This window comes from Dromiciops gliroides, chromosome 3 (genome assembly GCF_019393635.1).
Source record: "Dromiciops gliroides isolate mDroGli1 chromosome 3, mDroGli1.pri, whole genome shotgun sequence".
NCBI lineage: Eukaryota > Metazoa > Chordata > Mammalia > Microbiotheria > Microbiotheriidae > Dromiciops > Dromiciops gliroides.
In genome coordinates, this window is record NC_057863.1 from 661,192,587 (window position 1) to 661,325,422 (window position 132,836).

Genomic DNA, 132,836 nt, shown 5'->3' on the forward strand with positions numbered 1-132,836 from the left:
AGGATATGAGTCATTCCCCCAATTGATAAAGTGTCAAAGGATATGAACAGGCAGCTTTCAGAAGAAAATAATCAAAACTACCTACAGTGAGATGATTAAAAATATGAGAGACAGAGTTTCTGGGTAATTTAATCATTTTATTAATAGACCAGCAGGTTATTAATAAAAGGATGGTGTTTGGCTGTCTCTCTCAAACCAAAGACCCCCTAATGGTGGTGGGGTCAAAATCATATGCCGTTTAATGAGGAGTTGTTCCCGAGGAATGCCTAATCACCTCTGATTGACCAACTTAATTTGGAGATAGGCTATATTAAAAGGAAGAGCTAATGCCAGACTCCCAACCTTGGGCTAACCAAAGAATGCATATCCATTTTCAAAAGATAAGCCAAGTAGCCCCTCATCTGAGGAGAGTTCTTCCTATCTAAATAAAGGTCTATCTCCTAAACAGGACACAAGGGAATCTTCATCCCAAACCAAAATTTTAAGGCCCTAACAAGAATTTACAAGGGTTGATTTTATCAAGATTCCTAGGGGTTTGTAGCCCTGAGCAGGGCCAAAGAGAATTGACTTTATTTTATGAAGAAGGGCTAGGGGCAGCTGGTGGTGCAGTGGATAGAGCACCAGCCCTGGAGTCAGGAGGACCTGAGTTCAAATCTGACCTCAGACACTTAACACTTACTAGCTGTGTGACCCTGGGCAAGTCGCTTAACCCCAATTGCCTCACTAAAAAAAAAAGAAGGGCTTTGGAACAGGGGAAGTCAGGATCGAATCTCCAAGATATTGGTTACAAATTTAATAATTTCTCACAATAACTGAACCTTTAAGATATTGGTTACAAAAAAAATCATTTCTCACTATAGCCATATGGAAAAAAAATTTCTCTAAATCACTATTGATTAGAGAAAGGCAAATTAAAACACCTCTGTGGCACCATCTCAGATCTGTCAGAAATGACAAATGCTGGAGGGAATGAGGGGAAAATAAGTACACTAGTGAAATGTTGGGGAGTGGTGAACTGGTCCAATAATTCTGGAGAATAATTTGGAACTATGCCAAAGAGTTATAAAATCGTGCATACACTTTGACCCAGGTCTGTATCCCAAAGAGATCAAAGAAAAAAGAAAAAGACCTACATGTACAAAAATGGTTATAGCAGCTTTTTTGTTGAAGCAAAGAATTGAAAGCCAAGGGGATGACCATTAATTGAGAAATGACTGAACAAATTGTGGTAAGGTTGGTTGTTGTTCTTCATGTTTGAAGAAGACCAAAATAATATCACTATGTTGGGGACAGGGTACAATGTGTCTGAGGGACACACTGAAGGACTTATGATGAAAAATGTTCTTCACCTTTGAGGGTGGCTAATGGCTGGACACAAACAGTCCATATGAACATTTGGAATCAAACTGTCTCTAAATTGGTGCATCTCACATTTCTTTTGAGCTACTGCAATTCTGCTTTGCTTATAGAGCACAGTGCCTTCTTTGATGTGGGCATGCCATGCTGGGCAGTTCTGTGCCAGTGTCTCCCCTGTCTCACAGTTGATACCAAAGTTCTCCGGAGAGACCTTGAGAGTGTCCTTGTATTGCTTCTTCTGATCTTTGTATGAGCACTTGCCTTATGTGAGTTATCCATAAAAAATAGTCTTTTTTAGGCAAACGTCTGTTTGGCATTCGACACAATGTGGCCAGCTCATCTGACTTGCACTTTCTGCAATAGAGTTTGAATGCTTGGCAGTTCAGCTCAAGAAAGTATAGTTCCAAGGTAAGTGAACTTATCCACAGCATTCAAAATTTCTCCATTTTCTGTAACTGATGGTTCTATGTAGAAATGGTACAATGCTGGCTGTAGAGAACTCCGGTTTTCTTGGTGTTAAATATCAAGCCAAAATTACCACAAGCAGCAGAGAATTGATTGATACTCTGTTACATCTCAACCTCAGAGGCTGCATTGAGTGCAAGATCATCTGTCTACAAAAAAAAGTCATGAATCAACTTTCCACTTTAGTCTTGGCTTGAAGCTTTTTTAAGTTAAATAATTCACCATCAGTGTAGTGATGTCATGTTTGTCCTCATTGAAGGCATCTGGGGGCAGCTAGGTGGCGCAGTGGATAGAGCACCAGCCCTGGATTCAGGAGGACCTGAGTTCAAATCTGGCCTCAGACACTTGACATTTACTAGCTGTGTGACCCTGGGCAAGTCACTTAACCCCCATTGCCCTGGGGGGAAAAAAAGGATCTGAGGCTGTATTTGAACTCAGGTACTCCTGACTCATTGAAGGCATCTGACCACAATACTGAAAATGTGATGCTAAAAAGCATGACAGCAAGTGCACAGGTTTTGCTCCATTGGTGACTGGTTCATTATCCAGAACCTGGGTAAGCCTGCTGTCATGAAATTGACATACAATAATGAGGAACTTCTCTGCACATTCAAATTTTGCTGTGATTTTCCACACACCCTCGTGACTGATAGTATTGAAGGTCATGGTCAGACTGACAAATGTGTACAGACCTCTGTCCTGCTGCTGCCATTTCTCCTGGAGTTGTCAGGCAGCACATACTATTCCTCAGCCCTTTCTGAAGCCACACTGGCTCTCAGGTAGAGATAGCATCTTCCAGGTGGCATTCAGGGCATCATAAAAGCACTTTGGATTGTTACTACTAGCATAAAACTGAATTTCATCTGCCTTCTTCCTGAGCCAAGAATCGTGCACCTCTCTAAACTTTACTTTTTATGGGGGTAAATACTGCCTTCTTAGAGATGGAGAAGCTATCTTGCTAGTAAAGCCTGTGTAGTTCTTGTTTTTTATTTAGCAGCTTCTGCATTTCCCTATCATTTTCATCAAACCAGTCTTGATGTTTGTGAGTGTTCTGACCCAGATGAGCAAATGCAGTGCTGTACACCAGATCTCTGAAAGCCACCCATTCCTTTTCTGATCCACCTTTGCCAATCATTTGTTGGCTCAACTTTCCCTCCAAGTTAGCACCAAACTATTCCTGCACAGAGAAGTGCTCTGATCTGTTGACATTAAGTCTTCTGGTAGTCCTCTTGCCTTGGAGGCACCACTTTTATTAAATGTGAATATTTAGTTTAGAGAGGATAAGTCTGTGAACGGTCCAGCACGCTGCACCACATATTGCCTTCATCACTCTCACATCCTGTCTGTCTCTTCTTACAATGACATAGTCTATTAAATGCCAATTTTTGCTGTGAGGGTGCATGCATCCTCAGGGTTTTATTGCAATAAGGTGGACAGAGAGCATTGATGATGAGGAGGTCATGAGATGGATAGGTCTTTAGTAGTAAGTGACCATTTCTGTTTCTGACTCCATTCCTCCCAAGGATTCTCTGTCATGTCTGATAGTCTGTGCCTGTTCTGGTATTAAAGTCAGCTAGAATTATAAGCTTGTTCTCACATTGATGATGAGGGCCTCCAGGTCTTCCTAAAGTTTTTCTTTGACCTCAGGGTTTGTCATGGTGAGAGCATAGGCACTGATGATGATGGCATGCCATTCTTCTTCAAGGGGCAATCACATTGTCACCAGTCTGTCATTCACTCCTTTTGGGAGGCAGATTATCTTGTTCACTAGATTAGTTTTGATTGAGAAACCTACACCAGCTTCATGATGCCCCTCTTCACTGTGGTCACTCCAGAAAAACGTATCCATCCCTGACTTTGCTAAGCTGTCTTTCACATGCCAGCCTTGTTTCACTCAGTGCTGCTATTTGCATGTAACACCTGCTGAGTTCTCTTACAACATCTTTCAAGTCTACTAGATTTTGTGCTGTCTCTAAGTGTGTACACATTCCATGTACCTATGGTGAGAGGAATCATCTGCAAAAGTTTTTGAAAATTTTTTTGTTTTGAATGGGGTGGGATCTCTGTCTGCCTCAGTAAACAGACCAGGGTTGGGTAAGCAGACAATTTTTAGGGTACCTTTTCTAGCCCTTTCCTCATACCAGCAGGTGAGCAATGCGGTCTTTAAAAGGCTTCTTAGATATTTAGGGGGCTGCCAAATCCCACTGGTGCTTCCAGTGAGAAGACCACCCTATGACCTGGGCTGCCTGTGTGCTGGGTTGTAAGTATACCTCCCAGCGTATTCACACCTGCTGCTTTATCGTTTGCCTGTTGCCATAGGATTTTGATGTAGATAAAAATGGTCAAGTGGTGTGGTTGATGTCTTTTGACTCACACATGGATTGGATTTAAGTGAGGCAGAGTTGTGAGAAGTCATCAGTGTCGGGGCAGCTAGATGGTGCAGTGGATGGAGCACCGGCCCTGGAGTCAGGAGGACCTGAGTTCAAATCCGGCCTCAGACACTTAACACTTACTAGCTGTGTGACCCTGGGCAAGTCACTTAACCCCAATTGCCTCACTAAAAAAAAAAAAAAAAGAAAGAAAGACAAGAGAAGTCATCAGTGTCACTCTTTTGCCAGAGTCATCTAAGGTCCAGTGAGAAGACAAAGGTTAAGATGACTGATGATGGTTTGGAATGCAGTGCATGTCCTTGGTGTCTTCCACATCTAACCAGGCTCTAAGTGCTCCCCTGTGTCCACTCCAGCCATCACCTTCATGGCTGTTGGAACAAATTCTTATCATCCACCTTTTGCACTGAGGGAAGTCTTCACATGTTTGGGGTAGACACCTTCCTAACTCACCAACAGTTTTGAGACCCTTGCTTTAACCCTTCTGTGAAAACAGTTTCCGTACATGCTATGGCTTCTTGGAGCCATAGGTGGGAATTGGGTACATTAGGTGAACACCAAAGATGTAAAGCAGTCCTGAAAGGCCTCAGCAGCTCTCATACCAGAGGAGCTAGTCTTCCCCATGCTGTGGTATATGATTGTGATGGAATGCTGTTGTGTTATAAAAAATGATGAGCAGAATGCTTTTAGAAAAAAAAAATTGGGGAAAACTGATATGAACTGATGCAAAGTGAAGTGAGCAGAACAGGAGATCATTGTATACAGTAACAACAATATTGTATGATGATCAACTGTGGACGACTTAGCTATTCTCATCGATATAATGATTGATCCAAGACAATTCTGAAGGACTTATGATGGAAAGAGTAAGTAGAATATGAATGCAGATTGAATCACGCCTTTTTTTTTAACTTTCTTTATTTTTATTGGGTTTTTTTGTCTATTTCCTTTTGCAATATGGGTCAATAGGGATATTTCGCACATGACTGCACATGTATAATTTATATCAAACTGCTTGCCTTCTCAAGAAGGGGGGGCAGGGAAGGGAGATAAGGAGAAGATTTGGAAATAAAATTAAAAATAATAAATGTTAACAAAATTTACATGTAATTGAGAAAAATAAAATAGGGTGGAATAAAATGAAAGGCATCTATACAACTTTAAGAAAAGAAAAAAGAGACTTGCATGTTAAAGCAAAGCTATGGATCTCCACTAGTTTGGAGAATAAGGAAACTGTGTGTAGTCAGTTTGGAAATGGAGACCAATGGAATCCAAAAGGAAATGAAGACCAATGGAGACCAGAAGGAAATACAGACCAAGGTATAGGGAACTCACCAGTCAACTTAGACTGAAAAAGTAATGTGGAAAAGATAGAAGCTGAGCCATGTAACAGATAAGACCCAGAAAAAGACTAAGAGCACTTTGAGGAAATTTGGGACATTAATCACCATTAAAAAACAAATTTAAGAGGGAGTGCAGAAACCAGAAGTTCCCTTTGAGAGAGCCGTGAAATTCATTTTGAGAGAACCGATTTTTATTTTTAGTGAGGCAATTGGGGTTAAGTGACTTGCCCAGGGTCACCCAGCTAGTAAGTGTTAAGTGTCTGAGATGGGATTTGAACTCAGGTACTCCTGACTCCAGGGCTGGTGCTCTATCCACTGTGCCACCTAGCTACCCCTGAGAGAACTGATTTTTACTCTTATTCTTTTGGAGAAAACATCCTGACAAGAGACTCTAGGCACCCCGCCGAGTGAACTGAGTTTCCTTGGATTGTAGTTCCTGTGTTTTGAAGAAGGTAGCAATGGCCACCAGCAGTTGGAGGTGACTCTGATTGTGGCCTTCCTCACAATGGATACATATTCACAAATGTATTTCTACATGTATAGCTTGGCGTTAACTGTTGCTGCTAACAAGTCATCTAGCCAGTAATGTTGATGTTCCCTAAGCCTGAGATGCCAAGGTTTGCTACTGAAAAAAAAAAGAGAGAAAGTTTATGAGAAAATAGGTTTCTCCAGTTTTTCTAAGCTGGGAGCAGGGAGCAATTCTTTATTCGATCAATGAGAGAGATTTTACATTTTAGTTTGTGAGGCAATATCAGTCAGTTAACAAGCATTTATTAAATACTTACTATGTACTCCACACTGAGCTAATTACTGGAGATACAAAGAAAGGCAAAAACCAGGTGGTCCCTGGCCCCAAAGAGCTTACATTTAATGGGGGGAAACACCATGTATATAACTAGGTGCATAGAAGATATTGCTGCTGCTTGTCTTTCATTCTCAAAGAGGACCATGATGTCAGGAGGTGGTCATGACTTTCACTGTATTGGATTTAAGTGAGGGAGGGCTGTGCAAAGTCACTCTCTCGCCCAGAGCCATCTGGGTCTAGTTGGCAAGATATACGTCAGGGTGACTGGATATGGCCCCAGATGTTGTTGGGTGGTGGTGTTTTTTTAAGGCAATTGAGGTCAAGCGATTTGCCCAGGGTCACACAGCTTATTGTCTGAAGTCACATTTGCGCTAAGTTCCTCCCAATGTCAGGGCCAGTGCTCTATCCACTGCGCCACCTAGCTGCCCCACAAGATATACACTGAGTACATAAAGAAAATTTGAGAGGGAAAGGCATTAGTTGAGGGGGACCAAGAAACATTTCCTGGAGAGAGTAGGATTTCAGCTCAGGCTTGAAGGAAGCCAGGCAAACAGTGAGGGGGAGGTGTGAGGAAAGAGCATTCTAGGGTAAGGAACACCCTAGCTGCTGCAGATCCTCAGAGATGGAGTGATAGGGCCTAAGAACTGCATATAAGTAAGCCAGTGGAGTGGGATCCCAGGGAGTGACAACAGAAGGTTGGAAAGGTTGGGAGAAGCTTTAATTTAATTTTTTTTATTTTTGGAAGAAGCTTTAAATGCCAAAGGACTTAATTTTTAGTATATTTCTATCTTTCATTAAATATTTTCCAAATACATGTAATTTTTTAATTCATTTTTTAAAATTCTGAATTCCAAATTCTTTCTCTCCTTCCACCCTTTGAGAAGGCAAACAACCTGATATTGACTGTATGTGTGAAGTCATGCAAAACATTTCCATATTAGTCATGTTGCAAAAAGAAAACACACACACACACAAAAATGTTAAAAAAAAAAAACCAGAGAGAAAAAGAAAATGAAAAAAAAAAGTATGCTTTAGTCTGCATTCAGAGTTTATCAGTTCTTTCTCTAGAAGTGGATAGCCTTTTCCTTATGTGTCCTTTGGAAGAGTCTTGCATCATTATCTCAATCAGAAAAGCTAATCCTTTCACAGTTGGTCATTGTTATGATATTGCCCTTGTTACTATGCACAATGCTCTCCTGGTTCTTTGTATCAGTAGTATAAGTCTTCCCAGGTTTTTCTGAAACTATCCAGCCGGCCACTCTTTATAGCACAATAGTATTCCATTACAATCATATACCACAACTTGTTCAGTCAACCCCCAATTGATGGGCATCCCCATAATTTCCAATTCTTTGCCACCACAAAAACAGCTGCTAGAAATATTTTTGTACAAATAGGAACCATTTTCTTCTTTATCTTGAAGGTAATTAGTAGTGAAATAAATAAAAACCCCAAGAGACAGAGTTTCCGGGTTGTTAATAATCAATTTATTAATTAGACTAGCCAGCAATTAATACATTGATGGTCAGTGGTTTCTCTCAGTAACCAAAAACGTGGAGACCCTGAAATGCCTTGAATCCCTTCTGAAAGGGAACTCCCCTGACAAGTGGAAACTATCCATTGTTGGGCTGAAGGGTGGGAGTCTGGCCCGTTTGGCTCTGAGAGGTCTAGAGAAGCTTTGGTCTGGCCTGAAAATGCACAACCACACCCTAATTTATGGGATTAGCAAAAAGCAGGCCACCCACGAAGTCTTACAGACAAAATCCATTCATTAGGGATTGAAGAGTGTGGGGCAGGTCTCTAAAAATGAGACTAGGAGCACTAAAACTCTAGAGCTGAGGACAACATAAAGATAACATTTCAAAGCTTAGGACGATTAAGAGGCAGGGTTTGGGTTTTTGTTTTCCTAGTTTGACTATAATGGGATACATAGAGGAAGGAGGATCAAAGAAAGGAACTTGGCTTGGGGTGGATGAGAGAATGATAACTGACCACAGAGATGACGACTGACAACACAAGGCAGAAATGAATGCCCAGTTATTTCCTGGCTTCTGTTTTTGTTGCCAAGGAGAATGACCTTTGCATTGGAAAGGGCAGAACAAAAAATGACTGACAGAGCATTGATAGCCAAGATAATGAGTACCTACTTGGCTTTGATGAATTTGTCACCCAGCCCAGAAAAACAGCATTTTCAGATACTGAAATCATTGGCAGATGTGTTTACTGAGTCACTATCAGCAATATATGAAAGACTATGGAAAACAGGAGGGGGAGGGGACCCCAAGATCAGAAAAGGGAAGATGTCCCAATTTTTAAAAAAAAGGGGGGGAGAGAACAGAACCTGCAAACTCTAGGCCAGTGAACCTTTGAATCTTGGGAACATTCTAGACCAAAACATTAAAGGGATTGGTTGGTGAACATCTAGGAAGGGAAACCGTCATTTCAAGGAGTCAGACTGACTTTAGAAACACAGTCCATACCAGACTGATCTCATATCTTTTCTGGACAGGGTTATCAAACTAGCAGATGAGGGGAAATATATACATAAAGGGTACCTGGACATTAGCAAGGTTTCCAATTAGAGATAATATTATTCTTGTGGAGATGTTGGAGGGATATGGATCAGACAATAATGCCACGAGATAGAAGTGAGCTAGTTGGATGCATCAAAGATGTAACATTAATAGTTCAATATTACTTTGGTGAGGGGTCTACAGTGGAAGTCTCCCTGATCACCATGATCGGCTCTGGGCTGCTTAATCTTTTGGGGGTTTTAAGCTGTTTAAAAAAATACTAATAAACATTTTAATTTAAAGTTTTGAGTTTCAAATTCTATCCCTTCTTTCTTCCCTCCCCTCCCCCATTTCTGAGGCAGTAAACAATCAGATACAGGTTACACATATACAATTATGTAAAACATTTCCATGTTAGTCATTTTGTACAAGAAAACTTGAATAAAAGGGAAAAAATGAAAGAAAGTGAAAAATAGCATGCTTCAGTCTGTGCTCAATCAATATCAGTTCGGGGGCAGCTAGGTGGCACAGTGGATAAAGCATCGGCCCTGGATTCAGGAGGACCTGAGTTCAAATCCAGCCTCAGACACTTGACACTTACTAGCTGTGTGACCCTGGGCAAGTCACTTAACCTTCATTGCCCTGCAAAAAAACCCAAACAAAACAATCAATATCAGTTCTTTGTTTGAAGGTGGATAGTATACTTCATCAATTGGGATGGGATTGTCTTGGATCATTGTACTGATGAGAATAGTTAAGTCGTTCAGAGTTCTTCGTCAAACAATACTGCTGTCTCTGTGCACAATGTTTTCTTGGTTCTGCTCACTTCACTATACATCAGTTCATATAAGTCTTTTCAGGCCTTTCTGAAGTCATTCTCCTTGTCATTTCTTATAGCACAATAATATTCCATCACCATCATATACCACAGCTTGTTTAGGCATTCCCCAATTGATGGGCATTCCTTTGATTTCCAATTCTTTTTGTTTGTTTTTGTTTTGTTTTGTTTTGCGGGACAATGGGGGTTAAGTGACTTGCCCAGGGTCACACAGCTAGTTAAGTGTCAAGTGTCTGAGGCCGGATTTGAACTCAGGTACTCCTGAATCCAGGGCCAGTGCTTTATCCACTGTGCTATCTAGCCGCCCCCTGATTTCCAATTCTTAGCCACCACAAAAGGAGCTGCTAGAAATATTTTTGTACAAACAGGTCTTTTTCTCTTTTGGGGGATGTCTTTGGGACATAAACCTAGCAGTGATATTGCTGGATCAAAGGGTATGCCCAGTTCTATAATCCTTTGGGCATAATTCCAAATTGCTCTCCAGAATGCCTGGATCTTTTCACAACTCCACCAACTGTCAGCATTCCAGTTTTCCCATATCCCCTCCAGTTATATTTGCCACTCTGATAGGTGTGAAGTGATACCTCAGAGTTGTTTTAATTTGCATTTCTCTGATCAATAGTGATTTAGAGCATTTTTCCATATCACTATAGATAGCTTCGATTTGTCTGAAAACTACTTGTTCATATCCTTTGACCATGTATCAATTAGGGAATGACTTGTATTTTTATAAATTTGACTCATTTCTGTACATATTTGAGAAACGAGGCCTTATTTCAAAAATTCTTTCCCAGTTTTCTGCTTTCCTTAAAATCTTGGTTACAGTCGTTTTATTTGTGCAAAAGCTTTTTAATTGTATAGAATTAAAACTCTATCTTTTACATTTTGTATTGTTCTCTCTATCTTCTTTGGTCCTAAATTCTTCCTCTGTCCTTAAAGTTTTGTTTTGTGTGCTTTTTTTTTTTTAATGAAAGGCTTGGCTAAAAGTAAAAATGGCCATCTCCTCAAATCTGAAAATAACAGAAAGGAGAGGGATAAGCTAACAGACTGGATGATTGTCAGCATCCAGAAAGATCTCGATAGCATTGGGCCAAGTCTAATTGATGTAGGAGGCAAAAAGGGGTTAATAGAAAAACCTAAGATCCAAGCTCTAATTCAGATATTAGCTCCAAACGGGAGTTAGACCCCAGTTAATGGATAACTTACAAGTTAGGATGCTAGGTTCTCTTACTCACAGAAATCAGTGCCCATAATGGAACAGAGGGAGCTAGGCCGTGAAGGCCTAAGACTATAACAATAAAGAAATTGACAGAAATTTAGACTAGAAATAAATAAAAAATGAAGATATTTTGAAACTAGCCATGGGAATCAGAGACATGCGCAGAAAAGGCAAAATTTGTCCCCAGATTCACCTTATGACGTGTAAACCCCCAAAACACACCTCCACTGAAAAAAGGTACCCTCCTAGGGGGTTGACTTAGGACCCCAGGAACAACTCCAAATTAGGATAAGCCCTCCTCTGTACCTCCCAAAGGTGGAGATTATTATAATGAGACTGATAATCAATTTATCCATACTATAAATATGACTGTCTTTCCTTTCCTTATTTGAGAGTTACTTTTCCACTATTCTGGTTCTCTCCCTGTGGTCACTCACATTATTGCAATTAAATTTGGTAAACTGAGTCACTGAGTCTTGTCATTCTTTTGGGATGACTCACAATCAATTTGACCCTAATTCCATCCTGCTTTTTGGTTGTCCCCTGCTCCTGGTGCCCAGAGGGCAATCCCCGCCCCTCTGCAGGCACAATTGGAATCCTTTCCTCCAGCTGGTTCTCTCTCATCTTCAGCTGTCTCCTTCTCTTACTACCCCAAAATATACCCATGTCTCCTGGTTCTCAAAACCCCCTCTTCCCCACCCCCATTAGGTTATTAGCTACTTGAAGATGATAAGCACTTGGCCCACCGGAGGGGTTTTTGAGGACTGAAGATAAGAGAATGACCGAGGGGGCAATGGGCTGGAGAAGATGCAAAGCAAGAAAGCTGGAGGCCTTTCAGAGGGCATCAGGATGTGGACAGCCTAGGAGGCTCATCTGATGCCCCAGCGAGGACTCCAGAGTGACCTCTGAGTATCTGGAGAGCCCTTGGGGGAAGGACGGATCAGCCTCGCTTTGAGCCATTCCAGAGGGCAGGATCAGAAGTAAATGGGGGTGGGACAGCTAGGTGTTGCAGTGGATAAAGCACCGGCCCTGGATTCAGAAGGACCAGAGTTCAAATTCGACCTCAGACACTTGACACTTTTAGCTGCGTGACCCAGGGCAAGTCACTTAACCCTCATTGCCCCGCCAAAAACAACAAACAAATAAACAAAAAAACCCAAAGAAGTAAATGGGGGAGAGGGTAGGAGTGGGGTGGGGGAGGGGAGGGGTTGGGCAGAATTGAAAAAAGTCAGATTTCTGTTTGATGTCTCTTCGTCACTAGTTCCCAAGCACAGCGAGCTGCTTGGGGTGGGGAGGAGGCTGTGAGGAGGACAGAGTGCCTCTTGTCAGGAACGAAGGGGCTGGCTGGACGGTCGCTAGGGTCCTCTTGCTCCTCCATACGGTGCGACTTCCCAGGGGCTCCCTTTTCCCAACCTCAGCGTTCGTGCCCGTGAAATGGCATCAACAGAAGAGCCAGGGGAGACTAGCGCTCTAGAAGGGACCCTTCTGCGCGTGGTGGGATCCCATTGGCCGGGCTGCCGCCGGCAGAGCCAATCAGGGTACGCTACGGGCTCCCAGGACCGCCGGGAGTCAAAGGGCCACATTCCCTCGCGGGGCACAAAGACGGTTGGTGGGACAGTGCAGGTGCGGGGCTACCTGGTGAGGGTAGAGCTGCCAAGGGGCGGGACTATCAGTTGGGGCAGAGCTGCCAGGCGAGGGAGGGCGGGGCTGCCAGGGAACGGGCTGCCCAGTAGGGGCGGGGCTATCAGTTGGGGCAGAGTTGCCAGGCGAGGGAGGGCGGGCCTATCGATTGGGGCGGGGCTGCCAGGGGAAACGGGCTACCCAGTAGGGGCGGGGCTGCCAGTCGTGGGAGAGACTATCGATTGAGGCGGGGCTGCCCAGTAGGGGCGGAGCTGCCAGTCGTGGGAGAGAATATCGATTGAGGCGGGCCATCGATTGGGGCGGGGCTATCAGTTGGGGCGGAGCTGCCTCTCTCCGGCCTCTTCCTTAGGCCCCAGCCCCCAGCTAAGGACCAAGATAATGGACAGGCCATCAACCCCGCCCTTCGATCCCCGCTTTCCCAACCAGAACCAGACTCGCAACTGTTATCAGAACTTCCTGGGTTAGTGGGGGACAGTGAGGGGCGGAGGCAGAGGGCTGCCGAGTTCACCCCAGAGCCGGGTGGGGGTGGGGGAGGGAAGTGCCGGGCTGCCCCCCCCCACAGGGGTGAGCTGCAGGGGAGTGCCGGCTTGACCTCCCGGCCCCTCCTCGCAGACTTTCACCGCTGCACCAAGAACATGAAGAGGAGGGGGAAGGACGCGTCCCCCTGCGACTATTACCGCAAGGTCTATCACTCCCTGTGCCCTCTTAGCTGGGTGAGCAGGGGGGAGAGCAGGAGGGGGGCACGTGGGGGCTGGGATGGGGGGTCCGGCTCTGGATGGCTGCCTCCCTCCCCGCAGGTGCAGCGTTGGAACGAGCAGATCCAGGAGGGGACCTTCCCTGGCAAGATCTGAAGGAGCCTCTCCCTGCTCTGGCTCTGGCGGCCATCCCCCCCCCCCCCAATAAATGGACGTTTACAACCACAGGGAGCAAGCTGTTCTTTTCCAGCCTGGACAGGGGAGAAGACAAAGGGCAGCCTCCCCTGAGACCCCAGGAGAGCAGCGACAGGCAGGAGCAGGGAGGTCAGACCACTTCTCACCCCTGGCAGGGGAGAGGTCATTAGGGTCACACCTCCCCCGCTCCCACCCTCAGAGGGAAGGCTAGAACCCACCTCCCCAAGCCTGGAGAGCTGTGTGTCCCCTCCTGGCCCTAGAAGGGCCTTCCTTGTGTCAGTTCAATGGGGAAGTGAGAAGAGAAAGCCTAGTACCCCCCAAGCCCCTTGTCCTCATCCCCCCAAAAAATCCTCAGACACAACAGACTTAACAACAAGGACTTTTATAAAAAAAAAAAAAAGGAAAGTTGCAAACTGCCCGTCACCCAGTGTCTCCAATCGCTGGGGTGGGGGTGGTGAGGCCAAGGGCCCCAGGCTGTGCTGGCCCCCCTTGCCCTCACTCCCCAGGAGGCACCAGAACTATATAGCACCATGAGAAAGATGAGGTGGGGTGGCCTCCCTGAGAGCCAGAGGGGGACGTATGTGGAAGGAGGAAAAGACAGTGCCATCTGCAGAAGACCCCTTCCCCCCTCCATGCCCCCCCTTTCTTTATGGCTTTCCTCCCTGGAGAAGGGGGGGGGCGGTGTGCCACTGAGGTGGGAGGTAAAGTCAAGAAGCATCCTGAGGCTGGGGGGAGGGGATCCTTGCCTGGCCCTCCCTGCTGGGTTTGGGAGTGGGGGCGCCCCCACATTTCCTAGGCTCTAGCTTCCTGCCACTGAGGCAGACAGCTCCCTTCTGCCCCCTGCCCCATGGCTGGGGCTGCTAGGGTCAGGGGATTGACCCCCTTGCTAAGGTTATCCCTGCTGGGTCAAAAGGGTGGGCCCTGGCCATCTGCACCCTTCCCTCCCCCACCTCAGGGCTTCCAGGGCTGGTCCTGGGGCCTGCTGAGGTCAAGGAGAGGTGGCCCCCAGAAAGCCAGGCCCTTGACCCTGGGGAAAGGGCCTTCTTGCTAGGGTTAATCCTGTTCAATTGAAGGAGTTGGCTCCTTGTGAAAGGTATGGGGGGCGGGGGATCCAATACAGGGTCTGAGGGGCCATTCCTGGCCAGGGAGAGGCAGCACCTTGAAATCTCCCGCCCCAATTCCCTGGGACCCCAGGCAGCTGCTCACGGCCTCGAGGAACTGGCCAGGAGAGAAAGGAAAAGGAACCCTGGAAGTCTAGCCCCCTGCCAAGGGTCCCTCACCCTCCGGCCTGAGGGAGAGATAGAGGGTCTGGCTCCGGGCTGTCTGGGCCTAACAGAATCGCCAGGACATCGCCCCATGGGGACCCTCCAACCCAGAAGAGGAGGGGCCTGAAAAGCCAAATCCATGCCCTCTCCAGGAGTGAAGGAGGGAGAAGACCCCCTAGGGCAAAACCCGAGCCCCCCTGCCATGGAAGGCTGAGCTCTGGAGGTCAGCGGGGGGGCCCCCTGCTAGGGTGCTGCTGGAGGGGCAATGGGAAAGAAGCCCAGATGCCCACAACTCCTGCCTCCCAAGGACTTGAGCCCGCTGGAGGCGGAGGGATGGGGCGGCAGAGACGCCCCTAACTAGCCCTCAGTGCCCCCCATTGATATCTAGGGCAATAGAGCCATGGCTGACGACAAGGCGCAGACGCTTAGGTGGAGAGAAGGGGCCAAAGGCCAGGGTCCGCTTGGGAGGCTCGAGGCCTGCAGGTCTGAGGCTGGCAGGGGCAGCAGGGACTGGGGTAGCACCACTCAGGTCCACCCGAACCACACAGGGCAACCCGTATCGCCGGGCCCAGTGCCAGTCTTGCAGGGGGGCAGGCCGAGCTGGGGCTGAGGCTGGGGCCAGGGCTGGGCTCAGGGCCACGGTGACCTCCCCGTGAAGGCGGCATTGTGGACCACAGCCCCCCCACTGGTGCAGGGAGACACGTGGGACCCTCGGGTGTGGGACCGGTCGGGACGACCGACGGCGGGAGGGACGGCGGCGACGTCGGCGGCGGCGGGGAGGATGGGACCGTGGCAGCCACTGCACCCACAAGGCAGAGGGGTCCAAATGGGTCCCAAAGGGCTGCAGGCGCAGGGGCTGGCAGAGTGCTGTTGGAAGGAAACACAGATGGCTGGTGGCAGGGAGGGGACCAAAGGGCCCAGGAGGGCAGGGAGGGCCAGCCCGCCCAAAGAAGGAGGGGAGAGGAGGGGAGAGTGGTGGGGGACCCGAGGTGGGGACCAGAGATGTTCAGGGCTAGCTGGGGGCAGGGAGGATGGGGGTGGAGACTCACCGCACAGGAGGTCCAGGCGGTGCAAGGTGTGCAGGTGAGAGCAGCGCTGTGCCCCCAGGGGTCCCTGGCCCTGCCGAGCCCCTCGGGCCTCCCAGTAGCGCTGCAGCCGTCTCTCAGTCTCACGAAGGTCATACTTCTCACAAGTCCTGGGAGTGGCAGTGGCTGCGTCCCGAGGCCGCAGGCGAAAGGCGCCTTCTCCCTTCCTGAGGGTGAGGGCAGGATGCTGAATGGGGGGGGCCTGGACAGGAGGGGGCCTGAGGCTCAAGGTGACAAGGCCTTTCCCCTCCCCCCAGGAGGGGCCCCGGAGGCTCACCTCTCACATGTACAGCACTCACACAGCTCGTTGCGCTCGCCGAAGAAGCCGTCCCCGTAGAAGCAGGTCACCTCATCCCCAGGCTCAATGTCCCGAAGCACCTTCACGCAGGCTGCGTTCCCGTCTGCGGGCACAAACTGGGGGCCCCTCCTCCTCAGCTCTCACCCCCTGGGGAGCACCCCAGGCAGGGGGGTGGAGGGGACAGATCCAGAGGCGGCCCTCCCGGGTGGCCGAGGCCTCATTCTCAGTTCTCCTGCCCTGACCCCAGCTAGGCCTCAGTCCTTCTGGTTCAGAAGCTGCACAATCGGGAGATCCGTCCTGCTCCCTGGGGAGGTGAGAGCCATGAACCACCCCTCTCATGCCCCCCAAATCTCTCCTCCAGCCTACCTTGCAATTGGGTCTGCAGTCTGGGCCAGTCAGGAAAAAAGGAAAAGAAAAAATAGGCAAGTGAGGCTCTGCCCGGCTTCCCCGACGTCGCTCTCCTGATTGTGGCGCCCATGTCCCCGGCCCAGTCCCCATACACACATCCTTGTCTGCAGGCCCCACTGTCCATCCTCACCATGGTTGATGAAGGCCGCAGGGCCCAGCCACAGCTGGGCACTCCGTTTCCGGGTGGAATACATGATGCTGAAGTCATTCTCTCCTGCCCGCAGCAAGCCCTCGTCGGCCTCCCGGAGCTCCGCGACGCATCCCACCAGCAGTTCCAGCTTCTCGTTCTTCTTCCTGGGCCCAGGGCACGGCAGCCTTGAGCTCCTCCGTCTCAGGGGCCGGGGACAGGTGTGTCCCCCCCCAGACCCAGCCGGCCTGCCCCTCACCCCTCCTTACCAGGAGCGAGTGGACACCACCTTGGCCCCGTTGGTCTCCAGCGAGTATCGGGTGCAGGGGAGGATGGCAAACCCACTTTCAGGCAAGAAGGCTCGAAGGTATCTGTAGATCTGAGGATGGGGAGGGAGGGAGGGAGGGGGCCGTCAGAACGCACCGGAAAATCCCTAGGTGGGGGATTGTGGACACAGATGAGTCCTTGGGCCGGAGCTGCCGGGAGGGCCCAACCCACGCTTTACTAAAGGAGACCCACACTTCTCCGAGGGGCGCCTTCCCACCACGCCACGCTTCTCTGGGGAGCTGGGGAGGGGCTGCCCCTCACATGGGTCTTGAGGGCAGCCTCCTGCTGCGGGCCACGGCTCTGGAAGTAGTGGGCCATCCAGCCACCCAGGGTCAGGGCTCGGTAGGCTGCTTCCAAGTCCCGCTGTTTCCGGAAGGCTTCGAGCGCTGAGCGCAGGTGGTGCTGCCGACGCAGAGGAGGCACTGGGCTGTGAGGCACAGGAGGTAAAGCAATCTCAGAGGGCACGAGGCACGGACAGGCCCCCGACGAGGCTCTGAGGCGGCCCGAGCCTCCCATCTATCTCTCTGGGGAGGATGGAGGCCCTGAGCTCGGCGACACCCGGGGCCAAGCATTTTCACCCCACAGAGCCGCTGGGGCGTCAGCTCCCAGAGGGGAGGCCACGGCTTTCGCTTGGTCTGGGGCACACGCTGTGATCAGTAATAACAGCAGCTGGCATTACCAGGGTGCCCTGGGTTAGCAGAGTGCTTCTACACAAGCTGTCTGTGGCTTCTCATCCTCACAACCGCCTCGGGAAGTTACCCCCACTTTACACAGGAGGAAACTGAGGCTGAGAGTGGCTCAGAAGCGTCTTGGGCAGAATTTTAACTCGGGCCTTCCTGGGGACACACGCTCTCCGCACCTGTACAATGGTGCACCTGGCTCTAGGATCAGACGCCATCCCGTCAGTACAGTGCCCGGGGAGATGGCCCAGGCCCAGGCCCAAGGGCAGGGGCCCCAGCACCCCACTTCTGCCCCCCAGTGGTACCCCCACTCCCAGCCTGCCCCCTCACCTGACGTTCATTTTGTGCGTCCGGAAGCCCAGGTAGGGGTCCAGGACCAGGCTGGTGGCCAGGTCATCGTTCTCGCACAGCTCCCTGGCTGTCACCCGCTCCGGACCCATGGTGCAGCCTGGACCATGCTGCTCGCCAGCCCTGGGGGAGGACAGAGCCACGCCCGGGAGGGAGCTCAGGCAGGGGGCGGCCAGGGGGCCCCTCCCCGCAGAGGAGCCAGGCACCTGCTCCCCCCCCTCGGAGGGGGCGGGGCTTCGGAGAGGACAAAGGGGAAGGGGGGAGAGGGGGAAGGGGGAGTGCAGGGGGAAGAGGGTCTAAGCTCATTAGCGGAGACCCCCAAAGGGCAGCGACCCCAGCAGGGACAGAGACCCCTCCCCCAAGGGCAGAGACCCCACGAGCAGAGACACCCCCCCCAGGGGCAGAGACCCCTCCCCCAAGGGCAGAGACCCCACGAGCAGAGACACCCCCCCCAGGGGCAGAGACCCCTCCCCCAGGGGCAGAGACCCCACGAGGGGCAGAGACCCCACGAGGGGCAGAGACCCCACGAGGGGCAGAGACCCGCCACCAGGGAGAGATGAGGAGCAGGAATGCTGGGAAGGGCAGAGAGAGGCCAGGGCTGGGGAGGGAGACCCCCCAATCTGGGGATGAAGGAAGGGACCGGGCGGACGGGAACAAAGCCGAGGTCTCAGGGCCAGCAGGAGGCCGGGAAGGGGATGGGCCCGGGGCCCCCAGAACTCCGGCCCGGCCCGGGGAGCACAGAACACACGTGTGCGCGTGTGCGCGTGTGCGCGTGTGCGCGTGTGCGCGTGTGCGCGTCTGTACACGCGGGCCACAGAACCCTGAGGAGGGGGTACAGAATGGGGCTGGGGGGAGACAGAGCGCGGGGGGGGGGGTTAGAATACGGGAGGGGCACAGAACACGGGCGGGGGGGTGCACAGAGAACGTGGGCGGGGGGGGGGCGCAGACCACGGGGGTAGGGAGACAACGCGGGCGGGCGGGGGCTCTCGAACGGGGTGGGGGGATGGGGGAGGGGCCCCAGCCGACTAGGGAACGAGGGTCGGAGGTCAGGCCCCGCCCTCCCCGGTCTCTCACCTCCCCCTCCCCCTCCTCCTCTTCCGGCTCCCGCCGCCGCCGCCGCCGCCGCCGCCGCCGCCTCCAGCTCCTGCTCCCGCCGCCCCGGCCCCGCGACTCCCGCCCCGGCCCGCCCCGCGCCGGCCCTCTCCACCCTGCCTGGCCGCCGCAGCGCCGCCTCCCATTGGTCCGTGTGGCTGTCACTCTACCGTCACCATGGTGTCTGTGCGCCGCCGTCATGCGTCCGCCCTCCGACTCCCTCAACGGCCGCCCACGTTGCCAGGGAGACTAGGCCCCACCTCCCGGGCCCGGATGCTTCCATTGGCCGAAATTCCCTGTGCTTCCCCTCTGTGCTGTGGCGGCCCGAGGGTTGGGAGGCGGGTACTTCTAGCCTCACAAGCGATTGGCTCTCTGCTAAATAACCTTCATACTATTGGTCTCTATCCCTGTCCGTCGGCGCATCCCTCGGGATACCAGAGGGTTTGGGTGAGAGAAGGTGGAACCTCCCGGGCCTCAGAGTCCCAAAGCGATTGGCTTGCCAATGAACGTAGCCTCGTGCCATTGGTCCACGAACCCTGTCCTTCAGCTCCAGGGAGAATAGAGAGCGTTGGGGATTGGGAGCCGGAGCGCCCATTCCCCAAACCACTTGCGTCTCCCCATTGGACGTCGGTATCTGTCATTCACGTCCAACCTGAGGGACTCTCGGGAATGGGAGACCGGCGCTCCCGGGGCTCTGGGCGGTGCATTCCACCATTGGCCAGTGCGGCCGCCCGTCTGCGCTTCCCAGCCCTCCAAAGTGCGCGCGCAGCTCCCCCTCGCCAACCCCCTCCCGAGGCTTGAGGATTTCCATGGCAACCACCACTTTATGGGTAGCCGCCCCTAGCTCCTGGAGTGGGACCAGCAGGAGGTAACCCTTCCCTCGCCTCCGATACTGGGGCCTCAGGCACCGAGGGCTCCGGATGACCCCAACCAGACTGACCACTGAGGGCTCTGAGTGAGAGCCAAGCGAAGCTGACCTCCTTGGAGTCCACGGGGATCACACGGAGCCACTGGGGGATTGGAGGGCGGTCACAGCAAAGCTGGCCGTGAGGGCCTCAGGATGCTCGCAGTGGGTTTGGCCGCGGTCAGAGGCAGCTCCGGGACCGAGAACTTGTGGAGAAGCAGATGAGTGGCCATCGAAGGCCCGGGATTCGTAGCAGAATCGCCGGCAAGGATACGACTGTGAGGCTGGCCAGTACCAGCCATCGCTTTCTCAGCACACCCACCACAACAAAGCTTCTTAAACTGGGGGATCTCGACCCCCATCTGACCTCTCGTAACCCAATGTGGGGTCGTGAAAAGTCTGGCAACAGTGAAAAGTCATGCATACCTATTATATATACCCATATGCCCGGGAAAAATTCCTCAGGCGAAAAGGGATCTCAGGTGGGAAAAGTACTAGAATATGCTGACGAGGGATCATCATCTAGCCAAGGCTTAAGAGACTTCCAGGGAGGGAGAAATGGACAACATCTCAATGCATCCTGTTCCACTTCTAGAGAGCTCATCTGTAGAGAGTTTTTGTGATCTCAAGCCTCAACTGTTCTCTCTGCTTGTTCCATCCATTTGTTCCACGTTCTGACCGCTGAGCCCAAATATCCCTTTCCCACGTGGCAGCCTTTGAAGAGAGCTGCTTCTCTTCTTCAGCCTAAACATCTCTCATTCCTCCAACTTGTATTCCTATAGCATGGATTCAAGGGTTACTAAAAACCAGTCTAGACATTGAGAACTCCACCAGTAACCACCATGAGACTGGCACTTGTGATCTGGAGGGTGCTCACAGCAGAACCGAGCCAAAATGTGAGGGGGACGGTTTCCATGATACCAGAAAGAACAGGAAACATTGGAACTAAAGAGAGAGAGCCAGAAATGAGCCTGGGGATAAATGAGGTCCTGGGAATGTTGGGAAACTAGTGAACCAAAAATAGAGAAAAGGTGGAAGAAATTGAGAAGGGGGCAGCTAGGTGGTACAGTGGATAAAGCACCAGCCCTGGATTCAGGAGGACCTGAGTTCAAATGTGACCTCAGACCCTTGACAGTAGCTGTGTGACCCTGGGCAAGTCACTTAACCCTCATTGCCCTGCAAAAACAAGCAAAAAACAAACAAAGGGGGCAGCTAGGTGGCACAGTGGATAAAGTACCGGTCTTGAATTCAGAAGCTCCTGAGTTCAAATCCAGCCTCAGACACTTGACATTTACTAGCTATGTGACCCTAGGCAAGTCACTTAACCCCCATTGCCTCAACCAAAAAAATAAAAGAAATTGAGAACAAAGAGGAGGAAAGGAAGGGGTCAGTTGCTAAGGTCATGAGGGAGAGGTCTTCTGAAAAGCCTTGATGACTTGTGGCTGATAATGACAGGGCCAGCTGTTAAGCACTAAAGGTTTGGTGAACACCAAGAAGATGGTTGTTAAGGAGGGCTGCTTTCTTAGGGTGGGACCTGGAGGAGGGAGCCGGAGAAGAACCTGGGGTTTTCAGATTGATATTGGGGGGCAGCTAGATGGTGCAGTGAATAGAGCACCGGCCCTGGAGTCAGGAGGACCTGAGTTCAAATCCAGCCTCAGACACTTAACACTTACTAGCTATGTGACCCTATGCAAGTCACTTAACCTCAATTGCCTCATCAAAAAAAAAACCAACAAAAAACAAATTGATATTGGGCCCCATCTCAGCTAGAACATTCCATCATACCGGGTCTTACAGAGATCATCCCATGCAGCTCTGACAAAGGTTTGGTAAGGATGTGTGATTGTGGGGGTCCTGCAGTGACAGCAGTTATCCTTGCTCTTTGAGACAAAGTTGAGAAACTGAGATTCTCAGGGGATGAGATGAATGAGTTGGAAGGCCCAAGGAAGTCTGGGGGAGCTGGGCCTAAGAACTAGAGGGAGGTCCAATCTCCCTCTCTGTGGAAGTTCTAAAGCATTGACTTACGGACTTTTGTAATGGGGGAAAAGAGATGGGGAATAAAACTTGGGTCCTACTGGAGCCGGGTGAGTGAGGGTGAGACTGGACACAGACACATTCATTCATTCATTCAGCAACTCATTGTGTGGTTTAGCAAGAGGGAAGCAGGGCAGGGAGAAGAACCAACTGGGCCTCAGGGCTCTCTCAGACAACAATAGCAGGGCTAAGCATTCAGTCCCTATTAACCTAGCATCTACAGTGGTTGACCCCTGAACAGCATACTAAAGGCAATAGAAGACTATGCACGATGCCTTCAGGTGCCAGGCAAGGAGGGCAATAGGACAGATCTTCCCAAATTTCCTTCCTTCCTCTCCCTTCCCTTCTGTACTTTGTCTCCCTTTCTTCCTCCCATCCTTCCTTCTTCATTTACCTCCCTTCCCTCTTCCTCCCTGTGTTGCTCTCCCTTCTCCTTCCTTTTTTCCTCCCTTCCTCCTTCCTTCCTTCCACATCATTAAACACTAAGTAGTCAGAGCTGAGTGAAAGACAAGGTTAAATAGGCATTCTCTTGTTAAAAAAAAGGGGGACCGCTAGGTGGAGCAGTGGATAGAGCACCGGCCCTGGAGTCAGGAGGACCTGAGTTCAAATCCAGCCTCAGATACTTAACACTTACTAGCTGTGTGACCCTGGGCAAGTCACTTAACCCCAATTGCCTCGCCAAAAAAAAGAAAGAAAGGAGGCTGGAAATCCTGTCCCTAAGGTACCTGGCCAGCTCTATGAAAGGATTACTAAGCACATAAGGTATTCTATTGAGAGAAGAATCTTAAAGTGAAGAGGTGTGTGAGACTCTGGAAGACTCTTTGGGAGAGGAGTCTATTTGAGTGGAGTCTTGATGGACTGGGACAGGTGGAGTTGGGGGTTGGGAGAAGAGCCTTCCAGGCTGGGAAATGTTGGGACAAAGTGTTCCACTTCTCCCCATCACTCCCCACTTTTGTGTCTCCCTCCATCACGTCTTTTACTCTGTCTCTATCTCATTCTCCATAACAGCCCCCAAATCGTTTCCACCTTGCTCCTGGATGGGTGCTGCTGGATTTCCCATTAACCCCCACACACATTCAGCTTTAAGGTCAGTGTTTGTATCTGTGTCTCTCTGACCTCTCCCGTCTCTGGTTCTACTATATATTTATGTCTATAATCCCTCCTGTCTTCATGTTTCTGTCCTTTAAGATCCGCTTCTTTCTTTCCTTTAAGATCCACTTCTCTATGTCATCAATTGAAGAAACACAATAAAAAACCCATCCTTTCTATTAAAATTGAAAATATTAAGAACTAATATTTCTCAGCCTAAAAACTTTATAGACTTTTCCCTCTAGGAAAATCAGGTTGACAGGTATTTCTTAAACTCCTGCTATGTGCCAGACATTTTCCTAAGTGCTAAGGATGTAAAGAAAGTCAGAAACAGACCCTGTCCTCAAGGAGTTCACATTCTGAATACAAACAAGATATATACCAGGCAAAGTGGAGATAATCACAGAGGGAAGGCGCTAAGAGTCAGGAGAAATGAGAAGGCCTTCTTACAAAAGGTGGGATTCTAGTTGGGACTTGAAAGAAGACAGGGAAGCCAAGAGGCAGACATCAGAAGGGAGAGCATTTTTGGCATGGGGGCAGCCAGTGAAAATACATGGAGTCTGATTTTTTTTTTTATAGCATTTTCTTTATCTATTTTTGTGGGGCAATGAGGGTTAAGTGACTTGCCCAGGGTCACACAGCTAGTAAGTGTTAAATGTCTGAGGCCAGATTTGAACTCAGGTCCTCCTGACTCCAGGGCCAGTGCTCTATCCACTGCGCCATCTAGCTGCCCCCTGGAGTCTGTTTTTTAATGGGGTTGTGGAAGGGCCTATTTGTACAAAAATATTTGTAGCAGCTCTTACTGTGGTGGCTAAGAATTGGAAATTGAGGGGATGCCCATCAATCACGGAATGGCTGAACAAGCTGTGTATGTGAATGCTATAAGAAATGACAAAAATAAACAAGCATCTAGGTGGCGCAGTGGATAAAGCACTGACCCTGGATTCAGGAGGACCTGAGTTCAAATCCAACCTCAGACAGAACACTAGCTGTGTGACCCTGGGCAAGTCACTTAACCCTCATTGCCATGCCCCCCCCCTCAAAAAAGAAAGAAAAATGAATGAATGAATGAAAAAAATAAATATACAAATAAAGGGATGGATGAATGAATAAATAAAAGAAATGACAAGCAAGATGACTTCAGACAAACCTGGAAAGACTTACATGAACTAATGCAAAGTGAAATGAGAAGAACCAGGAGAATGTTCTGCACAGTAACAGCAACATTGTATGATGAATGGTGATTAACTTAGCTATTTTCAGCAATGCAACAATCCAAGACAATCCCAAAGGACTCATGATGAAACATGCTATCCGCCTCCGGTAAAAGAACTGATAGATGAAACAACCTATTTTTCTTTCTTCCTTTCTTCTTTCTTTCTTCATGTTTTGTACAAAATGGCTAATGAGGGAGGGATACAATTTGGAACTCAAAACTTTTTTTTTTTAATGTTTTAAAAACTATTTTAACATGTTATTGGGGGGGGAATAAAATGTATATTTTTTAAAAATGCATGGAGGGGCAGCTAGGTGGTGCAGTGGATAGAGCACCGGCCCTGGATTCAGGAGGACCTGAGTTCAAATTCAGCCTCAGACACTTGACACTTACTAGCTGTGTGACCCTGGGCAAGTCACTTAACCCTCATTGCCCTGCCCCCAAAAATAAATGAATAAAATGCATGGAATCTGGATTGAGAGCAGATGAGATCACCAAGAGAAATTGTATGGTGGAGAATAAAAGAGTGTCCAGGATATAAGGGACAAGAATATGGATTATAAATTCCTTAAGGGCAGGAAATGGATTGGCTTTTTTGTTATGCCTCCTGCTTAGCACAATGTCTGGCACATTGTAAACACTTAGTAATATGATCATTGGTTGCTTTTTCCATTAGATTGTAAGCTCCTTGAGGGCAGGAACTGTCTTTTGCCTCTTTTTGTATCCCCAGCATTTAGCACAGTGCCTGGCATACAGAAAGCCCTTGATATTTATTGAGTATACTGTGCTATAAGAAATGATGGGGGCAGATAGGTGGCACAGTGGTTAAAGCGCTGGCCCTGGAGTCAGGAGTACCTGACTTCAAATCCAGCCTCAGACACTTAACACTTACTAGCTGTGTGACCCTGGGCAAGTCACTTGACCCCAATTGCCTCACAAAAAAGAAAAAGAAATGATGAAGGGGGAAGCTAGGTGTCACAGTAGATAAAGCATTGGCCCGGGATTCAGGAGGACCTGAGTTCAAATCTAACCTCAGACACTTGGCGCTTACTAGCTGTGTGACCCTGGGCAAGTCACTTAACCCTTATTGCCCCACCAAAAAAAAAAGACAATATATAAGAAATGATGAACAGACTCTGGAAAAACCTGGAAAGGAACTGATACAAAGTAAAGTGAGCAGAACCAGGAGAACATTGTATACAGTAACAGCAACATTGTACAATGATGAAGTGTGAATGAATTAGCTATTCTCAGTAGTATAGTGATCTAAGACAATTCCTGAAGCACTTATGATGAAACATGCTTTCCACCTCCAGAGAACTGACGTGGTCTAGCATACTATTTTTCACTTTATTTTTTATCATGGTTCCCCCCCTCCCTTGGGTCTGTGTCTTCTTTCACCACAAGACTAATATGGTAATATGTTTTACATGATTAAACATGTATAACCTATATCAAATTGCTTACTGTCTCAGAGAGGGAGAAGGGGAGGAAGGGAGAAAATTTGGAACTCAAAAATTTGTTTAAATGAATGTTAAAAATTGTCTTTATATGTAAATGGGGGAAAATAAAATATTATTACAGATTTATCAAGTAGAAGAAAAAATGTTAGTACCAATAGTGTACCTTGTATTCAGGGCCAGTTCTGCCAGAAACAGTTTATTTTATCATTAATCTATATGCCAGTCATATCTTGCTTGGCAAGAGAGAGTTGTCCAGACTGAGTGTCTCTCATGCTGTCTGCCATGACCTTCTACTCCCAGATATGTCAGGGTAACTATGTCAGAATCTTGAATGTGAGGGTAAACAATTCTCTTTTCAATAATTCTCGAGAACCCAGCAGCGATGTGACAAAGGCTCTTTTATTTCCTTCTTGTGAGAAGGAGGCACCCTAGTGTGCAGCTAGTGGGTGCAAAGAAAGGGGGCTCACAGGCCCTGTTTTAAACCCTAGCCCTTAACTCGAATGGACCCTCCCCTTTTTCATCATTGGTCTGATTATTCAAGGGTTACAATCTATGTGCCAAAACTAGCTAATCAGAAGGCAGTATTCCCATCCCTAATTAGTTCTTCCTTATATAGATACAACTCTGGAGAGGACCTTATTGAGACCAGGGCTCCTTAGCTAGAGGGGGAGGAGGGGATCTGAGACCTTTGTTCTAAAAACAGGTCAGGAGGAGTATGATTGACTGTTATATCCTCATTGAGAAGAGACAACTACCCATTTTGGGGCTCTTCCCAGAGATCTATAGGAGTCAGAAGGGCCTCTTTCTATTGCAGAGGGCACTTCCCTGGAGGAATCTGAGGGCCAAAGTCTCTCAGGGTGGGAAAGGCAGAATTAGAAGTCTTGTTAGCACCCTCAATCCTTAAAAGGCCTGCACTTTTGTTCCTATTCCACTACAGATTTTCCTCTCTCCTCCTTCCTTCCATCTTCTGGGGCTCCCTCCTGCTGACCCAGCCTCCCTGGCTACCCTTCCCAGCATGGGCTTCTCTTCTCTCCTCCCTACACCCCACCCCCCAGCCTTGTCAGGGTTATCCTTGTGTCCAGAGCAGATTGGCAAGTCCACTGGTCTTGTCTCTGTCTCCGTTCTCCTGGCTCTGTCTGCAGCCTCTGATTATTTATTCTCCTCTGGCCTCTGCTCTTTCTCCCCATCCTTTGCTGGCTCTTCATCTAGGTTATGTCCACCCTCTCTGGGCACCTTGCAGGTCTCTGGCCCCAGCTGTCTTCAGGTGTCACCTTTTACCAGAGGCCTTCTTCTTTCCTGGTCCTTTATTCTAAAGGTTTCCCTCCCAGATCATGTCCATATTATCCCTTCTTTATCTTGTCCTTATGTGGTTGTTTGCCTGTTATCTCTTCCATTAGCTTGAGAATTCCTTGGGAGGGGGAAGTGGGGAAAGGCAGGATGGGGGGCGGGGCTGCCTTTCTTTGTAGCTATCCTCAGCACTTAACAAAGTGCCCAGCACACAGTAGGTGCTTAGATAATTGTTGATTTGATTTGACATTTAATCTAATGGGGGAAACAATGTGCAGATAAATGGGCATATATACAGGAGACATATAGAGGAGATACAAGGTAATCTTAGAAGGAATGGGCCTTAGAAGCCACTGGGGCCACAGGGGAGGCCTCCTGCAGAAAAAAAAGTCATCTGATTCAGGATGTGTGTGTGTGTGTGTGTGTGTGTGTGTGTACCTGTGAGTATGCATGCAAGTATCTTCATGTCTCCCTCCCTGTCTGACCAGGCCTGGTCCTGTGTCCCTATAGAGTCTCCTTCCCACCTACTTGCCAGAAGCCCCGCCTCCTACACCTTCAGCTCAGCCCTGTATCTGTTTCCCTTCCCATCTGTCTCCTTTCTCGGGCCTGGGTCTTTGGCTTCATGCCTCCAGCTCAGCTTCCCCACCAGCCCAGAGGCCTCTTTCCTGACAGACTGCCCGATAGCTGCCCCTTACGCTCGGCGGGACCCAAGTGAGTCGTCCTTGCGGCTCTCAAGGGCAGAGCGCTCCCGGGTCTGGTACCTGCGACTTATGTGGACGCAGATCCAGGCTCACAGATCTCGAGTTAGCAGAGATCTCAGAAAACATCTGGTCTACCCCCCTCATGTTACAGTCGAGGGGACTGAGGCCCAGGGAGGTAGAGGGACTTGCCTGAGGCTAAACAGTAAGTACAGCAGCAGGCCTGACCCCAGGGCCCTCCCTCCCAGGGAGGGATTCTGGTCTGAAGGCAAAGCCTGCCCCCGCCCTGACTGTCCACATCCCAGGACCAGCCCCCGGCAAACTCCTAGGAGTCCAGGGGGAAACTGAGGCTCCACGGCCTCAGGGGCAGGAGGTGGCCTAGAGCTGGGTGCTGAGTCCCTGTCCTGGCTCAGAATCCAGCCTGAGGTGGCTCCCTTAGCATGGTCCCTGCTCCCACCCCTTTTCTATCCTTCACTTCTGTATCCCTGTGCGCAGGCATGTCCCCAAACTTCTCTCACCCATTGCTCATGACCCCCACTCTCTGTTCCCATTCAGCTCTTTCCCTCGGCTAACCTGCTGCTCCTTTGCCCTCATTCCCCGTGGCCCCTCCCTCTGTATCCCTCCCCTTCCCTCTCTGCATCACTGTCTAGAACCACCTCTCCATCCCTCCCGTCTCCTCTCCCCTTCCCTCCCTTTCCTTTGTCCCTGTCTCCATCCCTCTCTGCCTCCCGGTCCTGAACCCGCTTTGTGTCTCTCCTCCCCCAGCCCTCGCAGCATGGAGCAGGAGAAGATGCTTCGGCACTCAGAGCTTTGCTTGGGCCATCTGTAAAATGAGAGTCCCCACTCCCCAAGGTGGTTGTGAAGTTTCAGAAAAGTGAGTTTCCCTATCTTCTGCTCAGTCTTTGCCTCTCCGGTCCCCCTGTGCGTCCCACCAGGAGACTGAACCTTGGGATAGGCTGAGGAAGGTGGAGAAATCTGGCGCCTTCTTTAAGTAGGCCTTGGGGCTGGATTGAGAAAGTTCGGCTGGGGGGTGGGGGGAGGGAGTTGTTGAGAAAGGAGGAAGTCTCTTCACCAGATGGGAAGAGTTCCGATGGATTTGTCTGCCCCAAGGTCCCTCTTCCCAACCACACCCCGAGAGGGGAACTCCAGCTGGGGGAGGGAGAAAAGGAGGAGGGAGGGTCAGAGAGCACTGATTGTCCAGCCCAGTGCTCTCCTCTGGCCAGAGCCTGGGAGTCACCTCCAGGAAGAGGAGGTGAGCTGGAGGGCCCCGGGGGAGGCTTGGGGAATGGGGTCTTGGCATCCTTTCCTCAGGGTTGGCAGCTGGTAGGTTGATGTGGAGCTTTGAAGGGCTCTAAGGTACCCCTGAGGCCAGATGCCTGCGCCCCTAAAAGACACCAAACCTTAGACTGCGAGGGCTTCCGAGGCAACCTGCTACGACTCAGGAGTGCCTTCCAAGGGGTCCTCTGCCTTTGCTCGAAGCCCCCCAGCCCCCACTTCTGGAGGGGAATCACCCACTGCACATTACGAGGGCTTTAACTGGTTAAGGAGGTTTTCCTTTGAGCATGCCTTGAGTCCCCTGATTTCAAGATCTGGGGTGTCGGGACCCCATGGTCCTGTGGAAAAGGGGGAGGCCCTAGGAGGAGAGCCAGGCCTGCCGCCCAACTCTGTGTGGCCTTGAGCAAAGCCCTTCCTGTTCTGGTCACATTTTCCTTTTGCAGAAAGGGAAAGTGTGGAGTTAGCTGATGTGCCAGCGTTTGCCCGCTCGGACTTCAATGGCCACAGATTTGGGCCCCAAGAGAGGCCAGGGAAGCTGCAGGCTCTTCGCCTGCGAAGCCCAAGGCCCTGGGGTTTCTCTACCCTCCTGAATGTATTCCTGGACTTTGCTCCCCTCTTCCCTGGCCCCACCCAATCCCACCCCAGTTGTCCCAACCTTACTGGGAGGCCCTTGGATCTCCACACTTAGACACCGGAAGAGAGTGAAGAGACAGGGTTAGGTCCCCTGGTTGATGGGGCCCAAAGATCTGGAGAGAGAGAAAGGCTGAGTGGGTAGAGACTGTGGTGATGGGGCCGTGGGGAGGGGAGGCCTGAGGGGGCGTGACTCTGGCTTCTGAAATGGGGGGGGAGGGGCCTGAAGGGGGATAAGGAGGCCCTAGCAGTGTTAGTCTGCCCCCGGCTGGCCTGGCTGCCCGGCTGCCTGTGTCTCTGGGGAGAACCTGCCCTAGGGTCTCTTTTCTTTGTGTGGAGCAGCCTCCACACAGCTGGGGATCACATCTGGGCTAGGGCTGAGCAGGACCCCTCTCCACCCATTTCTCCTCCCTCTCCTTCCTGCCCCTCCCCTCCAGGGGAGCCAGGCCCGCCCTCCGTCCGTCCCTCCCTCTCCCCAATCCCCCGCACCTGGGCTGCCCGGACTGTTTCTGGGCAGGTACTCTGCCCATGGTCACCCCCGATCAGCACCTCTGTCCTTCCTCACAGGCACCCCGCCCCCCGGTGATGTGGGGTTACCTGGCACTGCTCCCAATCTGCCTGTCGGTGTGGGCTATGGTGGGGGTCTGGACAATGTGAGTCACTGGGAGGGGATGGCTGGGTCCTAGGGGAGGAGGGAGACACTGGACCCCCAGAGCCTTGAGCCTCTGAATGGATAGAACCTTAAACCCTAGGTCCCTGAGTGGGGCTGGGGCCTGAGCTCCCCACTGGCTGGAGATCCTGGGAATCAGGCATGGATGGGGGCAAGGCAGGAATTCCCGGGTGGGGGAGGGCTGGCCCCAGGACTAGGCCCTCCTCTCTCCCCACTCCAGCTTTGCTTTGGCCGTGTCTAACAAGTCTGTGAATCTCACTGATGGCTTTCCTTACATCAGGTATGGGGGAGCAGGAGAATGAGTCTGCTGGGGCGGGGGGGAGGGCTGTCAGTGGAGGACAGCATTCTGACCCCTCTTCTTTCTTTCCCCATCTCTAGTCTCTGTGGGTCTTTCCCTCCTCAGAGCTGTATATTCAGTCAGCTTTTGAATGTTGGGGCCGCCATGGGTGAGTAGCCCATTCTGCCTTGCCCCCAGCTCCTCCCCTCCCCCACGGGGAGTGAAGGACTTCGTCAGGGTTTGGGGGGGCCAGTCCCTGCCCCCTCAGTGATCCGGAGATCCTAGCTCCTCACTGTATCCCCTCTGGGGTGCACAGGGTCTTGTGTTCCCAAGGCCCTGGGCCTCTGGACCCACACACTCCCCTTCTTCCTCCCCCCCAAAGTGGCCTGTATCTGCATCCTCCGATACCTCCAGCTCCAGGAATGGGGGGTCCCTAAGGGTCCCAATCAGCTGTGTATGGGGATGGGGCTCCTCTGTGCCTTGGGGGCCTCCATCGTGGGCAACTTCCAGGTGAGACCCCACAGCTAGGGACCCTAGGCCGCGTATTCCAACGGTCCCTGGGGCTGACAAACTTCTGGGATGGGGTCCTGGGGTCTTAGGGCCAATGTCCCTCAGTACAGGTCAGGAGTCAGGGTCCCAAGGGGGCTGCTGGGGAGGGAGGGGCTCCTTTCTGAGGGGGAGGGAAGTTGAAAGCAACTCGCAGGTCCCTTTCACCAGAAGGTTTAAGTGAGGTTCAGAGGAAAGGCCCTGCACAACGAGGGGGTGTCTGAAGACCTCGAGGTCCCTGGCACCCAGTCACTGAGCCTTTGTCCCCCTCTATCAAGCTGGACAAGAAGGATCCTCGTGATGATGAGTCCAACGCTCTCATTTTCCAGAGGACATTGAGACCCAGCCCAGGACTGACCCTTGGACAGGAGAGTCAATTCCTTAGGCACTGGTTGGGTGTGGGGGTTTTTTTAGTTCATCGGTAGTGGCGTCCTGGGCACAGCCTTTATTATTAAGCTCTGAATACCCTGCGGGAGCCCAGTTTTACTGGCCACTATGGGCACATGTTTGTCCTCATAAATATTCACACATTTCTCCCCTCCCCCTGCCCCTTTTCTAGTTATAAGGTGTTTGTGGGTTGTTGTTTTTTTAAATTTAACTCTCCAGTTTAGCTTTTGAATTTAGCTTTCACATTGGACTACAGCGCATAACATAATTCCAAGTCCCCACAGTGGCCCATTGGCCACTGAGCTCCTCGTTGGCAAGTGGCATCCCAATCAGTGGGTGTCCTACGCGGGGAGCACTGCACAGAAGTAGCAAACCTTCCAATCATGGAAGGGCAGAGGTCTCTGAGCCTGGGCCATCTGCTCCCACCCCACTCTTTGTCCAAGAGGCCCAGAAAGGACAAGGCGGGAGTTCCTGGGTCACTCTACTAGGAAGGACCAGGGTCAAGATTCCAACCCAAGGCTGATTCCGAGTTGTCTCCTTACTGCGCCTCAGCCAAGGCCTCCTTCTGCCTCCCCCAACCCTGACCCCGAGCCCGGGCCTCTGGGTGCCAGCTCTGTTCCCTCTTCTCCTCAGCAAACAAATGAGCTCCCCACACATCTGTTTGGGTCCTTCCTGGCCTTTGTGGTGGGCATAGCTTACTTCTGGACCCAGGTGGTCCTGCTGCGCCAGGCCAAGCCTCAGACCCAGCCCGGGGCCCCCTGGATCGAGTCCCTGCGCCTGCTGCTCTGCGGCATCTGCACCGTCCTCATGGTGACCAGTATCCTGAGCGTGAAGGCGGGCCTTGGAGGGGGAGGTGGGGAAGGGGGATGCCGGAAGCCGGGGAGGGGGGACGCCAGAAGCCAGCCCCTGGCAGCCTCAGCTGAGGCTCTGGGGCCCACTGTTGTTGGGAGTTCATGGCTGGGGGGCCCCGAAGTGGTCACTGACCGAGAGGGAAGGTTCCCTTCACTGTCCCCGGTACCTTCTGGAACAGGGCCCACCTGAGCTCCCAGCAGGGGAGGGTGGAGAGGTGGGATTTCATTGAGTAGGAAGGCTTCCCAGACCCCTTCCTTGTAGAGAGGTAGAACAGGGCCAGGCCTAGGCCAGAGCTTCCAGAATGGGAGCCGTGTCCCCACTTGGGGGCTCTCCCTTTCTCAGCATCCCCCATGAGTCTGGGGGTGGGGCGGCCGGGCAGTGGGGGGGCCTGGGGAGGCCGCACCCTCTGCCTGTGATCCTTGACCACAGCCCCCAGTGGTGGCTCTGCACCTGTGGCCCATGCGCTCAGCAGCAGCCGTGTGCGAGTGGGCCGTGGCCATGCTCCTATTCCTTCTCTTCGGCCTCCTGGCTGTGGACTTTTCCGGCCTCAGTGGCTGCGTCATAAGCCTGCAGAGCAGGCCTGCCTCCTGCCCCGCCAGTGCTGCCAACCTGTCGTCTTTCTAGTTCTCCTCGACAGCGGCTCCTCTCTGAGGCCTCCTCATTTCCCATCCTAGGGGGCTGTGGATGGGAGCCTGACTCCAGCTCCCCCTTTGACTCCAACCCTGCCCTGGCTGGGTCACTGACCTCTGACCCAAGCCTGGGTCAGAGGCCACCCGGGCTCTCTGTCCTCTCCTGGGGCAGGGCCTGTAACCTCTGACCTTGGCCACAGCTGGAGGGAGCTATGCGTGGTCTGACCTGGCCTAGTTATGAGGGACCTGTTCTGCCCCTCGACCCCCTCCCAAACTCTCTCTGGCTCCCACGGCTCAGGGAAGGGAGGAGTGTTGGTGTGGATATCAGGAGCCCCTAGGGGAAGGGGCCCTGCCATCCTCAGGAACCTTTCCCGTTATTGGCGCTCCAGGCCCCGGGAGGCAACAGTGGTTGGAGTGTGAGGAAGATGGAGAGAGACAGGAGACAGAAGGCGCGAAAATTGAACTTTTCATTTCGCGAGAGCAAATCCGTACAGAGCGCAGGGGGGAGACAGAGGAGGAGAGACAAGGAGAGAGGGGGGCTGGGGAAACAGGGACGAGGGCCCCCCAGCCCCCGCCCCATTGGCTAATCCACCCACATCCCCTCCCCTCCCCCTCCCCATAGATAAATAAATAAATTAATCATAAATAAAATAGAAATGGCTCCCCACCCCCCCACCCCCGCCCAGCCCAGTCCCCCTTCCCTTCGAGGGTCACTGAACCCCTGGGCCCCCACCCCATGCCCTGGCCGTATTTACAGCTTCACAGTTGTGGGGGTTGATGGGGAGGTGGGGAGGATGGGTGGGGTCTGTGGCCAGAGTGACCCCCGAGGGGGAAGGAATGGGAGCTGGGAACCAGGATGTAGGAGGAAAAGGGGGATGGAGATCAGGGCTGGGGACTCCCACTGGCCGCCAGCAGCTTCCTGTCCTTGGGGGGCGGCCCACGCCGAGGGGAGCCACCCAGTTCAGGGGGTTCAGACCGGCCTGGTGGGGGCTGCAGCCCTCGGGGAGGGGTGCTGGCAGGGGACCGTGGCTGGGCCCCATTCTTCTCATCTGCCGTCACATTGATGGAGAGAGAGAAGACTGTGAGGTGGCCCCCCCAGCAGAAAGGAGACCCCCCCAGGACACTTGCTTCAAAGCCCCACCCTGCAGGGGATGGGGGACCCGATGGGCCACTTGCTGGGACAGCAGGCCACATTACCCCTTGGAGTCCTGCTCCTGGTGGACCCAGGGAGCTAAGGAGGCTGACCTAGTCTGTAAGCTCCCTGAGGGCAGGGATGGCTCTGCTGCTTCTTTGTGCCAGGGGAAGTGTGGAGGCTTAATAAACTTTGATCACATGGGTGCTGCTCCCCACAGCGAGGCCTCCCCCGCATCCTTGGAGTCTGGCTCCTCAGCAGGGTTGGTAAGACTGGGCCTGGCTGAGGGGGCTGCCCCCCCCCAGAATATTTGTTGCTAAGGTGCTGTCATTGCATAGCAACAGTGGGGGGGGGGGGGCTAGTGTCTTAGCCACTTAGGATTATGGTTGCTAAGGTCTTTTGTTGCCTAGTAACAGTTTCTAGGGAGTTCTGGTCCTCCCCAGAGGTGCTGCCCTGGTAAAACCTTGGTTGTTAAGACTGCTCAGCAAGTCTCTAAGGACATCAGGTAGGACCTTTGTTGCTAAGGAGATGCTATTGCCTAGCAACTGTCTCTAGGGAGACTTCCCTAGGACCCTAGGCTCTTTGAAGCCTGGCCCCTTGGAGGCAACAGGCCCTACTATGTGTGGGAAGGTAGACTACCCCGCCTGCTCCGGCTCTCCCACATCCCAGGCCTTGGGGGCCAGGTGGTGGGAAAGGGTGGGCTCTGGTGGGGTCTGCCCTTTGGAGTCAGGCTGCCTACTGGGCCCGGAACACGGCGGGGGGCACTGGCCCCCTTCCTCTGCCCTGCCTCATACAGTGAGGCTGCCCAGGCCTGGTGACCCCCCCAACACCCAGGGCCAAGCCCTGCTGGCCAAAGCTGTGCTCCCACCACATCCCCCCCACATTCCTCCGGGGCCTCAGCCTGGGGCACCCTTTACTTCAGCCTCCTCACCTGCCAGTGCTTGCACCGATGGCTGGTCGTGGGTGCTGAGGAGCTGGGCCTGGATCGTTTCCACCACACGTTTGAACCGACGACTGGGACCTATGTGGGGGGGGGGGGGAGGAAGGGCAGAGCCCGTGAGGATGAGCTGGCCAGTTACATAAAGCCAGCCGTGGCCTCCTCCCACAAGGCTGCCTAGGTCAGGAACTTTTCCCCCACCCTCAGGGCCCACAAGGCCCCATATGCCCCCAAGGTACCCACCGGCAATGAGTGTAAAGGTGACTGAGTAGACCCCGCTGCCGTCCCGCTCCCGCCGCCTGGGAGGTGGCTCAGGGCCCTCGGACGAGCTGATGTCAACCTGGAAGCGGACAGGTTTCTGGAAGACGGAGGGGCCCCCGCTGGTCTTATATTCGGCCCGGAAGCTGGTCTGGGACAGCACGCTGTGGCTCAGGCTGGGGATCTGGATTGGGACCGAGGGAGGGGGGAAGCATTTATCGAGTGCCCTCCACTGGGGAGCATGAACCTAGGGCCCACCTGGCTTGGTCCGGCCCAGTCCTCTCTGCTGAATGTTATGTGGCGACTGCTGAGGTCAGCGACACACTAGAGGTTGGGGTGCTCACCACCCTTGGGGCCCCAGGTACCCTGGCATCTGCTGCAATGACTCAGGGCTTCGCCGTGGCCTTGCGGGCCCCCACTCCCTACATTCCTCTCACCCTCCACAGCTCTGTGGTCACTTCCAGCCCTGCAAACCACAGCCCTTCCAAGGCAAAATGTAGCCATTGGGTTGGCTGATGAGCCCAGAACATTTTGGGACCCTGGAATCTGGGCCCACAGCCTCTCCCCCCCAAGAGACCGGGGCCCCTGGGTCAGCCGGGAATTATAGTGAAAAGGTGACCCCAGGGGTCAAGGAGGCCAGCTCTCTGTGGCCCCAACCCATAATTTCCAGCCGTCCCCAGGACAACTGAGTGGCCTTGTCCCTGGGAAAGCCTCTGTGAGCACCTCATTGTTCAGTCATGTCTGACTCTTTGTGACCCCATTTTGGGAAGGACTGTTTGGCCATTTCTTTCTCCAGCTCATTTTACAGATGAGGAAACTGAGGGAAACAGGGTTAGGTGACTTGTGCAATTAGGGAGTGTCTTAGGCCTAATTTGAACTCAGGCCCACAGTCTGACTCCAGGATGGACACTGCACTATGGCGCCACCTAGTGACCCCAAAAGGCCTTATAATCCAGCTATCTTCTACTCCACAGTGCTCCCCCATTCCCTCCTCCCACAATTGGTTTGTTGTTTTTTTTTAAGAAGTAGAGTAATTTGGGGCAGCTAGGTGGCATGGTGGATAGAGCACCGGCCCTGAAGTCAGGAGGACCCGAGTTCAAATCCGACCTCAGACACTTAACACTTACTAGCTGTGTGACCCTGGGCAAGTCACTTAACCCCAATTGCCTCACCAAAAAAAAAAAAAAAGAAGTAGAGTAATTTCTGATTTAAAACCTAAAACTTCCATCAGGCTATAGGGCAGACACTCAGATAGTGGCCCCAGGGCAGGACAGAAGTTGTAGTTCCCACTGCCAACTCCCCGTCCCCCCCCTCCCCCAGCCAGGAGTATGGGATGAGGAAGATTTCCTAGGGGTTAAGGGGTCTCCCCCTGACAAATCTTAGGTGTGTGGGAGGTGGTGAAGAAGCTCTGAACCCAACTGATGATCCTCGGGCATGTTGGGGGGAGAAGGGCCCTCAGATTTCTTCCAGTCTAACTGGGCCATCTCCTTCTGTTGGAGTCATCTCTGACACATCATCTCACTTCACTTTCCTCAGTTTCCTCACCTGTAAAATGGGGCGGTTGGTCTAGCTGGCCTGCATGGCAGCTTCCAGCCCTCAAACTCTGAGCCAGGGGTTGCATACCTCCCACCACAGTGAGACAGACAGCTGGAAAGAGGCCCAAGGGATAGAGAAGCGGACCCCCACCCGTGCCTGTGGCCACGCACCGACAAGAAGGCATGGACTATGTCAGCCTTGATGCTGCTCAGGGCCTTGTTCTTCAGCACCAGGAAGATCTGCTCATCCTTGTCCAGGGAAATGAAGTTCCCAAACCAGGAGCGCTTTGCCAGCCTGCAGTGGGGGGTGGGGGTGGGGGAGAAGGCTTAGGGATTTTTAGCGCAGCCAGCCCATTCCACAGATGGGGAAAACTGAGGCCCGGAGAGGAGCAGGGTCCCGACTAAGGCCACCTAGCAAACAGGAACTGCCAGGTCTTCATTTGGCGAGAGGAAAAGCGGGATCCAGGGAGGGCCAGGAGTTATAGGTTCCTGGGCTTTAAAGAGCAAGGAGCCCAACCCCCTCACTGTAGAGGGGAGTGTGGAGTCAGGCATTCTGGGATTGAACCTGCCATCTCTGACTGATGAGGAGATTAAGCAATCACTGGCTTGGCATCTAGGCCGGAGGGGAGAAGCCTGAGCTCATCCGACAGGGTCAGAGCCAGAAAGAACTTCAGAGATTACCGAATCCATCCCTCTCATTGACAGAGGGGAAACTGAGGCCCGGAGGTAGGAGGAGCCTTGCTCCGAGTCACCCAGCAATCTTAGGGTCCTGCAGACCCCCGCCAAGGGGGAAGTGGCTCTTGAAAGGTCTCAGGCCTGAATGTGACTATCCCACCTCCCCTCATCAGGACATGACTCACTCTGGAGATGACTCTGGTGTCAAGCTGGACATCTCTTCTGCTGTGGGGACTAGAGAGAGAGGAAGAGGAGAGAGGGAGGGAGGAGGGAGGGAGAAAGAGACAGACAGAGGAGGAGGAGAGGGAGGGAGGGGGGAGGGAGAGAGGGAGAGAGAAAGACAGAGAGAAGAGGGAGAGACAGAGAGACAGGAGGGGGAGGAAAGAGACAGAGAGAAGGAGGAGGGAGGGAGAGGGGGAGACAGAGGCAAAGAGGCAGAGACAGAGAGAGGAGGGGGAGGAGACACACACACACAGACAGAGGAGGAAGAGGGAGGAGACGGAGACGGGGAGGTACAGTAGCTCAGTCCAGGGGCCCTGTGCCCTAGGGACCATGGCCTCCCAGCTCCCAGGTAGAGACCCCTACCCCCACCCCTGGGGCCCAAGCTACATACCCTGCATCTTGCGCCGGTGGAATCGAGGGGAGCCAAGGAAACTGTTACGGATGGAGTTGAGGCGACTTCTCCAAGCAGCACCCCCCACACCCCCACCAGCCCCAGGGCTAGGAGGTGGCGTGGCACCTGGTGTGCCAGTGGGACTGGCCCGTGGGGAGCAGGGCGGGGGTGTTGCAGCCCCCGGAGATGTGCGGGGAGATCCAGGCAGGGGTGTGGAGCGAGCACTGGGAGGTGGCGGCTGCTCCCCCGCACCTCCTCCCCGGGGACCCCGAGATGGCAGCGTCTGAGTCTTGGGTGTTGGCGATGGGCAGCTTCCTGCCCGGGCCTCCTCCCCAGGACTGGCCCCAGGCTCTGGAGAGAAGGAGAACACTGGGCTCTGCCGGGAAGGGAGTGAGAAGGTTGGGTAGAGGCAGGCATTCACTAAACACTTAGTACACACTTATTCTGGGGCAGGGACTGGTCTGAGCGCTGGGGCCCTAAGCACTAGGATGCCCGTCCCAAGGATTCTGGGACTTGTAGTATCATGGCCACACCTTGGGGGGGGGGCTGAAAAACACCTCCCTCCCCGCCTTACTCCCATGTGGGACCCAGATCCCACGAGGCCATGGGGTACCAGCCCAGGGAAAACAAGAAGGGCCCTGTCCAGAGTGACCCATGCCAGCCCCAGCGAGGGGTCTCCCGGCCTCACCCTGGGGCTGCTCAGTGGGCTGGAGGAGAGTCCAGTGGAGGCACCGCTGACACTTCGGGATCTGTATTTCAGGGAAGAACGGGGAGAGAGCAGGAGCAAGGGGGTCAGGGAAGGGAACTGGGGAAGGGTGCTTAGAGAGCGAGGGTGATGAGACAGCATCCACGCCAGTCTTCCCCCTCCTAGCCCAGACTGGCCGAAGGGAGAAGAGGCGCAAAGGCAAAGCTGTGGGGATGGGTGGGGGCAGGGGTGGGGGTGTGCCCCACCTCTGGCTGTGCTGGGCCATCTCCAGGGCTCTCCGGGTAGGCACAGGGGAGCCTCCGCCCCCACTGCCCGCATCAGTGATGCTGAGGACCTCCATGGACTTGCGCTCAGGTCTCCGCTTCCCATGACGGCTCAGCATAGGGGAGTCCACTCGTTTCCTGGGAGGGTCTGCAGAGGAAGCAGCAAGAGCAGGCTAGCTCCTGATGGGCTCTTGGTTCTTCTCACCTCCTGGGGGTGCTTGGAGATATGACTGGGCCTATCCCACTGAAGATCAGGGAAACTGAGACCCGCTTTGTGCCCTCACCAACATCATTCCTCGGGGGCAGGTCTTCATCCTCACAACTCGGGTATCTCTCTTTGCGGTCCAAAAGCAGGTAGTAGATCATCTTTTCCTGGTTCTCCCTGAGGCCAAGGACAGGCAGAGAACAGGGCTTATAGCCAGGGGAAGCTGGCCTTCCTCCCCCTTGCACCATCCCTTGGCAGGCCTTCAGGGCTTCCTCCTGGCCTTGGTATGGCTTGTTGTCTTACAGTCTCTGCTCTTCAGTCCTTTATCTTGACACTATCTCAGTGCCTGACTCACCATCCTTCCTGTCTCCCCTGCTTATGCCCCCTCCAGCCCTCTGTCTTTTTCAGTCTCCCTTATCTCAAACTGTAGCTCAGTCTCTGGCTCTGCTCTCTGCTGCCCCCTCCTGGCCCTGCTCTTGGGCTCCGACTCTGCTCTTTGATGTCCCTCCTGTCCCTGGCTCTAGGGCTCTGACTGCTCTCTGCTACATCTCCTGGTCCTACTTTGGCCTTTGATCTCTGGTCTCTGGCTCTGCTCTCTGCTGCCCCCTCCTGGCCCTGCTCTTGGGCTCCGACTCTGCCCTTTGATGTCCCTCCTGTCCCTGGCTCTAGGGCTCTGACTGCTCTCTGCTACCTCTCCTGGTCCTACTCTGGCCTTTGGTCTCTGGGCTCTGACTCTGCTCTCTGCTGCCCCCTCCTGGCCCTACTCTGGCCTTTGGTCTCTGGGCTCTGACTCTGCTCTCTGCTGCCTCCTCCTGGCCCTACTCTGGCCTTTGATCTCTGGTCTCTGACTCTGCTCTCTGCTACCTCTCCAGGTCCTACTCTGGCCTTTGGTCTCTGGGCTCGGACTCTGCTCTCTGCTGCCCCCTCCAGCCCTTGCATGAGTCTGCAGGCAACATCAATCCTCTCGCCTCTCCTATGGGGGGCCCCTGGGAGCTCACGCCTCTCGGCCTGCCCTTTGTCTCCCCCATGTGGCAGGGGCTGAGAGCTTCAGGCAGCCGCAATTCCAGCCTAGCCTCCCCTTTTCCCTCCTTCCCCCCATGCTCAGAGGAGGGGGGTGGGGGCTCACTCCTCGCTGCGCAGCTCCCGGTGTAGCCGTTCCAGGTCCCGAAAGCAGCCCAGGGATGCCATGCTCTCCAGAACATCGGGGTCCAGCTCCCCGCCCGACGGCAGGCTCCGCATGGCCACTCGACGTCCGGGGGCCGGTTCTAGTCTGGGCTCAGGCTCCGGCTTCCCTCCCCTGCACGGTGGGTTGGGTGGGGGTTCAGGAGTCTTCCCCCTGCAGCTCTCCCCTTCCTCCAGCCCCGCCCCCACTTGCCCCTGCCCCTATTCTCCTCCTCCTCCATCCCCCCGCCCCATACTCACAGGTACCAGGGATGTTTCTGAATCTGCTCCAGCTGCAGAGGGAAAGGATATGAGAGGGAGCTGACGGGTGGGTCTCCTCCCCGTTAATGAGCTCCCCCCTACACTACCAGTGAATACCCGTGGTCATCCCTTAGTATTCATCTCTTGCTCTCGTCCAGCCTCCTGGTCTACCCGTCCTGGTCTGTCATCGCCCCCTGGCGGAGCCTTCAGTTGGCTGAGCTCAGGCTGGGCAGAGCCCCGTCCCGCCCCTACCCGGGTGGGCGCCCTCTCGTGGCCGAGGGGAGCACTGCTGTTCCAAGGAAGGTGTTGGCAGCCCCATCTCACTCACGCTGAGTCTCTTTTCGGGCTCCACCTCGATCATGCCCCTCAGCAGGCTCTGACAGTCTGGGGGGATGAAGTGGGGCATGTGGAACACACCCCTTTTCACCTTCTCCAGCAGTTGCCTCAGGTTGTCATCGTCGAAGGGCAGCGCCCCCTGGAGGAAAGCAGAGTCACTGAAGGGGAGGTCCTAACCCTAACCCTCCCTCCCTCAAGCCTGGACTGCAGGAAGGGTCAGCTTATTGCAGGAATGGTTTTGGTGGCCACCAGGTCCAGGGCTCTCATTTTACAACTGAGCCTCTGAGAAGGGAAGTGGGGTTGGGGGTAGGGGTCTGGGGGGGGGACCTGAGGCCCAGAGCAAGGTAATGAGCTGCTCCAATCAGAGCTAGTAATCACTGGGTACGGCCATGGAGTCAGCCACGGAGCTGGGCCCAGAGATGGCCAAATCAACTCTACTTGAGGAAATTGACAGAAGGATTTCTCCTGGGCAGCCATCTCTTGTCCCCCTCCTGGGTGGCTTCAGCTAGTGTCCCTGTGCAGAGGATTCCCACACCTCTATGTCCAGGCCTAGTCACTCTCCTGAGCTCCAGCCCCAGCTGGCCACCATCCTGCTGGGCATGTCCACTTGGATGTTTCATGGGCACCTCAACCTCAACATACCCAGAATGGAACACCTTAACATCTGCCTTAAACTCACCCCCTTCGACTTCCCTATTTCACTTGAGGGTACCACCAGCCTCCCAGTCAGCCAGCTTCCCATCCTAGGAGTCTTTATTCCTTCTCATCTTCTACATTCTATCTAATGCCAAGTCTTGGCCATTTTCTTTCTCCATCTGCCTCCTCTTCATGCATGCAGCCCTGATTGTCTTGCCCCTGAACTACTGCAAGTCTTGTAATTGGCCTCCCTGCCTCCTGGGCCTCTCCTTCCAATCTAGCCACCAAGCAGCTGCCAAAAGAATCTCCTGGAAACCCACAGCTGACCATTTCATTCCCCTGATTCAAATCATCAATTACCCCTTATTGTCCTGAGATAACTTTCAAACTCCTCATCCCAATATTCAAGGCCCTCGATCGCCTATCCCCAAATTACATTTGGAGCCTTCTTTCACACTATCACGTCCATGCATTCTATGTCCCAGCCAAAAAAGGACTAATTTAGTCCTTAATCTGACATGCCATCTCCTGCCTCCAAGTATTTGAACAAAGCAACCCCATGCCAGAAACACACCCTGTCTTCATCTCCACCTTTAGAAACTTTCTCTTGCCTGCACCTAGGTTTCAGCTCTACCTCTGCCATTTACAGCCTAGGTAACCTGGGGCAAGTCACTTCACTTCTAGAGGCCCCAGTTTCTTCGTCCATAAAATAGGGGTGGGGTTGGACTTCACTGCCTCTAAAGGTCCTTCCAACCTCAAATCTATGCTCCCAGGATCTTTGAGGCATTTTCTATGATCTTTTAAGTTTTTCCTAAGCTGCTACAGAGTCCTTGAAGTCTTACCATTTATCCCCATTCAGTAGTGTTCACTTCCCCTCAATTAGCTGCTAACTACATATCTGCTGCTAGTTGATTCCTGCTCCACCTCCATTCAATCCATCATCCACTTATTAAGCAGTTACTGTGGGCAACCCATTATAGTAGGTACTAGGGACATACAGATAAAAATGAAAGGGTCCTTACCCACACAGAGCTTACGCTCTCTACTAGGAAATTATGTTTATATATTTCATATTTATAAATTACATATGCATACAGACCCACATGTGTGCACATAGACGCACATATCCTCCTAACAGAGGTCCTTGGGGGCCAGGACTCTCTAATTTGTGTCTCCTATTCTCAAGTCCTAGAAGAGTAGCAAGTGCTTAGTAAGATTTTGCTGAATCGAGATCCAGCAATGGAAAGGGACTCGACCAAGGTTACGTGGTCGAAGCGTGACCATCAGACTTTAGAATTTAGAGGTGGAAGAGGTAGACTTTGGACATCACCTAGACCAGTCTTAATAATAAAAACTAGCATCGATATAGTATTTCAAGGTTTGCAAAGTGCTTCACAGAAATTATCTCATTTGAAGCTCACAATAGCCCTGGGTGGTAAGTACTATTATTATCCCAATTTGACAGATGAGGGAACTGAGGCAGGTGATGGTTAAGTGACTTGCCCACGTTTACACAGCTGTCTGAGGCAGGATTTGAACATAGGTCTTCGAGGTGGCTAGGTGGCGCAGTGGATAAAGCACCGGCCCTGGATTCAGGAGGACCTGAGTTCAAGTCCAGCCTCAGACACTTACTAGCTGTGTGACCCTGGGCAAGTCACTTAACTCCCATTGCCCTGCCCCCCCCCAAAAAAAATGAACATAGGTGTTTCTGAATCCAGGTACAGTGCTCTCTCTACTATGCCACATGGCTGCCTTTTTTGTGCCAGGGACATAACAGGATATTTGTAAAATGCTTAGCAGGCCACTGGCACCTAGTGAAGATCTAATAAATACTTGTTCTCAATATGGTAATGTTGTACACAATTGTACATATATGACCCATATCTGATTGCTTGCTGCCCCAGAGAGGGGAAAGGGAGGGAAGGAAGGAAGGATACAAGTTGGAACCCAAAACTATAAATAAAAATGTTTATTGGGACGGCTAGGTGGCACAGTGGGTAAAGCACTGGCCCTGTATTCAGGAGTACCTGAGTTCAAATCTGACCTCAGACACTTGATACTTACTAGCTGTGTGACCCTGGGCACTTAACCCCCATTGCCCCACAAAAAAAAAAAAAGTGCTTATTACATTAAAAAAAGATAAAGGCCCAAAACGTTCAACCCCTCAAAATAAATATTTGTTCTCTTCCTCCCTTCCCTTGGCAATTTGGTGAAGCCTGTGGCCCCTGTCTCAGAATAATGTTTTTGTACAGATAAAATAAACTGTATACAGGATCCCAACTGTGATCCTGACATACAGTTATCAAAAAATATATTTTACAAAATGAGTTTCTGGACTTACAGATAACTATCCACAGACCATTTGAAGAGGAGGAGGCAGGCCCTGAGTAGGGCAGGACTTTTCCAAGGCCCCACATAAAAGCAGAACTTGGATTCTAATCCAGGCCCTGACCTCTCTCTCCCTGCTCTGACTCCCCCCTCCCCTCCTTTTCTCAGGCAGTCCTTACCACCAGAAGTGCGAAGAGGATAACGCCACAGCTCCACATGTCAGCCCGTCGCCCATCATACTTCTCCCCCTGGGAAAGAGAGAGGGGTTTCCCTCATTCCTGAGCCTCTCTCACTCCTCCCTCCCTGGATGCCCAGTTCTTCCCAAACGCTTACCTTGATCACTTCTGGGCATGCGTAATGGGGAGACCTGAGGGGGAGAGAGCATGAGGCTCTCACCAGCCCTAGGCCTCCCCTTCCTCCCACCCTTGGGACCGAGGCAGGATGCCCCCTGGCGCACACTCACCCACAGCTCGTCTCCAAGAGGCTGTCTCCCACCTGCAGGGAAGCCATGCCAAAGTCTGCGATCCTGATGTTGTTCTCTTCATCCAGAAGCAGGTTCTCCGGCTTCAGGTCCCTGTGGCTGAGGCCAAGGAGGGGGGCTGTGAGGCCTTCACTCCTGGGTAGAGTCCCCCCCCCCGCCAGCTCCTCGGGGACCTAGCCCCTCTCTACTCCCTCGGGGGCAAAGACATCTGGATCCCCCCCCTCACCAGATGGAGTAGCTGTGGCAGAAGTCCAGGGCAGACACTATTTGGCGGAAAAACTTCCGGGCCTCTTTGGGGGTGAGGCGCCCCTTCTTCACCAGATAGTCAAAGAGCTCACCCCCTGACACGTGTTCCAGAACCAAGTACCTGGGAGGACAGGGGGAAGGAGGGATGCAAGAAGGGAGGGAGGGAGGAAGGAGAGGAGGGAGAAAGGGGGGAGGGGGGAGGGGTGCTACCACTGTTAGTGTGAAGGGGAGCACAGGATGTCGTTCTCACTTCCTGGGTTCTCCTCCTCGTTCCTCATCTCCCTTCTCCCCTGAAAACTATGTATTTCCTAGCTTCTGAGGCACAAAGGTTCCAATCCCTTCAGCCCCTGGGCATGCATACAGTTGTTCTGCTCCCCCATCAGCCCTTTTGCGATAAAGATTCTAATTCTTAAGGGCTCTGGGGTACGAAGGTTCTAAATCCCATTAGCCCACAGAACATAAACATTCCAATTCCTGTCAATCTTTGGAGCATATATGTCTAATCTCTCATAAGGTTCTATTTCTCTTTAGCCTCTGGTGGGGTGGAACCCTGGCACCCGTAGTCCCTGGATCAACTGTACTCTCTCTGTCTACATCACTGTTCACTCCTCAGGGCAAGCAATAGAAGAGGGGTGTGTGTGCACACGTGTGTGTGCATGTGTGTGTGTGTGCGTGTGTGTCTTTGTGTGTGTTGAGGGGAAGGGTAAGACCTGGATTGAGAATTCTAATTCCCATGCTCCTCTGGGGCCATGGCTGCCTAGTAGCCTACAGAACCCACCCTGGGGTTTCTGGAAGTGGAGACATCTGGCTCCGGGAGAAGCTAAGCTGGAGGACAACCTTTAGGCAAGACTGTTTCCCTTTCTGGACCTCAGTTTCCTCGGCTGTAAAAGGGCAAAGAGGAGGGGACTCCGCCATCTCCAAGGAGCATCCCATGATTCTGTGCTTCAACCTGGGGGTCGGTTTCCCCTCCCCCTGTTGTCCTTCTGCTCCCTGGGTCACCCTCAGAGCCCAGGACAAAGGCCCATTCTCTGGGGCCTCCTCCCGAGACGGAAAGGGGGTGTAGGCCTTCGGGGCTCAGTCCCAGCCTCTGTGGGCCCCGTCCTGGCCTTCACCTGGACTTGGGCATCCAGGAGTGGCCTCTGGGCTCTGTTTGGGAAGGTGGAAGCGTCCCATTGACTGGGCTGTGAAATGGGAAGGCTCTGCTAGGCCCCCGTGCACTGTCAGCTGCTAGATGGCACAGGGGCAGGGGCCAGGAGGGGAGAGGAGGGGAGGGGAGGGGCAGGGGCCGTCTATAAATACCTACAAATATTTCTTGTTCTCGTAGACATCGTGAAGTTTGAGGACGTGAGGATGCTCGATGAGCTTGAGGATGGCAATCTCCCGTTCTACCTTTGGGGGGCACAGGTGGGGTGTGGAGGTCACCCCAGGCTCCCCAGCCCCAGAGCTCCCCCCACCCCCACCCCTGGCCCCCTCACCTTCATCAGCACCGATTCGGACAGTTTCTCCCGGTTCACAATCTTGATGGCCACTTTCTGGCCAGTGATGCAATGGACGCCCAGTTTGACCAGGCCTGCGGGGAGGGGGGACAAGAGGAGGAGACTGAGCCACCTGAGCCTTCTCGGCCTGGCCAGGTCCTGCCCCTCCCTCCTCCCCTTCCCCAACCCATCTCTCTCTTGACCCAAAAGGCATCTCAGAGGCCACCTAGACCAACTCACACCTCCAGTGGGTCCCCTCTCGTTGGCTAACCTCGATGAACTTTATGTTGTATTCTTTGTACAAGGGATGGCTCCATATGGAGGTGAAAGGAAGAGAATGTTGGGGAATGAAGATGATGAAGAAACAAAGTATAACAATGATTTCTTTTCCCCAAATCCCTGAGAAGTGGCTGAAGACTTCCAAGAGAGGGAGGTCAAGGACCACACAGTCTCCCAAGGCATCCCACTCCATTTTGGAACAGCCAAATTGTCATATCGATCATCGTCACCATCATAGGGTTCATTTCTTAAAGCTGGATGGCTTTAAGTTTTACATACAAATATTGTCTCTTTTGATCCTCACCACAAACCTGGGAGGTAAGTGCTCTTATTATCCCCTTTATACTGTTGGGGAAACTGAGGCAGACAGCGTTTAAACGATTTGTCCAAGGCCACACAAGTAGTAAATATCTGAGTCTGGATTTGAACTCAGGGCTTCATGACTCACAGAGGCTCGATGCTCTATGCACTGTGGCGCCACCAGCAGCCGAAAGACTCAATTTCCTTCCGTGCCTAACTTCCCTCTGGTTATTCTAGTTGAGGCTGAGCAGAGCAGGGTAATTCCTCCAAGCCCAGTGCCTGACACATAGTAAGTAAGTGCTTAAGAAATGTTTCTGGCTGGCCTGCCTCCTTCAGAAGCTTGAAGATTCCTAGTGGTGCTCACTGTCTCTTCTGGCCCTGAATGTAGGTGTCTATGAGCTGCCCAGACCAATGGAAGGCTTCCCTCTTATCTTCTCGGGTTATCCCATAGATTTCAGGCACTTCACCATGCTGGTTGCCCTCCTCCAGATGCCCTCCAGGTAATCTCTGTCCTTCCTAAAATGTGGCTCCCAGAAGGGAACACGATGCTGGAGGTGTGGCCTGTCTAAGGGGGGGGTACAGAGGGCCCAGCACTCCCCCATTCTGGGCTCTCTGCCTCTTTTCTTTCAACTCAAGGTTGTGCTGTCCCCTTTGACCCATCTCATCTGGGGGATGAGGCATCCATGGCAGGGGGTCCTCCTACCCCCAAAACACACAAACTCGAGCACACATGTAAAGCTAACCAATGATCAGGGATATCACGGAGGGAGCCTTTGGAAAGTACAAGTCAGAAGGCTCATCTGAGACTCTGTGACCCCTCTCTCCCTGACCCACAGCATCACCGACTCTGAGGGCTGAAGGGAATCTCCAAGTGTCCCAGGCCAACCCATTCTGGAGCCACCCTGACAGCTGTCTTGTCCCTGCCTCCTTTGCTCTTATCCTGACTCTTTCTCTAGCCTGTCTCTCCTTGATGCACCAATGACCTGCTGTCTCTAACCAGATCCATCTGTCCTTTAGCATATCTCTACCAGACCCATGTCTCTCTAACTCCTTTTCTTTCAAAACCACCTCATCCCTGCCTCCCTCCTGTCAGCCATCTCTGCACTAACCCTTAGCCCTCCTGACTAATTTCTTCCCTCAGCCAGCTGTGGCCTGATGGACTCTACCCTGTCCTGACACTCCCCTGGCCCGCTCTCCTCTGCCCTCATCTGTCTCTTTACTGCCCCAGTCCTCCCTGCCTGCCCCTCTGTCTCCCTGCCCCAGCCCTCCCTGCCCCTCTGTCTCCCTGACCCAGCCCTCCCTCCCTGCTCCTCTGTCTCCCTGACCCATCTCTCCCTGCCCCAGCCCTCCCTGCCCCTCTGTCTCCCTGAGCCATCTCTCCCTGTCTCTAAACCCTAAACCTCTCAGATTTTCTGTGTCTCTGCCCCATCCCTCTGAAGACTCTGTGTGATGGAAGCTCGCCCCTTCCCCAGACCAATCAATCCCCTGATCCCTCATCTTTTCCTCCAACCTCAGGCCCTTAGGTCAGAGCAGGTGCAGAAATGAGCCGCATGTATGGGGGGAGGGGCTCTGGTGGCAGGAGCCCAGGCCAGGGGCCAGAGCAGAAGTGAGAGGTGAGGAAATCGGCAGCCATGGGGAGGGGGAAAGGGCACACAGATGGTCCTGGGCCAGGAGTTCAGCTTCGAAAATTCGCCCACCTCCAAGTTGGACCATACGGAGGGTAGGCAGCGGAGAGTTGGCAGCAGCCGCCTCCCTCTCGGGCAGGGCAGTCTGTGCCCCAGCCCTGCGGCACTGACCTTCCGGGAGACTGAGCGTTTGGTACCCAAGTCCCCACCCAGCCTGGGGATGCAGCCAGCCCCTGCCCCGCCCTGGGCCCTGGGTACCTAGCTTGTGATCCCCAGCACTGCAGCCCCTGCTCCTCCGGAGACCTTCGGCTTGGGCCGTCAGCACCCCACCCCTGTCCACCCCCAAGGGAGCCCAGCATCTGACCCGCTCACCTGTCTGTCCCTTGCCCAGCGTCTTCTCGAGCCGGTAGGGCCCCACATACTGGGCGTGCTGCGGGGGGTGAGGGTGCGGTAGGTGGTAGGCTGGTCCCCCGCCTCCGCCGGTCTCCTTGGGCCCCGACATCCCTGCAGCGGCCTTGGTCCCGGCCCCCCGCCCGCCGCCGCCTCCCCCTCGGGACCGGCCTGACGCCCCGTCCCTGTCCCTGCGGCGGGGGCCGGTGGCGGCGGCGGGCGGGGCCCCCCGACCCCCCGCCTGCGCCCCGGGGCTCCCCAGGGGGCCGGGCCCGCGGAGCCGGGGGAGGGGGGGCTGTCCCGGGGGGATCAGGCCCCAGGAGGGGCCATGGGGCCCCCCCCCTCCCCAGCCCGTCCCCGCCCGCCCCCCCCCTTGGGCCTCCCCCGCCTGGGGGGGTCTGAGGTGCCGGGCGGCTGATGCTGCAGGCGACGGCCCCCCCCCTCCCCCCCCTGCGCCCTCTCTCCTCCTCCTCCTCCTCCTCCTCCTCCTCCTCCTCCTCCTCTCCGCCTCCCCCCGCCACCACCGCGTCCTTTCTCTCTCGCCCGCTGACATCACCATCCGGGGACTCCCGGGCCCTTCCCCAAAGTTAACCCTTTCGAGAGGGGGGGCGGGGGATGGGGGAACCGAGGGAGACCACCTTGGAGTCAGAGATTGGCAGAAGGATGGAGGGGAGAGAGGTGGAGAGAGACAGGGATAAAGACTGGAGGAAGGATGGATGAAAAGAGACAGAAAAGGATAGAGAAGAGAGTGGTACAGTGAAAAGAATGTAGAGATGGAGATTGGAAGCATAGAGGGATGGACAGAGAAAAAGAAATATGGATAGAGAGATGCAGGGGAGGAAGGGAGAGGAAGAGATGGAGATAGGAATAGATGAAGGGAGAGGGTAATGGAGAGAGGAATGGAGTGGGATGGAGATGGGGATTAAAGAGACAGGGACTGAGAAAGGCAGGCAAGGAGAGATGAAAGAGAAGGTTGGAAACAGGCAGAGAGAGAAGTATGTAAAGATGGAGACAGGCAAAAAAGAGCTACAAAGTGAGAGATGGAGAGGTAGCAGGATGAAGAAAAATGGGGGAAGAGAGGGATGGAGAGACACAGAAATGGGGGTGGAAAGATGAAGACAGTAATGGAGAGAAAAAGATGAAGAGAGATGCAGAAAGGGGCCAAAAGAAGCAATGCGATGAGCGTCAGAAGTTGGAGAGGCAGAGATCAGAGAAACTCAGGGTTAGAAGGCACCTCAAAAGGCATCTGGTCCAATTGATACCTAAATAAAAATCCCCACTTACAACATATCCAGAAAATGGGCATCCAGCCCACCCTTGTTTAAAGAACCTACCATCTCCCCAGGTGAGCCATTCCACTTTGGGACAGTTCTCATTGCTGGAGAGCTTTTCCTCATGCCCTCCCCCTAATGCCCACCCCACCCCCAATCTACTTCCCTGTAACTGCCACCCATACCTCCAAGTCTATTCCCCCCTCCACATGTCATTTCTTCTAGAACATAGCTATCATGTCTCCACAAGCCTTCTCTTCTCCAGGCTAAACATGGAAGACAAACACAGAGACATATAAAAAGACAGGCAGAGGGTTGGAGAGAGTCAGAGAGAGAAAGAGAGACATGGGGATTCAAAGGCTCCGGAGGGATGAAGACGGATATGGAGAAAGGGATGGAGAGATACTGAGAGAAATAGACAAAGGAACAGAGCAATAGAAAGGTGGAGATAAAGGGCAATGGGAACACACACACAGAGAAATAGAGATGGGGGAATGGAGAGAGAAAGTGAACGTCAGAGACAGAATTAAAGAGAAAAGATGCAGAGATAAAGAAAGTCCAGACATGAAATGAGATGGAGACACAGAGAAACAGAGAGGTCAAGTGAGACATAACAAGAAATGGAGAGATTATAAGACAGAGAAGTGTTTGAGAAGATGGGGTGGCAGTCCAAGGTGTGGGTGTGGAGAGATGAAGGAAGGGAGAGAGATTGAGAAGTATATAGAAAGGGGGCAGCTAGGTGGCACAGTAGATAAAGCACCAGCACTGGATTCAGGAGTTCAAAGCCGGCCTCAGACACTTGACACATACTAGCTGTGTGACCCTGGGCAAGTCACTTAACCCTCATTGCCCCGCCAAAAAAATAAAAAAGAGAGAAGCATATAAAGCCAGAGAGCTGGAGAGACCAGAAAGAGGACTAGAGACAGAGAGAAAGATGGGAACAGGGAGAGCCAGAGGGAAGGGGACAAGAAATAAGGGGTACAGGGCAGAAGAAGAGATTGAGGGAAGGGGGGACAGTAACAGAGGGAGAGAAGGCAATAGTGACAGTGAGGAAGGAGGAGGGATGGGGACAGAGTGTCTGCTGATCTTCCCAATAACCTTGAATTTTCATTAACATTTCTCTCTCCTTCATCTTCTACGTGCAGTTCTTTGCCAACGCCTATTGTTTCAATTTCCAAGATGCATCTTGTGTCCCTTGCTGTTCACTCCCACAGCCCTTCCTTAAGTTCAGGCCCTCATCTTCTCCTGAATACACTATTGTAGTAGCCTCCTAAGTGGACTCCTTGCCTCCAGTGTGCCAATCACTCCTCCACAGTGATTCCGAGCTCATCTTCCTCTGTGTGCCTTTGGTCAAGTCAATCCTCCAGTCAAAGACGTCCTATTGGTCCCCATCACTTGAAAAGTAACGTGTGAAAGGCTGGGATTACCGTGACCTCGAAGGCCCTTCTGATGTTATCTCACACTGCTTTTCTTCAGACATGCTGTGTTCTAGTCACACTCTCATCCACTGTCCTTGCTTTGCCTTTTCTTTTGCTGTTCCCCAGCCCTCCGATGGACTTGGCTTACCCATCTCTGTCTGCTGAAATCCCTTTATTCCTTAAAGGTTGAGCACAATCAATCAATAGACATTTCTTAAGTGCTTACCACGGACCGGGCACTGGGGTAAGAGACACAAAATGGAAACACCCTGCCCCCGTGGACCACGGGGTGCGGGAAAACAACTGGGGTTTTCCTGGGCAGGAAAATATCAAAAGCACCAATATGTAAATAGCTATTTATGCCAAATAAATCCAAAGTAATTGGAGGGTGAGATTAGGAAAGGCTACATGTAGGGGGCAACCTCAGGAAAGCCTGGGACATCTGGGAGATGTTGGTAAGGAGAGAGAACCTTCCAGACATGAGTCACCGCACGACGGAAAGTGAGGGCTGTCTGGGGTGCTCGGGGAGGGCTCACACCTGCACGGGAGGGCTGCTCATCCGCTTTTGGGTTCTACCGCTCAGCCAACTCTCATCTCCAAGAAGCTGGAGCATGGGCAGCAACCACATTCTGGGGAACCCGCCTGTTTGAGGGTAACCAACAGGCCTCAAGCCCACCCGTCAGTGAGTTAGTGGGGCATCTACCTGCCTGGGAAGACTCCCCGGGGGGTGGGGATGAGAATGGTTTGTTCCAATGGCCATGAAGGAGCCTAAGGCAGGCTCTGGGGGTGCTCAGAGGTTGGTCAGTCTTAGAAGACGCCAAGGTCATGCACTGCATCCTGGGCCATCACCAGCCAGCCTGACTTTTGTCTTGCTACCAGACTTTCATAACCCTGGGAGAGAGTGAGGCTGACTTTGCACAACTCTGCCTCACTTCCATCCAATTCACGTACCGGTCAAGACTTTACCCTGTGTTGTCATTGGTCCTTTTCAAGAAAGAACAGCAGAGCAGCTAGGTGGCACAGTGGATAGAGCACCGGCCCTGGATTCAGGAGGACCTGAATTCAAATCTGGCCTCAGACACTTGACACATACTAGATGTGTGACCTTGGGCAAGTCACTTAACCCCAATTGCCTCACCAAAAAGAAAGAAAGAAAGAAAGAACAACAGTGGGGGCAGCTAGGTGGTGCAGTGGATAAAGCACCAGCCCTGTATTCAGAAGGACCTGAGTTCAAATCTGGCCTCAGACACTTGACACTTACTAGCTGTGTGACCCTGAGCAAGTCACTTAACCCTCATTGCCCCACCAAAAAGAAAGAAGGAAGGAAGAAAGAAAGAAAGAAAGAAAGAAAGAAAGAAAGAAAGAAAGAAAGAAAGAAAGAAAGAAAGAACAGCAGTGTGTACAAAGGTTTAGAGATGGGAGCTGAAATGTTTTGTTTAGAGAAAGACAAATAGGTCAGTGCATGGAGGAGAGCAATGGAAACTAGGCTGAAAAGGTGAGTTAAGAACAAACTAGAAACAGCTTGAAATGTCCAACAGAAGAGTCTGTGTTTTACCCTTCTTACATTTCTGAGCAGGGGAACGATTGACTGGGACCTTTGCCTTTGGGAAAGGCCTTCTCCTGGAAGAATGCCTCAGCCCCCACCCCCAGCCTCCACCCAGCTGAAAGCGCCCAGTATTTCCTCAGCAATCTCTCAGAGCCCACCCTATGCTGGAGCTCAGGTATTCCCTCTGTACCACATCCCTGGGCCCTTAGCTTCCCCAGTAATAAGTGACATTGATAGAGTGCTTGAAGGGCTGGAAAGCAATTTACAAATGTATAAGGGGTGGGCACCACATCAAAACACCAATTAATCAATTAACAAGAGGCTATATTGCCTGGCATCTTTATCAGGTAGGAGCAGCTGGGGGGTACAGCGGATAAAATTCCTGGACCCAAGTCAGGAAGACTCCTCTTTTTGTGTTCAAATCTGGTCTCAGACACTTACTAGTGACCCAGGACAAATCACTTAGCCCTGTTTGCCTCAGTTTCCTCATCTGTAAAATGAGCTGGGGGACAGCTAGGTGGCATAGTGGATAAAACACCAGCCCTGGATTCAGGAGGATCTGAGTTCAAATCTGGCCTCAGATACTTGACACTTACTACCTGTGTGACCCTGGGCAAGTCACTTAACCTTCATTGCCCTGCCAAAAAAAAAAAAGAGCTGAAGAAGGAATTGGCAAACCACTCTAGTATCCTGACCAAGAAAACCCCAAATGGCATCACAAAGAGTCAGAAATGACTGAAAAACTACACAATCATTATTAGATTGAAATACACGCCCCCAAGAGGAATTTTACATGGTCTCTACAAAGGGAGAAAAAAACTTGCATCCATCCATCCAAGTAAGTTTTACCCCATCTGCCACGTGGGCTCTCTAAGCTTGAGCTGATTTTTCCCCTGGACTCTGCATGAATTTGGGGAAGAGAGTGCCCCCGATTTTAGTGGGCAATGCTTTGTGCCGACTATTCCTATTCTAGGAATTTCTCTGGGTCTCGATCTCAGTGTCTCTCTGTTTCCAGAATTCGGTCTCTGTACTCTTCCTCAGGCTTTTCGTCTCTTAGTGGTCTCATGACTTAGTTCCTTTCTCTGGCTCTCTCTCCCTTGCTGAGGGACAGTTTGAGCCTGCCCAGGTTCCTGCCCCTTGGCCCAGGCCCTGAGCTGTGTGGACTTTCTCTCTAATGTAAGCCTTCCTAGAAGGTGAGGGCAGGAGGCCTTGTGTGTAGGGGGCCGGGGACGGGGTGAGTGCCACTCATTGCTGGGAAGGCTCAGCCTACGCAGACTAAAGGAGCAGGCCCCAGGATGCCCATGCCCTGGGACCCCACCTCTTCTCTGGCCACTCCCACTCCAACCTCTGTATACCTCACCCTGAGTGGGCCCCCTTCTCATGGCCTCTTATGCCTACCAGTAGTGGTGGCCTCAGGCAGGTGCAGGCATGGGAAAGGAGGAGACAGACAGACAGACAGATCCCATGGTGGGGCTGGCCTGGCTTCTGTATATTAGTCTCTGTGCTCATCCAGGATCACACTTCCAAGAATGGAGTCCTCGATCCCTCCTAAGGTAGGTTTTGGGGTTTTTTTTGATGAGGCAATTGGTGTTAAGTGACTTGCCCAGGGTCACACAACTAGTAAGTATTAAGTGTCTGAAGCTGGATTTGAACTCAGGTCCTCCTGAATCCAGGGCTGGTGCTCTATCCACTGAGCCACCTAGTTGCCCCCTCCTAAGGTAGTTTATTCCACTGTATGTGTTATACGATCATGTCAGACACTCTGTCTACTGTTCCACCTATCTGCCCATACGTATACACATCTATTATGCATGCATATACATGTATCTACATATACATATAAGCAACATGTATGTATGTATACAGACATAGACATGTATTATATACATATGGATACACTTAATGGAATTAGTGCTTCTTTTTGTTTTTTGTTTTTTTGTGGTGCAATGAGGGTTAAGTGACTTGCCCAGGGTCACACAGCTAGTAAGAGTCAAGTGTCTGAGGTCAGATTTGAACTCAGGTCCTCCTGAATCCAGGGCTGGTGCATTATCCACTGTGCCACCTAGCTGCCCCTGGAATTAGTGCTTCTACAATGGTGATTCATCTCTGGGGGAGCTATGGACACTTGCGATATTCTGACAGAGCAAAACCCAACTGAAGGATAGTGGGAAGTCTCTGAGATCTCTCCACAAGGGTCTACAAGGTTGGGATTTCCTGGTTCACTCTTCCTTTGCCCTGGAGCAGGATTTTCTGTCATTCATTCAGAACTTGGATAGCAAAGAGCTTTTGCAACTGGTCTGTGGTTCTCTGACCCTGTGCAGAGGACACTGAGAAGCAGACTCCTGAGTGAGAGACAGGCAGTGACGAGGGCAGGATAAGACTTGGAGCGTAGGCTGATAGGCAGTGTTGGTAGCCATGTCTCCAACTTCTCTCTACCTGAGGAGACCAAGACTAGAGGCAGGAGAGCAATCAGTGCCAAGATTGTTGTTCATCCTTCATTTGTATTTTTATTTTTTTATGTGGGGCAATGAGGGTTAAGGGCCTTGACCAGGGTCACATAGCTAGTAAGTGTCAAGTTTTTTTTGGTGAGGCAATTGGTGTTAAGTGACTTGCCCAGGGTCACACAACTAGTAAGTATTAAGTGTCTGAGGCCGGATTTGAACTCAGGTCCTCCTGAATCCAGGGCTGGTGCTTTATCCACTGCGCCACCTAGATGCCCCCTCATCCTTCTTTTTTTTTTGTTGTGGGGCAATGGGGGTTAAGTGACTTGCCCAGGGTCACACAGCTAGTAAGTGTCAAGTGTCTGAGGCCGGATTTGAACTCGGGTCCTTCTGAATACAGGGCTGGTGCTTTATCCACTGCGCCACCTAGCCGCCCTCATCCTTCATTTTTGAAAAGGACCAATGGCCACAGGTGGTCTCAAGTCATGCATGAATTGGACTTCAGTAAGGCAAAGTTGCACAAAGTCTTTACTCTCACTCTCTTCCTGAGTCCTTAAAGTCTGGTGGCATCACAAAAGTCAGGACGACCGACAATGGATGCCCTTGACATCCTCAAAGCGCTCCACAGTGCCTACTTCAGTCGCCTTCATGCACCTGTTCCATCAGGGAAAGCCTCGGCACACTTGTGGTAGATATCCCTCGAACTCGCTGACAGGTTGGAGATTTATTGGCTACACACAACTTGGCTTAGCCTGTCTGCTGAGACAGTTTACACAGGTGTGGCTGCTATACACGCTGTAGCTTCTTGCTCCTGGTGCTGCCAAAGCAGCCAGGCTAGGAGCAAAAGTGGGCAGGAGAATGAGGAGAGACCCTGAGGGCTGGAGGCTGAAGGCTGCCATAGAGCCCAGTGAAGTGAGGAGCCAGCAGTGGGGCCACACAGGTCTTCCCCCACGGATTCTCTGTGTCTGTTCACTGTAGATGAACACAAACACAAACACAAGCATATCTGCCTCTTATTTTCTCTTCACCATCTGCTGGTGATGATGCCTCCAGGCCTTTCCCTAAATGCCCTGACCTCCCCAAAGGTAAGTGGAAGGAGTTTGGGAAGGACAGAGGCAGAGGCCTATTTATGGGGTGAGCGCAACAATTTTTCTTTTGTTTTTTTTCTCAATGTGGCTACCATAGATTGATTGCTTATGTCTAGTGACTGAAAAAGATAGTTTGATAAACAGAGGGGAAATTCTAAATGCAGGATGGGGACAGGGCTATAGAGTTCTAATTTTTAATAATCTGAGCAATATTTCATTTCCTCCCCAGCTCCTTAAGCCAAATTCAGGACCCAGCCAGAATGAGTTTTATGTTGTTTTTTGTTTGTTTGTTTGTTTTGCAGGACAATGAAAGTTAAGTGACTTGCCCAGGGTCACACAGCTAGTAAATGTCAAGTGTCTAAGGACAGATATGAGCTCAGGTCCTCCTGAATCCAGGGCCGGTGCTTTATCCACTGCATCACCTAGCTGCCCCAAGAGTGAGTTTTATCTTGCTCTAAGCACAGCAACATGGTAGAGTTAGGAGGCTTTCTCATAGTAACAAGCCAATCACTAACAAAACCACTTAACTGGTGACTTGAATATAGTGCATGGCAGACAACTCAGATAATATACTCCCTCCCTGGCTGGATACTTAATATAATGATACACTGCCTTCCTATGGGCTTTAGGAACAAACTACAAGTAAATCGAGACACTTTTCATTACTGTAGTGCCCCAAATGATCATATAGGCTACCTACCAAGTGCATATGCAGCCCAGGGCTGTTTCTTTTTTTAACTTAGTAACCATCAAGAAACATATGCAGGAGGGGCAGCTAGGTAGCGCAGTGGATAGAGCACTGGCCCTGGAGTCAGGAGGACCTGAGTTCAAATCTGGCCTCAGACACTTAACACTTACTAGCTGTGTGACCCTGGGCAAGTCACTTACCCCCCATTGCCCCACAAACAAACAAACAAACAAACAAACAAAGAAACATATGCAAGTGCATGGAATACTGTGATTTGGTTTCCAGAGGGAAGAAATGATAATAGCTACCATTTATTAAATGCTTTAAAGTTTGCAAAGTGCTTTACATATGCTAACTCGCTTGCTACTGACCATAGCCCTGTGAGGTAGGTACAGGGTCAAGTAGCCAGGGTCTGAGGCAGGATTTAAACTATGTCTTCCTGACTCCAAGCTTTGCCCTCTATCCTGGGGCCACCTAGCTGCCCAGGAGAAGATAACCAGCCTCACCTAACTCCTTTCAGTCTGGATCCCTAAAGTTTCTAAGGACACAACAAGTACAGGGAAAATTACAGGTATTGAAAAGAAACTCCTGGGGGGCAGCTAGGTGGCGCAGTGGATAAAGCACCAGCCCTGGATTCAGGAGGGCCTGAGTTCAAATCCGGCCTCAGACACTTGACACTTACTAGCTGTGTGACCCTGGGCAAGTCACTTAACCCCCATGGCCCCACCAAGAAAAAAAAATTAGTTAGAAAAGAAACTCCTGGGGGCAGCTAGGTGGTGAAGTAGATAAAGCACCAGCCCTGGATTCAGGAGGACCTGAGTTCAAATCCGACCTGAGTTCAAATCCGACCTCAGACACTTGACACTTACTAGCTGTGTGACCCTGGGCAGGTCACTTAACCCTCATTGCCCCACCAAAAAAAAAAGAAAGAAAGAAAGAAAAAGAAAAGAAACTCCTTACCACATTGCATCCCTGTTTGGGACAGTTTTGCTCAGTATAACTCCGAGGATGGTTTTCAGGTATCCATGTGGGTAACCAAGAAATGACTGGACTTACAATTAATATAACCACACCTCAAATAATAGTTTAGGAAAAATAGGAAAAAATAATTTGGGGAAAAGAGTAGGGGGACAGAAGAAAAGATCAATTCAAGAGACTTTTAAATGCCTCAAGACTGGCTGAGGTCTGGACAAAAAGCCCTGAAGCTGTGATCTAAGGTAGATGAAATACCAGAAACTTTGAAATGCAGTGGATCCAGCAGAAGGCACCTCAGGGGTAGGCTAGCAGAGAGAGGGGGGCAGCTAGGTGGCACAGTGGATAAAACACTGGCCCCAGAGTCAAGAGGACCTGAGTAAAAATCTCACCTCAGACATTTATTCACTGTGTGACCCTGGGCAAGTCACTTAACCCCAATTGCCTTAAACATCCAGGGCCATCTCCATTCATCCTGATATATATCTTGCCACTGGACCCAGATGGTTCTGGAGAAAGAGTAAGGTTGGTGACCTTGCACAGCCCTCCCTCACTTAAATCCAATTCACTACAAGTCATGACATCACTGCCATGTCATGGTTCACTTGGAAAATGAAGAGAGAAAACAAGCAGAGAGAGCAGCTCACCCCAACTCTGCCCTCTTGCTGTTAGTCATTCCACCTTCTTGAATCTTAAGTAACTTAGTAGCTATATTTTATTTCCTTCTCTGTGTGTACGTTGTATCTGTCACTACCACCACTTCATCCCCATGAAAATGTGAATTCCACAAAGGCAGAGAATTCATATTTTGTCTCTGTACCCCCAGTGCTCCTAGTAACATGCTTGATCCGTGGGAGAAGCTTCATAATCATTTGTTGAATTTGGTACTGGCTAAGAAATAGAGTAGAGGATCGATGTAATAGGTGAGGCACAGGATACACAGTAGTAAATGACTATAGTAATCTACTGTTTGATAAACCCAAAGACTCCAGCTTCTGGGAATAGGAACTCAGCATTTGACAAAAACTGCTGGGAAAACTGGAAGATAGTATGGCAGAAATTAGGTATAGACCAACATCTTACACCTTATACAAAAATAAGATCAAAATGGGTCAAGATTTAGAAATAAAGGGTGATGCCATAGATAAATTAGGAGAGGAGGGAATAATTTACCTCTCAGATCTATGGAGAAGAAAACAATTTATGTCCAAACAAAAGACAGACAATATTATGAAATGCAAGATGGAAGACTTCGATTACATTAAATTTAAAAGGTTTTGTACCAATAGAAGCAATGCAGCCAAAATTAGAAAGGAGGCAGAAAACTGGGAAACAATTTTTACAGCCAGAATTTCTGATAAAGACTTCATTTCTAAAATATATAGGGAATTAAATCAAATTTATAAGAATGCAAGTTATTCCCCAATTGAGAAATGATCAAAGGATATGAACAGGCAGTTTTCTGAAGAAGAAATCAAAGCTATCTATTGACATGAAAAAATGCACTAAATCACTATTGATTAGAGAAAGGCAAATTAAAACAACTCTGAGGTACCACCTGACACCTGTCAGATTGGCTAATATGACAAAAAAAGGAAAATAATGAGTGTTGGAGAAGCCGTGGAAAAATTGGAACACTAATGCATTGTTGGCAGACCTATGAACTGATCCACCCATTCTGGAGAGCAATTTGGAACTATGCCCAAAGGGCGATAAAGCTGTGTGCATACCCTTTGACCCAGCAATGCCACTATTAGGTCTTTTTCCCAAAAAGATCATAAAAAGAGGAAAAGGATCCACATGTACAAAAATATTTTAGCTGCTCTTTTTGTGGTGGCAAGGAATTAGAAATTGAGGGGATGCCCATCAATTGAGGAATGGCTGAACAAGTTGTGGTATATGAATGTAATGGAATACTATTGTGCTGTAAGAAATGATGAGCAGGCAGATTTCAGAGAAACCTGGAAGGACTTACATGAACTGATGCTGAGTGAGATGAGCAGAACCAGGAGAACATTGTACACAGTACCATCAACATTAGTTGGGGTTTTCTTGGCAGAGATATTGGAGTAGTCTTGTCACTTCCTTCTCCAGCTCATTTTATAGATGAGGAAACTGAGGCAAACAGGGTGAAGTGACTTGCCCAGGGCCACCCAGCTACTCTGAGGCCAGATTTGAATTCAGGAAGATGAGTCTTCTTGACTCCAAGTCCACTGCTCTATCTATTGTGCCACCCAGCTGCCTTAAGCTAGTAGGTGGGAAAATGCTGTGGATAGTTTCCCTGTATTTTTGTGAAGCTTTTGATAACATTATCTCATGCTCTTCTTGCAGAAAAGATGGAATGACTTAGACTAGGGGATATATAATATCATTGGATTGATTCAGATAGAAAGACTCACAGGAAGGTCTCCACTGGAGGGCCTCAGGGATCTTTCCCTGGCCCTCTGTCATTGAATATTTCAGTGACTTGATAAATGCAGAGATGCCATGGTCTAGCAAGGTGAGCTAACATACTAGATGACAGAGCCAGGATCTAAAATGATTTTGGCTAGAGTACAGAACTGAATCTAATTAGTTTTTGTTTTTGTTTTTGTTTTTGTTTTAGTGAGGCAATTGGGGTTAAGTGACTTGCCCAGGGTCACACAGCTAGTAAGTGTTAAGTGTCTGAGGCCAGATTTGAACTCAGGTACTCCTGACTCCAGGGCCAGCGTTCTATCCACTGCGCCATCTAGCTGCCCCCTGAATCTAATTAGATGAAATTCAATAGGTATCTATGTAAAGTCTTATACCTGTATTTTTTTTCCTAATCTCCTTCAGAAGTACCAGATTGGTGGCAGCTAGGTGGCACAGTGGATAGCGCACTGGCCCTGGAGTCAGGAGGACCTGAGTTCAAATCCGGCCTCAGACACTTAACACTTACTAGCTGTGTGACCTTGGGCAAGTCACTTAACCCTCATTGCCTCACTTAAAAAACCAAAAAACCAAAAAACAGAAGTACCAGATTGGAGAGATATGGTTTGATACTAATTGCTCTGAAAAAGATCTGGGCATTTTAGTGGACCACAAGCTCAATTCCCTGCAGCAGTGAGGTGTCATGGGAAAAAAACAACAACAACAATGAAATACTAACTTGGGCTACAATCAGAGAGGCAAAGCTTCTAGGAATAGGGAGGCGATTATCCCACTGTCCTCTGTCTTTGGCAGACCACATCCACAGGATGGAGAACTATGTTCAGTCTGAGCACAGCAGATTAAGAAGGCCCTGAGTCCACATCTTGTGGGACTGGTAGAAAGGACTGAGCACATCTAATGCAGAGAACAGAAGGCCTTGGGAAGACATGATGGGAGGCAGCAAGTACTTGAGGGCTGTCACCTGGAGGAGGGATGAGGCTCATCCTTGGCCCCAGAAGGCAGATTTGGAGTGGATATGGGGAAGAACTTTCCAAGAACTGGAGCTGTCCAAAATTAGAATGGCCTGCCTGGAGAGGTGCAGGGGATGGGGGGGGGGAGCTTCCTCCCCTTGACTGACTTCAAACAAAGACTGAACAACCCACTTGGCGGCCGTCTTATTGCTGGGATTCCATTCCCATTTGGCTTAGACCAGATATCCACAAGAGTCTGTGAGAAATAATTCATTTGGACCCCTACTCTATTCCAATCAGGATTAATCAGTTTGATTTTTTTTTTTTGCAGGGCAATGAGGGTTAAGTGACTTGCCCAGGGTCACACAGATGCCTCAGTGGTTTTTCTTGCAGATTGGGCAATTCTAATCCCTATTAGTCTCTTCCAAGGCTCCACTTCTGTGATTCTGTGAAACTATTCACAACCACAGGAAAGAGTGCTCTAAATCACTCATAAAAGGAGAAATACAAATTCAAATCAGGATTTGCCTCATGTCCAGCAAATTGCCAAAGACGATGAAAGATGAGGAAGACCTGTGGAACAGCAGGCACACTCATACCCTGGTGGAGCTACGGATGGGTCAAATCATTCTGGAAAGAAATGTGAAAACAGGCTTTTAAAAATGGATATCCATGCCCTCTAACCCACCAAGTCCATGGCAAGGAATATACCCTAAGGGAGGCCTTGGCAGAAAAAAAGGTCCCACGGTCCCCAAAATACTCAGACCTTTTTGTGGTAGCAAAGAACTGACAAGGCAATCAATGCCCACCCAGCGGGGAGCAGCTGAACAAGCAGAGGTAGAGAAATGTAATGGGATGTGTGCCATAGAGACCAGGAAATATGATGAGGGGAGAGATATATTGGGAAATAAAAGTTATGTGAAACCACCAGCTTTCAATATTTTTTTTTGTTTTTATTTTTTTTGGTGAGGCAATGAGAGTTAAGTGACTTGCCCAGGGTCACACAGCGAGTAAGTGTCAAGTGTCTGAGGTCGGATTTGAACTCAGGTCCTCCTGACTCCAGGGCCGGTGCTCTATCCACTTTGCCACCTAGCTGTGTGACCCTGGGCAAGTCACTTAAACCCAATTGCCCTGCAAAAAAAAAGAAAAAAGAAAAAGAAAAGAAAAGGCGTGATAAAGTGTTTGAATATTTAAGTACATTAGTTTATTTTTTTATACTCCAGCTGGTCCCTGCTTTGTCCCAGGGAGCCCTGAGGGCTCTGTTGGTGGCTCAGCAGTGTCAGAGGTTGGAGGTTGGAAGCCACTTGAGGAGCATGAGCTACCACGGCCACGGGTGTCTCCCCTGAATGTTCAGTGCACATATCTCCCCTCCTAAAGTTCCTGAGGTAACTTTTAGGGGTGAGGACTCAGATCCCTTGTGCACATGGGGAGAATCTTTATTCAACTCAACTCTCGATTCAATTAAATTTTGTCCTCCCTACGTAAGAAAAGACAAAAGTTATCTCTTTCTGCAAGGAAGTTACACCATACTCAGAAAAGCAAATATATGCTGCAAATTAAATACATGTACTGAATCATTACAAGTCATAGGGGTATGGGAGAACAGACAGCTGGGGGCATTGGGAGAAGCATCTGGAAGGCAAGTGTGAATACAACTGGAGACCCCCTCTCTCCTTAAGGGGGCCGTCAACTCCTGACTCAATCACTCAGATCAGATTCAGTCCTGGGGAGGGCTGCACTCTGAGGAGAAGGAGAAGGCTCCTTTTCTCCAACTCTCTGGCTCTTCATGCTCCATCCCAGTTCCCTCGGGGAAGCCACATCAGTTTTGGCTCATGCCTAGGTCTTCCCAATAAGTGCAGCAGAAGGGCACGTCATGTACAACACAGAGCAGGTAGAGGACAGCTCTTTATTTCCTCCACACACGGGAAAGAGTTTAAGATGCAGAAGACTGATGAGCATGTGAGAGAGGAAAAGTTTCTCATGCCCCAACACTGGAAGTCCCAGAGAAAAAGTTCCAAACCAGGCTAGATTTTCAGGAGAGAAGGCATTGTTGTTTGTGCTCGGTTCTTGAAGAGGACCAATGATAACAGCAAGGTAATGTCTTGACTTGCAAGCGAATTGGATTTAATTGAGGCTGGGCTGTGCAAAGTCACCAGCCTCCCTCTCTCTTCCAGAACCATCTGGGTCCAGTGGCCAGATACAGATCAGCATGGGCCAGTTCTTCCTCCTGAGGTCTACTGAGTAGGCAACTCCTCCTGGCTCAGTGAGCTGTCCTTTCTTCCCCCCAACCTCATCCCCACCACTGATGTGGGGACAGTGGAAAAGTGGCAAATGTTCACGTCCTTTGTCAAGAGGAGCGCAGAAAAGACCAGCGCAAACGTGGCATTGGAAGGGTGCAAGCTCGAAGTCTTTTCTCCAAGTGGTGGGCTCTAGTCAGAGCTCGGGGTGTGGGGGGGCTCCCCCGACTGTAGATATTTTTTGTTGTTCCCTATTTGGTGTGTTCTTGGCAGAGATGCTTGCCATTTCCTTCTCCAGCTCATTTTACAGATGGGGAAACTGAGGCCAACAGGGTAAAGTGACTTGCCCAGGGTCACACAGCTAGTAAATGTTTGAGGTCGCATTTGAACTCGAGAAGATGAGCCTTCTGACTCTGGGCCCAGCCGCACTCCGTGCACCGTGAGGCCACCTAGCAGCCACAATTATAGCCATTAGACATAGACTTTTTTTGCTTCTAATTTAGAGTTGGCGAGTATCTGGAGGTATTCGTGTACACACGAAGCGTGGGGAGAGGGGGGGAGGGAGTAGAGTCCTAGGAGGTTTTAGACTCCCATCCTTGGAGCGCAGCTCATCTCATACCCGCCCAGGGCCAGGAACTCCCACTTTGGCTGAATTTTTAGCATTCTTAGAATTAAAGAATTCCGCGAATTATCCGGGGAGTGGCCTCCCAGGTGGTTTATCCGGGTCCCTGTCACCAACTCAAAGGCATCTAGGCCCAACGTGGCCTCCTCCTGAGCCAGCAACTTTGTCCTGGAGCACGGAGCTCCAGGAACCCGGCCACCCGCAGCCCCAGCGGATTGTCTGGGGAGCCTGCTGATTAGAGGGTCCTTTACAAGAACTACAAGTCCCAGAATGCACAGGGGCAGCGGCGCACAATCTCGGAAACTGAGAAAGGCGCGTGCGCAGTGGCCCTTAAGTCAGTTCGCATCACGGGGTGAGCATGCGTCGGAGGTACACAAGATTTCAGACCCAAGCGGGAGACAGTAACTCGCAAGTGAGCACGCGCGCTGACGCAAGGGACTGAGTGATGAAGAAACACAAGTCTCTGAAGGCGCCGCGGCGGCGGCCACTGGGAAAATGCGCGTGCGCATTGATTAGATCCGCGGCGGGGTGGAGCTTAACAATTTAGGTGGTCTGGACGCGGAAACTGGTATCACGCATGCGTACTGCAGCCCAGTGAGAGCTGCTGAGACTACCAATCCCAGAGGTCCGCGGGGCGGCCAATCAAGTTTGCGCATGCGCGGTGACGCATGAAGGAGGCAGTTTGTGTGCGCGGCCGCCGCCGATCAAGCTTGGCTGCCTCGCGCCGGGGCCTTTGGGAGGCTCTTCTCCCTCCCCGACCCTCCCGGAACTCCCATCTTCCCGACATTCCCCGCTTCAGGGTCCCCCGTTTCCCCTCCCCCCGAGGTCCCAGGTAAGAAACCAAGGAAAGGAGAAAACCGATGGTGGAGGGGGTGTTGAGGAGGGAGGAAGGGGACCTGGAAGGGCGTGGCCGATGTGACAGGAAGGGGCGGGACTAAAACAGACGTCCGCAGTCTGTTCTTAAAGGGGAGTCTCTCCCCACAAACCTTTCATTGGTCGGCAGGAAAATAATTTGCCCTCTTAAAGGCGCCTATCAGATTCTTAAAGGGGCCAGAGGGTTAAAGGTGAATAAGGGTAAGCCTGTGACCCATGGTCATATTTGTGGAAGTGGAAACTGAGGCCCAGCGAGGGGAGAAACCTCCACGAGGCTGTGTGCCGTTCTCTGCGTGCCTCAGTTTCCTCTTCTGGATAACGCTAACCCTCCAGCCCTCTTCCCATTCCCCTCGGGGGACAGCTCATCTCCCACCAGGATCCTGTGCCTGGGCACCCCCTCCCCTATGTGGCCCCACCTCCCCCAGAGGCTTTTCTGATTCTTCCCAGAAGCCATGCCCCTCCCCCATCTCCCTGGCCCGCCTTCCTCCCCTGGTATACAGTAGGCACCTAATAACTGCTTCTTGCCCGTCTGATCCGCAGGCGCCATGGTGGGCTCCCACCTGGACATGGCTCCGGCCCCGCCTGCGGAGGAGCCGGGGGAGCAGGCGGCCCCCCCTCCCGGGCCCCCCCCTGCCCCGGCCCAGTACGAGTGCGGGGAGTGCGGCAAGTCCTTCAAGTGGTCGTCCCGCCTGCTGCACCATCAGCGGACGCACACCGGGGAGCGGCCCTACAAGTGCCCGGACTGCCCCAAGGCCTTCAAGGGCTCCTCGGCCCTACTGTACCACCAGCGCGGCCACACGGGCGAGCGGCCCTACCCCTGCCCGGACTGCGGCAAGGCCTTCAAGCGCTCGTCCCTGCTGCAGATCCACCGCAGCGTGCACACGGGTCTGCGCGCCTTCACATGCGCGCAGTGCGGCCTGGCCTTCAAGTGGTCCTCGCACTACCAGTACCACCTGCGCCAGCACACGGGCGAGCGGCCCTACCCGTGCCCGGACTGCCCCAAGGCCTTCAAGAACTCGTCCAGCCTGCGGCGTCACCGCCACGTGCACACGGGCGAGCGGCCCTACCCCTGCGGGGTCTGCGGCAAGAGCTTCACCCAGAGCACCAACCTGCGGCAGCACCAGCGGGTGCACACGGGCGAGCGGCCCTTCCGCTGCCCCGCCTGCCCCAAGACCTTCACGCACTCCTCCAACCTGCTGCTCCACCAGCGGACCCACGGCCCGGCCGCGGCCGCCGCCACGCACCGCTGCGAGCCCTGTGGCAAAGTCTTTGCCTCCGATGCCTACCTCCAGCGCCACCTGCAGACCCACGCGGCCGCTGAGGCGCCCCCACCCCCTCCGCCGCCGCCTCCGCCGCCCCCCCCTGCCCCCGTGGTGCCCGAGCTCTTCCTGGCCGCCGCCGAGACCACGGTGGAGCTGGTCTACCGCTGCGGGGGCTGCGAGCTGGCCTTCGCCAGTGAGACCCTGCTCTTGGAGCACCAGCCCTGCCCGGGGCCCGGGGTGGAGGCGGCCGCCACCCAGCCCACAGCCTTCACCTGCTCGCCGTGTGGCAAAGCCTTCAAGACCGCAGCCGGCCTGTCTCGCCACCAACAGAGCCACGGGCCGGCCGGGGCGCCGGCCTACCGCTGTGGGGGCTGTGACCGGGCCTTCCCCCAGCTGGCCAGCCTCCTGGCCCACCAGCGGGCCCACGCAGAGGAGGCTGCGGCCGGGCGACCTCTGCCGCAGGCCGAAGCGGCTGAGGTCACCTGTCCCCAGGAGGCCCCGGCCCCGGGGCTGGCCCCCGCTGGCGACCGACCCTACAAGTGTGCTGAGTGCGGCAAGGCCTTCAAGGGCTCCTCTGGCCTGCGCTATCACATGCGGGACCACACTGGCGAGCGTCCCTACCCGTGCGGGGAGTGCGGCAAGGCCTTCAAGCGCTCCTCGCTGCTTGCCATCCACCAGCGCGTGCACACGGGCCTGCGGGCCTTCACCTGTGCCCAGTGTGGCCTAACGTTCAAGTGGTCCTCCCACTACCAGTACCACCTGCGCCTGCACTCTGGGGAGCGGCCCTACCCCTGCGGGGAGTGCGGCAAGGCCTTCCGCAATACCTCGTGCCTGCGGCGTCACCGGCACGTGCACACGGGGGAGCGGCCGCACTCCTGCGGCGTCTGCGGCAAGAGCTTCGCGCAGACCTCCAACCTAAGGCAGCACCAGCGGGTGCACACGGGCGAGCGGCCCTTCCGCTGCCCGCTCTGCCCCAAGACCTTCACGCACTCCTCCAACCTGCTGCTCCACCAGCGGACTCACTCGGCAGAGAGGCCCTTTGCCTGCACCATCTGCGGCCGAGGCTTTGTCATGGCCGCCTACCTCCAGCGCCACCTCCGGACCCATGCCCCGGCCCCTGCCCCCGCCGCCGCCACCCAGGACGTCCACGTTGTCCCCCACCTTCAGGCTACGCTATCGCTAGAAGCCGGGCCCAGTCCGGCCAACTCACAGACCTTCCTCCTTGTCCAGACGGCACAGGGCCTCCAACTCATCCCCAGCAGCGTCCAGCCCCCCCCACCCACACCCCCTCCTCCACCACCAGCCCCACCCAAGGTCATCCTGCTGCCGGCCTCTGGGGCTAGGTCCCGAAAGGGCCCAAAGAATGGTGGGAGGGCGGGTCAAGGGCCTGGGATGGTCTGGCTCCCAGGACCTGGGGCAGCTGGGGGGCAGGGAAGTGGGAGCAGCATTGCTGGAGGTGGGGGGCAAAGCCTCATTGTCCTACAGAGTGTGGCCAGTGGAGAGGTGGGGCCACAGGAAACAAGTGGGGTTCGGCTACAGTCTCTCCGGCCAGCACAGGAAGTGACCACTGTCCAGCTCCAGCCCCTCCAACCTGCACAGGAAGTGACCACAGTCCAATTACAGCCCCTCCAGCCCACACAGGAAGTGACCACGGTCCAATTACAGCCCCTCCAGCCTGCACAGGAAGTGGCCACGGTACAACTACAGCCTGCACAGGAAGTGACCACTGTCCAGTTGCAGCCCCTCCAGCCCACCCAGGAAGTGACCACTGTCCAACTGCAGCCCCTCCAGCCCACCCAGGAAGTGACCACTGTCCAGTTGCAGCCCCTCCAGCCCACCCAGGAAGTGACCACTGTCCAGCTCCAGCCGCTGCCCCCCACCCCAGATGTTTCCCTGCAGCTCCAGCCAGTGGCCAGCCCCGGGGGGTCCAGTGGACCAGCAGAGGCTCAAAATCTGCTGGTGGTGCAGGGTGGGGCGGGGGAGGAGCTGCTGGCCACCCCTGGGCCTGGGGGAGCTGCGGGCTCTGGGGAGGGGGGTGGGAGTGGCGGTGGTACTGTGGTTCAGGATGTGCATTTTGAGACATTACAGACAGCAGAGGGCCTGCAGAGCGTCCTGGTACTGAGTGGGGCAGATGGTGAGGAAACAAGGCTTTGTGTGCAGGGAGTGGAGACCCTCTCTCCATGCCTGGCCGAGTCCCCTGCCCCCGGCCAGCAGGGTCAGAAACTTCTCATCATCCGCAGCGCCCCAGCGGCCCCCTCGGACCTTGTAGAGAACGTGCCAGGGGCCCCCCTCCAGCTGTTGTCGCCCAGCCCAGCCCCCGTGCCCACCGGGGCTACCCCTGGGCCGGGCTCACAGGTGGTTCAGGCTGTCCCTGGGGCGGGTCCTGGGCCCGGAGGTGCCGCCCAGCCAGGTTTGCCTTCCATTCAGATAGTGCAGGCTCTGCCCGCCATACAGCTGGTACACACCTTCTGAGGGAGGCCCCAGGGGCTGGACTCACCCCAGCCTCAGGGGGACCCCCTACCAACAAAGAGGAGATCTCCTCTGCCCCCACCCCCCTTCATTGGGATTGGAACAGAAGCAGCCAGGCGGGTCCGACCAGCGTTTATTAATCAATGTCCTTTTAGAAAGAGGACCCCCCCCCCCCCGCAAAGCTCTCGTGGGGTGCTGGGTCACCCGGCCAAGCTCTTCCCTTTCGGGGCCTCTGTTTCCCATTCTGTAAAATAAAGAGCTAAATGTCTAAGCCTAAAGTGCTGTCATTATGGGGGGGGCTGGAGGGGGTCTCGGGCCAGTGCTTAGGCGACCCTGCCATTGCAGCTGGGAAACTGACCCATGAGATTTCCCTGGGGCTGACGGCGGGGGTGGATGCACGACTTGGGGCGCCCCACTCTTGAAGCCCCAGCCAATGAACGCCCTTGAGGAGTTGCCTAGCAACCCCAATCCCCGGGGTGGGAACGGATGGTGAGGATGCTTGCTCTGAGGCTCCCGAGTCTGGTGAGTGCTGCTCCCCTTTGGGGCTCGGTGCACCCCCACTCTGTCCATGAGCTTGCGCTGAGACCTTGGGCAAGTCATTTCTCGGGGTACAGAGGAGGCGTGCCTCAGTTTCCTCCTCTGTCGGATGGGGTAGGGGGGCTAGGATGAGCTAAATGGATCTCAAAGCACCACTTCAGGGTTTGGGATTATAATCGAAAGATGCTCCCCCACCCCGCAGCTTCTCCAGCTGACCCTTCCCACCCCCCCCACTCCCTCATGGGCCAGGCAGGTGCCCCCCCACGTCCAGAATGGAGTGTTCCGTCCCCAAGATGGCGAGGGCGGGGTGGGGTGTCCTGGACTGAGCGGATCCATTTTTGGGTGGAGGGGCCTGAGCCTAAATCAGGTGGGAGAGGTGGCCGCCCCCTGCAGGAGCCGGGCGGGTGCGACCATTGCTTACTGGGGTGGAGGGGAGGAGGGCGGCTGGGCCGTCCCATTGCTGGAGAGGGGGCCATGTGCTGCCTGAGGTCGCTGAGGGAGATACTATTATCTCCAAAGAGAGGGGGAGGACAGTTCAGGAAGGAACCATTATCGAATCCGCGGGGGGGGCTTTCCCTCCCGTTCTCCCGCAGGTAGACGGACCTTCAGCTCCCGGGGCCGAGGGGGTGCCCGCAGGGGTGACATGGCCCCCGACCACCTGTCCGTGAGGCAGATGCGGGAGGAGGAGAAAGCCCTCGTCGTGGAGCTGCTGAAGGTCTAAGGCGTGGGGGGAGGGGGGAGAGAAGGAAGGGGGAGGGAAAGCGCCTAGGCAGTCTCCCCCCCTCCCCCAGCCTGAGCCCCGGGTCTGCCCTAAGCCTGACAGCCCCTCTCCCTTCCATGTGCCCCCACCGGGGCCGCCCCACAACGTGATCACCAGCCCCTCCCCCCATGCAGCCCTCGATTACCACCAGCCCCAGTGTCCGCTGCAGCCCTTACCCCCAAGTGGCTAAACCAGGGCCATTCTCTCCCCCAATCCCCCAGCCTCTCTCCCACTAGGCCCCCCAATCCCTGCCTTACACTGTTACCACCCCACCCCACCCTACACACAAGCAACCCTTCCAGGGGCCCAACCAGCCCCTCACCGGCAGTGTACCCCCAGCCTCTTACACGTTGTCCCCACAGGACCATCCATTCATTCATTCATTCCTCAAGAGAGTACTAACATCCCGCGATGAGCCAGGCACTGTGCTAGGTACCAAGGGTACAGGACTAGACCCAAACTGTCCCCAACACGTCCCTGTGCCCCCACCCTGAGCTGCCTCCATTCTGTGCACAAGGGAAGGAAACCTACAAAGTAGCTAAAGAAACTACAAAGTAACATCCCTGGGAAGGGGAAAAGCCTTTTGTAGGGAAGGGGTGGTACTAGAGTTGAGTCAGGGGGAGGAGGGAGGCATCCCAGGCTGGAGGAACAGCCTAGGCAAAGGGAAGGAGGCAGGAACTGGGCCCAGTGCTTCTGGCAGCAGCAAGTTGTCCCTTTTGGCTGGAGTGCAGGAGGAGTGGTAGGTTGGTGCCACACTGTGAACGGCTGTAGATACCAAACCGAAAAGTCTAGATTTTGAGTCTACAGGGAGTGTCTGGAGACTCCTGAGTAGGGGGTGGGGAGGACTGGTCTTTATGCTTTAGGAAAACCCACATGTCAGCAGCAGAGCAGAGGACAGATTGGAGAGGGAAGGCAACTCAGTCTAAAATCCAGATCATCGGTTGGGGTGGGGGAGCAAGGAGGTTGTGCCTGGGCGAGGGGAGAGGAGAGGAGCGGCACAGTCTGAAAAGTTCCAGAATGTCCAGGGCCCTGGACCACAGCCCCCTAACTCATCCCCTCACCAGTAGGAATGCCCCAACAAGCAGCCCCCCAGCCCCTGTTTAAAGACCCCCGATGAGTGGAGCCCTTTGCCTTGGGAGGCAGCCCTGAGACCTTGGACAAGTCATTTCTCCTTGGGGAGCCTGGCAAGCATTCTGCCCTCTGGTGCTCCCTCCTCCTGCCTGTCCTCGGGCACTCTCCATTCCCCTTGAGTCTTCCCTTTTCCACACTAAATGGCTGAAGTCCTCTAGCTGTGACATGACCTGGAGGCCTTCTACCATCTTGGTTTCCTCCAGTTGGGATCTCTTCTGGTTTACTACTGTCTTCATCTACACCTGAGCAGAATACTCCAGATCAGCAGATGAGCAGAGTACACTGGGTTGTCCCCTTCTCCTTCCTGGTCCTTGGCTCTCCCCACAGAGCCCCACTAGGCTTCTATTGACTCCTTCTATTGATTTATTTTGGGCTTTTGGTTCATTATGCCCCCCGGATCATTTTCTGATAAACTGCCAACTCACCACGGCCCCTCTTATCTTTTCCTTGTCACCTCGATTATACTCAAGGCGATGATTTTACATTGATCCCTACTGAGTTTCATCTTTTTAGCTTAAGCCCGTTTTTGAGCCCATCAGAATCTTTTGGGTTGTGACCATCATCCAGAGCACCACCCAGCCCTCCCCACTTGGTGCTATCTCTGAGTTTGAGGTCATAGATGAAATAGCCTAGAGCCCTAAATAGCTCCCTGAAGCACTCCACTGGAGACTTTTCACCTTGTTTTTGTTGAACTATAAACAACTGCTGGGGGCAGCTAGGTGGAGCAGTGGATAGAGCACCAACCCTGGATTCTGGAGGACCTGAGTTCAAATCCACCTCAGACACTTGAAACTTACTAGCGGTGTGGCTCTGGGCAAGTCACTTAACCCTCCTTGCCCCACCAAAAAAAAACAAAAACAAAAACAAAAAACAACTGCTTCTTGAGTCAGATCAGCCAACCATCTCTGAAGCCATCTGACTGTAGTATCCTGTAGTCCACATCTCTCCATCTTTGCTGCAAAAACATTTTGTGTGGGCTGTTTCACCCAATGCTTCATAAGCTACATTCACAGCATTCTCTCCATCTCCCATTTTAGTAATTTTGCCCCAAAAGGAAGGGGGGGTTCATCTTTTAAAAATTTTAATAATCTTATCAATAGCCCTCTCCTCCCCCAGACTTCTTCTGTCCCACGAAGGAAGGAAGGAAGGAAGGAAGGAAGGAAGGAAGGAAGGAAGGGAAAGAAGGAAGGAAAAACTCCTTTTATCAAATAATCAGTCAAACAAAATCCATCTGCAATTGGCCATGTCTGAAAATGTCTATCACATTCACCACCTGAAAGCTGTTCCCTCTCTAGCAGAAAGTCAATCTCATGTTTCCTCACTGATTTTTCTGGAGACATTGCATTAATCAGAATTCTTAAGTTTTTCAGAGTTGATTACTTTTACAAAATTGTTGTTAGTTTAGAAATTGTTCTCCAGGTTCTCCTCACTTTGTTGAATATAAATTCATGAAAGTCTTCACAGGTTTCTCTGAAATATTCTTAGGCATTTCTGTTTGGGGTTTTTTTTTTTTCGGGGGGGGGGGTTGGTGAGGCAATTGGGGTAAAGTGACTTGGCCAGTGTCACACAGCGAGTAAGTGTCAAGTGTCTGAGGCCGGATTTGAACTCATGTACTCCTGACTCCAGGGCCAGTGCTCTATCCACTGCACCACCTAGCTGCCCCCCTTCAGGCATTTCTAATGCCACACTAATATTCCATTACATTCATGTCTCTAATTGTTCAGCCATTCCACAGTTAATGGGCATCCCTTTCATTTCCAGTCTTTACTATGACAAAAAGACAGCTACAAAATATTTGTGTACCTATGGATCCTTTTCTTCTTCTTTTGATCTCTTTGGGGTGTAGGTCCAAAGGTAGGCATGGTTTAATGACTTAGAGGGATAGATTTCAAATTGCTTTTCAAGATGGCCAGACCCATTCCAGTTCTACCAACAACACACCGAGTGCCTACAGTATTTATCATTTTCCCTTTTGGTCATTTTTGCCAATCTGATGGGTGTGAAGTGGAACATCACAGTTGTTTTCATTTGCATTTCTCTAATTAAGAGCAATTTGGGGCATTTGTGCATATGTTTGTTGATAGTTTGAATTTTTTCCTTTGAAAATGAACTCTTCAAATCCTTTGAAGGGGAAGGAAAAAGGAAGGGAATCAGCTTTTATATAGCACCTAGCACATTTCAAGAGCTATGCTAAGCACTTTACAAATATTGTTTCACTTGATCCCTTTATCTATTTTTTCTTATGCATTCGAATCCATTCCTTATGTGCTGTGGATATCAGACTATGACATGTTCTTGATGGAACTGTATGAGCTCTTTGTAATCTCCATTATCATCCTTTTTAGATAACTATCCCTTTAGGGAGCTGCTGTAGAAATGTTTTAGGAATCGAAGTCAAACCCCTGGCTTATAATTCCCAGATTCTGTTCTCTTCCTTCTTTGAAAATCATGACCAGGGGGCAGCTAGGTGGTGCAGTGGATAAAGCACTGGTCCTGGATTCAGGAGGACCTGAGTTCAAATCCAGCCTCAGACACCTGACACTTACTAGCTGTGTGACCCTGGGCAAGTCACTTAACTCTCATTGCCCCACAAAACAAAAAAAAGAAAAGAAAATCACGACCACATTTGCCCCTTCTGATTTTGCAACACTGCCCATTTCCACCAGTTTTCAGATATCACTGAGAGAGGCTTGTCCATCACAGCTTCCAGATCTCTTCAGGAATGAAAGACGAAGTTCCCCTGGACTGCGTGATCAAAAGCAACTATTTCCTTACTGATCTTGAGTCTTAACTCTGTCGGCCCTTTGTGATCTTTTGTTCCAATGAAAATTAAATATAGTTTTTATCTGCCTGTCTCCTATAAAATAATAAACAGATTGGAGAAGTCAATTTTATAATATCTCCTACAAAAATTAATAATAATAAACCGAGACATGGCTCCCACAAAACAAAACCAGATCAGAGAACATAATGTCTCCTATAGGATAACCCAGATCAGAGACAGACAGGAAAACATAATACCAATTTATTTTGTCCCAAGAAGAAAGAAACATGATCATGTGGAGACCCCCCTCCTAAGAAGGGAGCTCAGAGACTCCCTCTTTCTCAGGGTAGATAAGGTTTTTTTGTCCACTGGTTACAGCATGTTATCAGTTTCTTTCTTTTTTTTTTTTAATTCTTTTTTTTTTTCTTTTTGGTGAGGCAATTGGGTTTAAGTGACTTGCCCAAGGTCACACAGCTAGTAAGTGTTAAGTGTCTGAGGCTGGATTTGAACTCAGGTCCTCCTGACTCCAGGGCCAGTGCTTTTATCCACTGCACCACCTAGCTGGCCCTATCAGTTTTGATAGTATGATACAAATTCAATCCAGAAGCAAAAGCAGTTTAACAATTTCAGTTATAACAAGTATAGAGGAGGGGCAGCTAGGTGGCACAGTGGATAGAGCACTGGCCCTGGAGTCAGGAGTACCTGAGTTCAAATCCAGTCTCAGACACTTAATACTTACTAGCTGTGTGACCCTGGGCAAGTCACTTAACCCCAATTGCCTCACAAAAAAAAAAAAAAGAACAGAGGCAGCTCTTCTCTCTGATGTCAGCTAATAGGGTTCTCACCACCCTGAGCAAAGCACCCATTCCCATCCCTTCCCTGATCCTCCTCCCGATATAACTAAAGGAATGCTTTTTGGTATCTTTAACTCCCCCTCCCCAGCCTCAGGTCATTCTGAGCTTTACCATTTTTTTATTTAATTTTTTTTTTAATTTAAATTTTATTTTATTTTGCTTTAGCATTTTAGACACTTGCTACAGGACTTTGCTACACTCTTACAACCATTTCTGTCATCTGGTTCTCCATTTCTTCTAAGATTCTAGGTTGGGTGGTGAACTCCCTGTGCATCCATAGTTCTCAAACAAATCGAATCTGTCCTCTTCATTGGAATGTCCCATTTATGTCTTCAGAACTTCCTTCTTGAGCATCTTCCAACCCTCCTGAGCTGATTTGCCCTGGAGCATTTTACTGCATGGGCTCCTTACTAGTTTTAGTCTTTTTTTCCCTAAACCAATACCTTTATTTAAAAAATTATTTTATTTTACTTTTTTCCAATTACATGGAAAGATAGTTTTCAGCATTCATTTTTGTAAAATTTTGAGTTCCAAATTTTTCTCACTCCTTCCTTTCCCTCCCCCCTCCCAAAGCCAGCAAGAAATCTGATGTAGGTTATACATTAATCATGTTAAACATATTTCCACATTAGTCATGTTGTGAGAGAAGAATCAGAACAAAAGGAAAAAAACAAGAAAGAAGAAACAAACAAACAAGCCAACAACAACAAAAATGAAAATGGTATGCTTCAATCTACATTCAGACCCAATAGTTCTTTTTTTCTAGATGTGGAGAGCATTATCCATCATGAGTCTTTTGGCATTGTCTTGGATCATTGTATTGTTGAGAAGAGCTAAATCTATAAGTTGATAATCACACAATGTTGTTGTTACTATGTACAATGTTCTCTTGGTTCTGCTCATTTCACTCAGCATCAGTTCACGTAAGTCAGCCTGCTCATTATTTCCTATAGCACAGTAGTATCCCATTACATTCATATACCACAACTTGTTTAGCCATTCCCCAACTGATGGGCATCCTCTGAATCTCCAATTCCTTGACACTATAAAAAGAACAGCTGTAAATATTTTTGTACATGTGGGTCCTTTTCCCTTTTTTATGATCTCTGGGATATAGATCTAGTGGTATTACTGGGTCAAAGGGTATGCACAGTTTTGTAGCTTTTTGGGCATAGTACCAAATTGTTCTCCAGAATGGTTGATCAGTTCACAACTCCACTAACAATGCATTAGTGTTCCAATTTTTCTACATCATTTCCAACATTTATCATTTCCCGTTTTTTATCATATTAGCCAGTTAGATAGGTGTGAGGTAGCCCCTCAGATATTTTTGATTTGCATTTCTCTAATACATAGTAATTAAGAACATTTCTTCATCTGACTGTAGATAGTTTTAATTTCTTCACCTGAGAACTGCCTCTTCATATTCTTTGACCATTTCTCAAAGGGAGAATGACTCGTATGCTTATATATTTGATTCAGTTCTCTATATATTTGAGAAATGAGGCCTTTATCAGAAACACTGGCTGTAAAATAATGTTTCCCATCTTTCAGCTTTCCTGCTAATCTTGATTGCATTGGTTTTGTTTGTGCACACTCCTTTTAATTTAATGTAATCAAAGTGATCCATTTTGCATTTCATAACGTTCTCTATCTCATCTTTGCTCATAAATTCTTGCCCTCTTCATAGATCTGACAAGTAAATTATACCTTCCCTTTCTAATTTGCCCATGGTATCACCCTTTATGTCTAGATCATGTACCCATTTTGCCTTCACTTTAGTATCAATGTAAGATGTTGGTCTATGCACTAGCCTTCTTTTGAACCTTTTAAAATCTGCTCTCCTGAAATCTAGGCATTCATACTAGTCTATACCTGACTTTGCTGTCCTCGGTCACAGACTTTAAGACAGAATGGTTACTTTGCCTTGTGTTTTTCATCATTTCCTCCCCAGCTACTAGTTCCCCCTGTTAATAAGAATAATATTCAGATGAGAATTTTCCCCTTGCTCATTCTTCTACCTTTGAAGAGGATGAAATTATTACTAAGGCAAGTCAAGAACTTATCAGCTGATCTGCTTTTGAGAGTGGAGAGAGAGAGAGAGAAGGAGGGAGGGGGAGAGAGACACAGAAACAGAGAAAGAGAGGAAAGAGAGGGAGGAGAGAGAAAGGGAGGGGAGAGAGGGGAAGAGAGAGAGAGAAGGAGGGAAGGGGAGCGAGGAGACACAGAAACAGAAAGATAGGAGTGGGAGGGAGGACAGAGAGAGGGAGAGATGGAAGGGGAAAGAAAGAGAGGGGAGAGAGGGGAAGAGAGAGAGAAGGAGGGAGGGGGAGAGAGACAGAAACAAAGAGGAGATGGAGGGAGGAGAGAGAAAGAAAGAAAGGGAGGGAAGAGGGAAAGAAAGGGAGGGGAAAGGGGAAGAAAGGGAGGGGAGAAGGGAAGAGAGAGAGAGGAGGGAGGGGGAGGGAGATGGAGAGAGGAGAGAGAAAGAAAGGGAGGGGAGAGAGGAAAGAGACAGAGAGATCGAGATCAAACTTTAGCAAATATGTGAATCTTGGAAGTCCCCCATCACTACTATATCTTCCCTTAGTGCCTGGCTTGTGACCTGTTTCCCAAGCCATTCAACTAACTTCTGGCCAGACAGTCTGTGGTATATATGCTCCAATGACAATATCTCCTATGTTTGTCCTTCTGGTGACCTTCACCCAAACACTGTGTCATCCTTCCCTGCCACCTTCCCAGGACCACCTATATCTTTCTTAGGAAAAGAAAATGCCTAACCAAAGCTCACAGTTTCTTATCTAATTCTCTTTCTTGTTCTTCATATGTTGAAGTATTTCTATTTAGCGACCATTAAGTTTGTTTACAAGAAATTAGTGAAAATGCCCCCTTCAACATACCCTGTTTCTTTTGGAGGAGTTCCACTCACCCAGTGAGATGCCAGCCATGGCTTTCCTTCATTCCTCAGAGTCGCAGTGATAGATAGGGGACAAATGTGTTTCCTTGAGCAGTACCTCTAATGACTCTCACTTCTGTCACCCTTTTAGAGTTTGGGGTCTGAGCAATATTGGCAAAAGTAGGCAAGTTGTGGCACCTAATGGTCTCTGAGTGATGAATGAGAGTGAGGAGTCCAGGATGACACACCTAGGTTGGGAGCTGGTAGTGCCCATTTGGGAGAGGGGTAGATTTGTGGGAAAGTCGACCAGTTGGTGTGCATTTATTTATTTATTTGTTTGTTTGTTTATGGTTGGGCAATGAGGGTTAAGTGAGTTGCCCGAGGTCACAGAGCTAGTAAGTGTCAAGTGTCTGAGGTCAGATTCAAACTCAGGTTCTCCTGACTCCAGGGCTGGTGCTCTATCCACTGCGCCACCTAGCTGCCCCTGTCAGCATGCATATATTAAGCCACTATGCATTGCCAAGTACTGTGCTAGGCTCTTGGTATACAAGGAAAAAAAAAACCCATCCCCTGTGTTAAAAAAGCACACGGTCTGATGGAGGAGATGATGTGCAAAGGCGACTGGAGATAATCCCAGAGGGAAGGCACCAGTCAGGCTCCAGCTAGTATGTGAAAGAAGCCAGGAAGCAGAGAGGACGAGGAGAGAAAGAGAGAGAGCATGCTAGGCATGGGAGACAGCCAGTGAACGTGCCCAGAGTCAGGAGATAGCAGTGTACACAGCGGGGAAGTGGAGAAGCATGGACATGGTGCTGGGTTAAGCCCTGTACAAACATTACCTCACTGATCCTAGTTAGCCCCATTTTACCCAGGGTCTCCCAGATACTGTGTCTGACGCTCAGATGCTAAGTTTCTAGAAGGAAGCCTCTGAGATGTGCGAGGTCACCAGCCTCACTCTCTCCTCCAGAGCCATCTGCGTCCAGTGGCAAGATAGACATCAGGACGACCGGAGATGGTCCTGGATGTTTAAGGCAATTGGGGCGAAGTGACTCGCCCAAGGTCACACAGCTAGTAGTGTTAAGTGAGGCTGGATTTGCACTCAGGTCTTTCTGACTCCAGGCCCAGCACCTTGCTGTCTGGAAAGGTGGGGGTTGGACTTTTAAAATCGAATAGGATTTTCTGTCTGATCCTAGAGGCAATAGGGAGGCCCTGGAGTTTATTGAGCTAGAGGGGTAACCTGCGCTTCAGGAAAGTCCCTTTGGTGGCAGAAGGGAGGGTGGACTGGGGAGTCTGGGGAGAGACTGGAGCAGGTAGACCCCCCCACACCAGCTATTGCCACCATCCAGGGGTGAGGGGGGTGAGGGTGATCAGAGGAGGGGGGGCTGTTGGGGGGGAGGTTGCCGAGCCTGTGGGGGGGTCCTGGATGACACCCAGTTTTCCAGACTGAGGGCCTGAGAGGATGATACTGACCTCTACAGCAAAAGGGAAGGTAGGAGGGGAAAGGTCTGGGAGCAAAGAGAATGAGTTCTGTCTGGGGCTTGGCGAGTGAAGTCATCCGTCTGAGACTTCCTGCCGCATGAGAGCTTTGGGCTGGATAAGTAGATCCGGGAATCATGGGCATCTCCAGATGACATCACCGACTGAGGTCATAGAGCAGGGAAGATGAGTTCTGCCTTAGGCTCATCGAATTCGGTGCCCGTGGGATGTGCAGCCAGCCTCGGCCACTCAGGGCCGACCATCGGGAGAGAGATGCAGGCTGGGCTGACGTCGTGGGGTCACTGGCGCAGGCATGATCGTTGGAGCCTCGAGGAGACCTAGAGAGCTAGGGCAGAGAGAGTATAGAGGGGAGCCCTGAGGGACGTCCACCCACGGCAGGGTCTGGGGCGTGGACCGAGGGAAGACTGAGTCACCTCCCACTGGCCTGGACCCAGGCCTCTTTTCACCCAAATCTCTCCTCCTCCAGCACCTTCTCCTCAGCATTCCCGCCCTCCCCACCCCCAGTACCATAAGTCCGTTCTCCCTCAGGGCTCCTAAAACCCCTTCCCTTCCATTTCCCACCAGGCCCCTCACCCTTATCCCTTGTCTCCCTCCATCTTCCTCAGTCCCTTCTTCCCCCCTCTCAACGTCCACATTGGCCTTTCCCCCATCTTGCGGCCCCCCCACATCCTTCCCAGGATCTCCCCAGAACCTCTATCACCTCTGCTTCCCATAAGCCCTCACTGCTTCTCTTGGGATGCTCCCCATGATCTCGCCCCAAAGTCTGTCCCCCCCAACCAGGATCCCCGCCCCAGACTTCGACGCAGAGTCTCCAACAGCTCTTGGCCTCCCCTCCCCCTCACTTATTATCGTTCTTCCCTTTCCCCTGTTGCTGCTTGTCCTTCATCCTCCTGGAGGACCATGAATGACATCTGACATCGGGAGGTGATGTCATGACTTGCAGAGAAGTGGATTGAAGTGAGGGAGGGCTGTGCAAAGTCCACAGCCTCACTGTCTCCCCCAGAACCAGCTGGGTCCAGGGGCAAGATCTAGATCAGGACGAGTAGAGATGGTCTTGGGTGTTTGAGGCAAGTGGGGTTAGGTGACTTGCCCAGGGCCACACAGCTAGTGATGTTAAGGGTCTGAGGGCAGATTTGAACCCTGGTCCTCCTGACTCCAAAGCCAGTGCTCTATCCCCTGGGCCCCTTCGCTGCCCCCTTGCAAAGGCACTATCAAAGACAAAGGCCCCCCCAGAGACCCCACTGAGCTCCTCCCTCCCCCCATACCCCTCATCTTCTCCCAGCCTCCAAGATGGTCCCCGTTGTCTCAGGTTGCCTCCCCAAGCTCTCCTCGTGTTCCTGGCTCCCTTCCAGAAGTGCAGTGCCTGGCACATAGTAGGTGCTTCATTAAAGCTTGATGACAGACACATCAGCCCCCTCAGTATTCCCACCATCCCATCTGCCTCAGTGGTCCCACTGGTCCCTTCTCAAGGCTCCTTCCCCCACCCTTCTGGGTCCCCAGCAGTGTCCCCACCAGTCAGTGCCCCCCCCCTTGCGCCCCTGACTTCTGCCCTTTATCCTCAGGATGGGGTGAAGGACACAGAGAACCGCGTGGCCCTCCATGCCCTGACTCGGCCCCCCGCCCTCCTGCTCCTGGCCGCAGCCAGCAGCGGCCTCCGCTTTGTCCTGGCGTCCTTCGCCCTGGCCTTGCTTCTGCCCGTCGCCCTGGCTGTGGCCGCCCTTAAGCTGATGGTGCGGATGAGATGGGGCTCGCTGCCCACCACCTCTGGCATCGGAGGGCCCTGGGTGGCCGTGTGGGGAAGTGACGATGTGTGCGGGGTCCTGGCCCTGAGTCCGGGGGCCAGTGGAGACAGCCTGTCGGTGGCCCGCCTGGCCGTGGCCCGCTGGTACCGTCGACGTGGCGTGGGCACGAAGCTGCTGGCCTTCGCCGAGGCCCGAGCCCGGGCATGGGCCCGCCAGGCCGGGGGACCTCGAGCCAAGCTCACGGTGCCTGCCCCGGTGGGAGCCCGAGGAGCCACCGCACTGCTGGAGGGAAGAGGCTACCAGCCTGAGGGAGGCTGGGGCTGGATGGGACACACGTTTGTGAGGGAGTTCACCAAGGAGTTCTAGCACCCACCGGTCCCCTCCCCAGCTTGGCCTTGGCGCAGGGCAGTGGGTGCCAGACCCCATTCGGGACGCCTGCCTGCTGTTGGGTTTCAGCCCTGGCCCGGCCCCTCTTCCCTCTGGGTCCCCATCACCCCCTCTAGGGAATGGGGGAAAGCACACTTGCCCTGCCCCCATCTCAGGATTAAATGTGGGCGATCAGCCTTGCCCATTCTCAAACTGCTCCTTTTTTCTACCAGTGACTCAGAGGCCCCTGGGGTGTCCCTTGCCCGCTGTGGGGATCCTCATCCCTCCCCCTCGCAGAGCCTCAGGCAGTTGCCCCCCTTCCCCTGGCCACCCTTGGGTGGCTCTGCCCTCTGGCTCCTGACTGGGCAGAGGATTCTGTGCCTGCCAAGTTTTCCCAAGGTTCTCATCACCTTTCCTCAGACACCCCCATACCTGGACTCGCTGACCTCAGCTGCCCTGCAGACCCGGGATCTCCAGCCATATGCCCCCCCCAGCTGACTTTCAGCCCCATGGGAGCCCCTTGCTCAGAGCTGCCCCCAGGCTTCTTTACCAACGGCCCTCAATCATCTTCCCCTTTTCTGGGAAACCCTCCAGTGGGGCTGGACTCCCTTCTCCCCGGATGCCTGGACAACCCCCCTCTGCTTTGGGGGCCCACAGAGAGTCCTCCCCAACACACACCTTGGGGTGACCCACCCTTTGTGCCCGGGGCCCCTCCCAGGGTCGGTCTCTTCCCTCCCATTCCTCCTTTCTCCCACATCTGTCAATAAACTCTGAACCTCCCTTCTGATGCCTTTTCCAGGCACTCCCCAGCCCCCTTTCCAAGGCCTGTCTGGCCCTGGAGCTACATTACTATTGGGGGAGGCGGAGGCAGGAGGGAGGGGGGTCTGAGCTGCCTCTGGCCCTCGCTCCCCCCAGGCCCCAGGCAGACCGGGATGAGCTCAGGCTGCAGGGCCCATCCCCTGCCAACCTTGATGACTCACCCTCCCCATTAGCACATTTTTTCCGCCCCACATCTGCCTGCTGAGCTTGGGGGCCAAATGTCTGCCCCGCCCCCTGCAGCCCCCCGCTGGGCCAGGCCCTCTCCCTCCCACCCCTTTGGCTCCTGGGGCTATCTCAGGTCAGCCTGGCTTTCCCCTGCCTCCGGACAAGTGGGCAGCAGAGAGGGGCCTGCAGCTTCTGCCTTGCCACCCGCCCGCCCTCCCTCCCTCCCAGCGTCTCTTCCTCATGTCCAACAAATGACTCTTGGCTGAATGCTGAGCCTGTGGTTTGGAGTGCTATCCAGATGTCCCCCTTGCCCCCATGACAGAGGCTGGGGGGTCAGGGCAGGACAGTGAGAGACCCAGGGAAGCCGAAGATGAGGAGGGCTCAGGAGAGAGGCCCAACAGAGACAGCCATGGGAAGGGCACACACAGAGAAATAGGGGTGGGGGTGGGGAGGGGGTGCCGGAGAAGAGAGAGGCACACTGAGGCAGAGCCCCGGGACAGAGGCTGCTCCAGCCGCTCAGCCATCACCCCTCGCCCAGGTCTCCCAGCCCAGTGCCCCAAACGTCCGGGGCCAGCCTCCAGTGGCTGTTTACAGATCTGGCCCCCCCATTCCCCCACGCCTCCTCCCCAGCCCCCTCCTGGTCCCCCGCTGCCTCCTCCACTGTTTTCCTCTCTTCCTGGTGCCGGCGTGTCCCCAGCCCCCGCCCGCCTGCCCGCCCGCCCCTCCCCAGTCCAGGGAGCCGCCGGCACTTCCCCTCAGCTTTCGCCTCCTCCGCCTTCTCCTCAGCGACCTCGTCTGCTTTGCCCCCTGCCCCACCCCCAGCCCCCCCAGCCTGAGTCCTAGGGTCTCGCTCTGCAGAGATGAGGGTCCTGGCCTGCCTCCTTGGTGAGTGACCGCAGAGATCCAAAGGTCCCTGCCCCCGACTCTCGCCTCCTGCTGACCCCTGCTCCTCCTGGGCATCTGGGAGTCCTTGCTTCTCCCCTTCAGGGACCTTCACTGTGTCCTTCTGGCTACTCCCCACAGCCCTGGGCATTCCGTTTTCCTCGATTTCAGACTCAAGGACTCAGCTGCCTGCAACCTTGCACCAAGAGGTCCCCCACCCTCTCCAGGGAGCCAGGAACAGGGCTCCCCGTCCCCTCCTCCTCTGGAGCCCCGGCATCTACAGCCTCAGTGCTCATTGACCCTTACTCCCTTCCAGTGTCCAGGTCCCACCCCCTTCTGGGGTCCCAAAATCCATGCTCTCCTGGAAGCCAGGACTGGGGCTTCACTTCCTCTGGGCAGAAATCAAGGAGTAGATGCTACACCCTGGGTTCAAAGATCCAGGCGTCCCAATGTCCCCTCCCATTCAGAAACCTGGAATCCAGGCCCTCCCCCCCATGTTTTGTGAAACTGCCCTATCAAGACTCTAGTCACTCCCTGGCCTTCATGCCTGCCCCAGATCCCTCCTCTGAGCTGGTGACAGGGGCATGCACCCCGCCACCTTCACCTTATCTCCCTCACTTCTCTTCCAGCTGTTCTGATGGGCATTCAGGCTGTGGGTGAGTCTTCCTGGGCCCCCTTCTCCTCTCTCCCCTTCCCCGTCATCATGCCCTCTGCCCATCACTACCTGACTCCACCTGAGCTCTGGGCTTTAACTATAGAGCCTCCTTCCCGCCCTGGCTTCCCCATGTTACCTTGGGGACACAGGCATCCTGTGGGGGCAGCCCCGAGGGATCCATACATTAGGCTCTTCAACCTTTGTTCCTGGGAACCCAGGCATCCCCCCTCCCCAGGCACCCTCAGCACCCCCAGATCTCCGAGTCCAGCTTCCTAGCCCCACCTCAGGAACCCAGTGGGCAGTTCTCTAACCTAAACCCAAGTCTTCAGTGACTCAGCCTTTGAATTTCCCAGCCCCCCCCCCTCCCCTCAGGAACCTAGCTTTTCTCCAGGACTCAGATCTAAGCCTCAACTCTTGCCAGACATCCCGGGGGGCCTGGCATCCCAGTCCCCAGGACTCCTACTTGTCTCCTCAGCAGCCCAAGTATTTACAATCCCCTGGCCCCTCTGAAGCCCAGGACTACGCTGGGCTACATGAGGGTCCCTCCTCATTGGGCCCCCCTTGGCAGAGCGGCTGCGCCTGGCGGGGGGCCCCCATGGCTGTGCCGGGCGGCTGGAGGTGCGGCACGGGGGGCGTTGGGGAACGGTGTGTGATGACGGCTGGGACCTTCGGGATGCTGCCGTGGCCTGCAGGGAGCTGGGCTGTGGGGGAGCCCTGGCAGCCCCCGCAGGGGCTTTCTTTGGAGAGGGGATCGGCCCGGTCTGGCTGAGCGAACTGGCTTGCCGGGGATCCGAGAGCCGGCTGGGTCTCTGTCCCCACCGGGGCTGGAAGGCCCACATCTGCTCCCACGAGGAGGACGCTGGCCTCGTCTGTGTAGGTGAGAGCCCCCAGGCCCTCCCAATCCCCACCCCTCCGAGATGCAGGCATCCGACCTCCCAGCCCTACCCCACTCATGAGCTCGAGTGTGGGACCCCTAAGTGCCCACGCTCTGTGTGGATCTAACTTCCAGCCCCCTTCCCACTAAGCCCCGCTTTCCTCCAGAGCCCCAGGCCTCCAGCTCTTCCCAATCTGCCCCTTCCCTACAGGTCAGCGGGCAACCAACTCAAGGCCAGATTCAACAGAATCCCTATGGTCTGAGGCCTCCCCAACATCCCCAGGTGAGACCCCAAGATCACCCCCTCCAGAACATGCAGAGCCGAACACTTACATCTCCCCTCCCCTCCCCTCGGTAGCCCCTCCCCTAGCTGAGAACCCGACAAGCAGCCCCCAGAAGGCCCTTCGACCCCCCAAGCTGCCAAAGTCTACCCGGGCCCCTCTGCTGACTTCCAGTGACTCCCGCCAGGGTGAGTGACCACCCCTCTCCTCCCCTGTTGTCCATGCATCCCTCCAAGATAGAGCCAGCTCTCCTCACCCCCTCCACTTCTTCATTTCCAGTTTAGTCCCCCCAGTCCCCCAACCAAGACTAGACCTGGGCACTGATAGAAATGTTCATAGGGTCAGTGGGTGCACACCTTTGCTTCTCACCTCCCTTTGTTCTTGCTGCCCCTCCCCCCCTAGGGGCCCACACGTCCAAGCCCCTTGCCCCCCCCCCCGCCCCAGGGGCCCACATGTCCAAGCCCCAGCTCCCTGCTCCCCTCTAGGACCCATATGTCCATCTCTCTGGCTTCTGCCTACTGCAGAGGCCCAGATGCCCCAGGCCAGAGGCTCTGTAACCACTTTGCAGCCCTTAACTAGCTATATCCGAGACCTGTTCTTATTTCCATTGTCAGCCCCACCCCCCTCAGGGACCCAGGTATCCTAGCGGGCTCCTTGCCCCCTGCCTGTCTCAGGGGTCTGGGGATCTGTCTCCTCAATCCCTGCCGTCCTCAGGGATCAGACGTCCCCTGCAGAGTCAGGCAACGCCCCTGGGCCTTCAACACCCAGGGCTAAGGTTCCCGGGAATATGTGGGCCACCCAGATGCCAAGATGCAGGTGTCCAACCCCACACCTGCCTGCCCCTAGCCAATCTCCTCAGGGATCTGAGCCTCTGCCTCTCAAGCCCCATCCCCCAGGGCCCCAAGTCCTAAGAGGGCTTAGATGAAGGCCTGGCTCACTGGGTTCCTCCTTGGCAGAGCGGCTGCGCCTGGCAGGGGGACCCCACGGCTGTGCCGGGCGGCTGGAAGTGTGGCATGGGGGCCGCTGGGGGACAGTGTGTGACGACGGCTGGGACCTGCGGGACGCTGCCGTGGCCTGCAGGGAGTTGGGCTGTGGGGGAGCCCTGGCTGCCCCTGGAGGGGCCCGCTTTGGGGAAGGGTCAGGCCCAGTTTGGATGGATGATGTGGGCTGCGGGGGTGGGGAGCAGGCCCTCCAGGACTGTCCCCGGAGCCCCTGGGGACGAAGTAACTGTGATCACACAGAGGATGCCGGATTGGTCTGTGAAGGTGAGACATGGGGCTCCCAAATTAGCCCTCCTGGTCCAAAGGCATGTGCTTGTTCTTCAGCCCTGTCACTGCCTGGCTGCAGGGCCTCAAGCGAGGCCCCTCCCTGATCTGGGACTCAGTTTCCCCATCTGTAAAATGAACTGGCTGGACCAGATGATGTTGAGGGACTCTGTCTGTTATTGTCACTGCTACGTCTGAGCATTTTGTATTATAAAGAATAAGGTCTTTTCCAAACTCTGACAATCTAATCTCTAAGGCAAAGAGTTCATGGGTGACCCCTCCTTCTGCCGTTTCTAGAATCTCCTCTGATGAGCCTTAGAGGACCCCAGCACAGCCTCAGCCCCTCCCCTGGGTGCTGCCCACCCCTATCCTCCCTCTAATCCCACACATTGTCCTCATCCTTCCTAATGAGCAGGGACATAAGGGACAAATTGGGACACAGGCTGATGGAGATCCTCAGCTCTTGATCTACAAAGGCCCCCGTCCCTCTCCTCCATCTTCTATGCATGGTCTCTCCCCTCCCTCCATACCACCTGACTGGGATGGGCAGAGGGAGAGAAAGCAGCGAGGACCACAGAGGGACATAGAGGCAGGGCACAGAGAGGGACAAGATGGGTGGGTGGGGGCATGGAGACAAGAGGAGGTAAGCTGAGGGACCCAGAGGGGAGCAGTGCAGACTGACCCTTGCTCTTCCTTCTCCCCATATCCTAGGCCCAGCCCCCCACTTGCGCCTGGCTGGGGGTCCCAATGGCTGTGCTGGACGGTTGGAGGTGTGGCACAGGGGCCGCTGGGGGACAGTGTGTGACGACGGCTGGGACCTGCGGGACGCTGCCGTGGCCTGCAGGGAGCTGGGCTGTGGGGGAGCCCTGGCTGCCCCTGGAGGGGCCTTCTTTGGGGAGGGGGCTGGGCCCATCCTGCTGGATGACCTTCGATGCAAGGGGAATGAGACATCACTGGCGCTCTGCCCAGCCCGTCCCTGGGGCCAACACGACTGTCACCACAGAGAGGATGCAGGGGCTGTGTGTGATGGTGAGATGCCTGTCCCACCTCTGCCCTTACCACCATCTCCCAAGTCATCCGACTCACCCAGTTCTTGGGCCCTCCTGACCCCACTCCGTGGTCCCCAGCTTCCCCTCCATGTGTCCTGGGAAGGGCCCCCAGATCACAGGATCTCAGACGCCGGAGGCCCTTCGGAACACGTTGAGTCCAACTCCATCCTGAGCAGAATGCCCACCCAGACATAGCTGACAGGGGTCCTCTCGCCTGTGGTAGGAAGCTCACCACCTCCACAGACAGCACATTCGCTGCTGGACAGCTCCCAAGGCCAGATCCCTTCTGCCTTGGGAGCTTCCCCTCTGGCCCCAGACTTTATACTCAGCCCAAGGTCTAACCTACCTTACACGTGACAGCCCTTCAAATATTTGAAGTCAGTCAGAAGCAGCCTAGCTTAAGTGGCTTCTACATGCCAGGCAGTTGAGTGCTGGGCATAGAAAGACAGACAGTCCCTGCCCCAAGGAGCTCACAGTCTAAAGCGTGCCACAGCTGCAGACAAACAAATTGGAGAAGGGATAAATAAGAAACAATTACCAAGGGAAAGGCTGCTAGAATTCAGGAGGGGAAAATCCGTCCTGTAGATATTGGGATTTTAGAAGGCACTTAAAGAAAGGTGAGGAAGGCAAGAGGCAGAGATGCGGAGGGAGAGCGTTCCAGGCATGGGGGACGGCCAGACAGAATGCTGGGAGCCAAGAAAGGGAAGGTCTTGTTCGTGGGACCACCAGAAGGCTGGGGTCACTGGGGGGAAGACTGGAAGGGTGGGGAGAGAGGCTATATCATGAAGGGTTTTGAATGCCAAGGAAAGAATTTTGTCCTGGAAGCAATAGGGAGCCACTGAAGTTTATTGAGTAGGAGAGTGGCATTGTTAGGCCTGTACTTTTAGGAAGATCACCTTAGTGGCTGAATGGAAGATGGATTGGAGGGGGAAAGACTAGAGGCAGGCAGACACCCCTCCCCCCCCTTCAGGCTATTGACATAGTCCAGGAAGGAGGTGAGGAAGGCTACACCAAACAGCTCTCTGTGTCTGAAAGCTTTCAGTGTTCTTTTCCATCCATATCACACTGACTCATATAAAATTAAAATTAAATGGAGTATTATTCAGTTCCTGCTATGATGTTGCGGTCCTCTATGACCCCTAAATCTTTTCTAGATGAACAGTAGCATGGCTGTGCCTTTCCATTCTTTTACTTGTGAAACTGATCTTTTGAATCCAAGTCTAAAACTGCAATTACTCCCCTTAAATTTCGTCTTCTGCATTTTGACTCAATGTTTGAACCAGTCAGCTTGCTTCAAGACCCTGACTTTCAGGGGGGAACGGAGGGGAGAGGGAGGGAGGGAGAGAGAGAGAGAGAGAGAGAGAGAGAGAGAGAGAGAGAGAGAGAGTGCTTCTGTCTCCCAGTTTACTGTCATCTCCAAATTAGATGATATGGCATTTTAGCACTTATCCCAGTAGGTGATAAAAATATTTAACAGAATCCAGCCCAGCCCAGATCCCTGGGGCATATACTGGACACCTCCTGTCAAGCCGACACATTAAAACATTAATGGTTACTCTGAGTTTGGCCACTCAACGAGTTCCGAATTCATCTAATTGTACAACTTCATGATAAGATTGGTTTGACTTTGAAAGAGCTCTTTACTGGATACATGGAAAGTGTGAGAAAATAAAAGTGATTCAGACAGTCCAGGGTAGTGAGCCCACAAGAATAATATGAGGTATTTGCCAAAATGTTTAACCAAAGTGTAGGTAACCTCTAGTCACACTATTCTCCTGATCTACTAGTACTTAGGTGAATAAAAGAAATAGTCTCTTCTCCCACTGAGCCTTCTCTTTCTCCTCTCTCACTAACCCTTCTCTCTACCTCCTCTGCCTCATTGATCTTTCTTTCTCTTCCTACTTTTCCCCCTCATTCTCCTCCCTGCCCCAACTCTCTCCCTAGAAACCCTTCTCTTTGCCCCCAACTCTCCCCCAAGAGATCCTCTCCAAATCTCTTCCCCCTATTCACTCCACAGGCCTTGGGCATGGGGGAGTCGGGAAAGGAAAAGCCAGCTAGGCGGCTTCAGTAATGATTCTTCCTCACCGTGCCCCCTCCCCCCAATCCAGGTCTGCCTCTGGGCTTGCCTACCCCAGGCAGCAGTGATGGGGCCCCAGAGACTCAGGCCCCCACTAACGGACTGTCTCCTGCCTCTCCCACGACTGTGCGGGAACCAGGCCCTGAGGAGGGTGAGTGAATGGTCCCTCCTTGGGAGAAGCCAGTCTGGCCTCTGGGCCCCTGCTTTTCTGGTGGGGGGCAGGGTGTTATCTAGCTATTGGGTACTCCTGAGAAGTCACCAGGAGCCTGCAGACCCAGAGCCTCACTCTCAGATGAGTGTAGGAGCTGCGTCTAGGTCACACTGCCCACTGTCCAGAGGAAGAAACTAACCCAGAAAGGGGAAGGGACTTGTCCTGGGTCACACAGCAAGCGGCCCCTCATTCCACGGGAATGAAGACCCAGAAGGAGGCAGGAAAATTTCTAAGGTCTAGACGAGGAGCCTGAAGTTCAAAGAGAGGCAGTCATTAGGTCAAGGCACCTACACATCTAGTAAGTGGCCCAAGTGGAAATCAAACCCAGGCCTCGGTCTCTGAGTCCAGAGTCAATCAGGGTCGTGGGACGCCCCTCACGGGCATGCTGTATGAGTCTTGAGCCCCCACACCCCCACCCCTGCCCAGGACAGGAAAGTGAAGCCTTCCTTTAATCCAGCAAATATTGAATGAAAAGCCACAGACTCAATCATGGAGTGGGCCGCCCCTCTCTCTGGGCCTCAGTGCCCCATCTGTAAAATAAGGGGTTCAGTTTGATGATCTCAAGGGTCCCTTCCAAGTCTGGGAGGGGAATAGGTTTGGGGGGGGCTATCACCGGGCCCTGCCCGCCAGCCAGCTCATGACCTCTGCTCTCCCCATAGGGGCACCCCGCCTTCGCCTGGTATCTGGGCCAGGCCGGTGTGCTGGGCGGCTGGAGGTGTGGTACGGTGGTCGCTGGGGGACGGTGTGTGATGACGGCTGGGATGTGCGAGATGCCTTGGTGGCCTGCCGGGAGCTGGGCTGTGGCATCCCCCGGGAGCCAGGCCCCGCTGCTGGCCGCTTTGGCTGGGGGGAAGGCCCCATCTGGCTGGATGATGTGGCTTGCACTGGCACAGAGGCCCAGCTGGCCAACTGCCCTGCAGCCCCCTGGGGAAAACATAACTGTGCCCATAATGAGGATGTGGGGGTCACTTGCACAGGTGAGGTATCACCCCTGGGGCTGCCCATCCCCAGCCCTACCTGGCCTTCCTAACCATCGGTGGGGGGCGGAAGGGGAAAAGGGAGAGGTTATTCTTCTACACCCTTGGGGGCCTCCCTTACCCCAGCTCGAGGGCTTCTAGGGGGACTTCTCTGGACCAGGGGTCCTCCCTTCCTGAATCAGGGAAGGCTTCTAAGAGAGGGGGATCTGGGAGGGCTTCCTGAGTGCAGAGTCTCCCTTCTCAAGCTGACGAGGCAGACCCTTCTCCCAAAAGAGATCCTTGAGGGTGAGAGAGGCCGATGGCCCTGGAAGAACAAGCCCAAGAGGGCTCCCTGGGTGGGGGGCGGGGGTATGGATAAAGGAAGGACTGACAGAATCCAGGAGTGTAACACTGGTGCCCCACCTTCACCGTAGCCCCTCTTCTCTGTTCTCTCTCTAGGGAGTCTTGGGCCTGACTCAGCCCCAGGCCCCTTCAGCTGGAGCTGGGCCCCAGAGCCCCATGGGGATGGACAGGGCTGGCCTGTCAGGAAGTGGACTACTGAGAATCCTGGGGACAAAGCCACCCCACTGACCACTAGCAGCCCTAGAACAACGGTGGCCAAGCCACCAGGGAGAACGTCACAGAGCACCAAAAAGTGGGTTACAAAGAAACCACGTAAACCAACCACGCGACCCCCTGGACAATCAGCCACTAAAGTCCCCAGGAGGCAGGCAACCCGAGTTCCACAAGGCCAGGGCACTCCTCAAGTGACCACTCGGGCTCCCAGAGGCCAGACCTCCCAGGCCTTCCCCAAACTGACCACACAGGCTCCCCAAAGCCAGACCTCCCAGGCCTCCCCCAAACTGACCACTCAGGCTCCCCAAAGCCAGACCTCCCAGGCCTCCCCCAAACTGACCACACAGGCTCCCCAAAGCCAGACCTCCCAGGCCTCCCCCAAACTGACCACTCAGGCTCCCCAAAGCCAGACCTCCCAGGCCTCCCCCAAGCTGACCACTCGGGCTCCCAGAGGCCAGACCTCCCAGGCCTCTCCTAAACTGACCACACAAAGTCCCCAAGGTTATACCTCCCAGGTCTCCCCTAAACTGACGACACAAGCTCCCAAAAGCCAGACCTCCTGGGACTCACCACAGCTAACCACTCAGACCTCAGCGCCCAACAAGCCACTGACATCATCAGCTAGCCCCACACTGGCCACTCAGTCCTCACAGAGACAACCTTCCCAGGTCACCCCACAGCTCAGCACTCAGGTCCCTGGAGACAGGAGTCCCCCTGAAACCTCCCTAGAAGCAGACTCTTCCACACCAGGGGCTGAGAGCAGCTCAGGGGTCTTCAAGACCTTACCCACAAGCACGGCCAAAGACTGGTCCTCTGGCCAGACCTGGCCTGGCTCAGGAGAGTCAGGTAAGAGGAGAGCAAGGGGGAGGGCTGGGGAGGGAGGCCCCTGGGGGGGGGGGCAGGGCTGACCCCTGCTCCCGTGGCCACACTCAGGTCTCTTTCGGCTGCGTCTCTCGGATGGGCCCGATCGGTGTGCCGGGCGGCTGGAGGTGTGGCGTGGCGATGTCTGGGGAACAGTGTGTGATGATGGCTGGGACCCCCGAGATGCTGCTGTGGTGTGCCGGGAGCTGGGCTGTGGCGGGATCCGGCCCCGGGTGGGCAAAACCTACTACGGCTCTGGGACGGGTCCGATCTGGTTAGATGACGTGCGCTGTGTGGGCATTGAGGCCTCGCTAGGGGACTGTCCGGCCTCAGCCTGGGGGATCCACAACTGTGACCACCAGGAAGATGTGGGGCTCACCTGCACAGGTATGAGGCAGGAAACCGGGGGGTTGGGGAGAGGGAAGTGAGGCAGGACTGGAAAAGTGGGGGCCCAGGGCTCTGGGGTCCTCAGACCCCATGATCCAAGGGCACTGGAGGACCTGGGGGAACCAGGGAGTCAGGGGGAAGAGAACTAGAGTATATAGACCTGGGGATGATTGGAGGGACCAGCTGGGGACTGGGGCTTCTGAAGAACCAGGGCCCGGGGGGATGGGGAGCTGAAAGTCTCCAGAAGTCAGTCAGGGTGAGATGAAAGAAGGCTCTGGGTACCTGGCGACCACGTCCTCTGCCCTCGGGGAGCCCAGAGCCTCCGAATCTTCCTCTGTCTCTCCCCACAGGAGACATGGAGGACAACAGTGATCTCCCCTGGGCCTGGGACACTAGTTCTCGAGGGGACGTGGCTCAGGGAGGCCCCACAGCAGGCACGCTGGGACCGACAGCTGCCCCTGGCCATGACCATGCCTCTCAAACCCCCGGGGACCACGGGGATCCAGGTGAGAAGAAGGGCTGATCCCCGAGATGGAGCTGGGGAGACTGGCTGGGCCCTCTCCCAAGGACACACCGGCTTGGGTTATCCCCAGGCACACCTTCTGAACCTCTTGAACCCCACAGAGACCCTATGCTGTCTGAGCTTAGAGACACTCCACCCTCATCCCAGCTGGGGTCCTAGAGATCCTGTAAGAACAAACCAAAGTGAGCCCTCAGAGACCCCACAGTGACACACCCAGAGGGAGCCCAGGGACCCTATAATAACGTAGCCAAGGAAACCTCAGGGATACTGAGCCCAGAGTCACTTGAGGAAGCCTGGGGACTAACGTACCATGGGGAAGCCCAGAGAGCCCCACATAAGAGATGGGAGACCCATCGATAACACAGCACCCTGTCTCTTCACAGCTCCCATCCCAGCATAGCAGCTTAGGCTCTTAATAGGCTGCCTTGTGCCTTCCCTCCCCCCAGGGGACGCAGCGTCGCCCCCTACCCCGGGGCTCCCTGGGGAAAGCCCCCTCTGTCTCTCTCTAGCCCAGGAGCTCTGACTCAGCTTTCCCTCCCCTCCCCCCACCCCCAGCCCCACACTGTCCCTCCCCTCTGACAGCCTCTGCCTGTTACCTCCTCCTGCTCCATCTATGGCTATCTTCACGGCTGTTTCTCCCTCCCTCTCCCTGGTGTCTCTTTGTCTCTCTGTGTCTCTATGTCTGTGTGTCCATCCATCCCCTTCTCTCTCTCTCTCTCTCTCTCTCTCTCTCTCTCTCTCACACACACACACACACACACACACACACACACACACACCCTTCTCTCTCTCTCTCATACACACACACATACACATGTGCACACACACGCACACACCCTTCTCTCTCTCTCACACGCACACACAAACACGCACGCACACCCCCTTATCTCACTCTTCCTCTCCACCAGACTTATCCATTCTCTATCCCTTCCGTATCTCTCACTTGGTTTCTTATCTCTGTCCCTCCTGCTCTTCTCAAGCCTGGTGCCTCCATCTCAGCCCCCCAGCCTCTCTTCAGACACCTCTCCCCATATCTCTGTTACCAGCACCTCTGTCTAGTCTCCCCACCACCTCCTCTGGCCGGCTTTGGCTTCCAGAAGAGCTGATCAGGAGCCGGCTCTAGAGCCAAGCATCCCTCCTCAGCTTTCGGTGTCTGTGATGTTCCATCGTCCTTCTGTCCTATGACCACAGGACCCAGCAGCCAGAGGCAGCCGGGGGCATGGGGTGGAGATGAAATCCCCTCTTCCTGACCTCTGAGCTGCCTTTCTTCCAGTGTCTTGCTCTGTGACTGTCTCTCCTCCCTTTTTCCCTGTCTTTCTCCCAATCTCTCTCTGTGTGTCTCTTCCTTCCTCTTGCCAGCCTCTCTGCATCTTTGTCTCTGTCTCTTTCCTGGTTTTGGCTCACCAATCTCTTCCCTTATCAGCCAACAAACATCTTTAGGGACCTCCTACATGCCAGGCACTATGGTAAGTGCTGGGAATACAAAAAAGGTTAAAAAACAGTCCCTGCCTTCAAGGACCTTACAATTTACTGCGGAAGAAAACAAGCAAACACATCTATGCAAAAATGAGCTCTATACAGGACAAATGGAAATAATCAACAGGGGCAAGGCCCAGAATTAAGGGGCTGCGGGTGTAGGAGGTGGGATTTTAGTTGGGGCTTAAAGGAAGCCAGGCTGGTCAGTCGTTGCCCCAGAGGAGGGAGAGCAATCCAGGCCTGGGGTGGGAAGCCAGGTTGTATGGGCTGAAGGAGAGAGTCCCAGGAGATGAATGACCTTCTTGAGGGCTTGGCTCCCAAAGAGAGGAGAGATCTGGGACAAGAGCTGGTGGGGATGGTTGGCCCAAGGGAGGATTCTTTGGGGGTGGGGGGCCCCGGGGGTCTTTGCCAGCAGCTGGGAAGCAGCCTGTAGTGGGGAGATTGATGATAAGTGAGGCGGAATCACTGGGGGTTCCGGGTGATGGAACTGAGGACGGCTGGGGGTGGTTGGGCGCCAGGGGGCGTCCTAGGGCCTTCCCATTGCGAGGTCCCTAATGAAAGATTCAAGTCTGCCTGACGACGTATGACGTCATCCTGGCCACGCTGTCCAGTTGGCCTCCCTCAGACCCACCCTTCCCCTTTCTTCTTTCTCTCCCCAGATTTCCACCATCCGTCTTCACCCATGCAGCCTACAGTGGCCCCCAAGGAGACTCCCAACCCAGATCTCCAGCTGACCACTGAATCTAGCGCACAGTTGACCTCTGATCTCAGACTGTCTCTGACCACTGACCCCAGCCCACAGTTGACCCCTGACTCAGATAAACAACTCACTCCTGACCCCAGTCCACAGCTAACCACTGACCCTGGCCAACTACTGACCCTTGACCCCAACCTACAGCTGGTCTCTGATATCAGCCAAAAACTGACTTCCGATATTGTCCTAGAGCTGACCTCTGACCCCAGCCCACAGATGACCCCAGATTCTACACCTCAGCCGACCTCTGACTCCTCTCCAATGTCAATGGTAACCTTCAACCCTGACATACAATTCATTGCTGATCCTAGTTCACAGCTGAACCCTAACTTTACCCCAGGGCTTACATCTGACCTTACCCCTAAAGGGGAGCTGACCCCTTCCTCCACCCCACAGCCAACACCTGATGTTGCCCCACGGTTGACCTCTGATACCAACCCACAACTGACCATCCAGTCCCTCTCACAGCTGACCTCTGACCCTAGCTCACCATTAACTCTTTCCTCCACTGAACCACAATTCACTCCTGATTCTATCTTACACCTGACCTCTGACCTGTCCCTGAAGATGACTTCTGACCCCACCTCCACACCAGTGCTGACCACCCAGTCCTCTATAAATTCACAGCTGACCCCAACCTCTAGTCCTGCCCAAACTAACCCCCCGATGCCTGCCCCTTCTGCAAGCCCAGAGGCGATCACTACCTCCCAGCAAGCCAGAGTGTCCTCTGCCAGCCCAGGCACGGCCTCAGAGCACCCTGCATCCCCACAGCCCACCTCAGGGCCCCAAACTGAGGCTCCTGGCAGCTCAGGGTCCCCCTCGGACCTTGGGATGAGACCAGCTGGTCCCTCCCATGCTTCCCCAGCCCCCTCAGGGCCCACCAGAGGTCCTGGCCCTGCCCCCATCCCCAAGCCTTCTGAGGGCCCATCTGTGAGTCCTGGACCTCCCAGGACCCCAGAGTCTATCTCTAGGCAAAGGTTTATTCAAGACTCAAGCATCCCTGGAGCCCCAGAGCCCACCGTTAATCCCAATCTTGTCCCTGACCTTGGCCTAACTCCAGAGCAAGGTCCGAGCCAGCCCATCCCCAAGCATCCTCCAACAGCGGGCTCTGGGGGGGTCTGGGATGGCCCTTCGGCTCCCCTCCCATCCCCTGGTCCCGGTGACACAGAGACCGGCCAGTGTGTGGTGGCCTCTCCAGCCACCCCGGCCGTCCTTCGAGTGATGGCCTGTGAGCCTCCGGCCCTTCAGGAGCTGGTCAAAGCATTGAGGGATGTGGGCACACAGCTGCACAGCCTGACCCAGGCGGTCCAGCGGAACGGGGATGAGAGAAGGGCAGCGGACCTGGAGCTGGGGCAGCTGGCGGAGGCCATCAGGGGCCTGGGTGACCTAGGCCAGGCCCTGCGTGGGCTGGTGGGGGCCTCGAGGAGCCCCCCGGGCCCCGGGCTCCCAGAGGTGGAAGAAGAGGAGGAGGAGAGACCCAAGAGAGGTGACGTGTGAGCTCTCCTGACCCACCAAGGACAGAAGGGCCTCCTAGCCAATGAACAAGACCACCTGTCCCAGCACCTGTGTTGGTTTGATTCTGTGTGCCCAGGCTGCGCGGAGCACCTAGCAGAGAGGAAGGGGCACTCCTGAGGGACAGAGAGGGAGGGAGGAAAGGTTGTGACTGGGACTACAATGAGGGTGAAGGGAGGCGGCAACAGGGGGTGCTTAGCAGGAAAGCCCAGAATGGAGCCCCAGAGGGGCTCAGCTGGGAGGAACCAACTGGGTGGCCTCCCCCCTCCCCAGACTCCCTGCTGCACCCACACCTCATTCTGGGGGGGAGAGGCTCACAGAGCCCACTGCTGCCCCCCCCACCTGGGCTCCCTGCTGCACCCACACCTCACCCGGGGCTGGGGCGCAGAGCCTCACTGAACTCCTCTTGGAGAAGTGTTTGTTTCCTCTTGACCCTCCCAGAGGGGACAAGGGGCCCAGAAGGCTTTGGGGCCCAGGCTTCCCTCTCTACAAGATACTTGGGGCTCCTGGATCTCTAAGCCAATCTTCATGAGCCACACCTTCATTTCTTGCTGTGTGACCTTGGGCCAGTGGCTTCCCTCTCTGGGACACCACCAGCGCCCCCTTCCCCCTTTGCACAGCCTTGAGTTTCCTTCCCCCAGGCAGAGAAAGGGACAAAGCGTTCCTGGCTGCTCTGGCTGAGGCCAGGGAAGGTCAGGTCTTCTCACCACCCCTAAGCCTGGGGAGGGAAAGGCCAGGAGGGTCCAGTTACTGGGGGTGGGGAGGGGCAGCCGGACAAGGGGGGAGGGTCCGGGGGTCCTGGCGGCCTGACGGGCTTAGGCCAACTGCTTGAGAGCTCTCTGAGCACGCCGGGAATCTCAGCTTCCCTTCACCCCATAAGCCGCGCGACGTAAATAACTTCTGACCAGGCCCCTGGGAGTGGCCGTCCGGGGCGAGGTGCCCGCCCTACCAGGTCAGGGGAGGCTGGGGGGCTGGACACCTGGGTCTGAGCAGCCTCTCCCTCCCCCCCAAAACATCCCCAGGCCTGTCCTGCTCTCTGAGGAGGGGTCTCAGCCCCACTCTGAGGTCTGGGGGCCCTTCTCAAGAGGTGGGAGTCAGTATATCTCCCCCTCCCCATGATCCCCAAGGAAGAGGACCCACAGTTGGATGAACCACAGGGGAGCCCCATTGACAGAAGCAGGAGGGCAGGCCTGGGAGGCTGGGGACCCCTTCTCCCCTCCCTGGGCTGTGGGGAGGCCTCTGGGCCAAAGGACGCCCACGCCTCCCAGGGCGCCCTGCCTACTCCCTGGCCCCTGAGTGTGTGCTTAATTACCCAGTTATCCTATCCCAGCTGGCCTTTAAGCCAGAACATCTGGCCCAGGGGCCTGAAGCCAGAGGCCAGGCCAGCCTGGGTAGTGCCAGGCCCCTGCTGACACATGCTCAGGGACCCCCCCCACAAGGAGCATTCAAGGGCAGGCTTCCAAGCCCAGAGGTATCTTCCCTGCCCCCTTCTCCCCCCCACCAGCTCTATGGAGTGGCCCCCTAAGACCCAGTTTGCTCCCTGGGCCCCATTGTGAGGAGTAAGGAGTATGTGTGGGGGTTTTGGAGGGTGGGTGAAGGATCCTGACGGGCTCTGGGGCTTCAATCACTGCATCTGCTGAGCCAGCAGGAATGCTGGAGGCCCCATCAGAGCACAGAGGGGAAACTGAGGCCCAAAGCTATGGGAGTCACTCCCTCCAAGGTCACACACGGAGGCAGGGCCCAGGCCCAGCCTCCTTCCCCCACATCTGGGGCACTTTCCTAGCCAGCCACTCACAGGGACAAACCACAGATCTCTCAGCCTCTGGCTTTAGCAGCTGCTGGGCCTCTTTGACCCTGGGAGAGTTCACTCCTTTTGGTCAAACAGGGTCCAGCTCTGGGCGGTCCCTTCTAACTGGAAATCTTCTTAGGTGGCTGACCAGAAGCTCCCCATGGTCCCTGCCGGGCACCCCAGACTCTGGGGGCTCTCCCTGACTGCTCTCGGCTTGGGGACACTGCCCATCTCCTGGGATGCCAGGCAGCTCCCCCGACAATGTTGGTGGAGCTCTTAAGCACAGGGCCCTGGGGCCCTGGAAGTAAAGCTGACACTAGTCACAGGATACCCAGGCCCCAAGCTGGGCTGGTCCTTGGCAACCCTCCCACAGACCCCTGAGAGGTCCGCTCCAGGCTCCCAGGGGCAGCTGCCTCATCTCAGACTCATTATCTTGGCCTGTTAATCTCCAGCACCTGGCAGCAATTAACGCCTGTGTTAGGGCCCCGGCCCCCCCAAGTCTCTTATCCTGCTGCCCGGCACCACCCCCACTTCTTCCCTGCCTAATCGCATGGCTATTTCAGGCTCTGGTGAGAGCTGGAGGTGGCATGAAGGGCCCCCCCACCCCGCCTGCTCTGCCTGCTCACCAACTAGCCTGAGCCCCCTGGCAGAGGAGGCAGGGGGCCCGCCAGGGTCCCTGCCTCTGGACCCCGGGGTCCAGTGGGACCCGCCCTCCCAGGCTCAGAAAGCAGCCCCCTTGAGGTCAGAGATGCCAGACCCAGCTGGGCAGGAGGCCAAGCTGAGCGTCAGGGGAGGAAGAGGGAGTGTTTGTGTGTAGGGCAAGCTGGCTGCCCAGGCAGCTGGGAGGGTGCCCGGGGCCCCAGGTGGTGACAGGCTGCCCCCTGCTCCCGGGGGCCTGCTGTGTTGGCTCTCACTCACTCACTCACTCACTCACTCACTCACTCACTCACTCACTCACTCACTCACTCACTCACTCACTCACACATACACATACTCGCTCACACACATTCACATGAATGTACACAAATAGACACCCATGCTGACCCCACAGATGGGAGGGCAAAGAGAAATGTCTTCAGGCTTTATTGGAGAGAGGAGACAGGGTGAGCCTGGGGGTGGGGATAGGGAAGGCCCAGAGAGAAACAAACCCCACCCAAAGGGGAAGGTGGGAGAAAAGAGACTGAGAGGAAGAGACTTCAGGGCAGGGAGAGATGGGGAGAGACAGGGGAAACTGAGGAAGAGAGACTCAGAGTGAAGATGGGGAGACTATTTGGCTGAAGAGAAGCAGAGGGGCCCCTGGCCCTGATCACCCCTCACCCCCACCCCACCCCCACCATGCAGAGAACCATGCACTTTCTTGGGGATTCCCTCCCATTCTCTATCACTCTGCACCTTCCTCCTCCTCGTCCTCTTCCTCCTTCTCTCCCCTCCTGGCTAGCTCTGGGCTCCCAGACTTCTCCTTCCAGGGCTGGCCCAGAAAGGCCCGGACTGAGCCCACGGGGCCCCTATCCCGGGGCTGAGGGTCCAGCAGCACTCCCAGCAGCCGCTCGGCCACAGGGCTCAAACCGGCCCAGGGTGCGGGGCGGTCACAGGCCCTCCCAGAACCTCTCCAGTCCAGGAAGTCCTGGTAGAAGGGGTCCTCGCTGGGCAATGGCTGGTCCCAGGGGAAGTAGCCAGTGAGGAGACAGAAGAGGAGGACTCCCAGGGCCCAGGCGTCCAGGGAGGGCTGGATGGGCAGCCCCTCAGGCCGGCGGCTCGGGCTGCAGAGCTCCGGGGCAGTGTACGGGATGGGGGGCCCAGCCAGGCGCAGCAGGGTCCCCCGGGGTCGAGTGTGCCCGAAGTCGGTCAGCTTCACCCGCCGGCAGCCGGCCTCGAAGACCAACACGTTTTCTGGCTTCAGGTCCCTGTACACAAGGCCCTGGGAGTGGATGTGCTCCAAGGCCAAGGAGAGCTGGTCTGCACAGTGCTGGGCCGCTGCCTCAGGAAGCCCCCGCTGTGGGGAGGCCCGGGCCTCTGAGCAGAGCCCAGCAGCCCCCGGCAGCCCCGGGGGGTCTGCCCGTCTGCCCCAGGGCGCTCCATAGCAACAGGCTCCCGCCCCCTGGTGTCTCTCCCAGCTCTGAAATATGGGGATCCTGTGGCCAGGCCCTCCCCGGAACCCAAGCCTTCCCTTGGACTTCCTCTGACTGGTAGCCACCCTGATGCAGGGCAGCCCCCTGCCCCATCCTGGGCTAGCGGAGGCTCGGACCCCCCCCAAAGCAGGCAGCACTCAGCTTCCTAGACACCCCCCACCCTGCAGAAGGGCCCCAGAAGGAGGCTCTGTCCACCTCTGGACACCCCCCCCCCCCAGCTCTCTCCTCCCTAAACCCCAGCATCTCCAGCTACAGAACTACCTTGGGCCGGATGAGGGCGATGAGGTCCCCGTGGAGCGCAGGCTCCGAGAGGAAGCCGTAGCAGGCCTTGGTCTCCAGCCCAATGCCATAGGTGGCCACAATGCCAGGGTGAGAGCCCAGGGTCAGTCCCACACAGAACTCATAGAGGAATCCTTGGCGCGTCGTGGAGGCCTTGGACAGAAGCTTAAGAGCCATGGGGGTCCCTGGGAGATCCCCATGGGAGGCAAGGAGGGGAAAGGATTGGGGGTGGGCCTGAGGGAAGAGTGGGAAGACAACCCAGAACCCCCAAACATCAGAGCTGGACTGGGCCCCACTGACTCTCCAGGGACCGGAGGGTGCGGGCCAATCCTTGCTCGCCCAAGGTCAGCCCGCCAGCCAGCATCGGAGCTGGGATTCAGCTGAATACCCTCACCTTATACATGGGGAAACTGAGGCCCAGGGTAAACAAAGCACCCGCTTGCCCAAGGTTACATGCCCAGTACATGAAGCAGGGCTGGGCTGGGGTCTTGAGGCCCTGCTGCATAGCTCCTGGCCCTCACCCCTGTGGCCATCCCCTCCTGAGGCCCCACACTGGAGGGCCTGCCACATGACGTGGAGGACGAGAGACGTGGTGGGTCCCCGTGGCCCTCTCCTCTTGCCCTACGGACCCTCAGACCCGCCCCCCGGCCTTTCAAGCTACCTTTTTGTCGGTGGGTGACCAGCAGAACTCGGCCAAAGCGGCCCCGGCCCAGCTGGCGGACCTCATCATAAAGGTCCTCCACTTCGGCCTGAAGTAGCGTCTGAGAGCTCAGAGCCAGCATGTCCTCCAGGGCGCGCGCGGCCGCCTGGCCCTCACTCAGCTCCTCCAGCGTGAGATCTCCTGGGTCCCAGCCGGGCTCCCCATTCTCTTCTCCCTTCTCTCCTGTCATGGCTCTGTCTGCAAAAGCCAACCCGGACAGTTACCCTGAGATGGGTCTCAGGCCATAGGGCATGAGGGCATCAGGGGACCAGAGGGCGCCAGCAGCCAGGCTCTCTGCCCACCCTCTGGCCTAGCCTGGGACACCCTCCCTCAGCCACGAAGGAAGCGTGGCTGGCAGAGCTCACTGTCTGCTGGGGGGGGGGGGGGTTCCTGTGAGTTTTGAGAGAAGGACAGAGAGAAAACTGAAGAAAGCCGGCCCCCAGGGGCCCGGGCATAGATGGGACCCTCTTCTTTAGACCCGCCTTCTCTAGTCCTTCCCCCTCCCCCCGACAGCCTCCCGTGGAAGGAAAGCTGAACCAGGCAGGAGGAGCCAGCCCCCACTGTTTCCAAAGCAAACAGACTTGGGGGGGGATCAGACTCCTCGTTTCAGGAGAAGACAGGTGCTCCTCACCCCCAGGGGCAGGGTTAAAGAAGGCAAAGCAGGGTGGGGGTGGGGGCAGACAAGATGGAGACAGGAGTTTGGCACGGGCACCCAGGGACCCAGGAGTCCAGGCCATAGGCCGTACTCTATTAGGGTGCCTGGGGTCCGTGCTCCAGTGGGAGACCCCTCAATTCCGGCAGGGACTCAGCATCCCGGCCCCGGTCCTCCCTCCTCTGGGAGACCTGGGCTCCCGGGCAGGGGGCGACGCCAATCACACCTCAGCTCTTTGCTCTTTTAGGGACCGACACCTTTTCCCTCTGGTTCTTGTTTCTCAGGAGCCCCGGCATGCAGGCCCTGGCCCCCAGCCCTGCCCAAGGACCCAGAGATGCAGGCCCAGAACCCTCGCTCCTCTCCCGAACGCGGCTGTCCTGATCCTCAGTTCCCCTAGTCCCCTCCAGGGGCGGGCTGAGCCCCCAACTCCGACTCTCCTATCTCCTATCTCCTATCTCCTCCAGGAACCTAGGAAGGAATTTGGCCCCTCCCTCCACTGGGGCCTCTGTGTCTCTGAGTTGTCCCAGCCACCACCTCCATCCTCCATTGGGACCTCGATGCCCCCAACCCCATTGTGGACCCTGGCTTCCAAGGCCACAACCCTGGGCCCCCCAAGAACACCAGAGCTCAGACCCCTTGCCAACAACTCCATGAGTGCTCCTGGGGCCTGGACTCAGTCAGTGGCTCAGTCAGAGCTCAGGAATCTGGCCCCCAGCCCCCCAACCGCAAGCCCTCCAGAGTCTCACCTCCCCCACGGGCTCCGGGTCTCTCTCACTACCTCCTCTGGTCAGTGCCCTGGCTGATTTGGGTGGCTGCCAACCCCAAGCCGGGCCATAGGCCCAGAGACCCCGCCCCCTGCCCCCCTGCCCTGTGGGGGGCCTCAGCCACACCCCCTCACCCAGGCCCCTCCCTCTCCATCCCCCTCCCCCCCCAGGGTCAGAGCGACACCGTGTGGGCCCTTAAGTAACTGCCCGTGGGTGGGCAATGGACCAGAGGTGGTAGGCAGGGAGCCAGGTGTCCGAGCCCCCAGACCATCAGACAGAGAGCCCGGTGTCCAGCTCGCCCATTGCCCTCGGGCCCTTGGGTCTCCCGCTCTGTATGCCCCGATACTGCAGGGACACAGGTGAGCGGCCCTCCAGCCCCAATGAAGCCCCCTCCAGGCCCAGGGGTCTGGGCCCTTCCCCCTCCCCCTATCCCCCCAGTTGCTCTGGCACCTGCCTCCCTTCTTTCCTTGGTGCTCTGAGATCATGACCCACCACATCGGTCTGGAATCCAGTTGCCTCATCTCTGAGCCCGCCGCCCCCCTCGTCTGTCCCTCTCCACAATAGGATTCAGGCCCCCCCACTCTCCTCCTCCCACTTGTCTCTGGCCCATCAAAGGGGCATTGATCGGGGTGGGGGGAGGGGCAGCACAACACCATCATCTGACTGACCATGCCTGGGGCTCTGAGGGGTCAGCAACTCCTCAGAAATCAGAGGTCTGAGTGGACCCCACCACCTGGGCTCCTGAAGGGGCAGAAGTGGGGGGCTTGGGGACCTAGGTCCTCATAGGGAAAGGCTAGACAGGGCCGGCTGTGGCTGGGTCCTTGAGGGAGCAGAGGCCCGGGCAGCAGGGCTCTCAGTGGGCTGAGGGGAAGGGGGTTTTCCCAGGGAACATCTGCAAACTGACCTCATTCACTTCCAGCTGCCCTGCTGTGGAGCAGGCCCCATGGGGGGGGGGGCGGGTGGGCAAGCACAGGCTCCAAGCAGCATTTGAACCCAGGTTCACTGACTTGTCACTGCCTCCCTCCCCGGCCTCCCTCTCTCCAGGACGAGGGACACGGGCATGACACAGAATCTTTATTTGACAAATGGGGTTAACCTCCTCCACATCCCCAGGCCAGACCCTGGCCCGACAAATACAGTTTAACCTGGTGAAGCTGCAGTTCACTCGGGTCCTTCCCCTTCTTATCTGGGGCAGTCGCTTCCCCTGTGTGGGCCTGCTGTCCACTCGTACTGGGACGAGGGTTGGGGGTGCACGGGGCCTGGCCCCCCACAACGTACTCACTGGGGGAAACGGGAAGGGGAGGAGGGGCTGGGGGGGGGGCTCTGCAGGTGTCTCCAATCCCAGCAGTCCCTCCCAGGACAGGAGGGGAGCCAAGCCCCTCTTCTGCCCCATCTTGAGTGAGGCAGGGCCAAGGGACCGTGCACCTGGGTCTGGGCTTCAAGGAGGTGAGAAAGGTCACCTCTCATCCCCCCCCTCACCCCCCACACCAGCTGTCTCCTCAGTCCAGGTGGCCCCTGTCCGGGGGCGGGCGGCCTGTGAGGGGAGAACTTGGCTGTAGCCCAGACCACCTGCCTCACCACCTGGTCAGGGAGTCCCCTGGGCTGTCCCTATCGTCCTGTCCCCTGCTGAGCTCCCTCCTCTTCCTCTGAGGCCTCATCTAAGCTGGCCTCCTCGTCCCCCCCTCCCCCACTGCTTCCCTCCTCCCCCTCCTCCTCATCCTCTGCCCTGGCGCCCCCCACCAGCCAGTCCTCCCCAGCCCAGTCCAGGACAGCTGCTGGGTGGCTCCTGCTCTCTGGCTCGAGAGCCAGGAGCCCTCGCAGAAGGGTCTGCGCAGCCACAGAGAACTGGGTCCAGGGATAGGGTGGCGAAGCTGGCTGGGGACGAGCTGTCAGCCAGGCAGCAAACGTTTCGAACTCGGGGTCAGGAGCCAGGGCCACGGACCAGGGAAAGCAGGCAGTGGCGGCACAGAAGAGGAGGACTCCTAGGCCCCAGGAGTCCAGCTCGGGCCGGAGGGCCAGGGTATCAGGGGGCCGCAGGAGGCAGAGCTCGGGAGGTGCCGAGGGTAGGGGGCCCGGCGGGGCAGGGGCCGGGCAGCCCTCTGGCCGGGTCAGCCCGAAGTCCCCCAGGGCCACTCGGTGGCAGGCTCTGTCAAAGACCAGGATGTTGTCAGGCTTGACATCGGCATGGATCAGGCCCCGGGAATGCAGGAAGTCCAGGGCTTTGGCCAACTGGACCCCCACTCGCTTCAGTTGGAGCTCTGGGAGGCCCTGTGAGGGGACAGGCTGGGGCTCAGAGACCTCCCGGAGGACAGCCTCTCCCTATGCTCTGCCCTTTCTAGAACACGCAGGGGCTCCGGCCTGGCTGCTCTGGAGCACCTTGTTAGAAACCCAGTCTTCTGAGTAAACCAGTGTAGAGACCCTCCAACAGCCTGGCCCCAGGCCTTCTCCAGCGCTGTGCCCCAGCCTGCTTGTTTCTAATGGGGACCTGAATGGGGACACTAGGCCTAATCAATTCCTCCTTAAGCCAGTCTCTTCCCTCTCTCTGTCCCCCTCCCCCTAACAATAAGGTCCACAAGGCAGGACAGGGCTGAGGTTGAGGTTGGTGGCAAAGCAAGATCATAGGGCTCTGTGTTTGTAATCCAATCTCTAACCTAAACCCAGAGCAGCCCTATTCCATAGAGGATTGAGTGCAGTAAATGAAATCAGGAAGATCTGAGTTTGAATCCTGCTTCAGCCACCAATGGTGTGACCTTGAGCCTATCACTTAACCTCTGATGGGCTCAGCTCCCTTACGTGTAAACCTCAAAGGGCATGGGGAAGATCTAATGAGGTTCCCTAAACCTTCAAGTGCCCATCTACTTTAATATCCCCAACCCAATGCCCACCATCTATATCTCAGTGCTAACCCCACTCCAAGCCCATCTTCTGTGAACAGCCCAGGCCCCAGGCTAACCTGCCACCTGATGGTATTCCTAGACACTGCCCCATCCCAGGTCCAAACTTAGCCCTGCTCCCTCTCCAGCCCCAAGCCCAGCTCAATTCCCAAACTTAATCTCCAACCCAATCTTCTAAATCTGAACCCAATTCTTTGCCAGCTCCAGCCCTGTTCTCAATGGTGACCAGGCTTGTAACCCCAAGCTAGGGTCTGCTTTCATCCTCAGCCCTAACTCCAATCCCATTCCCAGTTCTTTGCTGTTATTTCATCTCAACCAGCTCTATCTCCAGCCTTCCCTGTGCCCATTCTTCTCCCAACCCCTGAACTCATCTATAAGCCCAAACTCAAAGTTTTCTGCAATCCCACCTCCACACTTGTGGCCCACCCTGAACCCCAGCTCCCTGAGCCCCCTCCTCCACCTTCTTGAAGTCTCACCCTCTCCTCTAACATTCCACTGAGGTCCCCGAAGGGTGCGTATTCCTGGGCAAAGGCATAGTGGCGGGGGCTCTGCAGTGGGGGTGCCAGGGTGCTGAGCAGGCCTGGGTGTGAGGACACACAGCGACCCACACAGAACTCCCGAAGGAAAGTGGTCCAGGATGCAGAGGCCCGTGGGAGCAGCTTCAGGGCAACAGGGGGACCTTGGGGAAAGGAAGATGACAGGAAGAGTTATTGAGGATGAAAGACCCTGGACCCAACTCTGGCAATTCCTTTCTGCCCCGTCTCACTCCAGACCCCAGCTTCCTCTTTCGGCAAAAGGGGGAGGTTGGAATTTACCCTTGCTAAGTAAGCACTTTTTTGTCCCCAGTGTTCTGAGGGTCAAGATAGCTCCCCAGGAAAAAAAATAAAGATAGCTCCCCAGGAAAAAAAAATAAAGATAGCTCCCCAGAAGGCAGACACTTGGTCTCTGTGCTGGGTACCCTAGGTCCCAATATCCCGTGTTCCCAAATCCCTGGGGAGCACCATGGGCTCCTGGGAATTGTGGTTTGGGGAGGATCCCCCACACCATGAACCTCAGCTCACCCCCTCGACGGGGCCTTGCCAGGAGGACGCGACCATAGGTGCCAGCACCCAACTCCTGGACCAGTCGGTAGCGAGACCTCAGGGTCCGAACAGGAGTCACCATACTGGCTGTAAGATCAACAAGACGCTGAAGGGCCAAGGCTGTGTCCTCCTAAGGGGAAAGGGGGGAGACAGAGATAGATGGGAGGAAGGAAGGCAGGGAAGAGAGAGAGAGAGAGAGAGAGAGAGAGAGAGAGAGAGAGAGAGAGAGAGAGAGAGAGAGAGAGACTGTCTAGTCTGCCAATGACTTGTGGGGTGACTTTGGACAGGTCACTTAAACTCTTTGTGTCTCAGTTTCCAAGTCTGTAAAACGAGGGGCAGATTGGACAATCTCTAAACTTTCTTTTTATCTTGTCGACTCCCCAGTTCTAGGCCCTGGGAGATTTTGAGCCAGAGGATCTATTGGAAGACTAAGGGGTGGAGGGTGTCTCGGAATTCCAGATTTCAGAGTGGGGAGATCAAACTCAGTTCACCTCCCTCTAAATAAGTGCCCATTCCAGAAAAGGAGTCACCCAGACTCTGCTTGAATCCTTGCAGTTAGGGGGTACTCACTACCTCCTGGGAAGCTTGCTGAAATCTGAGATGATCTAATTACTGGCAAGTTTTTTTTCTCCTATCAAGTCAGAGCCCTCTGTCGAGAGAAGAGGGATCAGAGGGTCCTATGGGGGAGACCAGGGGTCAACAATTGGGTCATTGTCATAGGGTGGGGTTGGTGACTCACGGTGAGTCATCCTGAGGGACTGGCCCACCTGTCCCTGAGCCTCGGAGAACAGGCACCGTTTCATGCTGCCCCCCCCTTGAAGCTCCATAAGGCTCTCCCCATTGGCCCCCCAAGGACAGCCTGGCCACCAAGCCCCCCACACCCGGCCCTCTGCCTCCCCTTCTCCTGGTTTTTCTGTTCCCCTTCTGTCTCTAATTTGTTCTCTGCTGCAGCGTCTCCAAACCCCTGTTTCTGTTCCTTTTTCCTCCATCTCCTCCTTTTGGTCTCCTTGTTTCTTTCAGTCTGCTGTGCTTTTTCCTGTAGATGCCTCTGTCTTTTTCTCTGAACTTCTCTACTTGTTTCCTTCTCTTTTCCATTACTATGACTTGTTCTGTCTCTACCTCCCCTTACTATGATTTGTTCTGTCTCTACCTCCCCTTCACAGCCCCACGTTGCTCACCTCCAAGTCCCCATCTTCAAGGGTCTCTTGCTCCCCATTCTCCATCTCAGAGTCGCCTTGTGTGCTGTCCCTTGGAAGACCCTCCCTCTGGGGTGCCTAGCTCCTCCAAACTCGCCCCTCCCCAAGAGCCCTGGTTTTCACAGTTCCCCGCCTGTCTCTAACTCTCTCTCTCTCTGGTCTCTATCTTTTTTAGGTTCTGTCACTGACTCAGAATAACTTTTTCTGTTTCTGCTGTCCCTGTGTCTCTGCAGGTATCTCTTCTTTCTCTCTTTTCCTCTCTTTAATCTCTCTTGGTCTTTGTGTTTGTCTCAAGGTCTCTTCTCTGTGTCTCTCTCCTCTAAGTCTCTCTATTTTGCGTATCTCTCCGACTCTCTTGTTTTTAGTTTCCGTCCTTGCTCTTTGTCAGTTCTTGGGGGGGGGGGGAAGAGGGAGAGACGAAAGAGGGAGAAGGGAGAGGGAAGAAAAAGAAGGAAAGTGGGAGAAGGGACAGAAAAGAGAGATGAGGGAGAAATGCGAGAGAGAGAGAGAGAGAGAGAGAGAGAGAGAGAGAGAGAGAGAGAGAGAAAGAGAGAGAGAGAGAGAGAGAAAAGAAGAAAGTAAGAAAGACAGACGTGGGGGGAGGGGAGAAGGAGAACCTGTCTCTTCTGGCTTTTTCTACCAGTGTGTGTCTTGGTCTTGTCTCTGATTCCTGGCTGTTCTCTGTGTCCCCTCTGTTGTTGAGGCTGGACATGTACCTGTACCTGTCTTGTCTGTCTGAATCTCTGTGTCTTGCTCTGCTTCTGTTATTGGTCTAGGCTTCTCGTGGGAGTTTTTCCCCTTCTGTCTCTTATCAGTCTGGATCTATCTCTCCCCCTCCACTTCTGTCTCTTTTTGCATGTCTCTTGCTTTCTCTGTCAGCTTGAATGTCTCTCGTCTCTGTTTCCGAGTCTCTGCTCTACCTTTATCATGCTATCGCTGTTCTGTTTCTGTCTAGTACTGTCCCTTATCGGTTTGGGTCTCGTCTCTCTTCTTTGTCTCCCCCCGCTGACTATACAGGGGGTGTGTATGGGGCCAAGTTGGTGACAGAGACATGTGGCCCCCGCCCCCTTCTTTACCCCCCCTGACCCTCAGCCCCCCCTCCCCCTTCCAAACTTAGCTTGGCCCAGGCCCCGGGCTCCCATCCCAGGACAGGATCGAGACAGGACAAAACGTATTGTGAACCCCTGGGGGTTGGGACACAAGAGGAAGCAGAAGCCTTCCCTTAGATCCTGGGTATCCCCACTCAGGGATCGAGCTATCTGGGCTGTAGCCACTGATTCCACAGAGAGCTAGCCAGTCTCCCCTGAAACCTTAGGGGAGGCAAGCTAGGCAGGCTTCCTGTAGGAAGGTACTAGAAGTGGGCAGAGGTCCCTGCGGACAGAGCCTGGTGCTGAACTCAGCCCCCCGCCCCCCAAGTCCCAAGCCTGGAGATGGGGAAATTGAGTTGTGGGAAGCTGTTGACAGGCCCTGCAAAACCCATGGCTAGGGGTACTGAACACCTGGGTCCCAGGCGTGTCAAGTCAGCCCAGGAAGCCCTGGCCAGGAAGACACTGGTATCCAGAGCTGGCTTTTCACCTCCTCTTTTAGCCACACAAGCTCCCTAGGGTCACCCTATTCAGGCTCTGACCTCCAGCCTTGGATGCTGAGCCTTCTGGGGGCTCAAGAGAAGCAGGCTTTCTCCAGGGAGCCCCCACCGCCTGGACTCCCACAGTAGGCCCTGCTTAGTCCGTTCGACCTTGGGCAAAGCACCCCCCCCATAAAGGGGTCATCTGAGTCTGACATTCAGGGTAGCCTAGGCCGAAAATGCCCCTGTAAGGGCATGAGCAAGGGCTCCCCAGGGCTTGTCCAGAGATGCCAGCATGTGATGCTGGGCTAAGAGCCTCAGGGCTGGCCATTCAATTCTCCATCTGTGGAGGGGAGCTGGGGCTCCTGAACTGAAGCTCTAAATGCCCTGTCTGGTGGGCAGCAGGGGGCTGGGCAGAGGTGTAGCCAACAGCTGGCCAGGAGGTAGAAACAGCCTGTCCTTAAGCCTAGTCTGAACCAGGAGGCTCAAGGCTCAGGGCCAGTCCCTGTTTTCAGGCTGCAAATTCCCTGCAGGCAGAAAGCACTCCCCACTCTGGTCTTTCTATCTCCAGGGCATGAAACGATGCCTCCATGATGGATGGTGTTTAATAAATGCTTTCTGAATCAGAGGGCAGGAAATTAGGCTGGCTGAGGAACCGGGGGCTGTGGGCAGCCATGAGCAGCCCCGAGCCCTTAGCAAACTCAGCCGTGTCCTCCCCGTGTCCTCCCCTGCCAACCTGGCCCTCCCCGGTCCCCACAAGCACAGACAGCCCCATGGCCTGGCTCCTCTGGGCTCCACAGTCGTATTTATTCATAGACAGACAAGGGGAACAGGGAACAGCCACATCCACCCCCAGCCCATACCTTGGGACCCCCTTGTCTCTGCAGACAAGCAGCCTGGAAGGATCAGGCACCAGAAGCGGGGCAGAGGGGCGCGAGGAGGCCAGCAGGGGGGGCAGACCCCCTGGGAACCAGAAGATTCACATTTCCCCATAATTTACTGCGGCTGGAATGTGGACCCAACCTGTCATCCTGGTGGTGGCAAGAGGGGGGGGACTCCGGGTGAATGTGGGGTAGGGGATCTATCCTGCAAGGGAGGGGGAGGGTGTTGGGGTTCTCCCCAGGGAGACACCCCCACCTCAACCTCGCTCTTTCTTCCGCTGTTGGAACCTAAAGGGTGGGTTTCATTTCAGAGGGGGGCCAGGGTGGGTCGGGGTGGCCAGAAAACAAGTTTGGGGCTTCTGAGGGTCAGGAGGTCACCCTCCCTGCCCCCCCTGGGCCCCCCTCTTCCTCCTCCTCCAGGTCAAAGGCTGAGTGGTCCTGACTGTCAAAGCAGGAGGCGCTGAGGTATGCAGGGGCTGGCGGAGGGGTCCGAGAGGGGGAGGGAGGAGAAGGGGGGGCCTCCACCGGCTCCACCTGAGCCGGGGCTGGATCCTCCACAGGGGCCGCTGCCCTGCTCATGGCTCCTTCCATCTCGGCCCGGTGACACCGCTGATGCCGCAAGAGGCTATAGGCCCTGGAGAAGCGGCGGGGGCACCGGGGGCAGGGGTGTGGGGCAGGGCCCCCGGCGTGCACCTGGGCGTGGCGGGCCAGGTCTGCTAGTCGCTTGAACTCCCGCTGGCAGCGGACACACTGGAAGGGCCGGGCTCCGGAGTGGGTGACGCCGTGCTGGCGGAGGTGGGCCCGCCGCCGGAAGCCTTTGCCGCACTCTGGGCATCGGAAACGGGGCTCCACGGGTGGTGGAGGGGGCGGCGGCGGCTCGTCCCCGGGCCCGGGACCCGAGGCCCGCTCTCCTTCTGGGCCGCCCCCATCCTCTCCATTCTGCCCCTGGGATTCTGCCCCCTTGGCAAAGTTCCATCCCTTGGAGGCGCCGCCCACAGCCCTCTCCTCCTTGTCAGCCCTAGAAGGGGCCGGCGCCAGCAGGCTCAGGGCTCCGTGGACCCTCCGGTGCTGCCGGAGGTAGGAGGCCAGGCGAAAGGCCAGGCCGCAGTCTGGACAAGCGAACGGCCGGTCTGGGGAGTGGACGAGCCGGTGACGGGACAGTGACCAGGGCCTGGCGAACGCCTTGAGGCACACGGGACACTGGTGGCGCTTGGGCCGTGGAGGGGGCCCCGGCTCCCCATCGGGGCCCGCCCGGCCCCCCGAGCTCCGCAGGCACGGGTGGGCCTTCAGCTCCCCCTTGGTGGGGAAGGCCTCTCGGCAGCGCAGACACAGAAGGGTCCAGTCGGCCTGCAGCAGGACCTCCTTCTCTTCCCCACGGCCGGCCGCTGCCCGCGCCAGCTCAGCCTCTTCCTCCTGAGCACCCTCCACAGGCCCTGAGGCCGGGGTCGGCTCCACCACGGGCTCCTGGCTCCCCGGCACCGCGGCCCCCACTGGCTCCCCACCGCCACCGTGCTCCTGGGCCAGATGGAGCTGCAGCTGAGCCGGCTCCGGGAAAGTGCGCGGACAGGCCGCACAGCGCAGAGGTGGCTGAGGGCCGTGGCCCCGCAGGTGCCGGGCCAGGTGGGCCGGCCGGCGGAAGGCTTTAGGGCACAGGGGGCAGGCATGGGGGCGCAGGCCCGAGTGGCTGAGCCGGTGGCGGGACAAGTAGTAGGGGAAGCGGAACAGGCGACCACAGGTGGGACAGGGCAGGGGGGCCCTGGGAGCTGCACCACCGCCTCGGCCCCGGCCCCGGCCCCGGCCTCGGCCCCGACCCCGGCCCCGACCCCGAGGAGAGGCACCTGGGGCTGGCGGAGGGGGTTGGGGGTCCATACCTGCAGGGAAAGAAGGAAAAAGAGGAATGATGTACACACAGGGACAGCTGAGAGGCACGTGGGTGACCTAGACACAGCCAGAGATGGATGGGAGCCAAGGAGACCCACAGAGAAAGATAGAGAGGGACACAGGTGAGGGAGGGGGTGGGCATGGAGGGGAAGAGTGACTGAGAGGAAAAGATGGGAGGAGAAGGGAGGGACAGACAAAGATGGGAAGGGGGAGAGAAGGCGGGGACAGAGGGAGGGATAGAGAAAGATGATGGGGGAGAGATAGAGGGGGGGAGAGAGAGACAGAGAGAAAGACCAGAGGGGAGAAAGAGGGGGAGAGAAAGATGGAAGGGGAGAGAAAGGGGAAGGAATAAGCATTCACATGGCACCTGCTGTATGCCAGGCTTTACAAACGTTAGCTCATTGGGTCCTCACAACCACCCTCGGAGGTAGGTGCTCTTATGTGATGGAGACAGAAAAGGTGAAATGACTTGCTCAGGGTCATCAGGATGATAAGTGTCTGAGGCCACATTTGAACTCAAGTCTTGAGGACTTTAGGCCCAGGGCAGCCACCAGCTGCCAAGAAGGGGGTGGGAGGCTGAGTGCCAGGCAAAAGTCAGTGAACTCAATACAGAGTGGGGGGAGATAGAGAGAGAGCTATGGAGGGAGAGGAGAGAAGAAGGGGGGGGAGAGGAGGAGAGAGAAAAGGGAGGGAAGGAAGATAATAGAGAGGAGAGCTGATGGGGAGAAAGAGGGAGAGAAGAAGAGAGGGAGGGAGAAAAGAGGGAGGGAGGGGGGATGGGGAAGAGGGGGGGAAGGAAGGAAAGAGAGGAGAGGGGACAGGGGGAAGAGGAGGGGGCAGGGAGAAGAGGGGAGAGGGGAGAGGAGGGAGGGAGAAAAGGGGGCAGGGAGGAGGGGAGGGGGGGAGGCAAAGGGATGGAGAGGGGAGAGGAGGGGAGAGGAGGGGAGGGGGAGAGGATGAGGGAGGGAGGGAGGGAGGGAGGAGGGAGAAGAGGGGGCAGGGGGGAGGAGGAGGGGAGAGGGGGGAGGCAAAGGGATGGAGGGGGAGAAGGGAGGGATGGAGAAGAGGGGGGCAGGAGGGAAGAGGAGGGGAGATTGGGGAGGCAGAAGGAGGGAGGGGGAGGCAGAAGGACGGAGAAGGGGGAGGAGGAGGGGAGGGGGGAGACAGAAAGATGGAGGGGGGGAGGAGGAGAGGGGGCAGAGAAATGGAGAGGGGGCAGGGGGAGGAGGGGGGGCCAGAGGGATGGAGAGAGGGTGGGGGGCAGGGGAAGGAGGAGAAGGAGGGATGGGGGGGGCAGAGGGGGAGAGGGGGCATGCACTCGCCCAGAGACAGGCAGGACACACACACACAGAGACACACCGGGCTGCTGAGATAGCTGAGAGATGCCCGGGGCGCTGCAGAGACAGGTCATGCAGAGAGATGCCCGGGGACTGACAGAGACCCCCCACTGGGCGGGCGGCTTTCGGGGGCGCGCGCGGCGGGGGAGGGGGGCGCCGCGGGGACGCGCTTAGCCCCCTCCCCTCCCCCCGCGTTCTCTCACCTCCTCCTCGCTCCCTCAGGCCTCGGGACCTCCTCCCTCGCGCGCGATCGGACGGACGGACAGACGGACGGACGCGGACACGGGGGAGGGTGGGGCGGGGGAGGGCCGCGCCGGGAGGGCGGGGGAGGGGCGCCGCTCTCTTCCGGCTCCCCGGATGCAAGCGCGGCCCCGCCCCCAGCGCGCGGGGGGGGGGTGTGTGGAGGAGGGAGGAAGGTGGGGGTCCAGGCCCGCTCCCGCCTGGGCCACACCCCGGAGAGGAGCAAGAGAGCGCCTGCGCGAAGAATCCGGGGGTGGGGCCTGTCGCTAAATGGGGGTCTCGGGAGCCGAAGAAGGTTTCACCCCCTCGGGGGAGGGGCCTGTCGCTAAGGGGCGGGGCCTATCTCTAAGGCAAGGGCTCGGGCTTTAAGAAGATGGCTTCACCCCTGGGGCGGACCTGTCTCCAAGGGGGAGGGACCTAACGCTAGGAGGCGGGATCTGTCGATAAGCGAAGGGCTCAGGCTCTTAAGATGGCTTCACTCCTGGGGCGGGGCTGGTCTTTAAGGGGCGGGGCTTGTCTCTAAGGGGGCGGGGCCTGTCTCTAAGCGGAGAGCTCGGGCTCTAAGAAGATGGCTTCACCCCTGGGGCGGGCGGGTCTGGTCTCTAAGGAGCGGGGCCCGTCTCAGTCGTTGGGGGAGGGGTTGGATCCTGTTTTCCTAAGAAACATCTCTAGTCTCGCTAAAGGCAGGCCCTCGGAGCAGGGAGGGGCACCAATAGCCAACCCTTATCTGAACACGCATGCCCTGGGCAGCATAGCCGACCTTCTCTCGGGGACCTCCGAGGATGAGCAACTCACTCCCTCCTGCACTGCAGGACGGCTCTGATTATTAGCAAGCTCTTCTGGGCCTCCCCCAAGCCTGCCTAGCCACGGCTCCCCCTATTCCATTTCTAGTCGCCCGCAGGGCACCTTCACGGGCTGCCGCCCGGCCCCCCGCGCCCCGCTCCGGATGGTACCGCCACGCACTCAGGCAATCCGGCTTAGAAGCTCAGAGGTCCCTTTGTCCCTTGCCTCCCCCTACTCTCCCCGCCCCCCCCCACCCGCCCCGGCCATTCATGGCCAAGTCCTGGCAGTTCTGCCTCTACGGTCTCCCGCGCATCTGCCCTTGCCTTTTCGCTTCTGCTCCCCATGAATGGGTGTCCTCCCACCCCCACCCCATGCCCAGAACTCTCCCTCCTCCTCTCTGCCCCCTGGCACCCTCCAAGTCGCAGCTAAAGCCCGGCCTTCCGCAAGAAGTCTTTCCCAGTGCCCCCTGAACGCCACTGCTTTTCCTCTGAGTTGCCCCCAATTCATCCTGTGTGGTTTAAATGCCCTCTCCATTTGACTCCTAGAGAAAAGGGACCCTTTGTTGTCTTCTTCCAGTCAGCGCCAAATTCCAAGGTGTTTCCTCAGTCCTCATCCTCGGTGATATTGTCTTGTCTCTCCTGGGTCCCCTCAAACCTAGTGACTGACTGCTCCTCATCTCCTTTTCTGGATTCTCAGCCAGCCCGTAATATTGGGTGTCCCTCGGGGCTTTGTCCTGGGGTCTCTTCTCCCTCTAAGGTCACCTTACTTGGTGATCTCATCAATGCCCATGGATCGAATGAGGAGCTCTCTCAAATCTATCTACTCCAACCTCTTTTGCTGCCCTCTGGTCTCAGATCTCCAACTGCCTAGTTGACATCTCAACCGGAAGTCCGTCTTAAACTCCCCATGTCCAGAATTGAACTCGTTATCTTCCCTCCCCCTTTCCAAAGGTACCCATTACTGTTGAGGACCTGAGTAAGCTCCTGGTTGTGCAGGCTTATGGTCTAGGTACCACCCTGAACTCCTCACTCTCTCACCCTCCCTATGAAACACGGTTAGCAGCAGTGTCCCTTCTCTCCCCCGGCCCTTGGTGCAGCCCCTCCCCCCACACCCATCAGCTCCCATCTGGACCACTGCAGCTTGCTTCGGGCCGTGCCTGCCTGCCTCTCTTCAATCTATCCTGTGTGGAGTGGCTAGTGATTTTCCTAAGGTGAAGGTATGACCAAGTCACCTCCCTTCCCACACTTAATAAACTTCACTTAACAAACCTCCAATCCTTTGGTATTGCAGCCCTTTTCGACCTCCGCCTTTTGCCCCCTTGCCAATCCCACCTAAAATCCAACCTTGTACGGGAGGGAACCCTTTCCCACTCTTCCATGAGATTGAGCTCCTGCAAGACAGCAGCTGCCTTGTGTCCCAAGCCTGGCACAGAACAGGCCCTGGGGGAGGGGGGCTATCTCCCCAGCAGTTCACTCTATCTTGGGATTGCCATGTCAGGAGGGCTTTCTTGACCAAACTGGAATTTCCCTGCTAGAAACTCTCCCTGTCTGAGCATCTGGGGCAAGGGCTGTCTGAGTGGGGCAGGACACTTCCATGGTCCAGGAGCTTCTGCAAACTGAGGCTAAGAAGTTGGCCAGCCATCACACAAATTAGCCATCGGCAGAGCCGAATAGCGGGTCGACGCCCGTCCCAACTCCAGATGAAGGGCTCTTTCCACTACATTTCAATAGGAGAGGCCACACACTCCAGCCCCTTTGTTTTTTTTTTTTTTTTTTGCAGGGCAATGGGGGTTAAGTGACTTGCCCAGGGTCACACAGCTAGTAAGTGTCAAGTGTCTGAGGTCGGATTTGAACTCAGGTCCTCCTGAATCCAGGGCTGGTGCTCTATCCACTGCACCACCTAACCGCCCCAGCCCCTGTTTTACTGAGGCCCTGGAAGGAAGAATGAGCAGCCTAAGGCCCCAAGAGGAGTAAGCAGGAGTTAAAAAAAAGAACCTGAGGCCTCTGCCTCCCAGGTCTGCACTTTCCCAGAACAATTTGCCTTGCTAGAGCGTCAACTCCCTGAGAGCAGGGATTGTCCCCTAGTCTTTGTATTACACTTCTAAGGGAAGTGGACTTTCCTCAGACTTGTTCTCCACTGGGGGCTGGTGGGTATCTCAGGACAAAAGGCCTGGTCTTTAAGGAGAGAGTTGCCTGCAGCTCTAGGGGTGAATCTTTCAAAGGGCCTCAGCACAGGCCTCAAATCCAGGCTACCCTAGTCACGAACGGTGTGAAAGGAAGGATGCCAAGGCACAGAGCACTTCCAGATGAGACAAGGGCCACTTAGTCTGGCCCTGAAGTCAGGCGCCGGGCCCTCCCAACAGACAAAAGCAAGCCAGAGCGAGGACCAGGCCAGTTTATTGAGGGTCCTGAGGACGTGGGGAAGGAGAGGAGACAAGCAGATGCTCCCACATGAGGACCTCCAGATGAGTCACCCCTCTCCTTGGGGCCCAGCCTGGGGGGAGACACAGAGACAGACACGAACGGGAGAGACAGAGAGATCCCAAACCCACCGAGGAGCTAGGGGGCATTCCCAGGCTGGGCAGAAGCCCATTCCTTGTGGGGAGGCTGGGAGAGGGGAAGGGCATTGGGGTGTGAACCAGTCCACGCTCTACATGAAGGACAAACTCGATTAATTCATTCTAAGGGGGTGGGGAGACAGACTCTAGACTGGTCCATGGGGGGAGGGGGCATGAGGTGAAAGCCTTATCCGGATTGGCTCTGTTCATTCAGAGCAGTCCACCTTGGGGTTGGAGGGGTGCAGCAGGGTCAGCCTAGTCCACCTTGCATGAGGGGGGTGTCAAGGAGCACAGCCCACAGCAGCTGAGGGTGGAAGGGGTGGGCAGGCAGGGGAACCAGGTTCAGGTTCCCCTCTAGGGTCCCTGGGTTGGGTTGGGGGGGCCCTTCCTGGGGAGTAAAAAAAGGCAGGGTTGCAGAGCCTGCTGGATGTGCTCCAGGGCTTTCTCAGGACAGGAAACTGCCCGGGGCCAGGGACACTGGGGCCTTCCCAAGGCTGCCCCAGCTCTCAATCCCCCTCCCCCGGCCCGCTGTCCCTGTCCTTCGCACTGGGGCTCTCCCCTCATGCTGGGGGGTCTCAGGGGTCCCCCCAGACCAGGAGCCCCCTCTCCCCTCTTGGTCCCACTCAGGCCAGGAGGCTGTCCAGGACAGGGCTGCTCAGTCCATTCCTCGGTGTAGCTTCAGGTGGCGGGAGAGGTTGCTCAGTGTGATGAAGCCCTTGCCGCAGACATGGCAGGGGAAGGGCCTTTCGGGCCCGTGCAGCAGCCGGTGTCGCTTGAGGTAGCACTCATGGCGGAAGAACTTGCCACACTCCAGGCACGGGAAGGGCTTCTCCCCAGTGTGGACCAGCACATGCCTCTCCAGGTCCCTCGGGGAACGGAAGAGCTTCTCGCACTCAGAGCAGCTGAACACCTTCTTGCCGGCGGCTGCTGCGGCCAGAGCGGCAGGGGTGCGGCCGGAGCCGGCTGGGGGGCCCCCGGGGGAAGGCCCAGCCCCATGGCTCCCGTGGTGGTGCTCCTCCAGGGCCGCCACCGCCCCATAGACCGCCCCACACACCCCACAGACGCAGGAAGCTGGGCCCGAGTGGGCATCCAGGTGGGCAGCCAGGGCAGCCGCTGAGGCAAAGAAGGTTCCGCAGTCGCACTGGTACAGGGTCTCCTCGGAGGCCTCGCCCAGCTCTGCGGCCACGGGGAATGGGGCCTCCAGGTCTGGATCAGGGGGCCCATCCTGGGACTCATCCACAGGTAACTCCTGGCACACCTCTATGGGCATTCCCTCAGGTATCTCCACAGGTACCTCTGGAGGCACCTCCAGAGAAAACTCCTGGGGCTCATCAGAGAACTCCTGGGGGCCCTCAGAGAACCCCTGAGGCTCCTCAGAGAACCCCTGGGGGCCCTCAGAGAACTCCTGGGGCTCCTCAGAGAACCCCTGGAGGCCCTCAGAGAACTCCTGGGGCTCCTCAGAGAACCCCTGGGGGCCCTCAGAGAACTCCTGGGGCTCCTCAGAGAACTCCTGGGGGCCCTCAGAGAACTCCTGGGGGCCCTCAGAGAACTCCTGGGGCTCCTCAGAGAACTCCTGGGGCTCCTCAGAGAACTCCTGGGGGCCCTCAGAGAACTCCTGAGGCTCCTCGGAGAACTGAGGCTCCTCAGAGAACTGGGGCCCCTCAGAGAACTGGAGATCCTCGGAGAGGAACTCTTGGGGCCCCTCCAAGGAGAGCTCCTCAGGAGGTTCCATCCCAGCCTCCCTGCCCTCGGGCCCCGGCCAGGACCCTTGCAGATCATGAGTGAGCTTGTGGCGCTCCAACAGGGCCGGGGCATTAAAGTCGCGCTCACAACGGGGGCACTTGAAGGGTTTCACATCGGTGTGAGCCGCCCAATGGGATGCCAGCTCAGCCCCTGCCAGGAAGCATCGGCCACAGGCCCCACAGACAAACGGGCCCGTCCCGCCCGTCCCCCAGCCCCCCACCCAGGGGCCTGGCCCCGGCCCTGGGGGCTCTGGGCCGCCCCCACAGGCCATGCAGGGGCCCTCATCAGAGCAGGCGCTGCAGGATGGGCCCTGCACCGAGAGGCTCCCGGGGGGCCCCAGGGTCGGGAGGAGGCCCGGGACCAAGCCGGATGGGCCCAAGCCTGCAGGCGTTGGGGGGGCCATGCCTCGGTGCTGGCGCTTCAGGTGACGGCCCAGGCTGGAGCGGGAGGAGAAGCGCAGCTCGCAAATCAGGCAGCAGTAGGGCTTCTCACCAGTGTGCACCACCTGCAGAGGGGAGACAGAAGCACGGCCTTCAGCTGGGGCTGCTCCCCCGACCCCAGCATGCCTGCGGGCAGAGGAAGTGCAGCCGCCCCGGGACCCTGACCTGGTGGTGGAGGAGACCGGTGGAGTCCCGGAAGCCCTTGGGACAGGCGGAGCAGCGGTAGGGCCGCTCGCCGGTGTGCGAGCGCAGGTGGTTGGCCAGGTTGAAGCTGTGCTTGAAGCCCTTGCCGCAGCGCGGGCACGCGTGGGGCTTGAGAGCCGTGTGCCGCGCGAAGTGGCGCCGCAGGTCCGAGCGGTAGCGGAAGCTCTTCCCGCACTCGCTGCAGTGGAAAGGCACCCGGGGAGCCACCGGTGGGGCTGGGGCCGGGGCCGGGCCGGCAGCAGGGAGGGGACCGTCTACACCACTGTCCTCCATGGCTGGGGGTCCACACGTGCCTTGTCTGGGGCATCTCTGGGGAAGGACAAGCAGAAAAGGGATTGCTTCTAGGCTCGGGCCCCGCCCTCCTCTCTAAGCCCACCCCTCCTCAGGGCCGCCCACTTGCCTCAGTGAGCCCCCTACTTCCAAACCCCAGCCCTCTAAGCACCTCCCATTCCCCTGAGTTCCCACTTCTAAGCCCCGCCCTCCCCCCTAAGCACCACCCCCTTCTAAGGACCTCCAGGCACCTCTTCTCCCCTAAGCCCCTCTTCTCTCACCTAAGCCACTCCCCTGGGAGCCCCATTACTTACAAGTCCCGCCTTCTTCTCTAAGTCCCACCCCTCTCACCTAAGATCCTCCTCTTTCCTCTTTAATCCCACCCACTTCCAAGGGCCTCCCGCCTCCTAAACTCTAACCCTTCCCCAGTTCAAGCCCCACCCCAACTCCTCTGTGAGCCCCTCCCATTTACCCAGCGAGACCCCTCCCCCTCTTCAAGACCTTGCCCTTCCCCCACTAAGCCCCCCCACCTAAGAGTTAGAGCCCCCCCTCCCCCTAAATCGCGCCCCCTCGCGGTCGTCCCAAAGACCCCCCCCCCTTCCCCACGTCTTTTGTGTCCCTCTCAGGCCCCCTCCCCGCCTTCCCCCCCCCAGCCGGGCCGTGAATGGTCCCATCCACGCAGCCCCGTGGCCCCGGGAGCGGGTGGCCCAGTCGGGCCAGCCCGGGCCGATCCATCCGGCTCCTCGGGGCGGGGGACGCGAGAGGGAGCCGAACCCCGGGGCATCCGGGCTCCAGGGGGGTCTCGGACCGCGCCGTGCCCCTCTCTCCTTTAATTACTTACACCTCCCTCTGGGCGCCGACATTTTGGGCCGTGGGGGTGGCGTCACTTCCACCCGGGGGGGCCCCTCCACTTCCGGGTCCTTCTTCCTTCCCTGTCCCCGCCTCGGCGTTTCCCCTCCCCTTCTCAGACGACGCACCTGCGCAGAAGCGGTGGGGGGGAGGGGTTGGGAGCCATCTTTGATGAGGGCGGGCACGAGCCATGGGGGGGGGGTGCGACTCCTGAGCCATCTCAGTGAAGGGCAGAGGCTTCTGGAACACCCCACCTCGCGGGCGTATTGGGCTTGAAGAAACTGAGACTTCGGAGGGCACCATTTTAGTTGTGGGCAATGAAGCCGTGCTAAGCGCCATCTTGGGAGTCTCAGACCTCCCAGGGCCAGAAGCCAAGCAGGTGCCATCACTTCCCGTCGACCTCGGGAGCCTGGGCTGTGATGACGTCAGGAGCCTCGGGCTGCCGGGCGAGTACCCGGATGTGCTGTGTGACCTTGGGCAGGGCACTGCCCCTCTCTGGACTTCGCCAGTCTTTGAGCCCCCTTGTAGAGCCGCCCACCCTCCCCGCTTATCCCCCGCGTGCCCGCACCTGCAGCTTAGAGGGTCTTCTGGAGTCCCTGCCCCTCATTTTCCCTGTCCTTATCCCTAGATTCCTAACAGGGCAACTCCATCTCTGCCTTCCCCGGGGAGGCCGCAGCTCTAAATCTCTAAGCGCTGCTTCATTGGTGCCCAGCTCTGCCGGCCTCAGTTGTCCCCTTTGTTCTCCCCGAGCTCGCTCCCCTCCGAGTGGATCCTGACAGCCGCCCGATTCCCACCCTGGGCCCACTCGCAGTGGTCGTGTGACATTGTAAGGCAGCAAAAGAATCCATTCTGGGCCTCAACTTCTCCGGCTTTACAATGGGCACGCAGCCCTCCGACAGTCACGTGGCTCCAAGGAGGGGGGGAGGGGACGCGAATCCAGCGCGCAGGCGCCGTCCAAGCCCCCGAGAACGACGTGCGCTAAGACCGCGCGGGCGCCGTCTGAGCCTCCCTCCACCTTTGTGGCCGGCACGTGGGGAGGGCGAGGGAGGGGGCGGGGCCGGCGGCGTCACGCAGCCGCCTCCGCCCCCCTCCCCCGGCCCCGCCCCGCCCTCCCCGGGCCCTGGCCCACGCGCCCGCCCTCCCGCCCTCCCCGCCGCCCCCCGCGCGCGCCCCTAAGCGACATGCAAATGAGGTACCCGGGCGGGGAGGGAGCGGCGGGCCGGGAGGGGAGACCGAGGGAGGGAGGGAAGGAGGGGGAGGGGAGAAAAGGGAGGGAGGGCTCGGCCGCCCGCTGCACGCGACCCCCGCCCCCGAGCAACCACCCGCGCGCACCCCGTGGGCCCCCTCCCCCGCCCGCGCGTCCCCGCGCCCCCGCCGTTCCCCCGCCGCGCCCGGCCGTCCCGCGAAAGTCATTGGCTGCCTTCCCCACGCCCCGCCCCTTCCGCCCCAGCGCGCGCGCGCCCGGCCCAGACCGCGCCCTCCCTGTGGCCCGCGGGGCCCTGCTGCGCGTGCGCATTGCCGCGCCCGCCTCCCCTGCTCCGCGGAAACGAAGTGCCCGTGCGCGCTCCCCGCCCCTCCCCCCCATCCAGACAGCAGGGGCGCTGGGGGGGAGGGGAGGGGAAATACCCTGGGTCCAGGGGCGATCTGCCCTGGACCCCAGCACTAGGAAGTCGGAGCTCCTTCTAACTGTTCAAATCCGACCCACCACCCCCTGTCAGCGTGCCCCCTCTCCACTCGAAAATCCTTCAGGGTCACGCCCCCCAGTTGCTCCCGTTGACCCCCAAGACTGACCCCCTCTCCATGTGACCCTCCCTCCGAATCCCTGCTGCCTTCCTCGGCATTCATTGCCCAGTCCTGCCCAGAACTGACAGTCAAGGGGAAGGGTCCGCCCCTCACCCCTTAATGGGGGGGGAGTGCTGTCACATAGCGGCCCAGTCAGACCCCCAGATCTCTTTTAAACGATTCTCTTTCTGCCTTGTACTTGTTCCATTGATATTTGGAATGCAAGGCCAAAGTTTGTCGTTGGCAGCTGCTGACTTTGTCCTCATCCCTAGATTCAGCCCCAGGGTTTGCTCTTTTTGGGTCCCTAACCATCCTAGTCAGCTTTTTGTTGGCTAGTGGGGTTCCTCATCCCTGCCCTGGCTGGCTAGTCCTGGGCCCGGCAGGCCCCTGGCACCTCAGACCTTTAAAGGCCTTCCTGATTGATGTGTTGGGACACTCAGTGGTTCCAAATTCATCCAAGGCACCTCATCCCCCAGCCCTTATCTCTCTACCTTATCCACAGGAACCGAAGTCAATACTGTAACTGAGGGTTCATTAAGATCTAGATAATCAACCCATTCTGCTGATTAATATTCATGTTCAAATTGAAGGCTGAGTTAGTCTGGCATGACCTGCTTTTGAGAATGCCCTGGGGGCAGCTAGGTGGCACAGTGGATAAAATACCTGCCCTGGATTCAGGAGGATCTGAGTTCAAATCCAGCCTCAAACACTTGACACTTATTAGCTGTGTGACCCTGGACAAGTCACTTAACCCCAATTGCCTCACACAAAAAAAGGGAACACCTTGGTTCCTTGGAGTTGCCGATTCCCTTTCTAAAGCTTCAGCAGCCTTCCCTTTAATGACGAATTCTATAACTTTCCTGGGAAACAAAGTCAAGCTGCCTGGGCCTAGGTTGTTTGTCCTCCTCCAGGCTTGGGCTTCTTTTGCAATGCTCCACAGTCTTTCAAAGATCACTAACAGGCTCAGCGATCCCTTCTGCCAATTCTTTCAGGAACTCAGGGATGGCGTTCCTCCATGACAAATGACTGCAATGCCAGGAGCTTTCTGTCACCTTACTTGGTTTGAGTGTCCACTCCCAGTTTGCTGTTTCTCTTCTATCCTTCCCAGACCTAAGGTCATTTTCCTTTGCAGAGAAAATAGAAACAAAACCAAAAAGTATCAACACCTCCTCCTTGGCGTTACTTATCTTGGTCCCATCCACCCAGAGAATCAGTCTTGCCTTGTGTCAATCCTCCTTTTTTATTTTTTTATTTATTTAATTTGTTTTTTGCGGGGCAATGGGGGTTAAGTGACTTGCCCAGGGTCACACAGCTAGTAAGTGTCAAATGTCTGAGGCCGGATTTGAACTCAGGAACTCCTGAATTCAGGGCCGGTGCTTTATCCACTGCGCCACCTAGCTGCCCCAATCGTCCTTTTTTAAAAACCTCAAACCAGACTTTTGTTGTCCTTAGCTTTCTTTACCATGCCAAGTCTGACATGATTCTTAATTATTAGTCGATTTCATCACATTTTTCATTAGGAAATTTTAAGTCTCTTCCCATGCAGGGCTTCTTTCTGCCTCCAGATTTGTCTTTGAATAAGGTGTCGCCACACAGAGCTATTGTCCAGATATGGGTTTCCTCCCATTGAGTGTCCAGGATCTCCAGGAACTCAGAGTTGACGCCCACATTTGGCCTTCTCTCAGTTGCCCAGTTGCCGGTACTGTGGCCCTGGGCTGGGCCTCTGGCTCTCTGGGGTGCCCTGCTGGCTGCCTGGAAGAGGGCGGCGAGCCCTTCCTGGGGAGAGCTGGGTTGATTTTTGAGATTTGGTGCACAGGAACACGTTTAGGGCCTGGCAGGGCAGCCATGGTTCAGAACTCTCAGACGCTGGCTTCTCAGCAAGCTTTCTGTGTCGCTGGTGCTGCTTGCCCCCCTTCTCCCTACTCCATGTTTCCTCCCCAAACTCCCTTTGGTTTTGTTCTCACCTTCAAATAGTCCCACATGTTCCTGGACTCTGGCAGTGTGGTTTCTTTTTTTCAGTCTGATCTTTTCTCCCCCAAAACTAGTTCCCTTCTTCTTCTGTACCCTATATCATCCCTTCCTTCTTTGGGGGGCGGGGCAGGGAGAGGTAAGTGGCTTGCCCAGGGTCACACAGCTAGTAAGTGTTTGAGGCTGGATTCAAACTCAGGTCCTCCTGACTCCAGAGCTGGCGCACCACCAACTGTTCCTTCTTCCCTCTTCATCATCCATTCTTCCTACAGTCAGGCCATTTTTCTAATAATCTGGCCTCTCCCCATCACCAGACCCCTTCACCTTCCCATTGGGTCCCTTTTCCTGCCGCTTTGGTCCCATCTCCCATAGTCTGGGGCTGTCTCTCCCCATCTGGTCCCCTTCCCTCCTCCTCTGCCAACCTGGTCCCATCTCCCCATCATCTGGCTCCTTCCCCAAGTGTAGGCCCTAGTCCTTAGCCCACACTGCTGCCTTTCCTGCCCACCTCGCACTCGGGCCTCTGCTTCTCCAGCTCTGCCCTAGCTCTCTAACATGTTGGTTCTTATCCCTTTGGAGGAGCCCATAGAAATTTCTTAGCTTCTCTGTGCCTCAATTTCCTCATCTGTAGAGCCTCCCTCATGGGTTGTGAAGCCATTCATGATCATAAGTAGACCTTGGGAGCTGAGAAGGGACAGGCCTTATCTGAAGTCTCTGGGCTGGTCAGAGCCAGTGCTGGGGCCCAGATCTCCCGCCTTCCCCCTGCCCTGCCTCTGACCTGACCACTGCCTCCTTTCTCCCTTCCCCAGCCTAGGTCCTGTGGACGGGCCCCAAATCCCCAGCACCCAATGGACCCTTCCAGCCCAGAGCCAGCAGCCAAGGCGGCAGAGCCCTCCAGCCCACCCCCTGATGCCCCTGGGGGGCGCCTCCGGCGCCGTCGCCCCCCTGCAGGCCGGGCTGGCTCCTCTGCCGACTCCTCCAGCCGGACGTTCTCCCCAGCCACTCGCAAACGGGGCGGGCCCCGAGGCTCCACACCGGGGGAACCCCCTGAGGCTCCTGGACCACCCGATGGGGCGGAGGCGGAGGATGGAGGTGGCGGCGTCCTGTTGATCGATGCCCAGGGTGTCCCATACACCATGCCCCAGGCGGGGGAGGAGGGCACAGGGGCCCGGGCCCGGCGGGCCCCGCACTTCTGCCCCGTCTGCCTTCGCGCCTTCCCCTACCTCTCAGACCTGGAACGGCACCGCATCTCTCACTCAGAACTCAAGCCACACACCTGCCCGGCCTGTGGCAAGGCCTTCAAGAGGGCCAGCCACCTTCGGAGGCACAGGAACATCCATGCGGGCCTGCGGCCCTTCCACTGTGCCCTGTGCCCACGGCGTTTCCGTGAGGCTGGGGAGCTGGCCCACCACGGCCGCGTGCACTCGGGTGAGCGCCCCTATCAGTGTCCCATCTGCAGGCTGCGCTTCACGGAGGGTAACACCCTACGGCGCCATGCTCGGCGCAAGCATCCGCCGCCCCCTGATTCTCCCAGCTCCCTCGCAGGCCCTGGCATGGACCCGCCCTGGCTGGAGGCGATGGTCCCAGAGCTGTCCCCCAGCCCGGAGCCTGCCCAGGCGGGCCCAGAGGAGGATCTAGAGGAGTCCCCCAGGCTGGCCCCTGCCCCTGAAGACCTGAAGGAGGAGCCTGAGCAGTCTCCCAGCCCAGAGGCTGCCCAGGCAGCCACGGAAGATCTGCAAGAGAAGCTGGAATAACAGTCCTGCCCCAGACCTTCCCCAGGTGGACCCTGCCAGGTGTCCTGCACAGGTGCCCTGTCTAGAACAAGCCAGTGTGCTCCTGTCCGGGCTTGGGCCTGCAGGAGACAGGAACAAGCAGCTCACCTGATCGTCACCCCCCATCCCCCCCCACCTCTACCCCGCCCTCACAGAAACACAGTGTGATCCCCCAGGCTGGATTTACCCTGGGCAGGATCCAGTGGAGGCTGGGGCTGAGTCCCCAGCAGAGTGTAGCACTTGAGGGGCCCCGGATCTGAAGTGGTTCTAGCTGAGCCAGGGCTTAGAATGACAGGAGCCCAGGCGACTGGGCAGGGAGGGGGGTGGGAGGTCTGGCTCTCTGAGGAGAGGTGAGACTCCTTTCTCAGAACTGGACTTTGGGTGGCTATGGAGCCAAGGAAATAAATGTGTCTGTCTGCCGGCTGTCAGTGTCTGCTCACTGAGGGAGGTGCAGAGGGCAAGGGCATGCGATCTGGGAGGACACAGCATGTGCCCTGGGGCTCAGGCTAACAAAAATGAGGATGTCTGGTACTAAGAAAGTGACCTTTCAATAAAGCTATTGAAATGCAAAAAAAAAAAAAAAAAGAAAGAAAGAAAAGTGAGGATGGGCTGACTGGAAGGGGGGGGGGCCTGCACAGAGGGCCTGAGGATGAGGGAAGTGGAAGGTCAGGTGGATGTCTGAGCATTCCTTCAGTTCCTGCATTTTCTGTGGGGAGGACCGCAAGAAAGTCAGTTTGCTTGGAAGAGAAAGCGTCCCTATGATGCTTGGAAAATGCAGCAGGGAGGTCGGTTTTGAAGGGCTGGGTGTGGCTCTGAAGAGAGGCAAGAGGGCACTTCTGATGTTGGGCAGTGATGTGGTTGGGCCTCGGGCTTTGGCAGGCAGGTGGGGGAGGGGGGAGGCTGGATGCAGGGAGACCCAGGGCCTGATACGGAGCAATATCAGGCTCAAGAAACGGGGGAACGTTGTAAAGGAAGAGCCGAGGATCACTGGTGTGTGAGGGAGACGCCTGGGGAGAGAGAAGGTGTGACATGTTGGGCATGTTGTGTTTGAGATGCCTACGGAACATCCCCTTGGAGATGAGGCATGCCAGGAACCCACAGGAGGGGTGAGGGCTAGACATGGAGCTCCGAGATTTACTGGCCACGTGAGTGAAATCCAAGGGAATTCCCGAGGTCACTGAGAGTGAAGAGGGTCCTTGGCCGGATGACTGGGGGGGTGTTGGCTCTGAATGAGGATCCCACCAAGGAGTTGGAGAAGGGGCGGCCAACAGGTAGCAGAACCAGGAGCCAGTGGTGTCAGGAAAAGTCAGAGAGGAGGGAATGTCCCAGAAGAGGAGAGCAGCAGGGGCTGAGGGAGGGGGCCCAAGGACAGATGCCATCAGGTTCAGCTTGAAGATTATGAGGCCAGAAGCCAGGCTGAGATGGGTGGGAGATGGAGCATTGGGGAAAGATAGGTGGACCCAGGCCCTTTGATGAAGAGGAATACAGAGGGAGGAGCCCTGGGCCTGCCCCCAGGCCTTTGGTGACTCCCAGTCAGACACTTTCAGGTACTTGAAAACCCTGCCTCATTAAGGCTAAGGGACTAATTATCACAGCTGCCTCCCAGCCTCTGCCCTTCCCTGAGCTGCCCACATCACCTTCCCCTGTAACAACAAATCCCCACCCCAAGCTTCTGTAGCTTCCTCTGGCCTGTAGCCAAAGACCCCCTCCGTGGATCCTGGCATTCGAGACCCTCCCCACTGGCCTCCAGCCTCCTTCTCTAGCTGTTTCTCTCTGAGCTCCTTCACTTGCTCAGCCTGCCAACCAGACACAAGGCTTAGTTCTCCCAGGGGTTCTGCCATTTTCTTTTTCTGTACACTCGACCTGGGTCCGGCACATGCTCCCATTTCATCTTTTTTTTGGGGGGGGGGGCAATGAAAGTTAAGTGACTTGCCCAGGGTCACACAGCTAGTAAGTGTCAAGTGTCTGAGGCCGGATTTGAATCCAAGGCCGGTGCTTTATCCACTGTGCCACCTAGCTGTCCCCATTTCATCTTAAGTGTAACCAAATTCAGCAAATGTCTGCTCCACTCTGCTCTGCCCTGGGGGTCCAGGGGTCTGAGATTGAGAGCTGAAAGGGCACTTGGAAGTCATTCAGGCCCAAGCTCTCATTTTAGAGATGTGGGGACAGGCCCAGAGTGGCAACTGAGCTGCCCAAGATTAAAACACAGTAAGGGGAAGAGCTGGGATTTGAACCCATTCTGTTGACTCAACCCGCTTATCATTACACCAGCACCCAAGATGAAGTAGACTTGCCTCCACTGGAAAAAAATTTTATAATCTAATGGCGGCTGGGAAGGGGAATGACAAGCACAAATAACTGAGATACAAAGGCCAGGGAGAGGGCAAAGGGTACTGGGAAATACAGGGAGGGAGGGAATGATAGCAAGGAATGGCTGTCTAGAGGTTGGGACCCTGGAGGAAGGGCTTGGTAGACAAATGGGGGGGCAATGGTATCAGAGCGGGTGGAAAGGAGGGCAGGGGGCTCCAGGGCTGGAGAGGTAACAGAAGACAGTCCACACATGAAAGTCTGAGGATCTGTGTGGGATTCATTTCACAGGCATGGAGACCCACAGCAGATCCTAGAACAGAGGGGTGACATGTACAGGCAGGTATCCAGGGCTAAACGTTGATTAGAGACAAGAAACTGGAGGAAGGTGGACAAAGGAAGAGGCATTACATCTCCAGGAAGAAAGGCCCTCAGCTCCAGCGGGGTCCTTGAGAGAACTCGAGGACATTTTTCTCTTTTAAAAAATTAAGATTTGGGGCAGCTACGTGGCGCAGTGGGTAAAGCACCAGTCCTGGAGTCAGGAGGACCTGAGTTCAAATCCAGCCTCAGACACTTGACACTAGCTGTGTGACCCTGGGCAAGTCACTTAATCCCAAATGCCTCACCAAAAAAACACAACAACTCGCTTTGGGGGGAGCTAGGTGGCATGGTGGATAGAGCACCAGCCCTGGATTCAGGATCTGAATTCAAATCCAGCCTCAGACACTTGACACTTACTGGCTGTGTGACCCTGGGCAAGTTACTTAACCCCCATTGCCCCACCCCCCCATTAAGATTTTATTTTTCCCCAATTACATCTAAACACAATTTTTAATATTTGTTTAACATTTTTGAGTCCCAAATTCTCTTTTCCCCTCACTCCTCATTGAGAAGGCAGACAATTTCATACAAGTTATACATATGTAGTCATGCAAAACACATTTCTGTTAGTCACATTGTGAAGAAAACCACAAAAAAACCCAAGAAAAATAAAGAAAAAATGTGTTTCAATCTTCATTCATACTCCATCTGTTCTTTCTGTGGCGGTGAAGAGCAGTTTTCATCATAAGTCTTTCGGTGGATCATTGTATTTCTGAGAATAGCTCAGTCGTTTCCAGTCGAACATTGTTACAATATTGCTGTTACTGTATACGATGTTTTCCTGGTAATGCTCATTTCACTTCGCATCAGTTTATGTATGTCTATGTCTTTCCAGGTTTTTCTGAGAGCATCCTGCTTGTCATTTCTTATAGTACAATAGTATTCCATCAGAATCACATAGCACAGCTTATTCAGCCATTCTCCAATTAATGGACATTCCCCTAATTTCCAATTCTTTGTTATAAATATTTTTGTAAAAGGGCTTTTTCCTTTTCTTTTTCTTTTTCTTTTTTTTGGGCAGGGCAATGGGGGGTTAACTGTGTGACTTGCCCAGGGTCACACAGCTAGTAAACATCAAGTGTCTGAGGTCAGATTTGAACTCAGGTCCTCCTGAATCCAGGGCCAGTGCTTTACCCACTGTACCACCTAGCTGCCCTGCCCCCTTTTTTAATCTCTCTGATATACAGACCTAATAGTGGTATTGCTAGGTCAAAGGACATGCATGGTTTTATACCTCTTTGGGCATAGTTCCAAATTGCTCTACAGAATGGTTGGATCAGTATACTAGTTCACCAATAGTGCATTAGTGTCTCAATTCCCCCACATCCCCTCCAACATCCGTCATTTTCTTTTCTGTCCTATTAGCTACTCTGATAGATGTGAGGTAGTACCTGAAGAGCTGTTTTAATGTGCATTTCTCTCATCTATAGTGATTTAGAGCATTTTTAATTGATTACTTCTTCTGAAAACTACCTCTTCATATCCTTTGACCATTTATCTATTGAGGAATGGCTCTTATTTCTAGAAATTTGACTCAATTTTCCATATATTTGAGAAATGGGGTCTTTTTCAGAGAAACTTGCTGTAAAATGTTTTCACAGTAATGATTACTGTGTTTTTCTCCATCATATTTCTCCCTCTCCTTTTACCCTGTCCATCTTCAAAAATGTTTTCCTTCTGACTTTTACTTCCCCCTATCCACATGGAGGGCAGTTTTCTAGGGTCAGCTCAGGTGATGCCTCCTCCAGGAAGCCTTCTGTGATGCCCCCAGGGGAAAATGTGCTCTCTTTTTCTCTCATACATTATCCTGAAATGCTTTGTTCCTTATCTCACAATTTGCTCTTCCAAACTGTCTCATTTCTCCTGAGATCTCTCAGTTCCCCCTTCCCTCACCCTCTCAGCTAAGACCCTTGCCTCCTATTTGACTGAAAAAACTGAAACCAGCTTCCTTCCCTCCTGTGTCACATGACGAAGTGGCCTTGCTCCTAACCAAAGCTAACCCTTAGAGCACAAGTGATCCCATTCCATCTCATCTCCTTAAAAGATTGCCCCCTCTGTCATCCCTCTCTTTCACTTCTCTTCAATCTCTCCCTCTCTATTGGCTTATTCCCTCAACATGCCTATGTCTTCCCCATTCTGAACAAACCTTCACCTGATCCCTGCATCCCTGCTGACTATTGCCCCATATCACTTCTGCCCTTTGTAGCTAAACTCCTTGAAAAGACAGGAACTCCAAATTAGGATAAGCCCTCCCTTGTAACACCCCAAGGTGGAGAATATTATAATGAGTAGGACAGGCCCTCCCTTGTACCTCCCCAAGGTGGAGATTATTATAATAAGACTGATAATCAATTTATCCATACTATAAATATAACTGTTGTCTTTTCTTTCACTATTTGAGAGATACCTTTCCAATATTCCAGTTCTCTCCCTGTGCTCACCCACAGTATTGCAATAAAACTTGGGAAACTGAGTCACTGAGTGTTGTAATTCTTTTGGGACAATCAATTTGACCCCAAATTCCAGCCCACATCACCTCTACCCTTCCCTGTGACTGAAGAAAGCATCACCATCCTCCCAGTCCCTCAGGCTCCCAACCTAGAAGTTATCCTAGATTCCCCACTCTCTCTCACACCCCATATCCAATATGGTGCCAAGGCCTGTCAATTTCACCTTCTCAACATCTCTTATCAATTTCACCGCTGAAACATCTCCCAAAATGCTCCCTTATTTTCTCTGACACTGTACCCACTCTGGTGCAGGCCCCCATCATCTCACCTGGATTATTGCAATAGCTGCTGGGGGGTTTGACTCCAGTCCATCCTTCACTTAGCCACTAATGTGATTATCCTAAAGCACCTGTAGGTCTAATCATATCTCTCTCTCTCTCTCTCTCTCTCTCTCTCACACACACACACACACTCACACACACACACACACACACACACACCCCTCCCCTTTTTCTTTTCTTTTTTTTTTTTTCTGGTGAGGCAATGAGGGTTAAGTGATTTGCCCAGGGTCACACAGCTAGTGAGGCTGGATTTGAACCCAGGTCCTCCTGAATCCAGGGCCGGTGCTCTATCCACTGCGCCATCTAGCTACTCCCTGCCCCCTCCCTTTTTCAACAAACTCCAGCCTCTTGGCTGTTCCTCAAAGAAGACCTCCCCCACCCCCATATCCCATTTTCAGGCATGTTCTCTGGTTGTCCCTCCTGCCTGGAATCCTTTCCTCCTCTGCTCTGACTACTGACCTCCCTAGCTTCCTTAAAATCCTCATTAAAATCCCACCTCCTACAGGAAGCTTCCCCCCCTTAAGCCCAGGGTCTTCCCTCCCTTAATGCTTTTCATTTATCCAGTATTTAGCTTGATTGTAGATATCTGCTTTTTTTTGCCA

The 132,836-nt window shown here is 54.8% G+C and overlaps 12 protein-coding genes across 26 annotated transcripts; 6 read left to right on the forward strand and 6 right to left on the reverse strand.

Moving 5' to 3' along the window:
* The first annotated feature begins 12,212 nt into the window (after positions 1-12,212).
* LOC122750786 (cytochrome c oxidase subunit 6B2) lies at positions 12,213-13,486 on the forward strand. 2 transcript variants are annotated; one of them, XM_043997606.1, is made up of 4 exons: positions 12,213-12,549; positions 12,917-13,027; positions 13,180-13,280; positions 13,365-13,486. In XM_043997606.1, the coding sequence occupies exons 2-4, from the start codon at positions 12,946-12,948 to the stop codon at positions 13,416-13,418; spliced, it is 237 nt and encodes a 78-aa protein (XP_043853541.1). In that variant the 5' UTR covers positions 12,213-12,549; positions 12,917-12,945; the 3' UTR covers positions 13,419-13,486. The 2 variants fall into 2 exon arrangements, with proteins under 2 accessions (XP_043853541.1, XP_043853540.1); XM_043997605.1 differs by lacking the exon at positions 12,213-12,549 and having other exon boundaries at positions 12,886-13,027.
* Positions 13,487-13,823: 337 nt separating this feature from the next.
* On the reverse strand, positions 13,824-19,153 carry KMT5C (lysine methyltransferase 5C). Its single transcript, XM_043998986.1, has 9 exons — positions 19,070-19,153; positions 17,978-18,118; positions 17,229-17,394; positions 16,910-17,019; positions 16,644-16,807; positions 16,472-16,491; positions 16,085-16,221; positions 15,772-15,974; positions 13,824-15,589 (listed from the first exon to the last, which is right to left on the reverse strand). The coding sequence occupies exons 2-9, from the start codon at positions 18,085-18,087 to the stop codon at positions 15,087-15,089; spliced, it is 1,413 nt and encodes a 470-aa protein (XP_043854921.1). The 5' UTR covers positions 18,088-18,118; positions 19,070-19,153; the 3' UTR covers positions 13,824-15,086.
* Positions 19,154-29,753: 10,600 nt separating this feature from the next.
* On the forward strand, positions 29,754-33,705 carry TMEM150B (transmembrane protein 150B). The gene is made up of 7 exons (XM_043994989.1): positions 29,754-29,820; positions 30,251-30,336; positions 30,574-30,633; positions 30,732-30,799; positions 31,013-31,140; positions 32,197-32,380; positions 32,852-33,705. The coding sequence occupies exons 2-7, from the start codon at positions 30,269-30,271 to the stop codon at positions 33,037-33,039; spliced, it is 696 nt and encodes a 231-aa protein (XP_043850924.1). The 5' UTR covers positions 29,754-29,820; positions 30,251-30,268; the 3' UTR covers positions 33,040-33,705.
* Positions 33,706-33,731: 26 nt separating this feature from the next.
* On the reverse strand, positions 33,732-49,186 carry BRSK1 (BR serine/threonine kinase 1). 3 transcript variants are annotated; one of them, XM_043994990.1, is made up of 19 exons: positions 48,869-49,186; positions 46,293-46,387; positions 46,121-46,206; positions 44,798-44,938; positions 44,554-44,670; positions 44,424-44,457; positions 44,270-44,338; positions 41,119-41,265; positions 40,791-40,822; positions 40,495-40,665; positions 39,448-39,545; positions 39,146-39,311; positions 38,883-39,012; positions 38,195-38,570; positions 37,767-37,815; positions 37,078-37,201; positions 35,357-35,555; positions 35,108-35,197; positions 33,732-34,093 (listed from the first exon to the last, which is right to left on the reverse strand). In XM_043994990.1, the coding sequence occupies exons 1-19, from the start codon at positions 48,996-48,998 to the stop codon at positions 33,927-33,929; spliced, it is 2,421 nt and encodes an 806-aa protein (XP_043850925.1). In that variant the 5' UTR covers positions 48,999-49,186; the 3' UTR covers positions 33,732-33,926. The 3 variants fall into 3 exon arrangements, with proteins under 3 accessions (XP_043850925.1, XP_043850926.1, XP_043850927.1); XM_043994991.1 differs by having other exon boundaries at positions 33,733-34,093; positions 38,883-38,943; XM_043994992.1 differs by lacking the exon at positions 48,869-49,186 and having other exon boundaries at positions 33,733-34,093; positions 46,117-46,206.
* Positions 49,187-65,108: 15,922 nt separating this feature from the next.
* ZNF628 (zinc finger protein 628) lies at positions 65,109-69,351 on the forward strand. Its single transcript, XM_043994045.1, has 3 exons — positions 65,109-65,125; positions 65,206-65,363; positions 65,945-69,351. Exons 1-3 carry the CDS (start codon positions 65,109-65,111, stop codon positions 69,136-69,138), a joined length of 3,369 nt encoding a protein of 1,122 aa, XP_043849980.1. The 3' UTR covers positions 69,139-69,351.
* A 192-nt stretch (positions 69,352-69,543) lies between these two features.
* NAT14 (N-acetyltransferase 14 (putative)) lies at positions 69,544-82,501 on the forward strand. 3 transcript variants are annotated; one of them, XM_043994278.1, is made up of 3 exons: positions 69,544-69,657; positions 70,266-70,387; positions 81,134-82,482. In XM_043994278.1, the coding sequence occupies exons 2-3, from the start codon at positions 70,316-70,318 to the stop codon at positions 81,677-81,679; spliced, it is 618 nt and encodes a 205-aa protein (XP_043850213.1). In that variant the 5' UTR covers positions 69,544-69,657; positions 70,266-70,315; the 3' UTR covers positions 81,680-82,482. The 3 variants fall into 3 exon arrangements, with proteins under 3 accessions (XP_043850213.1, XP_043850215.1, XP_043850214.1); XM_043994280.1 differs by having other exon boundaries at positions 69,582-69,657; positions 70,270-70,387; positions 81,134-82,501; XM_043994279.1 differs by lacking the exon at positions 69,544-69,657 and adding an exon at positions 69,960-70,039 and having other exon boundaries at positions 81,134-82,499.
* Positions 82,502-83,422: 921 nt separating this feature from the next.
* SSC5D (scavenger receptor cysteine rich family member with 5 domains) lies at positions 83,423-97,043 on the forward strand. Of its 5 annotated transcripts, none has more exons than XM_043994274.1 (13): positions 83,423-83,548; positions 84,175-84,201; positions 84,769-85,077; positions 85,286-85,357; positions 85,433-85,543; positions 86,312-86,620; positions 87,332-87,649; positions 89,778-89,897; positions 90,617-90,934; positions 91,373-92,335; positions 92,423-92,737; positions 93,088-93,243; positions 95,396-97,043. In XM_043994274.1, the coding sequence occupies exons 1-13, from the start codon at positions 83,524-83,526 to the stop codon at positions 96,985-96,987; spliced, it is 4,635 nt and encodes a 1,544-aa protein (XP_043850209.1). In that variant the 5' UTR covers positions 83,423-83,523; the 3' UTR covers positions 96,988-97,043. The 5 variants fall into 5 exon arrangements, with proteins under 5 accessions (XP_043850209.1, XP_043850211.1, XP_043850212.1 ...); XM_043994276.1 differs by adding an exon at positions 94,620-94,726 and having other exon boundaries at positions 85,286-85,543; positions 95,396-95,605; XM_043994277.1 differs by adding an exon at positions 94,684-94,726 and having other exon boundaries at positions 85,286-85,543; positions 95,396-95,534.
* Positions 97,044-99,843: 2,800 nt separating this feature from the next.
* SBK2 (SH3 domain binding kinase family member 2) lies at positions 99,844-103,841 on the reverse strand. 5 transcript variants are annotated; one of them, XM_043990884.1, is made up of 4 exons: positions 103,770-103,841; positions 101,861-102,097; positions 101,182-101,384; positions 99,844-100,784 (listed from the first exon to the last, which is right to left on the reverse strand). In XM_043990884.1, exons 1-4 carry the CDS (start codon positions 103,834-103,836, stop codon positions 100,173-100,175), a joined length of 1,119 nt encoding a protein of 372 aa, XP_043846819.1. In that variant the 5' UTR covers positions 103,837-103,841; the 3' UTR covers positions 99,844-100,172. The 5 variants fall into 5 exon arrangements, with proteins under 5 accessions (XP_043846819.1, XP_043846823.1, XP_043846821.1 ...); XM_043990888.1 differs by having other exon boundaries at positions 103,808-103,823; XM_043990886.1 differs by having other exon boundaries at positions 103,766-103,823.
* An 805-nt stretch (positions 103,842-104,646) lies between these two features.
* Positions 104,647-108,960, reverse strand: SBK3 (SH3 domain binding kinase family member 3). The gene is made up of 4 exons (XM_043997455.1): positions 108,470-108,960; positions 107,271-107,421; positions 106,686-106,888; positions 104,647-105,583 (listed from the first exon to the last, which is right to left on the reverse strand). Exons 1-4 carry the CDS (start codon positions 108,512-108,514, stop codon positions 104,924-104,926), a joined length of 1,059 nt encoding a protein of 352 aa, XP_043853390.1. The 5' UTR covers positions 108,515-108,960; the 3' UTR covers positions 104,647-104,923.
* Positions 108,961-110,837: 1,877 nt separating this feature from the next.
* ZNF579 (zinc finger protein 579) lies at positions 110,838-114,481 on the reverse strand. Of its 2 annotated transcripts, none has more exons than XM_043990953.1 (2): positions 114,354-114,481; positions 110,838-112,803 (listed from the first exon to the last, which is right to left on the reverse strand). In XM_043990953.1, exon 2 carries the CDS (start codon positions 112,799-112,801, stop codon positions 111,299-111,301), a length of 1,503 nt encoding a protein of 500 aa, XP_043846888.1. In that variant the 5' UTR covers positions 112,802-112,803; positions 114,354-114,481; the 3' UTR covers positions 110,838-111,298. The 2 variants fall into 2 exon arrangements, with proteins under 2 accessions (XP_043846888.1, XP_043846889.1); XM_043990954.1 differs by lacking the exon at positions 114,354-114,481 and adding an exon at positions 113,181-113,476.
* Positions 114,482-117,551: 3,070 nt separating this feature from the next.
* On the reverse strand, positions 117,552-121,765 carry FIZ1 (FLT3 interacting zinc finger 1). The gene is made up of 3 exons (XM_043996461.1): positions 121,229-121,765; positions 120,079-120,426; positions 117,552-119,978 (listed from the first exon to the last, which is right to left on the reverse strand). The coding sequence occupies exons 2-3, from the start codon at positions 120,388-120,390 to the stop codon at positions 118,386-118,388; spliced, it is 1,905 nt and encodes a 634-aa protein (XP_043852396.1). The 5' UTR covers positions 120,391-120,426; positions 121,229-121,765; the 3' UTR covers positions 117,552-118,385.
* A 581-nt stretch (positions 121,766-122,346) lies between these two features.
* On the forward strand, positions 122,347-127,293 carry ZNF524 (zinc finger protein 524). The gene is made up of 2 exons (XM_043991123.1): positions 122,347-122,428; positions 125,793-127,293. Exon 2 carries the CDS (start codon positions 125,832-125,834, stop codon positions 126,735-126,737), a length of 906 nt encoding a protein of 301 aa, XP_043847058.1. The 5' UTR covers positions 122,347-122,428; positions 125,793-125,831; the 3' UTR covers positions 126,738-127,293.
* The last annotated feature ends 5,543 nt before the right edge of the window (positions 127,294-132,836 follow it).

Excerpts from the sequence above, each read along its gene's own strand:
- LOC122750786 (XM_043997606.1), top strand. The coding sequence starts at position 12,946 with ATGGACAGGCCATCAACCCCGCCCTTCGATCCCCGCTTTCCCAACCAG. Across the intron at positions 13,028-13,179 it reads CTGTTATCAGAACTTCCTGG|ACTTTCACCGCTGCACCAAG; the intron begins GTTAGTGGGGGA and ends CCCTCCTCGCAG. Across the intron at positions 13,281-13,364 it reads CCCTGTGCCCTCTTAGCTGG|GTGCAGCGTTGGAACGAGCA; the intron begins GTGAGCAGGGGG and ends CCCTCCCCGCAG.
- KMT5C (XM_043998986.1), bottom strand. The coding sequence starts at position 18,087 with ATGGGTCCGGAGCGGGTGACAGCCAGGGAGCTGTGCGAGAACGATGAC. Across the intron at positions 16,808-16,909 it reads GTGGTGTCCACTCGCTCCTG|GAAGAAGAACGAGAAGCTGG; the intron begins GTAAGGAGGGGT and ends CCCTGGGCCCAG. Across the intron at positions 15,975-16,084 it reads GAGTGCTGTACATGTGAGAG|GAAGGGAGAAGGCGCCTTTC; the intron begins GTGAGCCTCCGG and ends CCTCACCCTCAG.
- TMEM150B (XM_043994989.1), top strand. The coding sequence starts at position 30,269 with ATGTGGGGTTACCTGGCACTGCTCCCAATCTGCCTGTCGGTGTGGGCT. Across the intron at positions 30,337-30,573 it reads ATGGTGGGGGTCTGGACAAT|CTTTGCTTTGGCCGTGTCTA; the intron begins GTGAGTCACTGG and ends TCCCCACTCCAG. Across the intron at positions 30,800-31,012 it reads GAATGTTGGGGCCGCCATGG|TGGCCTGTATCTGCATCCTC; the intron begins GTGAGTAGCCCA and ends TCCCCCCCAAAG.
- BRSK1 (XM_043994990.1), bottom strand. The coding sequence starts at position 48,998 with ATGTCGGGGCCCAAGGAGACCGGCGGAGGCGGGGGACCAGCCTACCAC. Across the intron at positions 44,671-44,797 it reads TGCCACAGCTACTCCATCTG|CCACAGGGACCTGAAGCCGG; the intron begins GTGAGGGGGGGG and ends CCTTGGCCTCAG. Across the intron at positions 38,571-38,882 it reads GCCCACTGAGCAGCCCCAGG|AGCCCAGTGTTCTCCTTCTC; the intron begins GTGAGGCCGGGA and ends CCTTCCCGGCAG.
- ZNF628 (XM_043994045.1), top strand. Across the intron at positions 65,364-65,944 it reads CCCTCCCCCCGAGGTCCCAG|GCGCCATGGTGGGCTCCCAC; the intron begins GTAAGAAACCAA and ends TCTGATCCGCAG.
- NAT14 (XM_043994278.1), top strand. The coding sequence starts at position 70,316 with ATGGCCCCCGACCACCTGTCCGTGAGGCAGATGCGGGAGGAGGAGAAA. Across the intron at positions 70,388-81,133 it reads TCGTCGTGGAGCTGCTGAAG|GATGGGGTGAAGGACACAGA; the intron begins GTCTAAGGCGTG and ends CTTTATCCTCAG.
- SSC5D (XM_043994273.1), top strand. The coding sequence starts at position 83,524 with ATGAGGGTCCTGGCCTGCCTCCTTG. Across the intron at positions 84,202-84,768 it reads GATGGGCATTCAGGCTGTGG|AGCGGCTGCGCCTGGCGGGG; the intron begins GTGAGTCTTCCT and ends CCCCCTTGGCAG. Across the intron at positions 87,650-89,777 it reads TGCAGGGGCTGTGTGTGATG|GTCTGCCTCTGGGCTTGCCT; the intron begins GTGAGATGCCTG and ends CCCCCAATCCAG.
- SBK2 (XM_043990884.1), bottom strand. The coding sequence starts at position 103,836 with ATGAGGCAACTGGATTCCAGACCGATGTGGTGGGTCATGATCTCAGAG. Across the intron at positions 101,385-101,860 it reads GGTCACCCACCGACAAAAAG|GGACCCCCATGGCTCTTAAG; the intron begins GTAGCTTGAAAG and ends GGGATCTCCCAG. Across the intron at positions 100,785-101,181 it reads TCGCCCTCATCCGGCCCAAG|CGGGGGCTTCCTGAGGCAGC; the intron begins GTAGTTCTGTAG and ends GCCTCCCCACAG.
- SBK3 (XM_043997455.1), bottom strand. The coding sequence starts at position 108,514 with ATGGAGAATGGGGAGCAAGAGACCCTTGAAGATGGGGACTTGGAG. Across the intron at positions 107,422-108,469 it reads TTGAAGATGGGGACTTGGAG|GAGGACACAGCCTTGGCCCT; the intron begins GTGAGCAACGTG and ends CTTTCCCCTTAG. Across the intron at positions 105,584-106,685 it reads GTGGAATGTTAGAGGAGAGG|GGCCTCCCAGAGCTCCAACT; the intron begins GTGAGACTTCAA and ends GTCCCCTCACAG.
- ZNF579 (XM_043990953.1), bottom strand. The coding sequence starts at position 112,801 with ATGGACCCCCAACCCCCTCCGCCAGCCCCAGGTGCCTCTCCTCGGGGT.
- FIZ1 (XM_043996461.1), bottom strand. The coding sequence starts at position 120,390 with ATGGAGGACAGTGGTGTAGACGGTCCCCTCCCTGCTGCCGGCCCGGCC. Across the intron at positions 119,979-120,078 it reads CCGGTCTCCTCCACCACCAG|GTGGTGCACACTGGTGAGAA; the intron begins GTCAGGGTCCCG and ends TCCCCTCTGCAG.
- ZNF524 (XM_043991123.1), top strand. The coding sequence starts at position 125,832 with ATGGACCCTTCCAGCCCAGAGCCAGCAGCCAAGGCGGCAGAGCCCTCC.